At 44.0% G+C, this 144,179-nt stretch overlaps 1 protein-coding gene across 5 annotated transcripts; it reads right to left on the bottom strand.

Moving 5' to 3' along the window:
* Positions 1-54,355: 54,355 nt before the first annotated feature.
* On the bottom strand, positions 54,356-119,366 carry DNM1L (dynamin 1 like). Of its 5 annotated transcripts, XM_073621888.1 has the most exons (20): positions 119,089-119,366; positions 101,160-101,307; positions 98,332-98,364; positions 92,319-92,365; positions 89,624-89,695; positions 87,048-87,134; positions 86,779-86,941; positions 86,058-86,178; positions 85,555-85,686; positions 83,383-83,589; positions 83,136-83,256; positions 71,685-71,840; positions 71,478-71,567; positions 67,140-67,232; positions 66,990-67,049; positions 63,430-63,507; positions 62,026-62,196; positions 59,736-59,845; positions 59,493-59,652; positions 54,356-56,912 (listed from the first exon to the last, which is right to left on the bottom strand). In XM_073621888.1, exons 1-20 carry the CDS (start codon positions 119,188-119,190, stop codon positions 56,856-56,858), a joined length of 2,208 nt encoding a protein of 735 aa, XP_073477989.1. In that variant the 5' UTR covers positions 119,191-119,366; the 3' UTR covers positions 54,356-56,855. The 5 variants fall into 5 exon arrangements, with proteins under 5 accessions (XP_073477989.1, XP_073477991.1, XP_073477990.1 ...); XM_073621890.1 differs by lacking the exon at positions 63,430-63,507; XM_073621889.1 differs by lacking the exon at positions 98,332-98,364.
* Positions 119,367-144,179: the final 24,813 nt, after the last annotated feature.

Below are 144,179 nucleotides of genomic sequence, written 5' to 3'. Positions count from 1 at the left end.
TACCTGTATAATACAGGTATCTGCACCTACTTCCGGGTATAGCTAGCCGCAGACTCCCCGCCCACCCCCGTTGTGTTGTGGGAAATACACAGTTCCCACAACACAACAGGGACTAGTGTAGACGCGCAGCGCGACTCGCGCATGCGCAGTAGGGAACCGGGCAGTGAAGCCGCAACGCTTCACTTCCCGATTCCCACAGTGAGAATGGCGGTGGCAGCACCCGAGGATCAAGGGATGGTTCGGTCTCAGGTGCTGACATCGCTGGACCCTGGGACAGGTAAGTGTCCTTATTTTAAAAGTCAGCAGCTGCAGTATTTGCAGCTGCTGACATCTAAAAAAAAAATTTTTAGCGAAACTCCACTTTAAATTTTTTTTTTTTTACAGGTTACCTGTTTAGAGTTACAGAGGAGGTCCTGGACTAAAATTGTTGCTCTCACTCTAACGCACGCAACGATAAGACCCCAGATCTCTCCTTCATGCTGGAAAGACCAAGATCAAAAAAATAAACTGTCTCGGCCTTTCCAGCCAAGTCCCCGGCATTATTTACATCTGCCGGCCCAGACGTGATGTCAGAACGTCGTGCCTGGGCCTCAGAGGGTCATAGAGATGACTGGGGCCCATCTGGTCAACAGAAATCTCTATGGCTAACTTTCAGCAGAGACCGATTCATTCTCTGGCTCGCCCGGGTGAGACCAGAGAAGCGTGCGTGTATGTATATATAGATATATTTATAGATATATCTATCTATATCTATATCTACCTACCTACCTGAGCCTGCCCTGCTTGGTGCTGTCCCATTGCTCACCTCGATCTTGCAGCCACCCGTCTGCCGCTATCCAGGCTCCATTGCTTCTTCCAAGAGAGGCCGGAGGGGGGGGGGGCGGAGTGCAGATGTATATCACTTCGCCGCCACCTGCGAGACCTGCAGATAGAACTATAGAAGCTGCATCGGAAAATGTGGATGGATTACTCTGCCGCTGTGATCCCTAGTCCCTGATCAATCACCTCCCACTCGCAGCACAGCTGTTTTTACCAGCCCAGACCCGACCCCAGTGGTGACTATGAGTTACACAGACATGTTGCAGCAGTCAGCACTAGCAGTGAAAGCACAGAGAGAGCACAGGGATGATTAGGGTGTACATGGGCACACCAGGCACACCCCGTGCAGATGTCTATGTCTAAATCCTTCAGGTTTCTTGGCTGTCGCTTGGAAACTCGAAGTTGCAGCTCCCTCCATACATTTTTGATAGGATTTAGGTCTGGAGTCTGGCTAGGCCACTTCATGACCTTAATGCGCTTCTTCTTGAGACACTCTTTTGTTGCCTTGGCGTTATGTTTTGGCTCATTGTCAAACTGGAAAACCCTTTCACGACCCATCTTCAGTGTTCTGGCTGAGGCAAGAATATTCTCATCCAAGATTTTATAATACATGGCCCCTCAATGCAGCAAAGTCGGTCTGTACCTTTAGCAGAGAAACAGCCCCAAAGCATGTTTCCACCCCTTTGCTTGACTGTAGGGATGGTGTTCTTAGGGTCATAGTCAGCATTTTTCTTCCTCCAAACACCGCGAGTCCCCCTCCTCAAGAAGGGACACGTACAGTCATGCCAATGAACATCTAAATGATTCAGAGAAGGCTAGGGAGAAAGTGCTGTGGTCAGATGAGACCAAAATTGAGTTATTTGGCATTAACTTGACTCACCATGTTTGGAGGAAGACATATGCTATGACCCTAACAAACACCATCAGTACAGTCAAGCATGGAGGGGGAAACATGATGCTTTGGGGATAAAGGTACAGGCCGACATTGCCACATTGAGGGGCCAATGGACGGAGGCCGTGTATTGTAAAATCTTGGATGAGAACCTTCTTCCCTCAGCCAGAACATTGAAGATGGGGCGTGGATGGGTCTACCAGCATGACAATGATCCAAAACATACCACCAAGGCAACAAAGGAGTGGCTCTCAAAGAAGCACATTAAGGTCATGGAGTGGCCTAGTCAGTCTCCAGACCTTAATCCTATGGAAAATTTCTGGAGGAAGCTGAAACTTTGAGTTGCCAAGAGACAGCCAAGAAACCTTAAGGATTTAGAGAAGCTCTGCAAAGAAGAGTGGACCAAAATCCCTCCTGAGATGTGTGCAAACCTGGTCGTCAACTACAAAAAACATCTTACCTCTGTGCTTGCCAACAAGGGTTTCTTCACCAAGTACTAAGTCATGTTTTGCTTGAGGATCAAATACTTATTTTACTCACTGAACTGTAACTCAATTTATAACATTTGTTTTATGTGTTGTTTTCTGGTTAATATTCTATCTCTCTAATTTAAAATGCACCTATGATTAAAATGATAGACCCTTAATTTCTTTGTAAGTGGGTAAACTACAATCTGCAGGAGATCAAATAATTATTTTCCCCACTGTATATGTAAAGTTCACGGTTGTATCTACCATAAGGGCACTTGTGGACCAGTGCATAGGGGTGGAAGCATATCAACCCTTAAAATGTAGAAAGTGTTAACTGTACCTTTTTATTTCTACTCCTCGGGACTCCTTTGGACTTTTGTGGCTAAATTATAAAGAGAACTGTAGGAGGAACAGGGTTCAGGGAATGCTGAGAGGAGTCGCAAGGCTCTTTACTCTTACTCTTTCTCGTACTTACTTTCTCGTTTGGTGGCCTATTTTGTTGAAAGTAGCACTGCTTATAAAGCAGACCACCTGCTACCTTCAAAAGCAGATTGCAGCAATAGTTTTTAAGAAATAATCACGACACAAGAGGGGGAGTTTTGCAAAGGGACTTCATCAATTTGGTGTGGCTAGTGCTACATAATGTTTGTGTATTGCTCTGGTAATAATGGCAGATTATTAAAACTTAAGATCACTTGCTCCAAAATGATCACCCCAAAAAACAGTGATGGTCAGTTTGGCCGAATTTTTTCATGAAAATGGCCATTGCATCTTTTTATCAAAATTATCTTGATGTCAGATTGTCTTGTCGCTACTTGTATGGCCAGCATGAATGTCGCTTTAGAATGTGATCACTTCACAGTGTGGTGTCGACTTTGTACGACAGGAGAAGGCCACAAATGGCTCCAATGCCTCCAAGTTGTGACAGTAAAGGGGAGGCATACGGTAACTTTAAAACATGGAACTAAAGCTCTGGCAGCTGTAAACAGGATGTGGCTATTGAGTAATAACTGTGGTAAGACTGTGCACCAAGTTACCATCTTTTACTTGTTGTTGCCTGTTGTTCCTCATTAAGTTAAAACAGGCCAAAAGAGTTCCAGCAAGATTTACACTATGTAGCAAAAACTTTGTAAATACTTGACCATTACACCTACATATGCCTGCTGGAAATCTCATTCCAAAACCATAGCCTTGCGGCTACAACAGCCTCCACTCTTCTAGGAAGGGTTTCCACAAGGTTTTGGAGTGTCTGTGGGAATTTGTGCCCATTTTGTGAGGTCAGGTACTGAATTCATATGCTAAGACCTGGCTTACATTCCAGTTCATCTGAAAAGTGTTCAGCATCGTTGAGGTCAGGACTCTGTGCAGGCCATTTGAGTTACTCCACACCAAATGCCAAACCATGTCTTTTTGAAGCTGGCTTTATTCACAGGGGCACAGCCATGCTGGAACAGAAAAGGGTCTTCCCCGAATTGTTACCACGAAGTTAAAAGTTCACAATTGTCTAAAATGCTTTTGTATGCTGTAACATTAACAGTACACTTTACTGAAACAAACTAAACTTGAAGTAGAACTGTTTATCTGGGTCCATTGCAAGGCTCAAAAAAGGCATCCTGCAATTTCTCCTCTCAGCAGCACGTACACTTATACCCAGACACCAGAAGAAGACCTCCAATGCCACCATTAGCGGTCATGCGAAAGGAGGAGTTGACTGTCGGCCTACATGACGGGCACCCGAAATTTGTGACATTATGGTACTCCTGGATCAACCTTTCCTTCTCCTCTAAACGTCGCCCTTTTCTGTGACAATCCTTATTTTCATAGTGCTGAAGGCCCTGGCACTCCCCAATAGAGAGCTCTCCTACCTCCACTACCTTTTCCTATTCTCGTTTCTTGCTTTCAGTCTATTTCTCAGCTCATGGCACGGGTTTTACATATATTTTAGGTTCTAGTACCTTTAGCATGGTGATTAGATCAATCGGATATGATACTGTGAGCCCAGCTTGTTCTCAGCTACATACATTGTCAAAATGTGGTTCCCCTGACTCATGAGGCTGGAATATATTACTTGAGATTGTAATTCACAATGCATTTAATTTGATATGCCAAAATGCCATTTTTTTTTTCTTGTAGCTCTTACGGACTTGCAAGTCTATCTGTTTGTATTTGTCTTAAAACTATAAAAATTTATTCTTAAGAAAAAAAACAAAACAAACCTAAAGTAGAGTTGTATGTAAATACTTAAAAAAAAATAAAAAAAAAAATAAATAAATAAACCAAAACAAAAAATCTAATCCCGCAACATATATGTCCACATGACTGTTCAGCTAACTAACTAACCACTTGCTTACTGGGCACCTAAACCCACCTCCTGTCCAGACCAATTTTCGGCTTTCCGCACGGTCGCACTTTAAATGACAATTTCGTGGTTTTACAACACTATACTCAAATGAAATTTTTATCATTTTTTCCCACAAAAAGAGCTTTCTTTTAGTGGTTTTGATCACCTCTGCGGTTTTTATTTTTTGTTAAAAAAATTTTAAAAACTGAATTTAAAAAAAAATATTTTTTTTTTTTATATTTTGTTATAAAACAAAACAGGTAATTTTTCTCCTTCATTGATGTACGCTGATGAGGCTGCACTGATGGGCACCGATAGGCTGCACTGATGGGCACCGATGAGCTGCACTAATGGGCACCGATAGGGCGGCACTGATGGCTGGCACTGAAGGGCATTGATAGGTGGCATTGTTGGGCAGTGAGAAGTGGCACTAATAGGTAGCACTGATAGGTGGCAGTGATGAGAGCTGATATGTGGCAGTGATGGGCACTGATCAGCACTGGTAGGTTACACTGAAAGGTAGCACTGCTAGGTGGCACTGATGAGGCACTGATTGGCACCACTGGTGGGCACTGATAGGTGGCACTTGTGGGCATTGATAGGTGGGCACTGGCAGGGGGTACTGATTGGCAGAGGAGGAGGCAGATGTGCCTCCTTCCTCTTGGGGACCGATGTCCCTTGAACATAAGCCGGTGATCGGCTTTTTTTTCTCCTCATGCTGACATAAAACGATTACCAAGCTTTTGTTTACACACATGATCAGCTGTCATTGGCTGACAGCAGATCATGTGGTAAGGGGTCGGGATTGGCCTCTTACTCGGATCAGTGATCACCCGAGTCTCGGTGATTACAGCGCGTGCAAGGAGAGCGTAAAGGGGAGGACGTCCTATGAACGGCCTCCTGGAAATTCAGGTCCTGTTAAAGCAGAATGACAGCTACAGCGTGGACGTCAAGTGGTTAATTATTCATCCGCGGCAGGTTTTTTAAACTTGGATGATAAGGCTTCTCACTTCTCCCATTCTCTTCCTGCATTCTCCATAGTCACAGCATGGGGTTGATTTACTAAAGGGAAATAGACTGTGCACTTTGCAAAGTGCAGTTGCCCTCTTCAAGAGCAGTTGCACCAGAGCTTGGTAAATGAGCAGAAGCTCTGCTGACTTCTATCATCCAATCATGTGCTAGCAAAAATGCAGTTCTTTTGATTTTCCTTGCACAGGATTGGGTACTCTTTGCAAAGTGAAGCCTTACCTCATTTACTAAGCTCTGGAGCAATTGCACTTGCAGAGGGCAACTGCCCTCTTACCAAAGGCCAAAAAAACTGTGCACTTTGCAATCAACCCCTATGTGTCCACAGCATTGGAGGCAAGAACATGAAAGTGATAATAATAATAATATGTATTTTTATGGAGCTAACCTGAGCTGCTGCATGTTACTATTATTATAGAAGGATAGACCTCAATTGTATTTTAAAGTATATGTATTTTGTAATGTATCTATGTATGTGTCACTGGGGGTTATTTACTAAAGGCAAATCCACTTTGCACTACAAGTGCAAACTACAAGTGCAAAGTGCACTTGAAATTGCACTTGGAAGTACAGTGGGCTGTAGATCCGAGGTGGACATGCAAGGAAAATAAAAAACAGCATTTTAGCTTGCACATGATTGGATAATAAAATCAGCAGAGCTTCCCCTCATTTCAGATCTACCCCTCAGATTTACAGCGACTACACTTTACACTTGTAGTTTGCACTTGTAGTGCAAAGTGGATTTGCCTTTCGTAAATAACCCCCTTTGTGTCCATGTGAATGCTTAAAAACAAAGCCTGTTCTCCATTTAGTTAGCTGGAATATGTGACATCAGCAAGAGCTGCGAATCGTCACAAGGAGTCGCCATACCCCACCCCTCCTAACCCTCGATGCGTACCTGTGTAGCAGTCAAATGACTGCTTTCTAACATTGGATAAACAATAAAACTTTTTTATTTAAAAAAGATGAACACAGATTAGTATTTAACAATGATTAATATTTTGCATTGATTTGTTTACAAAAAAGGATTCACATATACTTGAATAATTTGGAGGAGTGTACACATGCAGTACTTCTGGCCATATGATAGGAGTGATGTCAGGTGTCCATGAACATTTGGCCATGAAGTGTATCTATCAACACACTTCAGTAGTGCTCTCTGCAGTGGTAAAAAAGAACTCCGGGCAGTATAAAGGGTACCAGAAAACTGATTTAAAGTGATTGTAACCCTTATTTTTTTTTATAATAAACATGCTATACTTACTTGATATGTGAAATGGTTTTGCACAGAGCAGCCCTGATCCTCCTCTTCTGCCCCCCTCCCCCCGATGCTCCTGGCTCCTCCTCTCCTGCCTGTGCCACCAGCCTCAGTGGTCTCAGCCCAGCGCCCCACTCCATCACATGATTTGATTACCAGCAGCAGGACCCTATTGGCTCCTGCTGCTATCAAGCTGCCCTGTGTGGAGGGAGAGAGCGGAGAGAGTCGCTGCTCTTGGGCACATCGCTGGATTGAGATCGTGCTCAAGTAGGTAGAAGTGGTAGCTGCGGGGATACTGTAGCACAGGAGGTTTTTCACCTCAATGCAGAGAATACATTAAGGTAAAAAATCTTGAGCCTTTAGAGCCACTTTAATTTGTGGGCATCTGCTGTTTTTCCTCCACACTAGTACCTACAATCAATCTCTGCAAATAACCTTTGTGTTATTATTTATTCCTGATTCACATCCCTGAATGACTGACTGTGGAGCGTCCCTACTGGACACTGGTAAGAACAGATACTACACTTAAGTTTAGCTAAAAGGCCATACCCATACCATGTGCAAAAAAAAGTGAGCACATAAAATGAAGCATACGAAAAAGTACACAGGGTTTACACATGGTCCTCCAAAGATAAATGACCTTGGCCCTGACCCCCATAGTACAAGACAACTGACGGGAACAGGGTAATGGTGCTCCACCCCGCCAAACCCTTTTCCTCGGGAGACCTGTAGTCAATTATGTATTTATTATATCAGGGGTCTCCAAACTATGGCCTTCCAGTTGTTCGGGAACTACAATTCCCATCATGCCTAGTTGGGGCTGTAAGTGTAAAGGCTAGCCGGAGGCCTGTATTTGTGGGAGGAGTCTGAGAGGGCTATTTAAGCCTCCTCCTCTGTCAGGCCAGGGCTCGTCGGCGTTTCTGGATTCAGAAGGGGGTGGGGCCTACACGTCACTTCCGGGTCCTTGACAGCCATGGTCGTCTGCTACATGGTGGCGGTGCTTCACCAGGGAGTTTGCCTGTTCACCCACCTGGTCCCCTCTCGGCACCCATATGTACGGGTTCCCTGGTTCTCCTGGTGTTACAGTGGGGGGGGGGGGTGATCGGCCCCCCGCCAGCCTGCCCGCCCTCCACCGATTTCTCTCCCCATGTGATCCAGCTCCATGAGGGAACCGCTCGCCAGCCAGCTCCTCTCTCCTTACCAGCTTGCCCCATGGGGGAGCCGCCCACCCGCTCCTCTGGGTGTTGAGGGGGGGGGATGTTCAGCCAGCTCCTGATCCTCTCCTCAAACGGCTCCACGGGGCCCCCCCACCTGCTTCTCTCGGCGATCACGCCGGGGGGGCCATCCATCCATCCTCCACCACCCTCCTTCCCCTCGGCTGCATCTGGTCAGGGTGCTGCCTGTCCACTTCTCCCGGCGATCGTGCGCAGGGGGGAGGGGGGGTGTCCGTCCATTGCCTTAGCCGCCGCCTGCTTCTCCCCTTCATCCATGTGCCTGCCGGTGTTCTGCCGAATAAGTTCTGCTCGGCGGATAAGTTCCTCACTCTACTGCGCATGCGCAGTACGATCCGGCGGAAATAGCCGAAGCGGAACAGCTGAAAATCAGCTGTACACGGCGCCTGTAAGAGGGCCCCTCGCGGGCTCGCTTTGCTCGCCACGCTTCGGACACGGCCTCGCTTCGCTCGCCACGCTTCGGACACGGCCTCGCTGCGCTCGGCTCTTTTAGATTCCCCCTCTAGGTCCACTTGGATGGTGGGGAAGGAATCTGGACCCAGAGCGCAGGCGCCGTGTACAGCTGTTTGAAGCGTTTGAGCTTCGGCTATCTCCGGCGGCTGACAGTAGTTGGTACTGCGCAGGCGCTGCGCCTGCGCAGTACAGGGGAGGAACTTATCCGCCGAGGGAACTTTCTCGGCAAGACACCGGAGCTGTCTGGGCCGCCCACTTCTCCCGACGCTCGTGCGGGGGGGAGGGGTGGCATCCGTTCATTAACTTAGCTGCCGCCCGGGATTTCTGTCAAAGCGCTTCTCTCTTTCAGCCTTACGTGACTGTCAGAGCTGTGGGGGCCGCCCGCTTCTCCCGGCGCTCATGCGGGGGGGGGAGGGGGGGCATCCATCCATCATCCATGGCTCCCTCTGGCCAGCATGCTGCCTGCCCACCTGCTTTTCCCAGCTCCCATCCGGGGGGGGAGCGTCTATCCATCCATCCTTCCATCTCCGTAGCTGGGCGCAATCCCGCATAGTCGGGGGGGCACCGCCCGGTTCTTCCTTTATCCCTCTGTTCCTAACAGCGCCGTAGGGGCCGCACGCCCGCTTCTCCCGGTACTCACGCAGGGGGGGGTGTCCGTCCGTCCGTTCATCCTTCCTCTAACCACCCACTTGCCACTCGCCCGCCTATTCACCTCCCTGGTACCACGCCGTGCATCGTGGAGGGGACGCCCGCACGCTTCCCAGTTCTCGTGAGGGGGGGATCACTCGACCACTCGCCTCCCAGCATTCACGTGGGACATCATGTGGGGGGGGGATCCCTGCACGCCTCCCGGGCATCCACCATTTCAGTCACAAGTGTTCATATCGTGGCATTTGGCCCCAGGATTTCTGTCATAGCGTTTCTGGTCAGGCGTTTAGTCTCAACGCTTGTTTTTCTGTCATAGCGTTTTTCTGCCTCAGCATTTCTGTCATGGTGTTAGGCCCTATTATTTCTGTCATGGTGTTTCTGCCCCAGCCTTTCTGTCGTAGCGTTCAGCATTTCTGTCATAACATTCTGCCCAGCATTTCTGTCTCAAGCGTTCAGCATTTCTGTCTCAAGCGTTCAGCATTTCAGTCGTAGCGTTCAGCATTTCTGTCATAGCGTTCTGCCCAGCATTTCTGTCATAGCATTCGGGATTTCTGTTATAGCGATCGGGATTCTGTCATAACGTTCATCATTTCTGTCATAGCATTCGGGATTTCTGTTATAGCGATCGGAATTCTGTCATAACGTTCATCATTTCTGTCATAGCGTTCGGGATTTCTGTCATAGCGTTCGGGATTTCTGTCATAGCGTTCGGGATTTCTGTCATAGCGTTCTGCCCAGCATTTCTGTCATAGCATTCAGGATTTCTGTCGTAGCGTTCGGCATTTTCTGTCGTAGCGTTCGGCATTTTCTGTCGTAGCGTTCGGCATTTTCTGTCGTAGCGTTCGGCATTTTCTGTCGTATCGTTCTGCCCAGGATTTCTTTCATAGCGTTCGGGATTTCTGTCATAGCGTTCAGCATTTCTTTGGTAGCGTATCTGCCCAGCATTTCTGTCATAGCATTCAGGATTTCTGTCATAGCGTGCAGCATTTTCTGTCGTAGCGTTCAGCCCAGCATTTCTGTCGTAGCGTTCGTGATTTCTGTCGTAGCGTTCGGGATTTCTGTCGTAGCGTTCGGGATTTCTGTCGTAGCGTTCAGCATTTCTGTCTTTTGCATTTCTGCCATCAGTATTTCAGTCTCAGCGTTTCTGTCATTGCGTTCGGGCATGGCATTTCTGCCTCAGCGTTTCTGCTTCAGGATTTCTGTCATCGCGTTTCTGCCTCAGCGTTCTGTCAGAGCGTTTCTATCCCAGGATTTTCTGTCATGGCATTTCTGCCCCAGGGTGTCTGTCATTGCATTTCTGCCCCAAAATTTCTGTCATAACGTTTCTGCCTCAGTGTTCAGCCTCAGCATTTCTCAGAGTTGCATTGTTGTTCAGTCACGGCATACTTTGGTAGCTGTTTCATCTTCGTTGTTTGTCATGTCTCATCGTTTTTTGTTCATGTTTGTACCTGTGTCAGGTAGCTAGGGCTCACATGTCAGGATCTGTCACGTCTACAGATTCATACGGGCTGAGGTTTTGTTTGTTAATGATTGTTGACCACAATCTTCTCGCCCGTATAACATACGTCATACGATGCACATTCATTCACCACACCTGTACGATTACCCACCACGGTCTGTGGGTACACCAGCCCTGAGTTTTCAGTTAATTACCTGACTCTGCGCAGCAGGTTACTTGGGCTCACTCACACGAGGGGGGGGGGGGCGGGTCCATCATCAGGTTCATTCACACACAATGGTCTTGACATTTCATGTTCTCATACTTAGGTAGGCACAGAGGGGCGTTGTTGTTCTCATGTCTTGTCTGTCATTTCTCTTGTGCATGTTCTCAGGTTGGGCTGTATTGGCATTCATCATCCCCTTGTTGGTCCTTAAGTGGTAGGTTTGGGCAAACGTCGTCATGATTCTGGATTCCACTCTCGGCTCTGATCTCTTGTCTAGGATGTGGCCTGGAAGACTGCTCAGGGACGTCATTCCAGTCATCTTTTCCGCTCCCCAGCCGGTTCCAGGTAGGGGGGTTTTCGGTTACTTTGGGTATGACTTTTTCATGCCATGGGACTTTTTCCCTGGGGTGGAGTTTGGCCTTCCTTCCTCGGTTCAGGTTTCAGACTCGGTTGCCAGGTCACAGGCTGAAGCATGATCCGATCGTATCAGGTGGGACCAGTATTCTGTGTATGGCATGGTTCTCCATGTTGTCAACGCTTATTGCCATAGTGCATGGGCCTCATCCATCTACTCCATCACATCCTTCAGGTATTTAGCATTTTGAACTCCTGCCAGTTGTCCTTTGGCACTCACCCTCGCACTTCCCCACACCAGCATGCCTAGGCCAGGGCTTGGGAGGGGTTTCACTGAGCACTTCACTGGTGTTTCGATTTTCGCGGCTATCATTTTGCAGGGGCTCCTCGGGACAGCCATTGCTCCCCTTCCCCCACGCATCCTCATTCACAAGCAGTTCATTCTCATGTCTGGGTCGTCTCGGGCTTCAGGCTCTGTCCAATCGTTCACAGGAAGTTTAGTTGGGTTCTGGGTAGCTTTGCAGGTTCTGTGGGGGATTCTGTCTCATCACCAAGTCAGGAGTCGGGGGGGGGCTTTCTCCAGTCATAGCGGACACTTTTCGGATACATACTGTTGCCATCCGGGCACGCGCTACTCCACTTGATGGATTGTTACCTTCCCTTCTTCACCTAAATTTGTGTCTTTTTTGCCCTCTTTTCAGGCATACTGACCAGTCAGGCCAAGGCACACCTCAGGCCTTGGTGCTTAGGAGTATCACCTTCTCACTCGAAGACTCTGACTACAAATGTCAGTTTTACAGTGCCTCATGGATCGTGTAGTTCATCAACAGCTGGAGGGCGGTAGTTTGGAGATCCCTGTATTATATGATTGCCTTTCTGTATTTTATCCTGGTGGCCCAATCGATTAGCAGAGGAGTAAAGGGAGGAGTGTAAGGAACTGCTGGTCTTCAACTGGCCATTAACACTAAAATGTAACTTTTCTCCTCTTCAAACTCTATACCCCCACCCACCTCCGTTTTGTTTAACTTATTTATTTTTTGGCTGTTTAATATTCATGTTTCTGCTGCAGCAACCTCCAATCTGGTTTAGGACTCCCAGAACCGACATCAGCTCCAATTTATGAAAGGTGCAGGGGGGCACGTCATTGGTTGGTAACTACCTAAACATGGAAGAGACAGCTTCCTCCCAGTGCATCAAGCAGGAACATGGCAGCCCGGGATCTGAGAGGTCGCAACAGGACAATGCTGGAACCACTAGGTGGGTAGGTATCTGAATTGAGGACAACCCAGAAGCATTCAGTAAGGTGGGGGCGGGGCATTGACAAGTACAGATTTCAGCTTTCCTGAATGAAAAGGTAGCTGCCAAGCAGGTCACCAGCATTCTCTCAACATCCAGGGAATATGGTTCTCTCAATCAACCAAGGAAGAAGGTAAATTGACTTCCCTGTTAAATTGGAAGGAGAAAGACACCCCATGGATAAAAGCAGTCTGGAGTTTTAGGACTATTCTGTCCGGGTAGAACGTTAAGTGAGGCTCCTTGATTACAAGGCCTGCAGTTCTGACACCCCTTTTTTACAGAGCTTGTAGCAACCAGAAATATAGTCTTTAGGGTTAGATTGCAGAGTGTAGCCAGTTCTGTAGGATAGAAATGAGGCCTTGATAGTAATAAAAACCACAAGCAAAGTTCCACATAGGTAACAATGGTGTCCTGGGAGGTCTATAACTTCATGCAAGCCTTTTAAGCATTGCATCACTAAAGGGTTAAGGACTCCTTAAACCCTTGTAAGTGCAGACAAGGCTGAACTTTAAACATATTTGAACCTAGGCCCCTGTTCAGCCCCAGTTGTAAGAACTGTAGAACCTTGGCTGGTTTAGGTAATAAAGGGCTCCAGGCTTTTGCTGTGTGAGATCTGCATAATTTTCTCATATTCTTTGATAAATCTTATTCATAAAGACCTCTCTGGTTTGACACAAGGTAGGCACTACCTGCACTGAGATACTAGATTGGGAGTCCGCGCTTAGGATTATGGAAGGGCTGCTGCCTCCCCCTTAATTAATTCCTAAAAGGAGTTAATTGAAAGTATTTAAAGGAGAGATCTGGGGAATTGGCGCTGCCCTAATTTCAATAGATGTTAATTAAAGATCACCGAACCTTATAAAGTTGTGTATAAAACAAAAAGTAATAGATAATAAATAATTTGTGTGGCCCTTAGGTAGATTTACCCCTCCATTTGTGCCAAAATATATAAATAAATAAAAATGTGTTTCTTTAACGTGAACGTGCTAATCCTCTGTATTGCATAAATAAATTTCACAATATATGGGTTTGATTTAGATTTGCCCCACCTCCATTGCAGGACTCCACTTTTAATATATATCAAACTTATTGAAAAATTGTTATTAAGTAGCCTCCTATAGTGTTAGTGGGGTTTGTAACGAACCACACTAATTGGGGGCTATCAGTAACTGTGTGAGGTCCCCTTGTATCCCTATTATATATGGTGACAAAAGTGCACTGTGCATAAAGTGAAACAAGAGTGCATTAGCCCTTTAAAATACTAGAATGCATATAGAATAAATTCATGTATAAAAATTCATAAAAATATAAATCCAAACCATTAACACTCATGTAAAAAATAACAAAATAAAAATACACATCTGTGAAAAAAGTCCCTGTGATGAACCCAAACAGGGTTAAAAAGTCTTAATTTTTAGAGACAAGGATATTAGAAACGTCAGGATCAGTTGACATGGGGTGGTAATAAGTGATTTCCATGCATGTAGAAGCTGGTGACTCCAAGTGCTCCCCCCCGTGCTCCCCCACTCACCAGATTCCGTCACCCCCTAGGGGGTATTAGGCAAAAGAGTGGGTGTCTCAGGATGACTGCCTTTGATGGATGTCCCTCTTAAGCTTTACTGCTCCGTGAATTCCCTCTTTTACACTGGTGGTAAGGGACCCCTTCTGCTGGTCCGGGTCCAGGTGCCTCCACTACTATCCACCTCCGTGCTCCTGGATCCTCCTCTTTTCTTGTCCTAATCCACATGTCCAGACATTTCCATTAGTAATGTCTTTCTTTCTAATCAGACTGTAGGTCACCAGAAAGGTGGACCTCCCTTAAACTTCCACCGATGTCACACCAATATAGTTAATATGGCCCACTGATCCTAAATATTTTCCATCCAGGTGTGTGCGCAAAGCTTCACACAGGCACCCCCTAGATGAGTACACCCTTAAAAGGACTTCCGCTGTTCTCCCAAGCCAGGTGCCTTTAGATCTTTAAGGCTTCAATAATGAAGACTGGGTACTTCTCCAGTTCCTTTACTGATCTTTTTCCCGGTCCGTAGGATTTTGCCTCCTTGTATCCACTTGGGAGTTGTCACCTGTATGCTGGATCTTTTTGAATTTTCTGTTTTTGTCAGATGATAATTGCCCTGACCTGCTAGTGGTCACCCATGAGATGGCTGTATCCTGTCTACTCCCAAATAGATTGGATCCATTGTCTGGTATCTTGCACCAGTTTTTTTTTTTTTTTTTTTGGCGGGATCCGCCAACCATGGCTTCAGCCATAATGCACTCCTTGCTGTGACCGCAGGGAACACCTGCTCTTGAAAAACATCAATTGACGTCTGACATATTTACCACAGAGTATGCTGCCAATTTCAGCTCTTAAAAAGCTGTTACCACCTTGTCTCTTCACTTCTTCCAGAAGGGTAAATTTAAAGGGTTACTCCACTTTTTTTTTTTTTTATCTGCAGGGCTGCAATTTTCAGTAAAATGCAATGCAACATGACTATCTGGAGACACCCCCCTGAAACATAATTTCCTGCTTGTATGACTGGCTCACTGATTTTCCCAGAAGTCTGCACCAAGATACAAGTCAGATTTTTGGCATCCACTTCAACAAAAATGTAATTTTTGATAAGTTACTTCCAATAGGAAATCACGTCTAAAGGGATGCAGACCGTGCCACTTTCCCCAGAGTCCTGCATGTGCATCAACTAGTTGATGATTATGAAACCACTCCCATTAGACTCACTCAGCACATGGGCTGGTTATTGCTGGTCTGCCAGCACCTGCAGATGCTACAGTATGTAGGAACACTTCAGATCTAGATTCAATTTTTGGAATGGAGCCTCCTTGAATGTGACAGCAAGGTGACATGTCTTCCCAGCTACATTAATGATGCATCCACCATCGCAGGAGACTGCTGCAGGTTGACCTTTAGCTTTTTCAGGGTATACAGTTTTGAAAGCCTGTTTATATGGCATTTTTCTTTGACCCCTTACAATTCTTGATGGAATAGCTCCTTCAGTTGTTCAGTGAAGGAAATTAGTACTTTCTAACCTTGTGGAGAGTTTCCTCCACTTTACCCCAGGCAATTGCGTCCTTAGCTGCCCTTGCAAAAGGCTCTATTGGGCAATCTCCAAAACATGTGGCCCCCTTTTAAAGCTTTCTGCCCAAGGCAAGATTTCCAATTTGGACACCACCTACTGGCTTTGGTTGAAGGAGATAGGTAATTCATGCACTGTAGCTTGTCAATCGATGACTTTCCACCACAAATGCAGCAACCATTAGGGCTGGTAACCTGTGGTGTTTGTAAATAGGGAGCAATAATAATGAGAGGTGATATGATAACATTGATCAATGTTGCCTGCGCATGAATGGTGACTGTTCTGGCTTTTAGCAGGCTCCCTCCATCTTGAGGTCCGTGCGGGGTTGTATATTGCTTGTTCCAGGCAGATTTGACATACTAGTTTGGCAGGCAATGACTTTCCACCACAAATGCAGCGACTATTAGGGCTGGTAACTTGTGATGTTTGTAAACGGGGAGCGATGATAATGAGGGGTGAGGTGATGACTTTAATCAACATTGCCTGGATGGCTGTTCTTAGATGGTGATTTGTCTTGACCTTCAGAAGACCATCTTGTGGTCCTAACAGGACTATAGATATCAGCTCTCTTTTTCTCAATCTTCACTACTTACCAAATCCCTATACCTTAAAAGCAATGGGTGGTCTGACTGGGCAGCGTTCCCCATAGAAACAGAGCAAAGCAGCAGACTGAAATGAAAAACAGCATAAGGCCAAGTCTCCACTATTGCGATTGTTCCGCAAATGTGATGCGACTTGAAGCAATGTCTGTGTATTCTTGAGGTCTATGGACACAGATTTGAACGGTACTCATTGGAAATCATAGGGTACGACTTGTCATGCGACTTTGCAGTGACAAGTCACACTAGTAGAAACTGAGCCCAACACAGTGATCCCAGTGCAAGCATTGAGAAGGAGATAGGAAGAGCCCAGGTAAATGCTATAAAGAGCACAATGATCCTAGAGCAACACTGAGAAGGAAATAGGAAAAGCCCAGGTGAATGCCATAAAATGTGAAAACATACCTGCAAACAATGACCACATAAGCATCCAGCATACATGAGTAGAGAGCTCCACCATGTGTTGCCCAAAAATGCCACAAAACCATTTAAAACTTTAGTGATGATATCGGTGCTCAGATCGCCATCCTGGAAAAGCTCTAGCCAGGAAACTGGTCACATAGGTCACATCACTTCCTGCCTCTCATGCTCAGAGTGTACTTGAACTGCTACCGCCATCTTGGAAATGGCAAACGCCCATAACACACAGAAAAGAAGTAAAAAAGCATATGGAAAGCAAAGGGAAATGCTATCACTTACGTCAAAGCTAGTTTAAAGCTTTCTTTGACAGGCCTGCACCACCAGAATGGGGCTCCAACCACATAGCTCATTTAGAGACTGTAGAGGAAGGACTTTCACCCAGGAGAGGCTGAAATATGCTCCCCAGACCACCAGAATGGGGCTCCAATCATATAGCTCATTTAGAGACTGTACAGGAAGGACTTCCACCCAGAAGAGGCTGGGGCAACAAACGGTAAGGGTTACCTCACGATTTAATTGGTCCTAATTAGGTGAGGGAAAAAAAAGGAGAATGCTGTGAGCCGGGTCTGTCTTTGATTTATAGTTAACCAGTCCTATCAGGTTGTGGGGGGCAGAGTCACAACCCATGTGTATGATGCACCAGGAAAGAAGCTTTCTTTAAATCTATTTGTCCTAGTTTTAATTACCCTAAAACGTCTCCCAGATGGTAATAATTTAAAGAAATGACAACCAGGATGAGTCTGGTCTCTCACTATTTTTCCTGCTCTGTGCTCATGTGTTGACCAGAGCCGCCAAGCTGGAGCCGTCTGACTGAGCCCTGCACGGTGTACCTGAGAGGAGGTCAGTGACAGCACCACCAGGCCAGTCTGAGGGGGGCGTCACTGATGTAAGGGGGGAGTGAATACAATAATTCAGGGAATAGCAGGGAACCCCCCTTACCTTAGTGTATTTACTCTGCGGAAGGTGGTCTCTGGTTCCCTTTCACTGTAAGGGTAGCCCTGTAGACTCTGATGTAAGGGGGAACTCTGTGCTGGCTGGGTCATGGTAACCTGACCTTCATGTAAATGGAGAAATATGGTTTTTGACTTTTAACTTGCTAATAGCACTAGATATATGCTTATAGTTAAAATATTGATATTTGACTGTTTAGCACTGAAAACGGTCATTTTAGGTACTTTTTTGTAGTGCCAGCAAATAATTTGGCTCTGTCAGTAAAGTTCATAATTTGTGCCAGTAATAAAATTGGTGCCGTTTGTAAATTTTGCCATTCTGCCAGTAAATTTCACTACTGGGGGTTGGCAACACTGCCCGATAGAACACCTTTGGGATAAATTAGAGTGGAGACTGTGAGCCAGGCCTTCTCATTCTACATCAGTGCCTGACCTCACAAATGCACTTCTGGAAGAATGGTCCAACATTCCCATAGACACACTCCTAAACCTTGTGGACAGCCTTCCCAGAAGAGTTGAAGCTGTTATAGCTGCAAAGGGTGGGCCAACTCCATATTGAACCCTATGGACGAAGACTGGGATGCCATTAAAGTTCATGTGCTTGCTGACACCTTGTCGGGTATATCCTCTGTTCGTTATGGCATAATAGACGGATATCGCAATCTCTTCATAGGGCTCAACTGATAGATGTCTGGAGATTGCAACATTCAGGGGAAAGAAACTTCACCTTTTATTCCTCCCTACATAAGGTGTACTCGAGGATAGATTAATTCTTCACCCCCCACGGTCAATTACATGCAGTGAGTGCCTCCACCATTGGCAATATTATGCAGTCTGACCATGCTACTATCACTATACAGTACACCCTTTTAACAGTACCAACCTCCAGAACTCGCTTCTAGAGGGTAAATGAAAGTCTTCTACAGACTCGGGAGGTTTTGACAGATGTTACCACTGAATTGAGACATTACTTCCATACAAATGACCAATCTGACTGCGACCCGGGAATCCTATGGGAAGCACACAGGACAGTAATACAAGGAATACTGATTAAGCATGGTGCACAAATAAAAAAGGAAAGGGAAAAACAACTGATGCTCCTTGATAAAATACATATTGCAGAGCCCCAGCACAAACGAACACTTATGTCCTCACTGGAAAGTGAACTTTTGTCTCTTCGTCAACAAACAGTGGACTTATTGCGTTATAGAGCCAAAGCGGCACTGCAGCATTGCCGTAAGATCAGTTATGAATCTGGCAATAAATGTGGGAAGACCTTGGTTAAATCGGTCAGGGATCACATTTTATCGGGACTGCGATATTGTGGCAGACAAATTGGACACATTTTTGGGACCATTGACAATTATACGCCGATAAGTGCTATAAAAATTCACTGATTACTGTATAAATGTCTAAATATCACTGTCAGGGAAGGGGTTAACTGTGTTCCCTAGGCGTGTTCTAACTGTAGGGGGAATGGGACTGTCTAGGAGGAGAGAGAGAGAGAGAGAGAGAGAGATCAGTGTTCATACTTAGTATGAACACAGGATCTGTCTCTACTCCCCTGAAAGAACCGGAATTTGTGTGTTTACAAACACAGATTTCGGTTCTCGCTCTGTCACGAACGATCGCGGGTGCCCGCTGGGCACTTGCATCAACTCCAGGCACACGCTGCGGGCAAGGTGTCAGCAAGCACATTTTTTTCCTTAACTAACCCTATTGTATCACTCCCCAACTTGCTTAAAGAGTTCAAAATATACGGAGCACTATCTAACCTACAGAGCAATTTTGACAAATCTGCAGCAATGGGCATCAAACTTACCCCTACCTTCTTGACTTCTCTAAAAATTATGCCTTGGTAATTCCCCTTTGGAACAACCACCACTGACTTTTTTACAAAAATGGGAAGCAGATTTAAAGAGACCTTTTATGGCACCCCAAAGACAAAATGTTCTCAGATTTTCATTAACCGCTTTACCCCTGGAAGATTTTAACCCCTTCCTGACCAGAGCACTTTTTGCAATTCGGCATTGCGTTGCTTTAACTGACAATTGCGCCGTTGTGCGACGTTGCACCCAAACAAAATTGACATACTTTTTTTCCCACAAATAGAGCTTTCTTTTGGTGGTATTTGATCACCTCTGCAGTTTTTATTTTTTGCGCTATAAACAAAAAATAGTGACAATTTTGGAAAAAATGCAATATTTTATACTTTTTGCTATTATAAATATCCCCTAAAAATATATAAAAAAAAAACTATTTTTTTTCCTCAGTTTAGGCCAATATGTATTCTTCTACATATTTTTGTTAAAAAAAATTGCAATAAGCGTATATTGATTGGTTTGCGCAAAAGTTATTGCGTCTACAAAATAGGGCATAGTATTATGGCATTTTTATTATTCACTTTTTTTTACTAGTAATGGCGACGATCTGCGATTTTTATCGGGACTGCGACATTATGGCAGACACATCGGACAATTTTGACACATTTTTGGGACCAAAATTATGAAAATGCATTGATTACTGTAAAAATGTCACTGGCAGTGAAGGGGTTAACCACTGGGGGCAATCAAGGGGTTAATGTGTTCCCTAGTGTGTGTTCTAACTGAAGGGGGGATCAGACTGTGCAGGGGAGATGACAGATCGCTGTTTATACTCTGACAAATTATCTGTATGAACAGACTATCTTGTCTGTTCTCCCCTCAGAGAACCTGAAACTGTATTTACACACAGATCCCGGTTCTCCATGTGCCCCGAGCGATCGCGGGAGCCTGGCGATGATCGCGATCGCCGGGCACTCGCACTGGCTCCATGGGCGAGCAGGGGGCATGCGTGTGCGCCTCCGGTGGCGCGCACGCGCCCCCTTGTGGCCACAGGGCAAAGCAACGTTACATAACGTTTCGCCCAGCCGTGCCTTTCTGCCGCAGTACAACTGCGGCAGATTGTCGGCAAGTGGTTAAAGTCATCAATCTGTATGAAGATACAGGAGACCAATTATAAAATCTTGACTAGGTGGTACTATACACCTCAGCGATTGCAGAAATTCTGCCCGACTACTTCAGATAGATGTTGGAGATGCCAGACGGACAGGGGAACACTCCTCCACATTTTTTGGTCTTGCCCCCACTGCCCCCCCAGCTGAAACACTTTTGGACGACTGTCTGGAACATCACCCAAAAATTTACAGACTATACAATCCCTGACGATCCTGCTTTCTTTCTACTCCATGTTACCACGATCCCAGCAAAACAGTACCAAAAACCAATTTTGCTGGGAACTGTTGAATGTCGCTAAGTCATGCATTTTGGAAGAAGCACGCTCCTCCCTATATTGAGACCTGGTTGCGCAAAGTAGGGGATATAAATAAATTAGAGGACTTGATCCTTACAGCACAAAACAAACAAGAGAAACATGCTAAAACCTGGAGACTATGGAATATGTTTGTTTTGTCTGACTAGGGGGTGTCTCTGCTCGGCTCCTAAATGGATCTTTGGCAAACGTTTTTTGATTGCTTGAGTAGTTTGTGGCAATTGCTTGTCCATCGGGTGACCACCCCTCCCCTCTTTTCCCCGCCCCTTTTCCTCTCCCCCCCCCCTCTTCTTTGTGACCCCTTCCATACTCATTCTTTCCTACTCACCTTTTTATTTTCCTTTTTCTTTTTAGAGCTCTTCTTTCCCTTTTTTTATTTTTATTTTTTCTCTTGTTCTTGTCCTTTAGAACATATAAATAAACATATGGGATTAGGCAGTTCAGGCCTCTATCTGTTAAAACTTTACAATGTTACCTCCAACAAAATGTAAAGATGACGTTTTTTCTTGTCATAGATGTGCCTTTATTATATATCAGAATGAAATGTAGCTATTGTAATTCATTGACCCAATTGCTGGGAATAATGTACATTATCTGTGGGAATTGTTTACAACCACTCTGTGTTGTAGATGTAATTGAACTTGCCTCCCCCTGAGTTCTAAAAAAACAAATAAAATTATATTTGAATTAAAAAAAAAAAAAAAAAAAAAATCACGTGCTTGTAAAAACAGGTGTCCCAATACTTTTGACAATATAGTGCATCTCTGATGTATCTACAATTGGAGGTCCTCTTCTCACTCTCTGACATTTCTCATAAGATCCATAACCCTCTATTTTTTCCCTATTATTTCTATTATTTCTTCTTATTTTTATTGGATATACAAAATCGTGTTACGTTCGTATTCATTATATTATTTATATTCAACTTAATCATTAATTTTATGAAGAAAAGAATACTACAATCCAGTAATGTCAAAAAGTATTTTAATAAAAAGTAACCCACATAAAATTGGACTGTGGACACAGAAGATAAAAATAAAATAAGACTGCAGTCAGTGCACATTGCACCACCATACCAAATAAAACAGGAATAAAAAAAATATAAAATAAATAATAATATATCATATTAATATACTAATAATTATTTAATATTAATATAATAATAATATAAAAATGCCAAAGACTGACTTTTTTATATTTTATTAATTTACAACTTACATCAGAACTAGTAATTCAGTTCTCTCTCCCTAAGGTTTCAGCGGCTGGATGTGCGATAAGTGTATGTATGTAGCTGCGGGTTACATATATAGTCATACAGTAGACCGCACTGTGTTCCAGCCCCGGGTATGGGTGGAGACATCCTGGAACACAGACTAGTCTACAGCAGCGGTGCTCAGCCAATCACAGCAAGCAATGTAGACTAGTCTGTGTTTATGGAAGTCTCCGTCCATACCCAGAACACAGTGCGGTATAGTGTATATAGTACTGTATGTAGAATAGACAGCCACAGATACAGAACATACAGTTTTGCACATGCAGCGGGCTGACAGCTTAAGGAGAGAGCCGAGAGACAATGACATAGTTTGGCCCAACAACAGAACTTCAACAAACTATGTATAAGTAAGTACTTTAAAGAACAACTCTCTCAACTAACCATAACAGAAATATGGCAGAAGGCTGTTATTCTGTTTCACAGTTTCTGTAAATATATAACATAGTACAGTGCTATCTGCTATGCTATAATAACATTTTTATTTTATTATTTTCTTTCAACTTAAATGAGAACTAGTGTTTTTTTTCCCTAAGTTCTCTCCCAAAGGTGTCAGCGGCTGGATGTGCGATATAAAAGTGTATGTATGTAGCTGCGGGTTAGATACATACTAGTCATACAGTAGACCGCACTGTGTTCCGGCCTCGGCTATGGGCGGAGACATCCTGGAAGTGGAACACAGACTAGTCTACAGCAGCGGTGCTCAGCCAATCACAGCAAGCAATGTAGACTAGTCTGTGTTTATGGAAGTCACCGCCCATACCCAGAACACAGTGCGGTATAGTACTGTAGTATGTAGACAGCCACAGATATAGAATATACAGTTTTGCATTTGCACATGCAGCGGGCTGACAGCTTAGGGACATAGTTTAACTTTAACATAGTTTAACTTTAGCCCAACAGCAACAAACTATGGTACAGTAGTTTAAAAGCTGGAGTTCTCTCTTAAATTGAAGTGCAAAAAACTGTAGAAGAACTATAATGATGAACAACCAACAAATGGCACAACTAGACAATTGGAACATACTAGGTAGTCAGTCATATTATGTTGTATGTTCCAATTGTCCAATAGCACAGTCCAATACCAATTCATTTACTATGTTCAACATGGTAAATTAATTGGTCTATGCTATGGATTTTTAAATCTATTTCAGTAAAAGTGGCAGATTTCGCTTTAAGAACAAAAGCTGTTCAGCTTTCTCACAGGAGAGACGGTTTCTCTTCTCATCAAGAATATGAGATGCTAGACTGAATAGTCTCTCACTCTCTGTACTGGGGCTTGGGGCAGATAAATATCTGCGTGCAATCTGTGCAAGCAAAGGAAAACGTTCTTTGTTGATGTGCCAGTATTCAAGTGGATTGTCGCTTCTGGCAATAGGCTGTTCAGCTAAACGTCCAGCTGTTGGGTAGCTGCACTTGTTGTGGCACCACTATGGATTGGGGTGCATTCGTGTAAAATTTCTTCAAATATATCAGATATGGAGGGATTGTGTTCCTCTTCACTTGTATGCAACCGTTTCTCACTTTCCTCTGTGCAACACCTCGAAACTCCTTCACTAGATGCTTCCACCACCATTTTTTTTAAAATTATTTATTTATAACAGGGACAAGCCCCACATGGGCCAACAAATAACATGGTACAACTTTGATCGATATTACATCACTTTAAGATATTGAAATAACTTAATCTATAAGGACCATTCCAACCGAGTAACCCCAATAAGTAAAATGCGATGTCAGAGTCCATGTTTGACCGATCCCATTGTGTTCTAAATTTTTTTTTTTTTTTTTCTCCCCGTATTACTAGACGGTCCCCATATTTGGGGGACATAGGTTGGCATAATAACCTAATTAGAGATTAGAAAAACAATGAGAAGAAGATGAAAATAGACAAAAGAGAAGGGGGGGAGTAGTTAGGCTCCCTCAACCATGGACTGACGAAGGTGTTCACTTGACCCGTGTTTGCAGTGGGCTACCACTAGACCACTGCATATCTAAAAAAAGGGGGCGGGTATCTAGATTAGTGTGTATTTACACAGTAGCGGCAGGGTCTTGACCCTCTGCCGAATATATGAACATTGTCCACACTTGCCATGTTTTTGAGAATGCTTCTTGCCTGTTTTGTGCAGTAAGGATAAGGTCCTCCATGTGTCTAATTTCTTCCACTTTTGTAAGCCATGAGGAAATTGTCGGTGGATGTGTGGATTTCCAATGTAGTGGGATACAGGCTTCATCTAATAGGTGTCTAATCACTGACTTTTTGTATACCTTCTCAGGGATGTTCGATGCTTGGAGGAGGAAAAACGCGGGGTCCTCCGGAATGTCATGTTCCGTGAACTTCTGAGTTACCTCTCTCACCACACGCCAAAAGTGATTCAAGATGGGACAGGACCAGAAGATGTGCGTCAAAGTACCCTTATTTGTTCCGCATCTCCAGCACAGCTCCGTTGTTGCCGGAAAGAATTTGTGAAGCAATGCTGGGGTCCTGTACCATCTCAAAAGGAGTTTAAAATTTGTCTCCTGAATTTTGGCACATATGGAGGACTTGTGTGTAAATCTAATGATGCGCTGTCTCTTGACTGTGTTGAAGTGACAATTTAGTTCTAATTCTCACTTGAGCAGGCCTGGGGGTATAAAATCTGTCCGTGGAGTGTTCAGTAAGTTGTAGGCCAGTGAGGGCGTATGTGTTATTGTTCCCGAGGTGTCACATAGCGCCTCTAAGATTGTGAGGGGTTTATCACTGGTGACGGGTGGTTTCAAAGAGTTGAGAAAGTGTCTTAATTGATGGGATCTCAAGAAGTCTAGGTGAAACGGGCCAGCGGGATCAGATAGTTCTGCTAAGGTATTCCATCTTCCCCCAACACTGAAGTGGGAGGCTTGATGTAAACCCGCCTCGCCCAGCCCCCGAAGGACCACATCGTGTATACCTGGCGTAAACCCGGGGTTTCCCAGTATGGGGTAAAGAGGCGAATTTGGTGAGGAGACAGACTCATTAGAGATGAGACGTGAGCAGACTTTTGTTGTGCAACCTATCAATGGGTGGCGTTTGAGTTCTGCCGGTAGGAACGTGTAACACCAGGGGGGCTCTTTTTAGAGGGATCTCACTCTGGTTTTGTTCTATTTGCGTCCATAGCTTGGTCTCCCGATGTCAACACCAGTCTATGAGCCTCCCCATGTGTATTGCCTCATGATATTTGCGAATATTTGGTAAGACGAGGCCCCCATTTTGCTTGGGTAATACTAGAAGTTTATATGGGAGACGGGGTCTTTGCTTGGCCCACACAAATTCAGTAAATACGGATTGTACTTGTTTAAAGTATGATGCCGGAATGTGGCTGGGTAATGCTTGCATAAGGTAAAGAAATTTCGGAAGAATCATCATTTTTAATATGTTGCATCGACCCATCCAGGAGTGTAGTCCCGTATCCCATTTGTTTAGCAATATCTTTACTGTTTTTAATAAGGGCGGAAAATTAAGTTCGTATGTCTGTGTGAGTTTCGGGGGTATGAATGTACCCAAATATTTTAAGGCAGTTGTTGTCCATTTCAATTTAAAGTTAGATTGTAGGTATGTTAGTTGTGGTTGTGGTATCCTTATCCCCATCGCCTCCGATTTTGTGAAGTTAATTTTTAAGTTAGAAAGTGCGCCGTATATTTCAAATTCCCGTAGCAAGTTTGGGAGGGAGATAGCCGGTGATGTAAGTGAGAACATGAGATCGTCGCCGTACGCTGAGACCTTATGTTGGGTGTCTCTTACCTCTACCCCCCTAATGTCAGGGTTCTGTCTCACGTGTCCCAAAAACGGTTCCAGCGAGAGGGCGAACAGGAGGGGGGAAAGCGGACATCCCTGTCGTGTCCCATTAGTGATCGAGAAGGATTCTGAGGTTACCCCGTTAGCTCTGACTCTTGCCGTAGGTGATTCGTATGTCGCTGATATCCAATTCACCATATTTCCACCCAGGCCGACGTGTCTCAGTGTCGCAAACATAAAAGCCCAGTTGACCCGGTCAAACGCCTTTTCAGCATCAGTGCCTATGAAGACGCTGGGCGTTTTGGTGTGTATGGTCGTGTATAGCAAGTTCAGGACCTTGGTGGTGTTGTCCCTCACTTCCCTTGTAGGGACAAAGCCTACTTGATCTAGATGGATCAGGTGAGGTATATGGGTTTGTAGTCTGGTGGCGATGATTTTAGTGAACAATTTGAGATCCGTGTTTAACAGGGATGTAGGCCGGTAACTACCACAGTGTGTCGGGTCTTTACCATCTTTGGGAATGACTGAAATTTGGGCCTGAAGTGTAGTAGCGTGTAGTGTTCCTCCCTTAGAGAGGCTATTAAGTAATTTAACTAGATGACCGCCCAGTGAAGGAAACAGTGTCTTATAATATTGTAGTGTGAGTCCGTCCGGTCCAGGTGCTTTTCCGAGTTTGGTATTTTTTATGGCGAGTTGTAACTCATGCAGTGTGATGGGTTCCTCCAGTAATTCACATGTCTCAGTGGGTAAGGTGGGCATACAGGAGGAGGCAAGGTATTCTGTGATACGTTCTTGGGAAGGGGGTCTCCTGGGCAAGTTGTATAGCGTTTCGTAAAAGGATTTAAATCCCTGTGTTATTTGTTGAGGTAATACAACTTTCTGACCCGATGGATTGTTAATGGGTGGTATATAGGATGCCATTTTCTGGGAATGCAGAGATTGTGCCAATAGTCTACCACATTTCTTTCCCGATTCATATACTTTCTTACGGGTTATTTGGAGCGCTGCCTTGGCTTTAAAATGTAGGAGGTCAGTGACCTGTGTACGTATTGTGTCCATTTCTTGTCGTATTGGGTCTGTCGGGTTTTGTTTGTGTCTAGATTCTAGGGTCTGAAGCTTATTAAGAAGTGCGGATAATTGGGCCGTCCTTTGTTTTTTGAGTCTTGCGCCGTGTTTGATAAGTATCCCCCGTATAACCGCCTTGTGTGCCTCCCATACTAGGCCCGCGCCACAATCAGTATCATTGTTGGTCTGAAAATAGTTGGATATTTCCTTCGACACTTAAGCTAGTATTTCTGGGGTCTGCAGTAGACTCTTGTTTAGTCTCCATGGTTTGCGTTGATTCCTATAAAAGTCGATTAGAGCGTATTTCAGTATGACGGGAGCATGGTCTGACCATGTGATTGATCCTATTGATGTGTTTTTTACAGCTGTAAGATGATTGTGGGGAATGAAAAAATAGTCGATACGTGTATAAGTGTTATGGGGGTGTGAGTAATACGTATAGTCTCGTTCACCTGGGTGAAAGAGGCGCCAGACATCAATAAGCTGTGATTCATGCAGGGCTGAGTGGGTGTTCTTACGTATGTTCCGAGTGGTAGAAGAAGTACCCGTAGAAGTGTCCTCTATGGGGAGCAAGGGTATGTTAGTCCCCCCCTACAATAAGATGGCCATCGGAAAACTTCCGCAGTATAGTTAAGTGTTTTCTGATGAAGGCGTCTTGTTGATTGTTCGGGCGTAAAGGTTTGCAATGGTCACCTTCACACCTCCGATCAGACCTTTAAGAAATAGGAATCTGCCTTTTGGGTCGGTTAGTATTTCAGTTAGGGACCATGGCAGTTTTGCTGATATCAAGATAGAAACTCCCCTGGACTTAGCCTCTGAATAGGTCGAATGGTATACCGTCGGGAAAAATCTATTTTTCGATTTCAAAATGTTTTATTGATTTTTCAAGAAAAAGCCTACAAATCATCAGCATTAAATGAGTAAATATAAAGCAGAATAATTCGGACCCCTTTGGGGTTACAATTCCAACTGACGACTGTAGATATGAGTATATCTCTGGTCTGTGACCATACATTTAATACCATTATAGACCAAAACTCGTTCACTTAAACCATAGATCCCTGAAACTTGAGAGGGTTGGGAGAAGGGGAGGAAGGAGAGACCGTCTGCACCCCATAAGGGAACACACTGTGCCTAGGCGGAGCACTCCGACTCTCCCCTTGCACCCCATTGGTTAACGCTAAAGATCTCTTGGCAACGAACAAGTGAATAGAAACCTACGTCGTATGCTTCCCTTGGGAGCGAGACACCCTAGGGATCCCTGCTACGGTTTGGTTGAAAACAGACTCAACATCGTCTTGATAAAACATCCTGACAAATAACAAAAGAGAGGAAAAGAAAAAAGTTGAAATGATAGGGGGGAGAGAGAGAGGAGAGAGTAGTCGGAAGCCAATCCAAGGGAGGAGTCCCGCCAGACCCCGAGACAGCCAGACGCATCATGGTTGAACCCCTGGAATCAAGGAAATGCCCATGAAATTAGCCCAGGGTTCCCAAGTAGCTTCAAATTTCTCTTTGGTGTTGTTCAGGGTACTGGCAAGCTTCTCTTGGGCCATGATCCAAGAAATTTTGCAGATAGCCGCTTTGAAGGACACCTTGGGTTGTTTCCATGCCTTGGCAATGGAGAGCTTAGCTCCCAGCAAAATGAAGTGTATCAATTTACGGGCAAGTTTGGGTGTCTTAGGTAAATGGTCGTTTAATAGTGCTAAGGCTGGGGTCCTCGGGATCTGTACTCCTGTAATTTTCTTAATCATGTGAAAAGTCCTGCTCCAGAAAGGCCTCAGCCGTGGGCATTCCCAAAAGATATGGGCCAAGGAGCCCCTGAGTAAACAACCCCTAAAACACCTGGGGTCCGTAGAGGGGAACATTTTGGCCGGTGGAAGGTACCATCTTGTGATGACCTTTACGCTGGACTCTACCAGTGAGATGTTCAAAATGCCCTTATATGCCCAACTAAAGGTGACCCTCCACTTCTCTAGGTCCCATTCCAAGGACAAGTCTGACTCCCAAGCTGACATGTATGGGGTCTTGGCGGTTTGATTAGAGAGTGACTGGTAGATGATGGAGATTCCACCCCTCTCCTCTGTAGACCGGCCGCACCATATTTCATAAGAGGTGAATGAGTGGGTTGAGGGTTTGTCTTTTCCCATATGAGTGAGGAAGTGTCTGATCTGCTGGAAACGAAAGTTCTCAGAGCTAGGCATCTCCAATTGACTCACACAGAAGGCCCTGGAAATAGGCCCCATTGATGTGAAGTAGTGTCCAATCCGGTACATCCCCTTGTCCAACCACCAGCGGAATGCTTTAATGTCAGTTCCCGGGGGAAAGTCAGGGTTATTGAAGATGTGAGCAAGGGGGTGTCTGTAGGAAGTTATGGTTTGAAGGTTTCTCAGAGAATCCCATAATTTAAAAGATTGCGAGAGGATAGGGGATAAAATAGGGGGACGTTTTTTGGGGGGGACCCACAAAAGAAAGTCGATAGTGAAAGAAGGAACTGCCTGTCTCTCTATCTGTATCCAATCCGGTCTCTCCGCCTTCGCGTATACCGTCGAGATCTGGGCTAGCCTGGCTGATTGGTAGTACCAAAATAGCTGCGGGAGGCCTAATCCCCCTTGTGGTCTATTTAAGTATAAAGTGCTCTGTTGAAGTCTGTACCCCTTCCCTCCCCAAATGAATTTTATTATCTTTCTTTGGAACGCTTTCAAGTGCTCTTTAATGATGTTTATAGGGATGGCTCTAAAGAGGTAGAGGATTCTGGGAAGCAAAGTCATCTTGACTGCATGAATCCTCCCTAACCAGGATAAAACCCCCTTTAGCCCATTTGGATAAGTCTGCCTCGAGTTTGCGGTATGTGTGAGGGAAGTTGGTTGCATAAAGGAGTTCTGTTTTAGCTGTGAGCCTTATCCCCAAATAATCGATGTAGGAGTCACTCCATTTAAATTCAAAGGCACTCTGCAGGGATGCCAACATAGTTGGATTAAGCGAGATGTTTAAGGCTGAAGATTTGGCATAATTGACCTTTAACCCTGAAATCTTCGAGAACTCTTTCAGGAGTCTACAAAGGTTTGGAAGGGAGGTGGTTGGGGACGTGATAAAAAGGAGCATATCGTCCGCAAACAACCCACATTTGTGGACCTGGTCACCACAGGAAACCCCTTGAATGTTGGGATCAGCTCTTATTGCTATTGCTAACGTTTCGATCGCAATAGAAAAAATTAGGGGGGAGAGTGGGCATCCCTGCCTAGTGCCTCTTGCAATGGTTAGGGGTTTAGAATATTGGCCTTGTAAGCGAATCACCGCTTGTGGGGTGGAGTATAGCGATCTAAGGGTCCCTATAAAGTTGGGTCCAAAGCCCCACCTCTCCAATATGGAGAAAAGATATGGCCATTCGATCGAGTCGAAAGCTTTGTGAAGATCCAGCGAGAGGATCATACCTTCTTGTTTCGGCCCCCTTTCCCAGTTAGATTGTAGAATGGATACGATATCTATAGCTCTCCTGATTTGGTCAGGTCCTTGCCTACCGGGTATAAAACCAACCTGATCCTTGTGTACATAGAGTTTGATGAAAGAGGAAAGGCGGTTGGCTAGAATTTTTGTAAGAATTTTGAGGTCATTGTTAATTAAAGATATGGGCCTGTAATTCTCAACTTCCTCATGGTTTTTGTTGGGTTTGGGGATCACCGAGATAAATGCTGTATTCAGATGGGGCTCCAGGGGGGATTCTGTCTTTTTAGAATTAAAGAACTTCGCCAGGTACGGGGCTAAGATATCTCTATATTCCTTATAGTAGGGGACTGAGAGGCCGTCTGGCCCAGGGGCAGAGCCGGATTTAAGACCTTTAATTACCTCCCTAATTTCAGCCTCAGTGATGGGTGCTTCCATTAAGTCTTTGCATTCTTTGGAGAGTGAGGGAAGTTGTAGATTCTGTAGGAACTTAGTAACTAAGGGGCCTTTCTCAGATTGAGGTGGGTTGTAGAGAGTGGCATAAAAATCGTGGAAAGCAGACATAATACTGTTCGGATTTGCTGTTGGAGGTTGACCTGCTAACCTCAATTTGGGGAAGGAGAGAGAACGAAATTTAGGTGTGAGTTTAGATGCCAACATTGAGCCAAATCTATCCTTGTGGCAGTAAAATTTGGCTGCACTCCATCTAACATTTTTCTCTGCTTTAGCCGTTAAAGCGAGATTCAGCTCGAGTCTGGTGGCGTCAAGTTTACTTAAAAGGGTCCTGGATGGGTGTTTTTTGTGTTCCGCTTTTAGTTGGAGGAAGGATTTTTCGAGTCTTTGAATATCGATCAATCGTTCCTTCTTAAATTTGGTCGCTAACCTTATTATAACTCCTCGAACGGTTGCCTTGTGGGCTGCCCACAGGGTTTCGGGGGAGATGTTCTCCACATCATTTAAGAGGAAATATTCTTTGATGGATTTAGCTATTTCCTGGACCAGGCTAGGGTCCGCTAAAAGGGATTCGTTTAGGCGCCCAAAGAAACCCCCTCGCCCAGACAGAACATTTCTTGGGGTAAGGAGAACCAATGAATGATCAGACCATGCAGTGTCTAGTATTGCTGCCTTAGTTGACAAGGGAATGAGGGCTGTCTGGGTGAGGATGTGATCAATTCTAGCGTAAGAATGGTGGGGAGCGGAAAAGTGCGTGTAATCCCTTTTGTTGGGGTTCATTTCCCTCCATACGTCTACCAAGCCCTGAGAGTGGACCATTTTGGCGATCCTAGTGCTAAGTTTTGTGGGGCGTGTGAGTTGGTCTTTAAGGGGCTTAGTTTTATCTAGACCCTGATCAAACGCCACATTTGAGTCCCCTCCCAGGATAACTTTACCTTCCAGGAGCGGTTCCAAAGTTGTGAATAGGTCCTGGAAGAAAGACGCTTGGCCCTTGTTTGGGGCGTAGTAGGAGACGAAAGAGTATAAAACTCCTTCCAGGGTGCCCTTCACCAAAATGAATCTGCCCTCTGGATCCCTATAGTCAGATAGATGTGAAAATTTGCTATTTTTAGAGAAGAGAATAGCCACCCCCTTCGTCTTATTAGGGGCATTCGCTAAATAAAATGATGGAAAGTGTGCATGGAGAAACTTGGGGGTGTACCGGATGTGGAAGTGTGTCTCCTGCAGAAGCACCACGTCGATTCTCAGGGATTTATAATGATCCAGTGCTAGTCTCCTTTTCCTAGGAGAGTTTAGGCCCTGGACGTTATGTGAACCTATCTTGAGGTCATTACCCTTCACATTTGGGTCAGCCATAAGAGCAGAGGGGATAGACGCCAGTAATCAAGCAGTCACTTACCCTTGGGAGTCTTCTAATACTGGATTTAAGCCAAGTTGTGCGGAATAGTCCCAGGACCGACTCTGGGGCGTGAGGGGAAACCCCCCATGGGATGGCTAGAAAAAAGAAAAGGGATGAGTTGGGGAAGAAAAAGATAAGAGACTTACTGACAAATAAAGACAAAAACACAGACATGGGTACCAAGAAAGTACCCTTGGGGTTATGCGAATTGAAATCCGCTGTAGCCCCAATGAACCACTTCAGACCGCCCGGAGGGGCGTCTGCAGTTCCGACACCAAAGGACACCATAGGTTCTTTGGAATCGAGTGGAGGCACAAGGGTTCCACCCTGGACCCTTGTTATGTCAAATTTGAACCATAAATATACACATATATATAGAAAACAGAATAACTGTAGTGTCAGCCCTATTTGCGGGGCTCTAAACGTCTGAAAAAATATTCAACCCAGACAGTAACAAATAATCAAGAACCTGAGAATCCCACCCCCTTCACATCCTCAATAGACCCTCCGCCCCCTATCTAACTAGGTGAAAGAGAATTCCTGGGGGGTCCCCGGGAAATGAGGGAGGCCATAAAGGCCTAGCGATCAGGACCTCCCTCCAAAAGTGGGGAAGATATATGGGTATCTCGGGCAAACCGTGACTCCTAACTGAACTAGGAAATGACCAAAAATAATTAACACTTAAATTCTAGTCCTGTAATCTATTCTTTATGTTAGAGGAACCGCGGTCTTCATGGAGGAGCTTGTTTTCTGTGAAAGTCCTCTTCTTCTGAGAAGGTTGCAAGCTTAGTTAACTGGTTCTCGGAGGGTGCAAGTTGAAGAAAAAGGTGGTAAGTGTAAGTTTCAGACCTCCGCTATCGAAGTAATTTTACAAAGGTGGATAAAGGGGTGCAAAACTGTAAAACTCGATGTGAATCTAGATGTGGGGTTTTCCATGTCCATAAGATGTGAGAGGGTTTGGAGCACCTGCTCCATCAGCTGGGGGGGTAATTGGCCCATAGATGTCTCTGCAGAGACTGAAGGAGAATGACGAGTAAGGCGATCCTTAGGGTGGTTTCCCATCCTTGCTCTTCTTGGAAGGGCCCTTCAACCAGAGTGGGGATACGGGGCTGCCTGGAGGAGGGCGTTTAGTGGAGCCCGAGGAAGAAGACGAAAAGTCCATTGGTGCCTCATGGGAGATTAGCCTGAGGGCGAGAAACAGTCTTTCCCCTTCCTGGAGACTAGCAAATGAGTGGGTCTTGCCCTGGATGGCAAACTTTACAGCAAAGGGGAAGGTCCAGCGGTATTTGATATCCCGTTGAGAGAGGACCGTGAGGAGGGGTTTTAGCGGCCTGCGTCTTTGAATAGTTGTAGGGGCAAGGTCAGCAAAAATCTGGATCTGATGACCCTGGTGTTGCAGCTTAGGATTTTGACGAGATTGACGCATGACCTCTTCCTTTACCGCAAAGAAGTGCGGCTTGACAATTATGTCCCTTGGGGAGCCATCTTGTCTGGGGGGTCCAAGTGACCTGTGTGCTCTGTCCAGTTCAAGACGCTGGGGCGGTATATTAGGTATAAGGGCAGCAATAATGTCCTGAACCGTGGAGGGGATGTCAGAAAAAGATTCCGGGAGGCCTCTGATCCGAAAGTTATACCTCCTGGACCGAAAGGGCGACATCTAATTGCTCTTGTATGGTCAGGAGGTGTGCTGCGTTTTGGTTGGTTCTAGCGGTTGTGCATTCTACTTTATCCTCAATGGCTTCAATTCTGGCGCATAAATTGAACAGGTCCGCTTTAATAGTGTTGGTAATCTGTTTTGCTGTATTAGCCAGTCCTTTCTCTAATAGGGATGAGAATTTAGCAAACATATCTTCCTGCATTGCTGTGAGGTCAGATACTGAGAAGCCTGATTGCTGGGTGGCTGGAGGAGGAAGTTGGGCCTGTGCAGGGAGGGCCTGTGAGTACAGCTCCTGTGGTGTGAGGCTCAGTAGCTCTGTGGAGGCCTTTGCTGTGGCCTGGGGCTTCATAGGGCCTTGCAGGGGTAAATGGGACGTTTGGGGGGGACCCTGTGTTGCCTGTGCATAGGTCAGGGTCGGGGGAGAAAGTACTGGCCTGTGCTCCTGTATCCTGGAGTGGATGCCTGCCTGTTGCAGCGGCCCGTCCGTGCTGGCGGCCATCTTGGGATTCCCGTCCGCACCTGCTGAGGCGAATTGGGGGCCGTTATCGCGTCTTGCAGGGGGTCCAGACATCCCCTTCGGTCCCCCCGATGTTCCCCTACTCGGGTGGGGTGTTGTTTCGCCTGGTAGTGGGCTGAGGCGGCTGATGTGCGGCTCGGCGGTCCGGGGTGGAGCGGAGCTCCTGGCTCAGGCAGCCATGTTGGAGCTCTCGCGCATGCGCACTGGAAAAATCTATTTTTAAGGGTTGGGAATGAGTTTTCTCGGAAATGCGTTTCTTGCAAGAGGACAATGTCAGCTTGCAAGCGTCTCATGTCGTGTAACAACATCCGTCTCTTTTCAGGGACATTAAGTCCTCTGACATTCAATGTTAATTTCATCCATGGTTTTGGGAGATTAGGGGGGGGTAAGGAGAGGTAGATGAGGTGCAGAGAAGGTGAGTGAGGGGGGAGAAGAGGTTTGAAACAGTAATTAAGAAGGGAGAGAAGAGTGATTAAGAGAAAACAGTATTCCCCTGAAGTTTACCAGAACCCCAGGGGTGTAAGGAGTATCCGCCGGGAGTGTGTTTCCACTGCGGACTCTACCAGTTTTACTGGCAATCTAAGATAACTGCAATTCAATTGCAACTACGCTCCCCAGTGTTACCTGGGTTAGGAGTGCTACCCTAAGTGGAGGCGTGATCAGCAAGGGCTCTTGGGTGGCACCCAATCCCTCACCGACCACAGCGGTTAATTCTTGGCTCGTATATGTGGACCAAACATAAGTGAGTAATGTTGCATGTCAATCAAACTTATAACCTTTCAGCAACCTAAAATTGAATATTGCACATAAATCAATTGTAACTTATAACCAACAACCTATTTATCAGGATAACCAGAGCTCAAAATACATAGGCTGACATTTTCTATATAATGTGATATTACCCCCGGCAGGACATCCCCCCTCCCGGAACAACCCCCACCCACACATTTTAAACAACATCTGGGTCTCCCACCCGGGAGTCCGCAGTGCCTCTCGAACAGGGATAATTCAGGTGTGGGGTCTTCCCAATATGCTCTCCAAACTTGTCTTCAACTGATTACGCAGTTCTCATAAGAGTGAGGACTCCCCACCACAATCCCCTCCCCGGAAATCCCGCACGGCACACTATAGCGCCTGCTGTAAGTACTTCCCTATTCCACCCCACCGGTGTCACCTGGCATAACATTAGTCCCCCCGTCAAGAATCACACATGACCTATTAATACGTCCCGAACATACGTGTCCTCTGTGAAATTGGGGTTGTCATGGGGCATCTTGACTCACAGGCTAGTGGTAACACGCAAGTGTCCCTTTTAGGAGATATTATCAAGTCTCAGACATTTTCATCAGGGGACCTGGACAGGTTTGTTGGAAATCAGTGGTCTACATCCGGGAGGGAATCCAGGATACAGTCTCCTCGTCTCTCACAGAGTGGGCAGACTGGCAAGTGAGGCAAGTCAATGTGTTGCTGCCACTTTCCACCCAATCTCCGTATGAGCTCCAGGGTGGGGGCGAGGGTGGGGGTGAGGGGGCACCAACAATATCTTCTGCGTAGCGGCGGCGGCAGGGAGAGATCACAGGGGGGTTTCCAACACAGGGGGCTCTTATAACATCAGACAGTCCATGAGAGGCTCAGCTAACCAAACTGATAAGATCACTTAGGACTCACGTGATCCCCTGCTGGGTGCGGTACGGGTACGGTTCCGGGCCCTCTGAGACCTGACCGGCTGGGTGGAACTGCCAGCTGCCAGTCATCGGCCAGTCATCCTCGGGATCCTCAGAAGCCAGTCAGGCACCTGAATTGGTTCCGCTCCCAAGAAGGAAAAAAACTCCGGTAGATCAGCTGGTTTCCGCAATGTGAATGAAGACTGCGCCGAGCGGAAGGTGACCGCTAGGGGGTACCCCCAGCGGTAGGTACAGCCATGGCTCCTCGCAATTTCTAGGACTGGTTTCAACATCGCGCGGCGTTGTAGGGTCGCCCTAGATAGGTCTGGTAGTATGTGTATGCTTGCCCCATCAAAATCAATGTCCCCTTGTTCCCAAGCCTTCCGCAAGATGATCTCTTTCTGGGCAAAGCGGTGTAAGCGGCATAGCACGTCCCGAGGTCTGGAGGGATCCGCGGATTTAGGGCCCAGGGTGCGGTGCACCCGATCTATCTCCAAGGAAGGCAGAGGAGACTCCAGGAGGCTGTGGAAGATCGCGGTGACTGTCTCTGCTAGATCTTCTGAACCCGTGGCCTCAGGAATGCCCCGCAGCCGCAGGTTATTGCGGCGGCTGCGGTCTTCCATCTCCTCCAGGTGCAATTGCATTTCTTGGGTCTCCACGGCTTGGGATTCGCGCGCTCGTTCCAAGGCTTGCACACGTGTCGCTAGTGATACGACTAGGGTTTCTCCAGAAGTTACTCGGTCCATTACCGAGTGCAATTCCGTCCTGACCTCTTGGATGTCTTTACTGTGAGCCTCTTCTATTCTCAGGATCAAGGATTCTATGTCCGCTCTTGTGGGTAGGGCCTCTATGTCTGGCCTCGTGGGGAGGGCTCGGAGCATGGTACGGAGGTCGGCATCCAGTTGGCTTTGACTCTGAAATGGTATATCCATGTCTGCCCGAAAGACTGCCGGTATCCCTGTGAGGGGATCTGGCTCCGTTGTGAGTGTCTGCACTCCTGGGTGAGATACAATGGGGTTCGTCTCCATGCAATGTGCACGTGGCGCTGCTACAATGGCGCCCGCTGTCTGTCTCTGCGAGTCTCTAAAGTATTGATGAATGCTGGGTTGGGAAGACTGATGTCGGTGTCCTCCTGGTTACCGATCGTGTCCCGTAGCGATTAGGGGTGCTCATGCCGGGTCCACGTGAGGAAAATGTTATCTGGCGGTCGCTGTAAGTCGGGTTAGGTCGGGAGCTCCACTACCGCACGTCCTCACTCGGCCATTGCTAAGCCACGCCCCTCTTCCACCACCATTTTAGCTGTAATGGCATGAGCTTTGGGACTGTCACTTACATATTTTTTAGCCTTTTCAAACACTGTGGCCACAGATGGTGTTAAGCCTGAGGCACTTTTTGAAAGTGGCGCTGTTTTCTTGTAATCAGAATGCTGAACTGGATGACGTGTTTTCAGGTGGTGTATCAAACCTGTTGTTGAAAAATTCTTTGGCACTGTACCCACTCTTGAAATTTCTGTTGAGCAAACAGTACAGATTGCAAATTTGGGGTCTTTATCAGAAACTTTAAAATATTTCCACACTGCAGACATGGTCCACCTTTGCTGGTAACGTAGAATAATATCATAGAATGATTTATAGTGGGAGTGAAATCTGAGGGGGGGTAAAAAAAGGACGAAATCAATTTAAAAGCTAAACCCCAGGAGGCAGATTTAAAAAAAAAAAAAATAAAAACGAACCAATCCTCTTTTTTTTTTTTTTTTGGTGCTGCTCTTGGCATGCAAGGTAGTTATGTCTGCACTGCAGTACATCCGACTTGTACCAAAAAAATATAATTGAACTGAATAAATTTGATTTGAAATGGAATGGATTGCAAATTGCAATTGCATGCTATTTTATTTTTTTGAGCTATTCTATAGTATACTTCATGCGCCTTGTTGTCATTGAATAAAATTTGTCACTTTGTCTCACCATAGTATTATAAGTTATACGACACTGACATGACAGAAAGCGCATGAATTTTTTAAACATGACAGTACGCAATAAATATAAATATAAATATTAAAATATTATGTATGAAATATAATATATATTTATTGCATACTGTCATGTTTAAAAAATTCATGCGCTTGCTGTCATGTCAATACTGTATAACTTTTACTACTCTGTCAAAGTGACACATTCAATAACAGCAAGCGCATGAATTTTATACTGTAGACTACAGAATAGCTAAAAAAAAAAATAGCTTGCAATTTGCAATCCTTTACATTCCATTTCAAATCATATTTAATCACTCAGTCAGTTCAATTATATAATTTTTTTTTGCAACAAGTCAGATCAGATGTACTGCAGTGCATACACACAGTCATTTTAAATAGTCAAACTCAGTACTAGTACTATACTAAAATAATCAAGAAATAAAATGACTAGTTTGTTTCTGTCAGTTTAAGAAGGCAAAAGCAGCAATGCTCACCGGCGAATAGTAATGGTAGCCATCCAGGAGTGACAGTGCCCACTCTTGTACTTGAGTATGCTATGTGCAGCCCTCTATGAAGCTGTCTCTCGCTTCCCAGTACTGTCTCTTGCTTCCCAGCAGCGTCTCACAAGCATGAGGAGCATCCGCGGGGAAGGTGCCAGCGTCTCAGCAGGGAACGTGCTTACGGGTGCGGCGTTGTGGCGTCTTAACCACGAGGAACGTGCACGCCGCCCACACAACGAGTGATGTCACCCGCTGGTTCTGCCGCCTCTACTGAGCATGCGCGATTTTCTGTGCCAGTATCGGCAAGGATTCTCTTTCGGTTTTTTGCCGAAAGGGCCATTTTCGGCCGATATGTTTCAGTGGCCGAAATTTTGGTGCATCCCTACTTTTTAGCCGATAGTTTTCGGCGGCTGAAATTTCGGTGCACCTCTAGAAATGTTCATTAGTCCATCATGAGGACAGTGTTTGGTGATGTCTCCCATGGTGTCTGCTCATCAGATGAGGTGGGCTTCTGCAAAGATATTGTTTAAATTAACTATAAAAATGTCTAGTTGTCTCTCTGCAGTTTTTGGGGAATAAAAAGCAGAACTGGATCATCCTCAATTGTACTACATAGGCAAGTTCCTAGAGCCTGATGGATGTCTAGAGGGCCCAGTTGTAAGCTTCCGCTTCTGCAGCAACTCAGGGAGATAGGTTGGGGTATAATGTCTCCGGTAGTGTCTGCTCATTAGGTGACCAAGGAGATGGAGAGGATATCCGATACAAAAAGCAGACTTATTCAATAAGGAAGAGCCAAGGGTAACCTATAGCAACCAGCACAATCAAAAAGAAATCCAGAATACGCTCCAACACTTCGCCTTTATTGATCCTTCTTGCAAAAGACATTACAGACAGTGCCGGGTACAGTAAGTAAGTTGACAAGTTTCATGCTGTAGCTAGCTTATGGCAAATACTCATGAGGTTATGAGTAAGAGCTAGCCACAGCGTGAAACACATCAACTTTTACTGTGCTTAGTACTGTCTGTAATGTCTTTTGCATGAAGGATCAATAAAGGTGAAGTGTTGCAGCAAACTCCGGATTTCTTTTGATTGTGTATCTGCAGACAAGCTGTGCTAGCACATTCACCTAAACCCTGGCTTTGCTGTGGATGAATGGCTAATGTGCTCACCTGGAACGGCTTTCTCTGTAGTGGTGAATTGTCCTATAGCAACCAGCATTCACTTTTTCATTGATTGGTCATTGCGGGTCACTGGACTGCCTAATGCAAAAAGTCCAACAGGGTGACTAAAAATGTTGGCACGTCAGGAGCACATGCAAAACTGATTGCACAAGGAGGACCTGTCATGTCCTTAAATAACTTGCTATGCCACAGTCAGTTATGATGCCACAAAGGGGAAACACTCATGGCAAACATCGGAAAGACAAAAAGATGTGTAACGCGTTAAGGGAGACAATACAAGATCATCCTTACAGTGTAGGTAAATCATAACAATCAACTTCTTTTAATCTTTTGGTCTGGTAAATATATCTGTGCATTAGGTGCAAAAAAAAATCTATTGATCCTGCCAGAAATTCAGTGCTTTCCACCGGCCAGTGCACTCTGAAAGAGTGTATGCACGTCCCTTCATGACTTCATTGTTTGTATTCCTCTGGGCTGTTGTATGTATTCTCTGAGCACACATGAAAGAGTGGTTCCATTGCATCCTGCAAGCCAATGAGCCACCCCTAAAAGAGAAGAATGACCAAAGCTTCTTTGGCTGTACATGAGTCACAGGAGTGCACTTACTTTTGTTCTCCTGTGACTCAGAATGAGCTTATAGCAGGGCTATTGGGATCCACCCCACTGCTTGCTTACTGCTGGTTCCGCCTTTCAGTGTGCATCTGAGAACCGGAGCCAGCCGATCCCACCCCCTCCCCTGCCCGGCGCACCAGTGAGCACTGGAGGAGCAGAGTGGAGAGCTGTGACTGACAGTCACTGTACTCCGCTCACAGTAGGACCTGTCATAACACAATGAAGACCTGTCATGTCACAAGGGTACCAGTGCACAGAACAATAAGATAAGTACACCATACTGAGACCATATGACAGATATGCATCTATCATGAAGACATATTGACCAGCACATCACTGTAAACAGAATAACAGACTGTCATCAGAAGACTCAGAAACATGGCATGTCAGGCGAACAGGAGACAAGGGAGACCTGACATGGCACAAGGGGGACCCAACCCAGCACAAAGTGGGACCCAAAGGGGGTTTTGGCTTGCAGGGGAAGCAAAGCAGTGGGGACCTGTTTTTGGAAAGTAGAAGTGTCAGCCGCCACTCTCTTGATACAGGTTTACTATAATTCTTTGATCTCTTGACGCCATCTAGTGTACAAAGTTATTCTTACAGATCAACTAGCATTTTGCTTGATTATAAGACATTAGAACTGATATTTGTAAAGTGGCTGCTACAAACTATCAGATGCCTATTTCAGACTAGAAAATGAATGTTCGGCCTGATTGATTGTTAACCACTTGACCTCTGGAAGATTTACCCCATTCATGACCAGGCCATTTTTTTGACTGACAATTGCGTGGTCCTGCAACGCTGTACCCAAATGAAATTTATGTATTTTTTTTTCCCCACAAATAGCGATGTCTTTTGGTGGTATTTGATCACCACTGTGTTTTTTTATTTTTTGAGCCATAAACAAAAAATACCACCAATTTTGAAAAAACAAACAAAAAAAACCCCAATATTTCTTACTTTCTGCTAAAAAACATATCCAATAATTTTTTTTAAAAAATCTAATTTGTTCAAAAATGTAGGCTAATATGTATTATACTACATATTTTTGGTTAAAAAAAACCCAATAAGCGTATATTGATTGGTTTGTGTAAAAGTTATAGCGTCCACAAACTATAGGATATACTGTATACTGGAATTTTTTATTTATTTATTTATTTTGATACTAGTAGTGCTAAAAATATGCACTGTCACCGTACTAATGACACTGGCTGGGGAATGGGGTTAAACATCTAGGGCCATCAAAGGGTTAAATGTGTGCCTAACCAGTGTTTATGTGTGTACTAAGTGGTGCTTTCACCAAGGAATGTGATAAAAATCCATCACATCCCCGCTGTCAGAACAGATCTCTGCATTGTTTACATATGCAGAGCTCCGTCCAGCCTCTCTCCTCGATGATGAGCGGGTGCCGGTGGACATCCATTGGCCAGCACCCACTGAATGGCTTCTGCTGTGACTAATTATAGCAGAAGAGGCGCACCCCCTACCCGAAAGAATGGCTGCCCTGTAGCAGTAAATCTGCTATGGAGTGGTTGGAAAGTCGTTAAACGGCGCTATTTATTGTAACAATTGAGCCCCATTGCTATAAACGTAAGTAACAGCAACTTGGCATGAAAAAAGGCACTTGATTTTCTAAAGGGGAAATATTGTTTATAGTTATATATAGTTATATAGTTTGTGTTTAGTAAATGTTGGTGTTTTTTCTTGCTAACAGTCAAGGGGTGGTTACAAGGTCAGAGTGCACTGACTTTAATGAATTGGAAAAGATGCATTTACAGACCAAAGATTTAATATGCTGGCAACTAGCATTTTGTTATTTCTCACTTTCCTCACTTTGCACCTGCCCACCAACTGTATATTTAGAAATTGCCCCTAGTGTGACCTGGAGTGTAATTATTTTCATTTTTGCAGTTTCCTAAAGCTCTTCACATTCATTCCACTGCTGGAGATTGAGCACATTCTGGAGCAGTATAGAAAGGAACCAGACAAGAGAATCCCTCACAATGGACTTGCTGTGAAGGTGACCATGCTAAGGGATGTTTGGTGTCCCCCACATCTCTTGCTGCAGATTCTGCTTTCTTCTCTTACACGGTCTCATTGGTCAGTTTGTAAGAAGAAATGTCTGTCTTTCTGTAAGGGGAACTCATTTGATTTTTACAGGTTTGCTTTACAGCCCAGCTCCATGGCATTTTTCAAGTGAAATACATTTTCAGCAAATACCGATTAAGGAGGCACTCTGATGGGGACACCAGAATAAGGAGGCATGCTGATGTGGACACCAGAATAAGGTGGCACTCTGATAAGGACACCAGATGTAAAAGAGCACTCTCTGATGGGGACACCAAATGTAAGGGGTCACTCTGATGGGGACACCATATGTAAGGGGGCATGTTGATGGGGACACCTGATGTAAGGGGCACTCTGATGGGGGCACCCTATGTAAGGATCTCGGCTGGAAGAAAATGTTATTGACCGGACCTCCTTGAATTTTAATTTATCACCCCCTGCCCTAGGTAGACATTTGTGCATTACCCTGCTAAGTCCGCCTGTCTTTCAGACGGACTTTCGCCGGAGTTACGGCAGACTTTCAGAATGAACGGACTTGCCCACACATGGACAAGTCCATTCATTTTGAACGTGACTCAGGTGCGACAGGACTAGAAAAGGAAGTCAATCTTGTAGCTTTTATTGGCGAGATTGACACCTTGCGAGCCCCGCCGCGGGTCATACCAGGCCCTTAGGTCTAGTATGGATTTTAAAGGGAAGCCCCCCTACGCCGAAAAAACGGCGTGGGGTCCCCCCTAAAATCCATACCAGACCCCGATCCGAGCACGCAACCCGGCCGGTCGGGAAATGGGGTGAGGACGAGCGAGCGCCCCCCCCCCCTCCTGAACCGTACCAGGCCGCATGCCCTCAACATGGGGGGGTGCCTTGGGGGAGGGGGACTCTGCGGGCCTCCACACCCCAAAGCACCTTGTCCCCATGTTGATGAGGACAAGGGCCTCTTCCCGACAACCCTGGCCTTTGCTTGTCGGGGTCTGCGGGCGGGGGCTTATCGGAATCCGGGAGCCCCCTATAGTAAGAGGGCCCCCAGATCCCGGCCCCCCACCCTAGGTGAATGAGTATGGGGTACATGGTACCCCTACCCATTCACCTAGGGTAAAAGTGTCAATAAAACACACTACACAGGTTTTTAAAATAATTTATTAAACAGCTCCGGGGGGGGGGGTCTTCTTCCGGCTTCGGGGGTCCCTCCGGTTCCTCTTCTCCCGGTGTTCCAGTTTTTCGTCCGGCTCCTCCGCTGTCTTCAGGCCGCTCTCTTGCCAGCAGAGGTCCGGACTTCTGGGCTTCTTCCCTCTTCTCTTCTCCAGATGTTGACACGACGCTCTCTCCGGCTGGACTGCTCTCTGAGGGCTCCGTTGTGACTTATATAGGCAGGGACCCCGCCCCCTTATGATGTCACAGTCCCTGGGCATGCTGGGACTGTGACGTTTTAGGGGGCATGGTCACCGGGTGATGTTGACCACGCCCCCTAAAACGTCACAGTCCCAGCATGCCCAGGGACTGTGACATCATAAGGGGGCGGGGTCTCCGCCTATATAAGTCACAATGGAGCCCTCAGAGAGCAGTCCAGCCGGAGAGAGCGTGTCAACATCTGGAGAAGAGAAGAGGGAAGAAGACAGAAGCCCAGAAGTCCGGACCTCCACTGGCAAGAGAGCGGCCTGAAGACGGCGGAGGAGCCGGCTGAAGAACTGGAACACCGGGAGAAGAGGAACCGGAGGGACCCCTGAAGCCGGAAGAAGACCCCCCCGGAGCTGTTTAATAAATTATTTTAAAAACCTGTGTAGTGTGTTTTATTGACACTTTTTCCCTAGGTGAATGGGTAGGGGTACCATGTACCCCATACTCATTCACATAGGGTAGGGGGCCGGGATCTGGGGGCCCTCTTATTATAGCGGGCTCCCGGATTCCGATAAGCCCCCACCCGCATACCCCGACAAGCAACGGCCAGGGTTGTCGGGAAGAGGCTCTTTTCCTCATCAACATGGGGACAAGGTGCTTTGGGGTGTGGAGGCGCTCGCTCGTCCCCACCCCCTTTCCCGACCGGCCGGGCTGTGTGCTCGGATCGGGGTCTGGTATGGATTCTAGGGGGGACCCCACGCCGAAAAAACGGGGGCTTCCCTTTAAAATCCATACTAGACCTAAGGGCCTGGTATGACCCGCGGCGGGGCTCGCAAGGTGTCAATCTCGCCGATAAAAGCGGCAAGATTGACTTCCTTTTCTAGTCCCGTCGCACCTGAGTCACGTCCAAAATGAACGGACTTGTCCATGTGTGGGCAAGTCCGTTCATTCTGAAAGTCCGGTGAAAGTCCGTCGGAAAGACGGGCGGACTTAGCCCGCCGGAAAGTCCGGTCGTGTGTGGGCAAGTCCATCCGTTTTAAAGTCCGGCGCACCTGGCGGACAAAGTCCGGAGAAAAGTCCGCCGAGCAAAGTCTGCCGTAAAGTCCGCTCGTGTGTACGCGGCATTAGACATACTCTGCTCACCACATTGCAAATATGAACCCACTCTAATGTTTGGTATTGTTGCCTTTTTATCATTATTTTTCATCTCCTGGTATAACGTGCGTGATAATGGTTATTTTATTTAAATAACACCAAGTGCAGGTTGACAAATTTGCACTAGTTGACCATTGGTTGTATAATGTTAATGATTTGACTGTCTTGCACTGTTAACCAGTTTTGAGAACGTGTATGTATTTGCTCATATGAATATGTATGCTTTTACATATAATCTTTAACCTCTCATCATCGTTGTTCTCCGTGTCCTAATACATATTATACTTTGGGCATTTCCTTCTGTTTAAAATACTAGATGTTCTCCCCTCTCAGGTCTCTCCCCAGTGCGATCAGCCAGAGCGATTGCCCGGCACGGAAAGCCGCCCAGACATCTTATCTGGGCGGCGCCTTAGGAGGTCAGCTGGGCGTATAACATCATCGCCCACAATCTCCATCTTGCTACTCCGGCGGACATGCGCAGTCCGCCGGTGTGGCTTTCCGTGTCGGTGGGATGGGTGTGCGTGACGCTGCCCCAACGTAAGTGCACTCGCGCATGCGCGGTAGGGGTGGCGCCGCGCACACACTTCTCAGGGGGCGTGTATGAGGCTTCCCCCACTAAGAACTACACAGATCAACTGAGCGCAATTGCCAGCGCCAGCTGATGGTGAGTTCGCCGACATATAATGCCAGATCCTCTCATTCCCAGCTCAGGCGTTACACACGCTGGATTGCTGGGATGCGTGGCTGGCATGTTTAAAACTTGATAGAAACAGGTAAGGAAACTACTTTATATTGTGCAATATGATCTATTTAGTGTTATTTAAATAACCCTTAAGCAATCCTCTTTTCATTTGCTCTATAACTATTTACTTTTTACTTACACATAAATGCATTATATGCACTAGTATCAAGCCTTTATGGCCTATTTACAAAAACATGTATAATCCTTACCTATGGGACTTTTTTTCTTTAGAAGCTACAGCTGGGGCAGCAAACTGGAGTCTTTCCTATGTGCTTACCCATATGCTGATACCAACACTACTGACTAATACATACTAGGGTTACATATAACCTTACACAATAATATAATTCATGATTACTTTTATTAGTAATAGAAAACATGTTGCGACACTTCAGTGTCGCACATAAATTTATATCCAGAAATCATTTATGCATTTTTCTATATTATCATAAATAAAAAATATTCTGCGATACTTCAGGGTCGCACTGAAAAGATATATTTAGAAACTAAACCATTTTAATCAATTACACCTCATGTATTGACAAACCTCATGTTTATTTACATTTACTCTAAAGATACTGATATACAAGCAACCATATTTACATCATGCATAGTTTACCTACATAGGAATAAACACTATTTCTTATATGAGATACTATATATTTTCAATTTGCAAATCCATGTTCAATTAATTCCTTGTTCATCAAATATTTATCACTTTTATATTTCTTTACTTCCAGGGGTTCCCTCACCTTTAGCCTCAGTATATTGCCCTGGTCTGCACGCATCCGGGAGGGACGGGTGTAGGTGAGACACCTTGCCCCATTAAATGGGACTATCACCAAGCTAATTTTACTTAGTGTTAATCACGATGTTCCAATGATAACAACTACACCAGCAATATTGCCCAATGCTTCTCCAATTTCGGAGTTTTAAAGTAACTCAACGAAACATATTATAAGTGAGTGATTTATTTAACCATATACTGGATGAATATATCCATATGTATATTTCATGGTAACCCACTCATTTTTGTACATTATAATTATTTTAGATGAATTGCTCTTTTCCGCTATATCCCTGAAGGACAAAAACAGTTTATTCCGAAACGCGTTGGGTGTGAGAAAAAGAGCCCTCATACAATCTATTGTTCAATATCAACACTAGAAATTTATTAATTCTGCAATATGCTCCGTTGAATGTACGATACATTATGTTTTTAATCTATGCTATGTCGAAATAAAAAATCTGTTTACTCTTTATACTCTGTCATATATACTTATCATTTAAATACTTGTTAGCAAGTGCCTTTAAAGTTCACTCAGGGGAATCTCTTTTCTTATATACGGGGATATAATTGGAGGGCGATCTCTTGCTGAGCACCAGAGAAGGAAGTCTAATGTGTGCAATGGAACTGCTTGCCTCTCTCCCTGCACCCAATCAGGCTTTTCCATGCCTGTGTAGATGATTGATAATTGTGCCAGTCTAGCCGCTTGGTAATACCAGAGGAGATTTTAGGCCCCCAACCCTCCCTGCTTCCTTGGTCTGTAGAGTACTTTCCTTGATAGGCGGTGACCTGAGGCGCCCCAAATTAATTTTATCATTTTGCTTTGAAATGTTCTCAAGTGGTCTTTTCTGTTTGGGATCGTTAGGGAGAGAGATATAGCAATTTGGGAAGTAGTGTCATTTTAGCCGCGTTTGGTCTAACTGGCTAGGATAAGTCATGGAATGCCCAACCTTTAAGATCTGTACCGATTTTATCATACATGGGGGGGAGGTTAACCGAGTAGAGTTGCTCCACCCTCGGGGGAGCTCCACTCCTAGATATCGAATGATAGAGTTGCTCCACTCAAACTCGAAAGAAATTTTGAGGTTTTCTGCTATGGCGGGAGGGACATTCACGTTCAAAATTTGGGATTTAGTGAGGTTAACTTTTAAGCCTGAGGCCCTAACGAAGTGATCTAGCAGTTTGCAAATGTTTGGGAGAGAGGTTATTGGCGATGTGACAAAAAGCAATAGATCGTCTGCAAATGGAGTGCATTTGTGTGACTGTGGACCACATGTCACCCCTTGTATATCCGGGTTGGTACGAATAGTAATTGCCAGGGTTTTTATGGCTATCGCAAATATAAGGGGTGACAGGGGCATCCCTGTCCGGTCCCTCTGGCTATTTTTATGGTATCCGAATAGTAACCCTGCAGTCGTACCCGTGCTTCTGGGTGGGAATATAATGCTGCCATTAAGACCATGAATCTCTGATCAAAGCCCCAGCATTGCATGATGTTAAACAGGTAAGGCCAGGAGACCGAGTCAAAGGCATTTTGGAGATCGAGTGAAAGGAGAAACCCTTCCTGTCATGTCCCCTGGGTCCATCCTGATTGTAGAATTGATATGATATCTATCGCTCTTCGAATTTGGTCTGGGCCCTGTCTGCCTGGAATGAAGCCCACTTGGTCTTTGTGAATATAAAGACTTATAAAGGAGGCTATGCAGTTCGCTAGGATTTTGGTCAAAATTTTCATGTCATTATTTCTTAGCAATACGGCCTGTAATTTCCCACCTCTCCTTGATCCTTGTGTGGTTTAGGGATAACTGATATGTAAGCCGAATTGAGGTGTCTATCTAGGGGATCCCCATTTGTTTTAGCATTAAAGAAGCGTGTGAGGGGCTGAGCTAGAGTCTGCGTGAACGTCTTGTAGTAGGGTATGGAGAAGCCATCCGGTCCAGGGGCAGATCCCTTTTTTAGGTTTTTAATGACATTTAGCACTTCCTCCACTGTAATTGGGGACTCTAAGACCTCATGGTGTCAGGGTTCTAGTTTGCATTGGGAGTGAATCTAGAAATGAGTTCATATGGGCCTCATCGTCTTTATTCCCTGCGCTATATAGTTTCTCATAGAAATGGTGAAAAGCTTCCATAATGCATTGTGGGTTTAAGGTATGGTGATTACCCGAGACTCGTATTTTGGGTAGGTTTCGCTGTCTAGTTTGGGGTGTTTAGCTGCCAGTATTGAGCCGATTTTGTCCTGTTGATGGTAGACTTTAGCTCCGCTCCATCGAATATGTTTTCTGCTTTGGATGTGAGGGCTAGGTTGAGTGATAAGCGCGCCGTGTCCAATTTATTTATGGGGACCTGTTTGGGGTCTTGTTTATGAAGAGCATGCATGGGATTAAATTATTTTTCTAGCCTTTATATATCAATCATATGTTCTTTTTTCACCCTAATAGATAATTAGATTAATTTGCCCCGAATAGTGGCCTTGTGAGCAGCCCAAAGAGTTTCCGCTGATACCGCTGCTGTTGTGTTCAAGAGGTAGTATTCCTCAATGGCTTTCTCAATTTCTGTGGCCCTAACTGGGTCGCTGAGTAGGGATTCATTTAGCCTCTTTAGGGATTCATTTAGCCTGCATCAGCAGGAGGATCCTGAAGGTCGGCAAAAAAGAAGATAAGAGGTTAGGAAAAGCAAGGAGAAGGAAAAGAGACAAGAGAGGAGGGGGGGGGAGGGGGGGGAGCTCCAATGGATAGAAGAAGCGTACTAAACTTGCTGTCCACACAATGTACAGTTGATTCAGCCTCTACTAGAGAGGTTGAGATCCTACCAAATGGGCATGGAGATACCATATCCATTGGGTAGGTGAGGTGCATGAACCATATCACCCCGGCCGAGACACACCAAAACTTATAACTCTATGAAAGTTGAAAATGTTAAATCCGACTACAACTCATCTAATGTAGTAACAAAGCTATACTTGACCCTCGTTGAATTGATTGGAGGTGATGGGGGGGGAGGGGTTTGCGGAAACAAAATAGGTGGGGTAGGCTAATGGGGGGGGGGGGGGGGGGGGGGGGGGGGGAGGAGTAGTCAGAGAGGGTTTTGGGGAAAGTCCTAATTTCAGTTGCATAGGGGTATTGATGAGTCCCCTGGAACTGGATGTGATTCAGTCCCGGAACCTTGGGATCATAATCAGGATCTAGCTATCTGTACGGGGATTCTTTGGTCCATAGTATCGATGAGCTTCTGGAAAGTATTAGGAATTGTTATAAACTGTTCAAACTGCCGCAACTTGCGAAAGAAAATATGGTGGTTCTTCAGAAAGGTACACGGTTTAACGGAGCATTGTCCAAAACCTGGTTAGGTCTAGAAAAGGATGAGTGACCATTCAATCCTCGTTTGATATCAGGGGGGGGTCTCCCTTCCTTGGATCGCTTGAAGTTGGATTTGTTCCATACTGGAGAGATCGGGCTGGACAGAGTTTGACGTTTTGTGGCTCCCGAGTGGGGGGTTCGGTGGGGTTTGTGGTGCACCCAATGTGATCAATCTCAGTCCCAGTAGAAGTTTCTCTCCTTCCTGGAGGTTGGAGGAGTATGTCTTGGATTTGAAGGTAAAAACTTAACAGCAAATGGGAATGCCCACCAGTGTTTGATCCCTTTCTGTGAAAGAACTGCGAGCAGGGGTTTTAGGGACCATCTCCTTTGGATGGTTGATGGGGAGATGTCTGTAAAGATTTGGACTGGATGATTTTGGCATAGGAGTGGCGTTTGTGTGTGGGATCTTTTTATGATCTCCTCTTTTATCGTGTAGAAAGCAGGCTTCACCACTCTATCTTTAGGGGCTCCGTCTTTTCTCGGGGGGGGGGGGGGGGGGGGCTGTGAGCTCTGTCCAATTCCAGTTTATGTGGTTGAATGTCTGGAATAAGGCCCTTAATGAGGTCTTTGACTGCTACTGTAAGGTCTGGGATAGACTCCGGGAGCCCCCTTATCCTGAAATAATACATTCTTGATCTGTTTTCGAAATCATTGATCTTGGACAGGGCATTGACCAGTTGTTCTTGTATTTACAGTGGGAGAGGATGGGCGCAGTTCTGGATCCTTGCCCTGAGCGCTGGATGACCCTGTCCTAGAACTGGTTTGAATCTCGGTTGGTTGAGCAGGGAGCTGTTTATGGTTGGCTTTACCAAGATCACGTTCCTTCTCAAATGAAGATCTCATCAGCATTTCTAATCTAACCACACCTATAACAGCACAATTCTATGAGAGAGACTACCATTTATTTGAAGAAATCTGAAATCTTCAAGTAAAATGTTAGAAGTGTTTTAGGCCTGGAATTACTGCATTTCATGTACAGTATTTTAGAGAATTAGACACACAATGGGGGTTATTTACGAAAGGAAAATCCACTTTGCACTAAAAGTGCAAAGTGCACTTGGAAGTGCAGTTGCTGTAAATCTGAGGGGTAGATCTGGAATGAGGGAAAGCTCTGCTGATTTTATTATCCAATCATGTGCAAGCTAAAATGCTGTTTTTTATTTTCCTTGCATGTCCACCTCAGGTTTACAGCGACTGCACTTCCAGTGCAATTTCAAGTGCACTTTGCACTTATAGTTTGCACTTGTAGTGCAAAGTGGATTTGCCTTTAGTAAATAACCCCTAATGTGTGGAGTTACTACTGTTGGGCTTTGAAGTCTCGCCTTTGAGAATGTCTGTTGGTTGGGGATGTAAAATACAGACTGGTCTGTTTAATGATTAAATAAAAATTTTAAAAAATTATGCGCTGTGATTAAATCTATTACACATAAAGCTTTAATTGGCCTTAACAGGTTGGCTCTCAGCTATTATATTGTATTCCCCAAGGCCCATTTCATGCAGGCAAAGACGGCTTAGTTTTAAGTGGTATCTGCCCTCAAGCGTCACTCCCGCTTCTCTGCTGGGTCCCTAGCCTGGCACTCTAGATACCTCTCAAGCTTAACCCATGCTGGCCTGCTCGGTCCCTAGCTTGACACACACGGGTGCTCTGCAAGAGTCACCTCCGCTGGCTGGGTCCCTGGCTTGATTCCCACTAAAGTTTCCCCCGATTCTTCACCGCCCTCGCCTGGTGAGAATGGTGCTCTGGTACTTACTTCAGTTTCTCACTGGGGTCCCTGGTAATGAGGAAGATAGTCCCTTACTGGCGACAGCTTCCCCTCTTACTCTGACCGTGACAGGTTCTCCGGCCAGAACCGTCACCTCTGGTTGGACTGCAAGCCAAAGTCCCAACCCTGCGCTGCTCTCTTGCTTTTGGATAGCCCCCCAGACAGCCTAGCAGCTAGATATGCCCGGGATAGGCCCCATCTCCAGCCTAGCAGCCCGGGGAATACGACACACGTCCACCCAGACAGCCGTCCAGGTGGCACAGAACATAGATCACCTGACCTTACACAAATATATAGGCTCTCCCAGCAGGCCAAGGGATGCAAGAAAACCCCTGCCCATTGGCTGAGATACCCCATAACCTGACCTTGGGTTACCCTTCTCTTATCCAGTACCACCAAATACCCGGCCACCTAGTGGTAGAAGAGAAAAGTGCAACAAGGCCAAACTTAGAGATCCATTGATTTCTCCCTAACAATCAACCAGGATAACTACTCCTGGCAAGTAAATTTGTGAGAAGCAACCCTGCCTAAACTCCAGGGTACTACAAAAACAGATGCAGAAAAATTGCAGCAGGTGCTCTGGACTGATGAATCAAAATGTGAAATATTTAGCTGTAGCAGGAGGCAGTTTGCTGGCAAGCAGTACAATAATAAGGCAACAGGGAAGCATGGTGGAGGTTCCTTGCAAGTTTGGGGAGCAAATGGAGTGGCAGATTTGGTCATGAGCAATGGTCTCCCTCAATGCTGAGAAATAAAAGCAAATACTTATCCATCATACCATACCATCAGGGAGGCATGCAATTAGCCCCAAATGTATTCTTCAGCAGGACGACGTCAAGCATACGGTCAATGTTATTAACCACTTCAATACAGGGTACTTTCACCCCCTTACTGCCCAGGCCAATTTTCAGCTTTCAACACGGTCACATTTTAAATGACTATTGCGCGGTCATGTAACACCGTACCCATATGACATTTTTAGACGAATAGAGCTTTCTTTTGGTGGTAATTACCACTGGGGTTTTTTTCCTGGCAAAACGAAAAAGACCAAAAATGTTGAGGAAATAAAAAAGTTTATAAAATTTTGCAAATAAATAGCGTTGCACCGATATTACTGCTGATACTAAACCCCAATGTCTTCAGTCTCAGTTTACATATGTGCAGGCAGGTTTGCAGTGCGATTCTAAAGACCAGGCTGGTGCGATTTTGTTCAGCGATTCCAATGCGAATTGCAGAGCATCAGATTAGAAATCGTACCTGGACTGAAATTGCACAGGACACAAATCACACTGCGGCCGGTTCGAACATTTATGTAAAAACTCACATGAAAACTGATGTGAAACTCATGTTCCTGCAAGTGAAATCTGAGCAGTTTTCAAGCATGTATGATGTGAACGAGCCCTAAAAAAAATTAAAAATAAAAAAAACCCACAAACATCACAACGCTAAAAATAATTGGCATCGGCAAGTACTTGAGGAAAATAAATAAATCAATCGGTACTTGCACTTTTTGCCTTAAAAAACTGGTATCGAGGCATCCCTACAAATAAGCAATTGCTCTTTCACTGAGGTGCGCTGATGGGCACTGGTTATCAGTGTAAATAATGGACTCACTGTGCCCCTCACACACACTGTGTGAGGAAAGGAGAGCCAAGTCTGTTTACATTGAGATAGCTGTGATTGCACACATCTGATCACATACTAGATCACAATGGCCAATTTACTATGTCCAGGGCACACAGCGGTCTAAGAGCACACCTGGTGCATGCAGGATGTGCGCACGTGGGAGGACATCCTCCCAGATTTGGAGAGCTGTGTTGGAGCCGTATATTGGTTATAGCCCGGGCGGCAAGTGGTTACGATCCATCTTCAGTGTAAAGAACAAGGAGTCCTGGAAGTGATGGTTTAGCTCCCACAGAGCCCTGATCTCAACATCATCAAGTCTGTCTGGGATTACATTAAGAGACAGAAGGATTTGAGGCAGCTTACATACACAGAAGATCTGTGGTTAGGTCTCCAAGATGTTTGGAACAACCTACCAGCCGAGTTCCTATCAAAAACTGTGTGCAAGTGTACCTAGAAGATGCTGTTTTGAAGGCAAAGGATGGCCACACCAAATATTAAGCTGATTTGTATCTCTTCTGTTAATTTACTTTCCATTTTGTTAATTGAAAAAAATAAACTATTATTATACAGGATTTATATAGCGCCAACAGTTTGCACAGGGCTTTACAACACACTTCTATTTCTGAAGGCATTCCTAATTTACAGCATTTTGTCAAACCTGCCTAAAACTTTTGCACAGTACTGTATATATGTGCATTGGAATACCTCTCCTGCATTGCGATCCGGACAGGTTTATGTAAAGTGTGTCACTTGGCAAATCAGGGCAAAATGACCACCTTACCCCGTGATAAGCACCTCTACTGCACAAATGCCACCGGTCACTGCAGGGACCACCTATCAAAAGCTGGCGGAATTTGTGCTCATGTGCGGAAAACCACCAATGGTATTTGCCAGCAACCAAATGCCTGGAAGAGACCAGTGGCGCATTTGTAAATGCAGCATTTTTTTTTAAAAAACAGCTGCACTGTGAAAGGGGAGGTCATTTGGAAGCAGTCAAGTTCTGCTTTAACCTAAATTTACCATTTACACTGCTGATTTTTAAAAGAAAAAAAAAAAAATCCTAGAGGTCTGCTTTAATGATGTATTATGAATACAAAGCTATATCTGCCTGGAGTCCTGCTTTAGGCATTATACTGTGGGACCATTATAATTTCCCTTTGATAGCACATAGGAAGATAAATGATGCAAGATAAAGCAGCAGCTCACAAGTTAGATACACACAAATCTGCATGACCATTTTATTTACAATGATAAACACAGACATATCAGAACATACACAGAGTCTCAGTACTGAAGTGGCAGCTGAAGCCTACAGAGACAGTTCCCTCTCTCATACATAGACTGGGAGCAGTGGCAGACAAACAATGATGGATGTGTCACAGGTCCCTTTATTGTATGACAACCCTGGTGACACCTCAGGAGTGAGGTAAGAACAGAGGTATATTACAGCATAGGGCAGCTCTGGGAGAGGGACATTTGCTGTCCCTGAAACAAAAATATAGCTAACCATGCAGCTGCCTCTAAGTGTTTGTGGAACTTTCCTTAACTTCACAAATGAAGTCAGGTGACACAAAAACGGCCGAAGCCTGGTGCAAGCTGACTGGAAGTGACAAGGAAAGAAAAAAGTACATTTCAAGATTTAGAAAAAAAAAAAAAGGAGGTAATCGGTCATTGAAAACAAAAGAATGAATGCAGATTTTTATAATTCAAAATATATGTCGTTTATGTAATGATTCATATGAAGCAATACAGCTTTTTCATTTAGATAGAATGGTGAAGAGTTAGAACCTCTGTTAGTTTTGTTGTGTTATTCCACTGGAAAGAACCAACTTCACACTCTTTAAAGCTGAATCTGTTCATATTTTGTCCCCCCTAGTTCTGCTCTCATCCTTCAGCATTGCATTATTGTCCGTGATAACATTTGTGTGCATTGCCATTCATTTTAAATGTCACCCCTAAGCCAGTGATGGCGAACCTTGGCACCCCAGATGTTTTGGAACTACATTTCCCATGATGTTCAACTACACTGCAGAGTGCAGGAGCATCATGAGAAATGTAGTTCCAAAACATCTGAGGTGCCAAGGTTGACAATCACTGCCCTATGCCCATATAAAATGAAAACACCAATGCTTCAGCGCACCACAACGCACAGTTATGAAAGCTCTATGCATTGTGGTGAGCTGCCTGATCAAGAAATAAAAAAAAAAAAAAATGGTGCAGGCGTGTTACCCATTCAAACGAAAAGGCTGCCTTAACACAAGCAGTAATGCAAAAAATGGTGCAAATACCCCCCCCCCCCCCCCCCCCCCCCCCCCTTCCCTAATAAGTCTTTGTAATTGTTTATCCAATGGATTTCTATGACTTCCTGTGTCGGACACCATCATCTGGATAGGAAGGAAGAGGAAATCTCATTGGTGGTACAGAGGTTCCAACTTATTTTATTCTAACCAATACTAAAGTTGTGGCTTGATTTGGACTTTATTTTAATTCATAGGTCTCCCTTATCGGTGTATGCAATATATAAATAGGTGTAGGATTGTGTGCGGGGCTGGGGGGGGGGGATTGCAATTGAAATCTGCACCACCCTAGATCCGGCCATGCAGCATTTACCCACCTGGCGCCCCTGCATTCCCTGTTGCCAGTGCTTCTGCAAACATTGCAGCCCCGGCATCCCTCCAGGTATGCATTTGCCTGGCTTGAAAATGTAGACTGCCGTGGCTGCTATGCTTGCACAGCATCCCCAGCGTCCCATACGAACATTGGCCAGGCTTGTCTGTGTAGGTCACTGTCCTAGCACAGCATCCCTCCAGGATTGGGCATCCCTTGCTTTAAATAATAATAGCAAATGTTTTGGCAGATATACTATAATTTCTCTTCCGTTCACTGAAGGACACAGGAGAGAAATTTAGATCTTGACCGTTGGACTTCAGTGCTACCAGCAGGTGTAGGACGCTAGACACAAAAACAACCCCAAACCCCCTAATTGTTACGGGCAGTTCACTTTTGCCAACTGTACTGAAGAGATTTCTGTGAAGAAAAAAAAAAAAATGATCTTATACAAAACTGTCCCCAGAAGAGTTTAAGGATCATTAATAATTTAAGATTTTTCCTCACTTCCAGTTCCGGTGACAAAAACCTGACAGGGATTCTAACCCTCACCATTAAAAGTTTGGACTTTGGATACACTAACACAGCTGGCAGAATGGGAGCAAAGCCATCAGACCATTTAGGTCACAATATTTCTGCCCCAAATATACAACTTGAAACGCCTCCAAAAACATTCAGAAGTTTTTTTTTATTATTATATTTAGGGTTGTCAATATATTTCAGTGCAATATCAAATGATAAAAACAAAAATGTACACTACTCCAGAGAACTGCACAGGTCCTGTATAAAACACATCACCTTAAAAGATATTCATGTGAGCAAGGGTGAGTGAGTAGACCTCCCAGCATGCTCTTGTTCCAAGGTCACAATGGTTGGTCAGCTCGAATCACAACAGGAAACGAGGAGAGGAGAATAATAGCTGGACATATATTTATTGTGTGAAGTGTGGAAGATATTCGTTGGTTTTCTTGCTTGGTACAGTAGGCCCTCTCCTGGACACGATCCTCCCATACACAAGGATTTCTTATATAAATAAAATTCTACCGTGTACAATTGGCAGTTCCTCTATGGTTTTCAAGTGAAATGCCTGGTGTCTCCATCTTCTGGTCACCAGAGGTGCGTCTCCCTGATCTCGGCGATGATCTGACTCGCTCTCTGAAGTGCCTAATGAAAGAAAGAGGGAGATATAAAAGACGGAATAACCAGCCTAAAAACAGTATGGAGGAATGTTTAGGTCTTTAGCTGCATGTGATATCAGAACACCAGACAAATAGAGGACAACCCCAGGGTGATACCTGATCTGTCAGAAGGCTACTGGATTTAAAGTGCATCTAAACCCAAAAAACAAAAATGTATTATATTGCAGCTTACCCTTCCTTTGATGTGGTGGCTGCATTTGTTTTTTAGGCTTTGTATTCCCCCCAATATTTTCACCTGATGATCCTCCCAGTAACACACTTCCTGTCCTCGGGTGACACTCACTCCTTCACTGTATCTATGAAAGAGTAGCACTGCAACCCTAATGCCGTGTACACACGGGCGGACTTTTCAGCATCAAACGTCCAACGGTCTTTCGAACAACCGATCTTGCCCACACGCGAACGGAAAAAGGCCGTTTGAAAGTCAGTTCCTTTGAATGTGATGACGTACGAAGGGACTAGAATAAGGGAAGTTCAAAGCCAGTAAGCCAATAGCTGCCCTTGCGTCCTTTTTTGTCCGTCGGACTAGCATACAGACGAACGGATTTTTCGATCGGACTCAAGTCCGTCGGAAAGATTTGAAACAAGTTCTAAATCTAAAGTCCGTCTGATTTTCGACAGAAAAAGTCCACTGAAGGTCCGATGAAGCCCACACACGATTGGATTGTCCGACGGTTTCATTCCGTCGGACCAGTCTGGTCGAAAAGTCCGCCCGTGTGTACACGGCATAAGAGGACTACAAAATACCTTCCCCTATCCATCTCAATAGGTTAGTGGGAAAGGTTCTCTAGCCAATAAAAGAACTGGTAAAGCCGATTGCATTGTTTGACATTTCTGTTTAAGCAAAGGATGTTAAAGGGGTTGTAAACCCTCACGGGTTTTCACCTTCATGCATTCTATGCATGAAGGTGAAAAACCTTTTGTGCTGCAGCACTCCCCCAGAGCCCGATCGTTCCAGCCGCTGTCTCCTCATTGGACAGACTGATGGCAGCAGAAGCCATTGGCTCCTGCTGCTGCCAATCAAATCCAGTGACACAGGAGCCAAGAGAATAGGCCGAGTCCTGCTGTCTGTGTCAATAGACGCAGCAGCAGAACTCAGAGCGTGCCTGCACAAGTGCCCCCATGGAATGCGGCTCTCCGTGGGGGGCACTCGAGAGGAGGAGCCAGGAGCGCCACATGGGGACCCCAGAAAAGGAGGATTGGGGCTGCTCTGTGCAAAACCCTTGCAAAGAGCAGGTAAGTATGACTTTTTTTTTTAATAAACAAGAACTTTTACAATCACTTTAAGTACACAGAATTTCTGGCAGGATCAACAGGTATTTTTCGGACTTGCAGAAAATTTTATTAGATATGGTGGTTACATTAGTTACCAGGTTTTTTATTTATTTTTTTTTTTTTACAGCTTTAATGCAATGATTGAAAAGGAGGGGCTGATAAGCAGACTTTACATTTTCGTGCAGTGTCCACTTCATTCTCTTAGGCTTTGTTCACACAGAGGATTATAATTACAGGCGGAATAACTGCAATTCTACCCGCGATTCCAGTATCGCAGCACATTCCTGTTGAAATAGCTGTGCAAATGAGTGGGTGCTGTAGTGACCAACGGCTGGAATCGTTTAAAGCCAAAACAAAAATAGTCACCAGCACACCAGAGATCTTCAAAATTGCTTACAAAACTTTGGACCCAATCACATCGTTCCAGCAGAAATCAAAGTTTCGGAGCTACGCAGTGGCTCCGAAACGTTGCTTTCTGCTGTAATGATGTGATTGCTAATAAAACTTTGGACCCATTTTTGAAGATCCTGGTGTGCTGGTGACCATTTATTTTGCCATGATTTCTTAATCCCACCCCAATCGCAGTGCGATACTGCTGCGATTGTTGCGTAACATAACGAACTGCAATCGCGCGACGCACGTCCCCCAAAAGATGTTCCGTAACTTTTTTGGGGCAACATGTCATGGAATTTGGTTTGATCTGCTAAACAAAAAAAACAAAATCGCTTGAAGGCACGCTTGAAACCACTTAGCTCAAGTGTGACTGTAGCCTAAGGCTACAGTCATACTTAGCTGAGCATTTTCAAGTCTGCCTGAAAAGTACCTCATGTACTTTGACAGGCGTTTTGCTACAGGCGACAAAACGCTCAAATGTGAACAGGGGTCATTGAAATGAATGGGATTTTGCTTGCTGAGAGTTTGTGCGTTCAGCTGAAAAACACTCAAGTGCGAATGGGGTCATAGGGTTTATATCTATACTAGCTTATGGTGCTATTGCCTCTGTAGCAGAGGATACCATAGGGATAGAAGGAAATTTCTTCAATTAAGTGGAATCAGGATGAGGCAGTTGGATGGAGGACAACACTGGACTACCAAAGCAGTGGAACAGCTGACAGAGCAAGTGTGTTCACAAAGCAAATTGAACTCTAGTTTTGGGTTAAACTATTATTTTTTTACACTGTCAGCTTAGCCAAAGCAATGTACAATCTAAACAGAGCACACAGCAGTGAGGCTTTATGTATGGGTAACAAGAACAAAGCCAACATGATACCTTCAACATGTCTGCAGCCTCCTTCCTGCGCTGGGCCATGTCCTCAGACTCTGTGAGCAGGTCGTCCAGCAACATGGATTTATACAACTGGCCCACCAGCTCGCTTTGTAATGTGTCCTTCACGTGGTTCACCAAGAAGTGCATCACGGCTTTTGGCACACTGTAAGGAGAAGCTTGTTAATATTCACAAGCACCCAGAATAAAAGAAAAGTAAGCATAAGACTGTTTACTCCACCACCTTACCTGTCCTGAATGTTCTTCCGCACGATCAGGAAGTAGGACTTTATTAGTCGCTCAATCACTTCGCAGTCGCGCTGCTCACGAGCAGAGAGTTTTCTGGCAACTGGCACAGGCTGGAGAGAAAAGTACATAGGGTTATGGCACTGAAAAAAAAAAAATTATAGACATTACTAATTAAATGACATTATCAAGTGCTTATAAGTGAATGTTAGGTTTAATATAACAGGTTTGCTTTCTAGAATAACTTTGCAGAAAGACCTTATTGGGGAAGAAAAAAAAAATGTTGTTCCCTGGATTCTTGGAATATCTTGTTGTGGAACACAGTCACTCTCCGCATCCTACAATGAGGTATTTGGGAGTCTGGGTTAAGTTGGCAAGGTGTTCGGAAATAACAAATTTTTGTCTCTTGTATTTAATCATTCTTGAATGATTTAAAATGTTTGTTTGGGATGGTTCTACACAGCAACTGTCCAGGACCTAAACGCCTCTGGTTTTGATCAAGAGATCAGGTCCCAGTGCATCTGTCATGTCTAATGATCTCCAATTGTGGCAATTTCCCTACTTTCTAATCTTTACTTTTACTTTGTAACTTTTCCTTTCTAAAGAAACATTTTACCATGAAGAGGTTGTTGCTTTCCTCATCAACACAGACCAGAATTATCTGGGTTGGTTCAGCATGACCGTGGCACAACGACAACACCAGTGACTTAGAAAGCAAAGTATCGAGCGCTGAGACCAAGGACTGACCACAGGAGGTTACTCTGATAACCAGTGTAACAAAGAGGTGAAAGTAAACCAGTCCACTTAAAAAAATGCTACCGACTTTGGCCCTTTTACCAGTTAAAATACATACAGCGCATTGTCAGTAGCACTTTTAGTGTATGTCTGGGGCTGGGCAAAAAAAAAAAAACCAAAACACACATTTAGTACATCTCTCAAATTAATACACATTTCCCCAACTCTTGCTCTTGATTCCCTGTGGTGAACTGACCTTGGAGTGGCTTTGATACACTGACATCGTAGGCACTATGTTTGCATCAGTGGTAGTTTTTTTACACCAATTAATTTTAACCATATTCAATAAAGTTTTTTTTTTTTTTATGTCCATGGTGTTCCTTTATAAGGTTTCTTGGTGATCGCTAATCCTCATTTTTTTCATGTTTATGCATGACCTTAAGGAACCACACACCTGTCAATTTAGGTGGGGGCCTCAGCATAGGGATACGGTTTTGAATTTGAACTACCCTGTGCACTAATTATTGGTCTGCCTGAGTGTCTTTTTATACATGTTTTTGAGATCCTAGGCAGTATTGTCAGCTCTGCCCAGTTCTACCCTGCTGGACTATAGAACACACCCTACATTTCAGCGATAATTAAAAAAGAGTGGTAGTTCTAGGGACCAGCCGGCGAGAACCTGGCAGGGCTAATAACAGTACATGTCAGCGCAGAGGCACTGTATTGCTTGCTCAAACAGGCGATCAATGGATTTTTGGCAGGATCAATCAACAGGTAATTTTTTAAATCCATCTTGCATTGTAAAGATTCAAAAGATATGAAAGTGTGCATGTATTGCAGTGTTGTGCTGAATATGCTTGTTTGATTTTTCAATGACATACACTTTAAGGGAAACCAGTACTAAGAAATATGGAAACTTCTGCGACAAGGTTATAGGCACATAACTGATTTAATCTCTTTGTATGTTGTACGGTTAAAGCAGACCTTCCATGGCAAATGGAAGATCCACTTTTTTTGCCAGCACCCCGCCCCAAAACACATGGCTTAAGAAAAAAAAAAAAAAAAAATCAATTACATAGAACGTTCACCCAGAAAAAAACAAAAAAAAACAAACCTGCCTCGCCTGGCCAAATGCTTCCAAGGAGGCACCGGTGACATCAATGTTCCTCCCAGCAGAGCTGCAAATGGTTTACAATTGTGTGTGTGTGTGTGTGTGTGTGTGTGTGTGTGTGTGTGTGTGTGTGTGTTTTTAAAATGGTGTGTGTTGGGGCAAGGGGTCTGCAAAAAGTAAACCTTCAGTTTGCCATGGAAAGTCCGCTTTAATGTTACCATTCACTGGAAACACCTGAACTCTATAGTTCTAAAGACTGTCCACATGCCTTTGGTTCAAATGGGGTAGGAGTCCTCAAACAGGCCCAGGTGTGACCATCCATGCATCACAACCTGTTAGTCAGTGCTGTACCAAGACGACTACCACCCATTAACTGACCTGTCAGTTTGTGATCAATCCACCATTTTAAAAACATTCTGCCTACTCCATCCATTCACACACACTCACCACATCCAGGAGGTTCACAGCGTGGCCCCTCTGGGGGCTGGGTGGGTGGATGGGTGCATGTCTGCTCTTCTCTTCTACTAGTAGCTCATCTCCTTTAGAGGCCTTCAGCATCCCTCTCCAGTTACCAGTTCCAGCATCTGGGATGTCTGTACTGCCCCCTCCAGCAGCTACCTGCAACAGCAAATATAATATACAGAATTTAAGAGGTAAAACATTTGGCAAAATTGCATTAAAACTGAACTCCAGGTAAACACGAAATGACACCCGATGAAAAATATAAGGGGACATTTCCCCTGCAAAAGGATTCGTATTTTTGTCCATCAAGTTCTAAAATTTACAGGTTTTGTCACACTGTACAGCCCCTGTCTGGCATACAATAGTTAGCAAGGGGCATTGCTTCATCCATGCTGCTTAGTGTGAATGGAAGAATCTATGTGTGTATGGCTAGGCTAACACTTACAAGTGATACTTGCTTATCTAGATATAAAGGCCACGATCTTGGGACAGTTAGAGCTGTCAGAAATGCAGGCACAAGCTGACTACCAATGGTATTTAGGTTGTATTAGTATTAATCATGCATGCTCCAATCTCATGAAACAAGTGGACTGACAAATACTAAAATGTAAAGCAAAAGGTCTAAATTAATGAACGCACACTCAGTTTAGGAGCCGATTCACACAGATGCGGTGCGGGATTCACAGTGATTGCTGTGCACTTCCCGCATCGCAATCCATTCATACGAACCGTTGAGGGTGTCCATGTTAAAGCGATACTAAAGCCTTGTTTTTTTTTTCATTTAAAAATAACAAACATGTTATACGTACCTGCTCTGTGCAGTGGTTTTGCACAGAGCAGCCCCAATCCTTCTCTTCTCGGGTCCCTCTTAGGCCCTGCTCCCCCTGCCAAGTGCCCCCCACAGCAAGCAGCTTGCTATGGGACATAGTTGACGAAAAGGTGAAAACCAGTGTTAGATTTTTACTTTTGTCGGTGTCAGTTGCAGATTTTCCCACACTTGCTTTCTAGTGAAACAGTTGTCAGGGCAACAGGAAAGTAGGGTAAATCCTTCTGATGAGACCCCAGATGGTAGTAAAAACCAGACATGGATTCGAACACTTACAAACTCTAGCCAAATATTTAAAAAACACTTTTGGGTTGACATACCCTTTAAAGAACCTGTGAGTGATAGAGATAAGGATCTGGATTTTGCATGCAGAAGGGGTAATGTGTGTCTCATGCAGTCAGGCTCCTTGTGCATGCCTTGTATCATACAGCAGACACACAGGCAAAGATGGAGATACAGCACAGGTACAACAAACATGGCTTCAATCTTCAAACAGCAAAAACAGCTACAGCCGAATCTGAACCATGCAGGACAGCATGCAATGCTATGAAAGCAGCACAGACCTTGCCATCAGCCTCAGTGGCAGAAGCGGGGGAGGACTCCAGGGGAGCAGATGCCAGAGGCCCTGGAGGTTTAGTAGACTAAAGAAAGAAAAATAATCAGAAGAGATGGGAATTTTACTAGAGACTGCACACATTAAAGCTTTCAATCTTACACGTCAATTTCCATCTTTATGAACCCACATTAAAAAGCTGAGAAATTACAATTTTAATGTAAATAGAGCCAGGTAGCCACATCAAAGACATTTAACAAATTGCCTTTCAAGGAAACCTGTACTGAAATATGCAGGCTGCCAATGCTGAGCTCTCCTTTAAAAATGCTTGCCGTCATGCTAGTCCGCTGGTTTCAATACTTTGAGCGACTGGCCCTGAAAAAGTATGAATTTACTCAAAGTAATAAAAGTGCTCTACCCCTTAAATATTGTTAGAAAACTACATTAGCAGTCTTGAGGAGTTGGATAAATAAATTAGGGATCGACCGATTATCGGTGGAGCCGAATATCGGGGGCCAAAATTTACTTTTTAAGTATTGTATCGGGCACAAACGTACCCGATATTACTTCAAGGGGTTTTAGCGGTGTGATGCATGCAGCTGTATCACACCGGTACCCTTCTTTAGAGCAGACAGCAGGCTTTATTATACCAACCAATGCGGCTCTACAGACGCTCGGCTGTTATTACAAGCAGCGGGAGGGGACACCCCCCTCCCCGCCTTTTACCGGGAGGCCTGAGTAACCAGCTGGCACGCCCGTTGGCCGAAGACCCGAACAAAGCCAATGCTTCGTTCTGGTCTAGTAACCCGGAAGCAATGTCATGAGAGGAAGAAGAGGAAGAGTTTTTTTTAAATGTACAGAAGATCGTCAGACAATAATCGGCCTGAGAGGTGGCCAAAATATCGGTATCGTATCGGCACCGAAAAAAAAACAAATATCAGGCAATCCCTAAAATAAACAAAAGTAGGGCAAAAATATTTAATTTTCCTGGAGAAAATGCTGCTCTGTTTTCTCATCAGTGATCGCTACATACCTGAAGGCCTAGGTGCTCAGTCACATGATCTCTTCCGAAGAGTACTGGCCAACATAATCCTCCACCTTGTTTCAGTAGACATCACATAACCAAGTATGTAGGCCAGATGAGTGGCCAAGCAAAGAAGAGCTTAAAACTGCATTTTCTCCATGAAAGGCAAGTAATGCAGCCCCCTCTATAATACTATTTGTCCATCCCAGAAAAGGTTCACTTTAAAGATTTGATTGGTGGGGAAGTTTTTTCAGATTTCAAAACAATTTTTGCAGTTAAAAGTCAAAACTATTTCTCTAAGTTTTTTTTTTAAGTTTTGGAAAGAGTACAGAAGGATTCAGCTGGAAGCTCTGCTGGAGCAATTCCTTTACCTCCTTGACTGGTAAAATGGGTTGTCCCCAGGACAGGAAGCGAGGGGAAAGCTCCAACAGCAAACTAAAGTAAAAATGCTTTTTCCTGGGGACATATAGCAGTAAAGCCTGATTGAACAAGGAAAGGTTCAACTCAAACCTTTAATCAAAAAACACACACACATTATTTAATATATCTATATCTATACACATACATACACACACATACATGGTTTTACTGCCAGCTATATCCTGTGACCTTTGCATAACCTTAACTATCAGTGACACACCTATACCACCATGTACACTCCTAAAAAGCCAATAACCCCAATAAGTGCATTCAGCTTTAGGGACTTACACTGTGTGTACAAAGACAAAATGCACACAGCACAATATAAATATTCCTTGCAACACAACCACCCAAACACGCGATTGCTCTAACCCAAGATGAACTGTATTCACACAGTTCAACATTCTTTATGGGGGATTTTCTTTTCTTTTAAAAGAGAATATTTGTATAGGGCTTGATATTTTTAGTCAGATAGCTACTTTTTTTCAGCCAGTTGGTGAAGAGCTAGGCTCCTTTTCACATGTTCACTAAAATTCATAAAACTTTTTTTTTCCAGCAAAGTGGGTAACAGAGATGAATAGCTCAAGCTCATATTAAACACAGCTGGGCCCTTCCTCTCCCCATTTCTTTGCTTTGTAGGATTCTGTACATGTTCTTACAATCAATTTAATGTGACAGAAAACCATGATAGTTTCTTACTAACATGCTGCCAAGCCAAATAAAAAGCATTATCTATTAGAAGCACGGGCAACCTTCAGACAACCTACCACTGAGTAAATGCAAGTAACCAGCATAGATCCCAGAGCCTGATTCTGCAACATCTGGATGATCACACTTTGAAAACCTTAATAAAAAATTCCATGTGCATGCAAACTTCTCTTATTTGCACACTTTGGTCTGTTAAATAGATACTGATAGTATTTTGTTATCTACTCGTTAAGTGCAAAAAAAAAAAAAAAAAATCTGTTGATCCTGCCAGAACTCCAGTGTACTCTTTTGCAGTCTTTTCTTTCTGCCTAGGTTATCTCTGTTGACTCCAAAACACCTCCCCTCAACGTTAAGGAGAGGAAAGAGGAAGGTGTAGTCCTAGCACACTTCCTGTCCTAGGGTAACCAGTATTCACCCCTAGATACAGTACAGTGAGTGAGCCATGTCACTCTAGGACAGCAAGGGTGTTACTGCTTGCAGAATCACCAGATGAACATAATGGGAAAAAAATAAAACATGAAAAAGTAAATAATATAGCCACCACATTAAGAACTGGTAAGCGGTAATATATTTCATTTTTGTGTATATGGTTTAATGGTTAAGTTCACCTTTTACAAAAATAAAAAAAAATAATAAATGCACATATTTTTGCAGTGAAAAAAAAAGTGCATTATTTTCTTTTCCACGAGAGCCTGCAAAGCACTGCACCCCCGATCAGTGTTGCAAAGTCAGGCTCCTGCAGACACGTCACTCGGCTCTCTCCCCCCCCCCACCTCTGTATGGAATTTCATTCAAAAAGCTGTAAGAAGTGTTAATGGACTGAGTGTGCCGATAACTGCACTTGCAGTCCACTGAGAAATACAGTTTCTCAGTGGACTACAAGTATTTGTGAATGAATGACAGTGATGTGTGGGTGCAGCCCTGACAATTTTGAATGAGATAGTGGCTGTGGGGGAGAAGAACCCCTGCACCCGGGCACAGGTTGAGGTCTCTGGGTTTGGAAAGAGGTGCTTGGGAACAAGTTAGGTGATAAACCCTAAATACGGGTGCAACATGTTCCTAAAAGTGAACTTGACCTTTATGTCAATTCATTTTAGAGTAATATTACTAACTTTCTTAGATGTGAAAATGGCACTATACCCCCCAAAAAAATTATGCATAATGTAGTTTCTCTCTAGAAATATACTGTCAACTGGGCCTGTGGTAAGAACGGCTCAGCCAAAAAAAAAAACCTGGTGCAAAATCAGCCCTACTCCACTACACTGAAATCAGTGGAATGTGTTTGTTGGAAAGTGTTCTACAATAAACACTCATGTAATGGACAAAAAAAAAAAAAAAAGCATAGCAAACTAATGGATTCCTAGTATATTATAATGTATCACATTCACACAATTGAGTTCCACATTGGCTGTGCTCACTTTATCTGTAGGAGCTGCAGACCGCGGTAAATCCCTGGCTAATCTGTTCCTCCTCTGTTCCTGCATGTCACAGAAAAACAAAGATATTTTATACATTAAGATTTATTACCGTTACCGGAGTTGGTAGAGAAGATTGCGCCCCTTCCTCACCTCTATATTGTTGTTCATGACACCGCAGGCATCTGCAAAATCTGGATGTTTAGTGTTGATATAGGCAAGTTCAATGGCCACCAAATTGTGTACCTGTATGAAAAGACCCAACGTGGTTATAGATGAAGTAGATGATCTTAAAACATTTTTACGGTCTTATGGTTTCCATTTCTCTATTCAAATGCACAGACTCCAATTTAAGGCTGAATGCCATTTCAACCACGCTTGCCCAGAAAATAGCTACAAAGTGGATCTCCAGTCAAAACTACAAGACATAGGTGCAGATCTGAGACTTGAGTCAAATTGAAACTATGGGCAAAATTAAAAATGATAGTTTGTCAAATGCATTTACATAACAATGTTGGCTTTCCAACAGTTCACCCTGTAACAGTTTGTTACTAGATCCATTACACTATAATTTTGAAACACTTTTTACACTTTAAACAGGGTGACAACACTTTATTCTGCAGTTGACTCACACAGCAGCACTGTCATCCAGTGGACACCCCAGGTTTAGATGGACTTTCTTAAAGTGGAGTTCAGGCAAAAATTTAACTCCATTTGAAACAAAAGCACACTCCACCCCCAACCATGGCGTCCCATGGCGCCTCGGTGAGGCAAGTCACTTCCAGTTTTTTGTGGGACCGGTGTGTGTCCCAGAAAACGGGAAGCACCACGCGACTCACACAAACGCAGTAGGAAACGGGATGTGAAGCCGCAAAGGCTTCACTTCCCGTTTCTCTTAGTAAGGATGCCTGCACCCGGACGAGTTGGCTTTGGGTGCCGACATTGCAGGCTCCCTGGAGTGTCTTTAGTAGGTGTAGCTGCTGACAATTTTTTTTTTCACCCAGGCTGGAACTTCACCTTAAAAACACTTATATCTAGTGGTGCACTGAAATTAAAATTCTGGTGCTGAAGTTGAAGGTTTAAAAAATAAAATAATAAAAAAAGGATAGGAGGTAGATGAAAATAAATTTATATATATATATATATATATATATATATATATATATATATATATATATATATATATATATATATATATATATATATATATATATATATATACACACACACACACACACACACACATATATATACACATACTATCCATCTACACATATATACACACACACTTTTATAAATATTTGTATCATATTCGACTTCAATTAATATCATGAATTTAAATATATATGAATTTGTCAGCACCTTTTGAAGCGGTGTTAAAAATCTTGCTTGCTGCATTTTTGGTGCATATTTGGTCAGGAAAACACAAACAAATAAACAAACAAAAAAAACACCAAAAAATGCACCTTCCTATTGAAATGCATTGAAAATGCAGAAAGAACGCATCAAAAATGCACCTGAAATTTTGGTGCAGCACTACTTGCATCATTAGCAGTTACATCAACAGGTTTGTGTATTTTTTTGGGATTAAAAGGTTTAAACCATGAAAGATAAAAAAGATGACCATCAGACACAGCCCCAGCAAGGTTAAAAGCTTTGTCCCAACCCCTGTAACTGTCACATGGGGGGGGGTGACAGCTTGGCTTGTCTGAGAAGTGGAAAAATAGATCTATTGGCAGGATCAAAAGGGAATAAAAACGGTTATAGGGGGGAACTGGGGTGATTTCGACAAACAAAGCCTGCTGTATCAATGCTATTCTCAAACCGTGGCATTTATGTTTTTTTTTTTTTTTTTTTAAAGAACCAATAGTTACACATTAAACAGCTTGCCGACCGCCGCCTGTACATTTATGTCGCCAGAATGGCACGGCTGCGCAAATGGGCGTACCTGTACGTCCCTTTGAATTCGTTTGCCACAAGCTCCTTTTGTACGATTGTGGGTCCCGCGGACTTGATGTCTACCCCCGATCGCCCCACGGAGAGGGAGAACGGGGAGATGCTAATGTAAACAAGCATCTCCCCGTTCTGCCTAGTGACACTGTCACTGATCTCTGCTCCCTGTGATCGGGAGCGGTGATCAGTGATGTGTCACTCATAGCCATGCCCACCCCCCCCAGTTAGAATCACTCCTTAGGACACACTTAACCCCTCCCTAGCCAGCTAGTGGTTACCCCCTTCACTGCCAGTGTCATTTTTACAGTAATCAATTAGTGCAATTTTATAGAACTGATCGCTGTAAAAATGACAATGGTCCCAAAAATGTGTCAAAATTGTCCGATGTGTCCGCCATAATATGTCGCAGTCACGATAAAAATCGCAGATCGCTGCCATTACTAGTAAAAAAAAAAAAAAAAAAAATACTAAAAATGCCATAAAACTATCCCCTATTTTGTAGACGCTGTAGCTTTTGCGCAAACCAATCAATAAACGCTTATTGCGATTTTTTTTTACCAAAAATATCTAGAAGAATACGTATCGGCCTAAACGGAGGGAAAAAAATGGTTTTTTTTTATATATTTTGGGGGGATATTTATTATAGCAAAAAGAAAAAAATGTGTTTTTTTTTTAAATTGTCGTTCTTTTTTTGTTTATAGCGCAAAAAATAAAAACCGCAGAGGTGATCAAATACCACCAAAAGAAAGCTCTATTTATGGAAAAAAAAAAGGATGTCAATTTTGTTTGGGAGCCATGTCGCACGACCGCGCAATTGTCAGTTAAAGCGACGCAGTGCCGAATCGCAAAAAGTGCTCTGGTCTTTGGCCAGCCAAATGGTCCGGGGCTGAAGTGGTTAAAAGATTCTCCGCAAAGACAGAAAAAAATAAATAGATAAATAAAAAAACAACAAAAAACAAAACAAAACTAGCGCTCAAAAACCACACTAACTAATAAGCTAAACGAGGAGCCGCCAGCATAAAACAGTGTACTCACATAACTCGGATAGATAAAAATAATTAAAATATGTGGCGCTACCTCAGCCTAAGTGCAACAACTGATGAACCAATATAAATAGCGCAATAATAAAATAAAGTATGATGCAATAATGGATGGTCAATAAACATAAGCAATGATAAATGAATATAAAACCACTGACAGTGATAACAGTGCAATAAACAATGAAATAAGCTGATTCACGAAAGTGCAATGTGCACAAGAATGAGAAATGATGTGCAAAAAATTGGAACTAATGACACATAATAACATGTGATAAATGTCCAAGTTTAGAAATAGCTGGAGTTCCAATTAAAAGGGATTTTCCTAAACGTTGCCAATTATCCATATAGCAATACATTTTTACTTGGCCCTACTTTCAGGATTCTCCTGACCCAGAGTCCTTGAACAAAGGCCAGGACAAAGCAATGGTGGGCATCAAAAACTAAGGATTTAAATTCCTGGTAAGGGCCTGTAGTCATGGACAGACTGTTTCTCCCTTAGGTCTCATTCATACGGTGGATGGTTTTTTAGAGAAATTATTACAGGAGTGACTGCCAGGCATTCAGGTGGCACTACTGCTGTTTCTCAAATGCCCTTTCTTTTGGAAAGATGAATGGGGATATGGGCATTTCATATGCAAATACTGTAACACAAGCCTAGGGTTTGGCTCATAGTTGCACCAAACGCAACATCATTTTTACCCCAGCCATGCAGCAAAGCATCATGGCCTCTGCGTGTGCAAAACTCCACTTGGGGGTAGGTGGGACCAGGGGTGTAAGACCATGGCCCAAATGCTCCCCAGCCACCTGTGTGATTGAACCCTTTTTTTTTGGAAATTTTTGTTTATTAACATTTTTACAAAACATACAGTACAACGTGTACCAAACATCCCCCCTCTCCCTCCCCCTTTCTAACCCCTGTGCAGCCTTTCACTATCGCCAAATCACATTCCATACTCATAACTGTACAAAACATTTTATTTTCTAGGGATCAATGGTACACCCAATCATCGCACAGATAACCAACTAGTTAGGAGCATATTATCATTTTACCCAATACATAGAGTGCTTGTTAAAGCGCTCCCCCCACAGTAGCAGATCAATTCAAGGTATCCTTGTCGTCCAGCCAACATTGCCATACGTTCTCAAATTTTTTAGGGCAACCCCTGCTTAAGTATGTTGATTTATAAAAAGGTAGTACTTTGATTATGCCTTTCCAGTAGGATATTGTCGGCGGTTCAGGTTTTTTCCGTGATTGAACCCTTCAACATAATTCCAGAATAAACCATTTTTTTTAAGTAATGCCTGGACTACATTTTATTGTATAGGAATCCACAGCGAGATACAAGCTGCATTTCATCCCCAGTGGCCTATGTGCGATTGTTATCTTTCAGCTTTGGTATTCAGCCTTTCCAGTCTTGTATCTTGTGAAAAATATTACTGAACTTTGAAAGAGGAAATTGTGGCAACTTAATGGTTAGGAAGCAGTACATCCTCTTACCATCTCATTGGTTACAGGTAGGCGTTTCCGCAGAAGCGACGTGACCACCTCAACTATGGCATCGTGCAGCTTTGGGAACCTCAAGAGCTCCTGAAAAAGGGAGAATGAGAAACATCAAACCAGAGTCTGCACAGGATTACATAAAATGACTTAGCACCAGAATACAGCCTAAATACAGAAACTGTATATCCTAAAGTGTACAATTACCTGCGTGCTGTAATTGCTGCAATGCTGGATGATCCTCTGCATCTCCTCGTGAACAAGTTCAACGCAGCGTAAACTTGGCTCTTCCAACCGTTTCACTTGTCTCTTCACCAGCAACTCAAAAGACACTTCTGGGACAAACAAGGCTGGTCGTGGGCCCTAAGAGGACAAAGAATTTATTTAATTCAGTATTAGTGATCTGGGTTTCATCAGGTACACAGACTGTTCACTCTTAGTCCCTGCCCTTGGAAGAGCTTACAATCTAATGGTCATACAGTTATAATTACCCCATTAGTATGTTTTGGGGTAACAGGAAAAAGCTGACACACCTGGAACAAACCACCCAATGACAGGGAAAATAATTAACAAAAAAAAACAAAAAAAAAAACAAAAAGAAAAAAAACATTTGTTCAGCCATTATAAAAACTACAGAAAAAGGTTTTCTTGAAAAACTACAGCCAAAGAAATAAATAAATAATTTTTTTTTTACTTACCCGTAAAATCCATTTCTTGGAGTTCATCATCATGGGACACAGAGCAGGCAATAATCATGACTATCTGGGTTATGCACCGCCTACAGGTGAATGGATACTGGCTGACCAAAAACTGACAGGAATTCCTCCCTTAAATAAACCCTCCCACGCAGGATGTACCTCAGTTTTGCAGCAAGCAATGAACTCCCAGAAAAAGAAGGGAGGGACCTCTGAGTCCTGTGATGTACTCAAAGAAATGGATTTTATAGGGAAGTAGAAAAAAAATACGATTTTCTTTATCGAACATCATGGGACACAAAGCAGGCTATAATCATGACCTTCTGGGATGTCCCAAAGAAATACACTTGAGGGGAGGGAGACACAAACCACCACCTATCAAACAAAAGGATCTACTCCAACTCACGCAACGCGCTGCAGACAAAGACAGTATCCTCCGTGGCGCCAACATCCACTTGGTAAAACTTTGTGAATGTATGCACTGAAGACCATGTTGCGGCCTTGCAGACCTGAGCCACTGACGCCTGATGGCGAACAGCCCAAGTTGCTCCCACACTCCTGGTAGTATGCGCTCTTACCCAAACGGGTGGAGCTTTACCCTTCAAATCATAGGCTTGAAAGTTTACTTGCCAGATCCAATGTGAAATAGTTGCTTTGGCTGCCATCTGACCTTTCCTGGGCCCATCTGCCATTACAAAGAATCCAATTTCCTGGCTTCTGTGGACAATCTCAAATCAATCCTGACCACTTGAACTGCATCCAAAGTATGGAGCCATCTTTCCCCTGTCGACTGTGGACTAGGTAAAAAAAAAGGTGACAAGACAATGTCCTGCTTCAAACGATAACCAGAAACCACCTTAGGCAAAAAAAGATGGATGAGGACGCAACACCAAGAACGGCTCCTTACGTGAAAGGGCTGCCAGCACACCTTCCAAGTGAAAAGGACTGATGGAATTTCTTGAATTGGTTCAAAAGTTCAAGTCTCAAGGATACTCCCAAGGGTGACTTTACAGGTGGGGCTGTCTGCAATACTCTCTGTACAAAAGTATGAATGAACAAGTGAGAAGCAATTGGTCTCTGGAAAAAAAAAAAAATGTATAAAGCCGAAGTCTGGCCCTTAAATGGTACTTAAAGCAATTGTAAAAGGATCACCATGTATAACACCCTATTCAGTTCGATATGAAAGGCAAAGCATTTTTGTATAGATATAAACATTACAAACACCTTTTTACCCTTTAGAAGTGATCACATTCCCTCTGTTCTCATCTGCATTAGAGCTGGGGGGGGGGGAGCAGCAGCACACTGAGCATCCCAGTGAATGGTTGTGCAGCAGGGGCGTGTTAGGACAAGTCTGATCATTGGAGGAGAGCATACTGTGTTCCCAGCATAGCTAGAGAACTGACCATGGTGTGATCCGTTTTTAATAGGAAAGCAAGGGGACTGACAGGAACACCAGGGATTTTACATAAAAGGAATACAAAGAACAGGATACTTTTTCATACAAGTACATGGTACAGCAGGCACATATCAGGAATATGAAGTGTTGGGGTAACAAAACGCTTAAAAGGCCAAATTCATCTCCACTACCAAATGAAAAAAGGCAAAGTTCTCCCAATCACATATTTTGGCGGATGCCACTCCCTGGCTTCACACCAAAAAACACTTGCCTGAACCGTGTCTAGGGCCAACCCCAAATATTCCAGGCTTTGCACCGGCCCCAGGAGCTGCCTTTTCAAAGTTTAAAACCCAGCCCAGGCATTCTATTGTATGCACCATGAGACACATTCTGCCTTAAACTTGGAACAGACTGCCAGATTTGCAAGGCTGCCACCTGGTCTTATGTTCACATGTTCTCCAAGTTCTGTAAGGTGGACTTTTCAGCCTCATCAGGAGGGTTAAGACTTTCTGGGTCCCTCAATAGACAGAGGATTTTATAGGGAGTACAAATACCATTATTCTTTATCATACATCATGGGACACAGAGCAGGTTATAATCATAATTCCTTAGCTTTAGCTGGGTCTGCCGCGCAGCCAGCTTTGGCGGCCATTGGAGTTTGCCTGAGTCTGAAAGACCGTGTCAAGCGGTTGGTAAAGAAGGCTGCAGGGCATGGGGAGGATACTGCTGAGGACTTTGAAGATTTACTTGGAACAGACTTTACTCCTTGAGCAATAGATTGCCCAGGTAGAATTCTCCATCCATGATAAGGAATCAGTCTTTCTGAAAGAAAAACAGCAGCACAAACATCCATACAGACAACAGATGAAAATGTCCTTTTAGTGAAAAAGGAGCTAGACAGAGGAACAGAAGAACAATGTCTAGGCGAAGGTGAAAGGCGAATCTGGCTTAGGCTTCAATACCACCTTGTCTCTACACAAAACCAGAAAAGGTTGCTTGGAAGACAAAGCCACCAGTTCTGACATTCACCTCACAGAGGCAATGGCTACAGGGAAAACTACCTTCTGGGCGAGAGTACAGAGAAAAAGGTCTACTGGGTTGATATGGCAGTTTCTAAAGCGCAGAGAACACCAGATTCAGATCCAAAAGTGTTGCAAGAGAACAGATGGGGAGTGCTATATGGGAGACCGTCGATAAAAAGGTTTAAAGGATTAAGAGAGGCCTAAGACCTTTGAAACAGAATAGAAAGGGAAGTAACTGAACGCTTGATAGCGCAGAAAGCCAAATATTAATACAAACCTAGCTGCAGAAAGGAGAGGATTCAATCCACAAAAAAACGTATGGGGTGAAAGCCCTAAAACTCACACCAATTGAAGTATGCCTTTGGTGTTCTAAGATAGACCTTGCAAGAAGTAGACCAGGGATGTGCATTTAGCGGACCTCCAGCTGTTGCAGAACTACAAGTCCCATTAAGCATAGCAAGACTGACAGCCACAAGCATGATACCCAGAGGCAGAGGCATGATGGGACTTGTAGTTTTGCAACAGCTGGAGGTCCGCTAATTGCAGATCCCTCTAGTAGACAAACTTTTAGCATCATAGGAATCATCAATTCAGAACCTGGACTTAAACAGCGATGTCCTTAACCCCTTCATGACTAAGCCTATTTTTTGAAATTTGGTGTTTACAAGTTAAAATCCGTATTTTTTGCTAGAAAATTACTTAGATCCCCCAAACATTATGTATATTTTTTTTTAGCAGAGAATCTAGAGAATAAAATGGTGATTGTTGCAATATTTTATATCACACGGTATTTGTGCAGCGGTATTTTAAACGCAACTTTTTGGGAAAGGGAACACTTTCATGAATTTAAAAAAAAAATCCAAACAGTAAAGTTAGCCCAATTTTATTGTATAATGTGAAAGATGATGTTACGCCGAGTAAATAGATACCAAACATGTCACGCTTTATAACTGCACGCACTCGTGGAATGGCGACAAACTATAGTACCTAAAAATCTCCATAGGCGACGCTTTAAATTTTTTTTACGGTTACCAGGTTAGAGTTACAGAGGAGGTCTAGTGCTAGAATTACTGCTCTCGCTCTGATGATCGCGGTGATACCTCACGTGTGATTTGAACACCGTTTACATATGCGGGCACGACTTCCGTATGCGTTTTCTTTGCTGCGCGAGCTCGCAGTGACGGGGGCGCTTTAAACATTTTTATTTTTTAAAATTATTTTTATATTAAATTGTTGATCACTTTCATTGCTGTCACAAGGAATGTAAACATCCCTTGTGACAGTAATAGGTGGTGACAGGTACTCTTTATGGATGGAAATCCCTCCTTTGCACTCCACAGTATTCAGATCACCGTTTTTTTAAAACCGGGAGGCCCGGTAAGAGCGGCGGGAGGGGGGGACGTCCCCTCCCACCCCTCCGGTATAACAGCCAAGCGGCTTTTAGCCACATCGGTTGTTATACCAGGAAAGGCGATCGCCGGCTCTAAAGAACAGTACCGGGATGATGCCTGCACTTGCGGGCATCATCCCGGTATAAACCCTGAAAGCCGAGTACGCACATCTGCGTACATTCAGCGGGAAGGGGTTAAAGCCAGTGACAGGATAGAAAACTGGTCCTTGGGACAAAAGATCCTCATGAGTCTAGAACCCTGTTTTTCCTAAAGGTTTCTGCCTTTCAACCGATCTTGGGTGCTACTTTACTTTGTCAAACGATTTCTTTGTCAAACGATATATAACCACTGCTGCAGTTAATCCATTGTTTACTGTAGCGTTGAGGTCCTGCCCTTCGGCCTCTTGTCTGTACCTCTTGTTTTAACAGAGGATCTTGTTCAGCCTTGCCAGTCTCACCATTTTGTGATTCTTAGATGGCTTCCAGTTGAGCGGTCAGAAGACAGCTGCATCCTCCACCAGTTTATTAAAGTGGAACTTCAGTAATTTTTTTCAACTTTCCAGCTATTAACCCTTTCAATGCCAGGCCCTGTGCTCCATTTTGTACACTCAGGTGGCCAGACCATTTTTGTAATTTTTCCTTTGCTTTTTCATTTTTCACTTATAGCTTCCAGAATTTGTGAACGAACCCCCAAACTATATATTTTCTGAAAGCACATGATCAGTAGAGAAAAAAAAAAAAAAAAAAAAAAAGGAGCTATTGATTTTTTTGGTATTTGCACAAATGTTTATCAAACCAATATAATTTGCAAAAAATACACTAAAACCATTATTGGCAGATAAAAAAAACACAGCTAATTTTACAGAATTCCTGCTAAATCTCTACCAAATATAGAAGCTTAATCTGTATGGAGTTAATAAACAAATATTTGCAAATTTAAAATTTGCGCCTTTTTGCAAAACGGTGAAAATCGAACGTACCCAAAAATTTCTCTAAAAATCTGGAGGTTTTAATTTTTCACTTACAGCTTTCCCCTCAAACTGAGTACTGATTTTTTGGGCCAACAAAAAATTCACCATATCGCCATTTTCACTAAAAATACACTAAAATCATTAATATTGCACATAAAAACACAACGTAACTTACAAAATTCCTGCCAAATTAGTACTAAAGCATCGTTTACATGTGGCATACTAAAGTGTACGCCCATGGGGGGCCATGTTTACCCGCACAGGTGTTCTGTGCATTACCATACAAGCAATCTCATTTATGTCAATTGGGATGCAATGGCTGCATAGGCATAGCTGCTGTTCCCAATCTGACATCCGTGTGGGTACATGACCCCGAACGCAGGCAGTGTAAGCTCAGGGACATCCATGCGTACCTACATGGATGTAAAATTGGGAGCAATGGCTCTGTTGGTGCAGGTGCTACATCCCAAAATGACATCAATGGGACTGCCTGCACAGAACACCTGTGCATCCCTGTAAAGGTACACTATGTATGCCTTATGTGAACAAGGCTTTAGGCCCCTTTGCACACCGATCGGGTCTGCCTGTCCATTTTTCAGGCGGGCCCAATCGGACCACCCATTGTTCTCTATGGAGAGGTTGATGTAAATGGACATGTGTCCGTTTGTACCTGCTTGTATCCGATCCAGTCCGCTAAAAACAGAAATTCCATTCCCCATCCATCTAGCAGATTGGATTGGATGGTATCCGATGGATCAGCAGACAGATCTCTCCCCCCTCCCCTCCCCATGCTGAGCAGGCGGATCTGCTTGACAGAGTCCACTCCATGTGAAAGGGGTCTTACCAGGAGCTGCCGGTCCATTAGGGGCGCCGTCCCCCTGCAGGGTTCCAGACTCAGTTAGCCACATGATTAGAATCTGAGGCTCTAATTGGCTTGAAACAGGTTGGGCTCGGAGCACAGAGCATTGCACCCCGAACCCACCCACTTGTGACAATAGCAAATAAATATTGCTATTGTCCTCCGGCTTCTCCTCCCGACCAAATTAGGACGGATCAGGTTGGACGGGAGGAGAAGCTGAGGTATCCGTGGAGGGGTGATTAATGCTGGGGGGGTTGAAGGGGATAGGAGAGGAGAGTGGGGGGGGGGATGGCAGCTTTAGATGGAAGGGTGCTGCGGGGGTGGAGAGGCAGGAAAGTGGCTGCATGGGTGGGGGCGGTCACATTAGGGGTTAATAACTCTGATCAGCATGTTGTAATCCGCTGATCAGTTATGGAATTGTTCAGCAGAGTCTATTCTGATATAAGCTTATGGTCATTGAAGTGATCATAAGCTTATAGGAGAGGGAGAAAGGAGGTCCGTACGCCATACTGGCCTGGTCCCCTTCAGGCACTTCTGTAGGTCCGTACGGAGTACGACTTGGCAGTGAAAGGGTTAAATCTTCTGCCCTTCTATTAACTTTGGATAGTAAAATATTTTTTTTCCTGCCAGTAAATACCTTATACAGCCCACTTCCTGTTACTTGTCTGGTAAAAAGCCTAGGTTTATGACATTATGTACAGCACTCTCACTCCTGTGAGAGTTTGCCAGGGAGTGGGGATGAATCATAAGAGGGTCAATGAGAGCTGCAGGTGTGCCTCTGTAAATCCAAGAAGCGAACAGGCAGCAACTTCAGCTGCCCACAGTTAAAATGGTTACAGACTCAGTGGAGGGAGATTTCTGCAGCATAATTGGCAAGTACAGAATCACAGTATATATAAAATAATATGCAAAGTGGTTGGAGGGAAGCTTCGGAATGACAAATATGTTTTTATCACAAATTATGTGAGCAGACTGCAGTTCCTCTTTAACCACTTACAGACCGCCGCATGCCGACATACGTCCTAAGTTTGAAGAGGAATATCTTTGTTATGGCATCAGCTAACTGCCATAACCTCGGTATCCTCTTCTTCGGCCAGCGGTCTGCTATTCGATAAGAGTGGTCTCTGCAGCGAATTCGCCGCAAGATCAATTTTAATCGGCAGTGGGAGGGGGCCCGCCTTGCTCTGGTGCCCTCCGCCGCTTACCGGAGCTGTCGGCAGCCGCAATCAGATCTTCACCCTTGCTGGGTATGGAGACGAGTGAGGGGGAAGATGCCCACCCATCTCCATAACATTGCAGGGCGGAAGCGACGTCAAAAACGTCACTTCCGCCCATAGCTCTTAAAGGGTAATTTTATTTATTTTTTGTATTTTAGTGTAAATATGAGATCTGAGGTCTTTTTGACCCCAGATCTCATATTTAAGAGGTCTTGTCATGCTTTTTTTCTATTACAAGGGATGTTTACATTCCTTGTAATAGGAATAAAAGTGGTACAATTTTTTTTTTTTTTTTTTACCGTGTAAAAAATAAATAAATTAAAAAAAAAAAAAAAAAAAAAAAAAAAAAAAAAAGGTAAAATAAGAAAAAAAAAAAAATTTTTTTTTTTTTTTTTTTAAAATGCGCCCTGTCCCGCCGAGCTCGCTGGCAGAAGCGAACGCATACGTCAGTAGCACCCGCATATGAAAACTGTGTTCAAACCACACATGTGAGGTATCGCCACTGTAACTCAAAACATGCAACCTGTAGAATTTTTTAAACGTCGCCTATGGAGATTTTTAAGGATAAAAATTTGTCGTCATTCCACGAGCGGGCGCAATTTTAAAGCGTGACACGTTTGGTATTAAATTTACTCAGCGCAACATTATTTTTCACAATATAAAAAAAAAAAAAATATTGGGCTAACTTTACTGTTGTCTTATTTTTTCATTCAAAAAAAGTGAATTTTTTCAAAAAAAGTGCACTTGTACGACCGCTGCGCAAATACAGTGTGACAAAAAGTATTGCAACAATCGCCATTTTATTCTCGAGGGTGTTAGAGAAAAAAAAAAAAAAAAAAAGGTATAACGTTTGGGGGTTCTAAGTAATTTTCTAGCAAAAAAAAAAAAAAAAAAAAAAACAAAAAACGTTTAATTTGTAAACACAGCTCAAAAAGAGGCTCGGTCTTTAAGTGGTTAAGTACCATGTTAAAGTAGAACTAATACTAAATACACCTTCACCTGGTCTTCCTTCCAAGTTTGCGGACTCCGACTTTGACTGCCCAGAGACACAATGACGTTACTCCCGCAGGAACCACCGATCATGGCACAGGGCTCTGAAAAAAAACTGCATGGGCGGCTGTTCCTTCAGAGTGCATGCGCCAGTGATTTCACTGGCTGCATGTCCAGTAAATATCTCCTAAACGGTGCATGTTTAGGAGATATTTACACTACCTATAGGTAAACCTATAATAAGGCTTACCTATAAGTAAAACTTAAAAGATGGAGGTTTACTTCCTCTTTAAGAGTTGTTACTGACCCAAGACTGGAGAAAGCACAGGTAGAATCAACAGGCTGATCCTCTAGTTTCAGAGTGCATTCAGTAGTTTTCAATGCATTATATCAAGAAAGCAGTCTCCCCCAATTTGGAAGTAAAAGCAGTAGACTGCGATTTTTAAGGGGTATGCTCATCAGTTGAGGACTGGAGCAATTGAGAATCAGACTCTCTGCAACTGATTGCTTGGAAGCACAAATTACATGTAAGAGGGCGAGGGGGGAACGCTTGGGACCTCTGCGATAAGAGTAAGCATATAACTGGGCAATTTTGGCCATAAAGTCTTGCGTGACCATGGTAAAGACCTCAAGCGGGAGAACCAAGCCACACCCAATGGAGCTGAAGAGGACTCCTTTAACAGAACAGACTGTTAAAGCAGATGGCAACATGATTCCAGGCTGCAGACGTCAGGACAGTCAGTAGCACACTGCAAGCAGTCCCAGAGTCGTTAAGTAAGCAGAGGGCACCTAGTACAGCAGGAGCGTGTCTAGAATCCAAGGTGGTGGGGAAGGATATCTACAATAAACACTATCCTTACTGACCTGAATGCTAATACATGAATCAATGGAAACAGGATTTGAATACCACATTGGAATTATCGGATTGGCAAGATATTGCCTATGCTTTATCAAAAATATCAATCAATACAACATTAATTGAAGCAAATTATAAAAAAAACACTTCTACGTTGGTATTTGGTCCCGACCAGAGTCGCAAAGATGCACCCGTCTGCGTCGCCAACCTGCTTCAGGCATTGTGGTCAGATGGGTACAATGTTTCATGTTTGGTGGCAGTGCCCTGTGGTCACTAGATTTTGGATTTGTATATTTAACCTAGTATATTCTGTGACGGGGGTTAATATACGTAGATCCCCGGAACCAGCGCTTCATCGACAAAACTAATCACATATATGTTTTTGGCAGCTAGAATAACTATTGCTAAACACTGGAAACAGTCGATGGTTCCCCTTGATTACGTGAAGAATAAACTTAACTGGATCATGGTTAATGACAAACTTACCTGTGTCCTTCGCAATTCTACCAAGAAATTTGATGCAACATGGGACCCATGGATACGTTATCTACACCTTAAAGCGCTTCTGGCTGACCCTCTTCTTTCTTTCCTCTCCCTTTTTTCTTCCTCTCGATTTGTTTCCTTATCACTTTCTCTTTTTTTTTTCCCTTAAAAATTATGTTGATCTGGTTATTGTTGCTAACTATAAGATGCTCTGACAGAACATGTATCTCTAATGCTGACATGATACTAGTAGAAATGTATACAGGGGTTCCCTTTTTCCTTTCCCCCCTACCTTTCCCAACCCCCCCCCCCTTTTTTTCCCCTCTGTTCCTTATAACATACATCCTTCTCCCTGTGCAAGTCATTCCTAATGCTATAAAGTAGCTTGATGGGACAACCTACTACCAGTCCCTAATTGATTAGAGATGTATTTTTTGACTCTACAGTGAATGACTTAACAAAAAACAAAAAAAAAAAAAAAAAAGTAAAAATGTTATTATGTTATATGGCTATGTTAAGTGGCACTCCCACTAAACGCATTGTACATTGAGTTTGCTGTTTCTTATACATAGGTTCTATGTTTATGATTATTTGAAAGAGTAGCACTACCTGAGGGTGCGGGATTTTCACTTCTTTTTTTGTCACTTGTGCTTTATACAACATTGCTACTTCAATAAACATATTGAAATATAGAATCCAAGGTGGTAAAGCAACATACAGGCTCGAGGTAAGAGGCAAGGCCTCAGTTACTCTCATAGCTTGTCGCACATGGAAGTCTGATGTCAGGTGGTAACCAAAATCACTGTAGGTGGGCAGCAGGAATGAATTGATGAGCGAAGTTCCAAGTGTTCGTTCCAAGCAGGGGCAACAGCTAGGAGATGAAAGGAAAGAGCTAAAGAAAAGGCATCCATCTTCCAAAGACAGACACCTACAAAAAAAAAAAAAAAAAAAAAAAAAACAGGCACGCTGGAAGTGGAAGGGGTCATGCTGGGCTGGCCTACGGTTTTGTGTTCGCCAGTGTTCCTGAAGGTGACCATATAACCCAAAGATTAAGACTTTGTGTCCCTCAACAGACAAGTTAAAAAAAATCATTAAACTGATTTTTTAAAAGAACCAGTTTGAAGTACCTGAATCTAAGTTACTTGAGTTATCAGCCTCTGGCAATCCTATATATCAGAATTCAGATTGGGAGAGGAAGGGACACAGCACTAGGAGCCAGTCAGGCTCTGCTGCAGTATACATGTTCCCTACAACAGTTAACATGTTCCCTGACAAGGGAACATGTTAACAGGAGGAAAGAGCAGAGTGACAAAGATGAGCTAATCAATTTGCTGCTTGTTCTTTACTGTCTAAACACAGGTTGTGGCAGGGAGAAGATCTCAAAGTGTAAAGAAACACTTGGGCCTCGCTCACATCATCTGTAGTGACTTCCTTTGCTGCACCAGATCAATGCAGGTCATTACAAGGGCACATAGAAAACCACTAACTCATTCAGAACACAAGGTTGTGTACATGTGCATTGCAATAAAATGCAACCTGTCTGCATTTTAACTGAACGCACACAAGTGCATGTAAATGCAACCAAAAGTACATATAAATTTTTTTTAGTATATTGACCCTTTCAGGCACCTGTCACTTCACAGCAGAATACCTGAAAATGCATGGAAACATGCATAAAAAGTAACGCGCATGGAGATTTCATTGCAGTATTTTTTTATTTTTTTTGCAGCGTGGTGTGAAAAGACACTTAGAGGAATGTGGATATTCCAGAAAACATACCGTTGCATTTCGGATAGCTGTAAGTATGTCAATAGTGGTCAGTCCACCCAACGGATCAACAGACTCCAGCGTCCTCCCAAACGTTTCATGGAAGATGTAGCAAATTCGTGCTCCACCACACCTGTCAAATTAAAGTCACGGAACAGATCAAATTCTGGAACATTGTGCTGACTAGCTGCTGAGGTAGAGAGGAGGTATTAAAAAGGCACAAGAGATGTCAGCTTTCAGAGCAATGGTGAGTACTCACAGTTCTGATGTCTCTATGTATTTTGCTGTGCCTTCAATCGTGTTACAATATTCTGTGGCAAACTTTGTGATGAGCTGCAGCAGGGTTGAGCTCTTGTCTTCCACCGGCTCACCGTAGCTGTTGAGCAGTGACTGATACTGAGCGGCCAAAACATTGATCCTGGTTTTTAACTCCGGCAAACAGTCTCTGATGTGGTGCATCAGTAGCCTGCAGACAAACACAATACAGATGAAATAAAAAAAAAAAAAAAAACCCAAACAAACAAAAGACTTGGTGGAAGGGTAGCAGAACTGTTGCTTAATAGCACTGTGGTTTTGATTACTAACATTGGTATAGAATTTGTATGCCATCTGATTGGGTGCTCAATTTTCCTCTCAAAATTTATACACATACAGGTACAAACAAACACTAAATAAATGACAATTTTGCTAAAGCACCATGACAAAGAAATATCTTTTTCTACCATAAAGTACAGTTTTCACTTTTTTGTATGTAGTAGTCAGTGAGCACCTACTATCTTTCAGCTACTTCCTGTCTGCTCTGGACTGCCTGACAGGGAAAACGGTGAACCAACCATGCCTGCACAACATGGTCAGATTGACCATTTTTAGTGGTGCAGGTGACAACACAAGAGTACAACGTGGAGACAACGTGGAGACAATTGTCACCCCTCCTAGTATTTTATTGAAAGTACTTTAATAGAATTAAGCAAAGTGAAATTGACATGTGAAAAAAAAACGTGTCCCCGTAGTAAAACAAAAAAGTGCCACCTAGGTCATTACAGAACATAATCGTGACTAAACAGCTGCCGGAATGATCCATGACGATGGGTAACATGCAATCCAACACAACTGGAAGTGTTGGATCACAGTGATAACCAGAGTTGTCCAAGAGAGTTAAGATTTAACACCTACTGGAAAGGCAAGAATAAACCTGTTTTGTTTTACAGGGTGGCTTTGTTTAAAGTGTATGTTACCCTAAATATTTCATTTCTTTCTATGTGTATATAACAAATAAAGTATATTTTGTGTTTAATGCATTCCTTCCCTCAGAAATACTTGAACGGGCCAGTCCCCCTTTTTCCTTCTGCAAAATTCACCATGAAAAGCATTGAAGCTGATCAATGCTTCTGTGGTCAGTTTGCGTCTCTCTGCTTGCAGCTCGGAGTTGCAAATGGCTGTATGCAATCATGGCATGCATGAAATTACCATAGTCTGTTCAGCTGCCACGTCCCACCATGCCATTTACATTGATGATTTAGCCAATCAGTCTGCTCTTGTAGCTGCAGCCTGTCAGACTGGTGTGCAGGAGGCACAGCCTTCTGAAATGCAGCAAACATACTCCCTATGTTTTTTTTTATAGCAATAGTAAATATGGTGCCTGCATAACTGGAGGTTTATAGGAAAGGGTCTGGAAACTTGTGCCTACATAACCACTTAATTATTACTATGGTGACCAGGTCACTTTAAAGCTTAGATGAGTCTTAACCTACTGAGTTTATGTTTACTTTAAAAGACTTGCACCTGTATTTGGCAGTGCTGTGTGTTTGACTGTAAGGGCAGCATTAGACTAAGTTATTTGGAGCAGGGATTAATGTTTATGTAAAATTCTAGTGATAAAGCCTCAGAGTTATGTAAATGTGTAAAATTTAAAACAGGCTTTGGACTCCAGGCAAGCTCCATTTTTCAATGTAATCACCCTTCCCCATTCCTTAAACACTTCGTAAAAGTGCAAAAAAAAGAACCTGCGGGGGGGTAAAAATAGTTGAATATACTAACCTTTCCCCAACTTCTGTGGTGTGGGGGATGACTACATTCTCCTGCTAACAAGATCACTAAAAATGCAGAATAGCCCAAATCTTGCTGCAGAACAGTGTAGGAGTGTCTTTTTGAGAGATCTGAGCTACTCAACATTCTTCATGATCTGGCCAGAAGGATGACATCACCCTCGGCTAGGCACCACAGGAGGAAGCGGGAGAAAGGCAAGTTTATTATGTAACCTTTTCCCTTCAAATTATTAGCATTTTCTTTTAACATCTTAGGGGGGAGGTGGGGGATACTTTGTATAAGCAGACCTCATCACTGAGGTGCAAGGTCCACTGTAACAAAATATGCAATTATCCACCTCATCACAACCCTCAGGCCTACATTAGGGCTCCCTGCAGGGTGTTACCTGTTCAGGGTACGTGCCAGGTACTTGGTTCCATTCCTATTGGCCAGAGACGGATACTTCTTCTGAAGAAAAGCATATTCATCCCGGATGGAGTCTGCGACAATCTTTTTATTGTTAATGTCCAGCTGACTCCTGAAACAGCAAATACAGTAGTTTCCATGAAATATAGAGCCTATGAAGTGCCAGGAGTATACCTGGACACAGAACAAGCCATGTTAAAACCAAGAATTATTCCATAGTCCAAATAAAAAAAATGCAATTGATAAAATACATTGTCTGAAACAAAAGTTGTGCTTTGCCCACACAAGGTAAACATTCAGTTTATTAAAGAGTAGAGTCCTTATCCTTGTGTAAGCTTCTAATTGGCTTTTGGACCAGTTTATAGGAAGCAAGAGAAAGAGGAGTATGTGCAGCAAGGAAGGACTTGGTTTACATTAAGCACTTGAATTATATTTTACCAGAATGACCATATATAGATTTTTATTAAAGCACACAATCCCTACCTATTGACAACTCCAATGATGCCCAGTTTAACCGGTATGACCCTCCCCAGGAGGACATCCATAGCGTCTGTCCCAGCATCCATGAGGTCCAGTTTGGTTATCACGGCGAGCGTTCTCCTGCCTGTCAAAACAAAAGTAACCAGGAAAACTGCTGAAGCCCTGAATCTCTGTAGAATAAGCTGCCTTACAAACACTCCCACTGCCTGTGGTGCCCTTAAAGAGAACCTGTGAAAAGTGAGTAGTTCTCCGATGTTAGAAGCTATTCCTACTTCTGAGCTGCATGCCTGTTCTGAGGCAGTGATGCTGAACCTTTTCAGGTGCATTATGAAAATTATGGATTTTACATACATTTATATCAAATCCCCCCCCCCCCCCCCAACACCACCACCCTCAAATCATCTCCATCTCTATGGCCAAGTGCTGTTCCCATTCACAGAAGCATAGTTGCATGGCTTCACCCAAAAAAAGGCAGGTCATAGCAGTACAATGCAGGTTCTGCATTACCATTTAGAGGGTGTGGAAAGGGCTTTATCAATTTTTTATATAACACTATGGTTACAAGCGTGAAACCTCCAGTAACAGGGCTAAACAGAGACACTGGTCAGATCATTATTAAACATTGTTTATTGATCCATCCATCAGGCTGGCATAAAAAGCAAAGTAGATGCTGCTCTATTCAGGGAATGCATTTACACCTTGAAAGCAAAGATCTGAAGCTCACCGTCTGGATCGCACTCTCGGGCTATTTTCAGAGCTTCAGATGTTGCCATATCCGTGTTGGCAGCAGTGACTGCTAGAATGATGGAATTAGGGTTGCTGATGTACCGAAAAATTAGCTCTCTGATCTGTACTTCAATGTCCTTGGGCTGGTCACCCACTGGTACCTAAAAAAAGGGAAGAGATTCATATTAAAATTTAACAAGTATAAAGGTCATTAGGTCTATTTTATCAACCTATTCCGTTAAATAGGTAGTACTGAGCCACTCGTACCTTGGTCAACCCTGGTAAATCCACTAGCGTAAGGTTGACGACATGAGGAGAGAAGATCTTCAGATGGATGGGTTCTGAGCTAATACCCTAAACGAATGATAGATGGAAAATTGCATCGATAAAAGATTTTGGTTGACATGCAACTCAAAATGCTGCCAACAGAAAATGATCATATGACATTATAGTATGCAGAAAACATCAAACCATACACAAAACGTACATGCATGCATTTTTATAAATGCCATCAAACTCTTATTTTGGCTAGAAATCAATGACTTATCGTTTGGGTGAAAATGTCTTCCATGGCACACAATCCAACGTTAAAAAAATAAATTAAAGTGATCTGTAAAGTGGTCCGGATCCTCCTCATCTCGGGTCCCTCTTCTGTGCTCCTGGCCTCTCCCTCCTGTTGAGTGCCCCCAAAGCAAGCAGCTTGCTGTGGGTCACCGAGCCGAGTCACAGCTCCCAGTGTCCTTTCAGACACGGAGCCACTACACGGCTCCGCCCCCTTTCTCTTCTGATTGGCTGCCTGACAGCAGTGGGAGCCAATCGCATCAAGCTGCTGTCTTAGCTAATGAGGAGGGGAGTCCCGGGCAGCTAAGACACTCATGCAACTTCACTGCATGAAGAAAAAAAAAACAAAAAAAACCTCTTCTGCCTTTACAACTCCTTTAAATAAAAAGCACAATTTCTAGTACCGCATTTTGCAGTTAGGACTCTTTAAATCACATTTTAGAGCAGGTAATGACAAAGTGCTAACATCTGCGAGAAACATGTCTACCTCTGTCTCCCGTTCCATCTGTTAATCACTTGTCATATGAAGCTTCAATAAAAAGGATTATGGGAAGTGCAGCCGTCCGGAATAATTTGCTTTATCACATCTCAAGGCAGTTGTTGCCCGCTCAATACCGCCTACTCATTTTTCAAAATCTCCATTAACACCATTTTAGTTTGCCATCACATGACCCTCTGTAACTCTTCCTCTTAGAATTGAAGACTGGTGATCCAGTGTTCATGCACGGCTGCAATCTTATGTAGCTTGTGGGGATACTATCGCTGGACAGCCCATGGGAAATCTGCATATCACAGGGAAGTGAGGTGGGCACCTAACAAAAGGACCCAATATTCTGCAGTCCAGAAGATGGATTCTGGACCCAGCACGTCACTGCAAAATTTAGGCAAGTATTTTGACCTTTTAGATTTTTTATTTTATTTTTAAAATAGTGAAGCGAACACATTGATTTTAGCTGAACATTTCCCTGAGTTCTGAGAAATTCTCAGCACAAAAAAAAAATGAATAGGATGCTGATGATTTTCGGAAATCAGCGTCTTCATATCGCTTTGTTGCTGTTCTTAACATTTATTCTAGAGACAACAATATTTGTAATTGATCCATATTACTATGCGATGTCTCGTTGAAGGGAATGGGATATACCCTTTTTATATCTAGATATGTCTTTGATAAACACACATGTATATCTTTTGATTGTTTTCCAATAAATAGAAAAGTTAAATAGCGAACACAAACAAAAAAAAACAAAAAAAACTAAAAGCTAAAGCTAAGGGGGTAAAGACCTTGAAAAATGTAAAAAGCTAGCAGAAGCCGAAATTGGGCCATCAGCTATAAGGATTGTTTGCCACAAAGACTTTCACAATGAAAGCTGAAAGTAACAGTCACAGGCTGTAAAAGATTGATCATTACGACATATATGACGTGCGCCATAGCTTAGTGAATTTAACCTAATGAGGTCTATGTCAGAGGGATAAAAATGCCTCTGCATTCTCACAGTAAACCGCCAATTCAAGTCTGCCTTAGACTGGAGAAAAGGAGTTTTATTCTCTTGGCAGCAATCATCCCTGCCAAGAGAGTTCTAAAACAAACTCTGGCCCTGAGTGAGAAAAAAAAAAAGCCATTTTCTGAACAAAGTCGATTCCTTCAACAGCTAACAGGCTAAAGACCGTTTTATACGTTTCCGGTTTCATCTTCCTCATATAACAGAAAATAAAGAGTCTTGCTTCAGCTGGTGAAAAAGGAAGTAAATTAGCTCGGCATGCAATGACAGCACAAAGGCGAGTTTTGAACATATGCCTATAGAATCACAGCAGTTTAGTGATCTGGCTGCTTTGTAACAACAATGATCTTAGGGCTAGTTTACACTTGCATCAAAACAAGGCTTCAGACACGCTTTGTTAATGCTCTCTGAACACCAGTCAAAGCCCCTGTCACTAAATAAAATGGTTAGCTTACAGTCCTGTTTACACCGTGCCTTTGCTTGGTGCTTCAATGAGCTTTTGGTGGATCGGCTTTGGTGAGGCTTCTTGGGGCTTCAAGCAAGCTTTGCCATAGATTTCTATGGAGGCTTTGAAGCGCCACTAAAGTGACATGGGGTATAACTTTTGAAGCAAAACAAAAGCAAGGTGTAAACAGTACTGTAAGCTAACCATTTTATTTAGTGACAGAAGCTTTGACTAGTGTTCAGAGAGCTTTAACAAAGCCTGTCCGAAGCCATGTTTTGAAGCAAGTGTAAAACTAGCAGTTAATTTGTGTTGAAGCCGAAGTGTAAATGAGCCCTTACTTTGTTATTTCCAGAAATTCTTTCAGTTTCATTCTCGATCTCTTGCCGGATTTCATCAAAGTCTGTGTATATCTGAAATGAGAGTGGACATTAATTCCACATTACAGATAAAGTTCAAAGTACATAGCACAGAACATAAAAAAGCGATGATAGAAGAAGCAAATAACCAGTCTCTGAAGAGTTATACGAAATGTTTATTTAGGAAGAGGCCGCTACTATGGTATATCTTAAAGATAAACTGTAGGCAAAACTTATTTTAGATAGAGGGAGGGTTATAACCCGTCAGGTTTATTTTTGCCATCTTTATCCCATTGAGGAGATTTACCTTCACTTCCTGTCCGATAGCCAAAACATGAAGTACAATCCCTGCAAATTAAGAGAATCTCTTGGGGCCCTCAGGTCACCAGAACCTCATTGGAAGATTTCCCCTCTATTACTTTACTGGGGACAACCCAAAATTTGTGATTTTCTTTTGCTTTCTCGGATAATAAGCAAGACACAGAGAGGGTAAATCTCCCTAACAGGGACACAGACAGCAATAAAAACTGACAGGTGTTCTAATCCCTCAAAATATAATAAAGTAATATCCCTGCGCCAACCAAATATGTACTATAAATACTGCTGCAAACACTGAAGGAAATGTCAGAACCCAAATAGAATATAAAATCAAGATAGTGCTGCGCTGTAAATTAAATAATGTGAAAATATGCAGAATAAAGTACAAAGGTGCTCAGTAGTAAATGCACTAAGAGATGATGGGACATCCACATATCACGCTGCACAGAAGACAAGAAGTCACTTACCACCAGCATTTCATTGCAGAGAGTGGCCACCAGCACTTTATTCTTGTTTACCGATATTATAGTCACCATACATCCTGCACTTTACTTTTTAAAGACTTTCCACGGACACAATCAGTTTATTCATTTTTTTCACTTACAAAAAGGATTTCCTTTTGCCTATATTTATACGGATATTTTTTAATCACGATATTTTAACACTGTTTTTATCTAAGGAGGAATAAGAATAACATGTGATACTTTTATTACATTTATTCTTTCAAGGATATCCTTTATACCACAAGAATTGTCTCTTCTTAGTGCATTTACTACTGAGCACCTTTGCACTTTATTCTGCATTTTTGCACATTATTTCATTTACAGCGCAGCACTATCTTGATTTTATGTTCTAATCCCTCGCCACTCTATACAAAACTAAAAAAAAAAAAAAAAAAAAAAAGGGAGGACAGAAAGAGATCTGTGCTTCCTGCGAATCAGGAACACAGATCTCTCTGTTCGTGCAGCGAGTCCATCCCCCACACAGAGAACACATTTGACCCCTTGATCGCTCTTAATGTTAACCCCTTCCCTGCCAGTGTCATTTATACTGCAACAGTGCTTTTTTTTTTTTAGCACTGATCACTGTATTGGTGTCACTGGTCCACAATAAGTGTCACTTTGTGTCTAAATTGTTCACCGCAATGTCGCAGTCCTGCTAAAAATCGATCACCGCCATTACTAGTAAAAAGTAGAAAAAAAAAAAAAGCCTTAAATCTATCCTTTAGTTTGTAGACGCTATAACTTTTGCGCAGACCAAACAATATATGCCAATTGTGATTTTTTAAAATCAAAAAAATACATATTGGCCTAAACCAATGAAGAAGTTTGATTTTTTACATTTTTTTATTGGGTATGTTTTATAGCAGAAAGTAAATGTTTTTTTTTTTTTTTTAAATTGTTGCTCTTTTTTGTTTATAGTGTAAAAAATAAAAAAAAATGCAGGAGGTGATCAAATACTACAAAAAGAAAGCTCTATTTAGGGGGGGGGGGGGCATCTTTTGTTTGGGTACAGCGCCGTAGCCCCATGCAATTGTCAGTTAAAGTAACGCAGTGCCATATCGCAAAAAATGGCCTGGTCAGTAAAGGGGTAAAACCTTCTGGGGCTGAAGTGCTTAAGTTGCCTAGGTGACCAAGCTAATAAAGCAAGACGCTACAGTAAATAAGGATATATTCCTCCAAAAAAGGATATATATATACACACACACACACACACACACACACACACACACACCCCCCCCAACTCAGAGAAACAGGTGTTTGCGTTTCAAATATCAGCAGAGTATTTTTGAAACAGTGGCCATGAAGAGAAAAACTGTCCCTTAAGAAAGAAATCTGCAATTGAAAAAGGAAAGCTTAATTTATTTGTTTACTGTTCTGGGTATAGTAAAAAGAAACTATCCTGCAAATGTAGTGCTTCTCATAAAGATTCATCATAGCTATACGACTATGTAACAATACCAGATTTCACCAGCAGGGGATGCTGCAGGAGAAATTAGGTGACTCCTGATCCTTGTAGACCCTGCAGCTGCACTACTGACATTTTTTCTGTGAGAAGTACCTTGTGAGACAATTTAAACTTCAAATCTTTTTGTAATTAGTCTTTGCAGATTTACTATTTTTCTTTACTGTTTTGCTTGCCAGTCATGTCACCCATAATTTACACCACCCTACATTAAAATGTACTGATGAAAGATTAGCAGGTGTATTTCCGAGGTGAACAAATGACTTTAGAATGAAAGACGCCAAAAGGTGCTTTTAAAGCTAAATTGGACCTAAGCTTTCTCTTCTCCCTTCACTGCCTGAGCTGTAACACAGATTTAAATGGACACCCCCCCCCCCCCCCCCAATCAGCATACCTTGTTCTTTGTATGTAGGAATTTACCCCATTCTTCAGCATCCACTCCTGGAACAAAAACAAATGTAGTGAACAAAAAACAGTCCATTGCATCCTCACATATAGTTAGTGTGATGGTCTTTTCAAATTAGCGATGGGTTACTGCAAACTTAAATCAAAAAAGATGTCATAAGTTACATTAAATGGTATGAACTGCTGCAAAGCCCCTCTATATAGTGCAATTCTAAAGCTAGCCTACGACGGTCTACATGTTGGAGCATATATAGGGATATATGAAGGGCACGTATGCCTGCAGGGAGCCCATTCTTCCTTAAGCCCCCCGTTCACACAGCTGCGACTTGTCATGCGATTTAACAGTTCCAAATCGCATGACAAGTCGCACCCCATTGCCGGCAATGGAACTGTTCAAATTGCTACGACTTATGTCGCAGTGACTTTGAAAAAGGTTCCTGCACTACTTTTTGCCAATTTCATTGCGGCCTGGATAGACTTCTGTTGTATGAAGTTGCAATTAAATCAGCAGTGCAAATTGCACTGATGTGCAGCTTTGAAATCTTGCTGAAGTAGCGCAATTTCAGAGCCGCACCTGTGTGAACGAGGGCTAAAGGTGCAGGAATACACTAGAAGACCAGCACAGCTCAATGGCAGCTGAGGCGTCCACCGTGTCCCCATGCCAAATCTAGCTGGCTAAACAAAAACAGAATCTGCCCCAATATACAACTAGCTTTTAAAGCTGAGTTCCAGCTTTTTTTTTTTTTAAAGTCAGCAGCTACAAACACTGCAGCTGCTGACTTTTAAAAAGGACACTTACCTGTCCAGGGATCCTGCAATGTCCACCCCCCAAGGCCGATCTGTCCATCGGATCAGGTGCAGGCGCCACCATACCAACCAAGGGAAACCTGCAGTAGAGCCTTCAGGTTTCACTATGCGTTTCCTACTGCGCATGCGCGAGTCGCTTCCTGAATGACCCCCTCATCTTCTGGGACACACAGGGTTTTTGCCACCCCCCAACTTTGTGAGAACGAGTCCTCAGGGTGCCGCTGAACACAAGGGCTCATTCACAAGTGCAACAGGCACTGCTGCTCCTCTGAAAAGCAATCTGAGTGTGTTTGACAGGTAGTGAGGAGGAAATAGGTTGCCTCCTCAGGTAGTGAGGAGGAAATAGGTTGCCTCCTCAGGTAGTGGAGGAGGAAATAGGTTGCCTCCTCACCACCCACCGCAATTAGAGGTTTAAATCAGGTGTTATGAGGTGACACTGCCCAGTGATCTTTGACTTCTCCCATGTTGTTCAGGTAGATCTCCACCTCATTACGATTGCCTACCTCTGCTATATGCTAAATCTCTGGATATTCCTGTCTGTGGTGACAGTGGATATTACAGACATTTATTAGAAGACATATTTGTACAGGTAAACGTTTAATATTTTACAATATAAAGATCTGGTCTGCTGGCACTTGATTGTGGTCCAGCGAGCTGGAAAATCTATTTTGCAGGGTGAGGCTGAGTGTCCTTGTTGCGTACCAGTGACAGTGTGGTTTAAGTTTGACTAGCCATTTGCCACAAGTTGGTGAAGGTGGCTGGGGTCTGTCACAAACGCATGTCCTCAGATGGAGACTTTAGGATTTTGTGTTACAGATCCGAAAGCAGTGCATTTTTACACACCTGTGTGAATGCCTCCATTGAAAACAATGCAGCTGCATTCAGATCCATAAACAATTGTAAATGTTTGCAGGGAATTACCCCAACAACTGGGTGGCCTGACCTAGGCAGTGGAATATTTCAGTGAGCAGAAATAAGCGTAAAGCATTTTCACCTTAATCCATTTCAAATAGATTACCCCTTAAAAAGTCCAAACTAAATTTTTACATCCATTTCTTGTATTTGCAACCTAGCTGCATCCCAAAGACCCTGCCGGAGGATCCTCCCTACCACAGACCCGACTAATTGTTTCATTCTACATTTAACTGGACAATCTAGATGCACTCTGCAAGCCAAGAAAAGCAACCACCAAGAACTGAAATAAATGTTGTGTAATCATGGTCATTAAACCTGGATTTCACATTAGCAAGAGAAAAAAAAAAAGTGACTCAGGCTGCATGCTTCTTAACAACCTTACCATTCCTCTATGCAGATTAACAGGGAAACATACAGAAACAGGAGGCCCAACACCTCCATCAGAGGCAAACAAGTAGTACGTGACTTTTTAGCACGGAAACATTGTATGAGTCATACGGTGTCCATACAACAAGCCTGAAGCATTTTCCCTTTCTAATAAGCCAAGTCACGGGCAGACTAGGCATCAACTGTGTACACCGACAGCTAGAGAGGTCTGTGTATTCCCACAGCCGTCACTGACATCCAGCACTAGACAGCTGCCAACACACTGCTTGCCTTCCATAAATGGGAAGACAGCAATAGAAGTTGGATGATGGGCAGTTCGTTCACCAACCTTTCCCATTTCTTAAAATCAGACAGCATTATCAGCCACGTTACAACTAAAAGAATAAGAGTCTAAAAACAATGGTTAGTGAAGCACAATTAATATATGGGAAAAAGAGTTCATTCCACATAAAACAAGAACTCCAATGTCCAAAAAAGTGGAAGGCACGATCCCTTGTGAAGGAAAGCGAGATAAAATCTTCCAGTGATATATTTGTGACAAGATCCTCCACCACAAAAGCCAAAATGCGCTTACCAGATCAGAGGGACCTCTGTACTACAGAAGTTCATATGCATGTTTATCCACACAGGGATGATGGTATGTTCCAGCACAACTTGAGAGGTCCCCGATCCGGCAGGATGGAACTCCAATCCGGCAATGAAATTCAGCAATATTAGCCTCAATATTAGAAACAAGTGCTAAACCAGCACAAAACGTAAAAATGCCAACAATTGGTGACAGCAAGACTCGCGTCCGTGAGAGAGATGGCAGCGGCTGACATCTGTGCAAAAGCTCCTCTCCCATAGGGGAGGAGATTTTGTACGGACATCACCCGCTGCCATCTCTCTATGCTTGATCCACTGATCTTGCTGTCACCAATTGTTGGCATTTTTACTATTTGCGCTGGTTTAGCGCTTGTTTCTTATGCCTTTTACTTTTTAATAAAAGTACGGAATACACTTAGAGCGTGTTCTTTTTTTGTATACTTGCCTGGGACGGCTGTATCACCACATTACCTATCACTGCCGGTTTGGAGGCTAATATTGCTGAATTTCATTGCCGGATTGGAGTTCCATCCTGCCAGATCGGGGACCTCTCAAGTTGCGCTGGAACATGCCATCATCCCTGTGTGGATAAACGTGCATATGACCTTCTATGGTACAGAGGTCCACCTGATCTGGTGGAGGATCTTGTCACAAATATATCACCGGAAGATTTTATCTTACTTTCCCTTACGAGGGATCTTGCCCTCCATCTTTTTGAACATTGGAGTTCTTGTTTTATGTGGAATGGACTCTTTTTCCCTTATATTAATTGCGCTGCACTAACCATAGTTGCCGGACATAGCGGGGCATGGCTAGGATGTCACACGTCATAATTGCAGCCTCACAGTGCCCATAATCGCAGCCTCGCTGTAATCAGTGCCTGGATTACAGTCTGCGGCCGTGAGAAAAGTCCCGCCCTCCTCCTAGATCAGCTCGTGTGATAGACAGAACACTGCGTCTATCACACGAGCTGATCTAGGAGGAGGGCGGGACTTTGCTCACAGCACGGCCAAAGTTTTAACACTCAGCTCGGAGACACACAGCAGGAGATGCTCGCAGACTGTGTATGACATATAGTGGAGGAGGAGGAGGGAGCGGAGCACTACAGCCACAGCTTGGCCCAAAGCGGCCCCAGGGCAGGCAGCCTACCGATCAAGAACATTTTGATCGATCAAAAAAATTAACGATTAATCGAGGAATTAATCATTAATTTCCGCAGCCGTATTTTTTTTTTTTAAATCTACTTCACATGTGTCAAACACAAGGCCTGTGGGCCAAATCTGGCCTGCCAGGCTGTTTCATGTGGCTCATGTTCGCACCTCTCCTGCAGGTGAGAAACACCTCGTCTCCACCCCCACCTTGTCTCAGCAGTTGGCAGCAGAGAGGGCGATAGAACTCCTCCGCCAGATCCTGCAATTCTCTGTGCAGCCGCAGAGTGACTGGTCTCTGCTCCCCTGACCCAGCAGTCGGCAGCCTCGGGGACAACAAAATATCTCCTACAGATCCTGTGCCTCTCTGTGTAGCTGCAGTACCACCTTGTTTCCACCTCCCCTGGTCTCAGCATTCAGCAGACTGAATGTATGAATGCAGAGCTAGGGAAGTCCCAGGCTCCTAGGTTTCAAACAATGCCTAAGGGAGACCTGGGAGAACTTCCCGCACACAGCCAGGCACTAACTACTCTACAGTCCTTACTTCTGACCCCAGCACTCTGCAAACCTTTACCTTTTTAACTACTTTGCTAGATTAGCTACAAAGAAAGAAAGAAAAAAAAAAATGTATATATGTATGTATGTATGTATGTATGTATGTATGTATGTATGTATGTATGTATGTATGTATGTATGTATATATATATATATATATATATATATATATATATATATATATATATATATATATATATATATATATATATATATATATATATATATAACACACACACACACACACACACACAAGTTCATTATGATTTTTAACAGTCCCGGCTTTACTTCCACCTTTCAGGTAACCATTTTCGTATAGGACTCTGGTGCCTTGGGTAGCATCTTACAGGTCAGAAGCCTAAATGGGGTCCCAGTAAAAGGTCAAAAGAATGGTAAATCATTTAATATGTCTATACAGGAGAAAAAAAAAAAGGCAAAGAGACCTTTAGAAGTGTCTGTGCTGTTGGGTGTGTGACCTTTCCTGCTTTTTCGTCTGTTCCTAATACATGCGCCTTCCCACTGTTTTTAATAAAACTGCATGTTGCCGGAAGGTACATTACGAACACATGTCAATGCGCATGGCTAAAATTTAATGGCAACACGTGTTTAGTGCAGACAAGTGTGAATACAGTGTCAGTTTCCTAAGCCAATTGTTTGGCTCAGTTCCTACCAACAGTTCCCTAGATATCCACACAGCTAAACTAAACTGCTGAGAAACCAATTGTCGCTCCTACGCATACGTGAGGTTACTGGCAGAACACATCCTGCTGGGACCTGAGAACAGGCTGAGCAAACACTAATAAATATACTTGAAAATAGCAGTATTCTGGAAGAACAAAAAGAACATTAGAGTAAAATTGTGACAGAATTGTTTTAAATAACTGAAAGAGCAGAACTAAAACATGAAGATGACTCATTAAAACAAACAGGAACAAGCAAGCCAATGCACAATATAAACCTGCAGCCAATGTGATAAACAATGATTTGCAAATAAAGATTACATTATACAACCCAAGAACAGGAATCGTAAGAAAATAATAATAAAAAAAAAAAAAAATTAAAAACACTATAAAAACATCAGCACCTCCATCCAATGCAGTTTTTTTTTTTAAATTTTGGGTGAAGTTTGGCAGGATCTGGTCACCTTTCAGGTCTTAAGCAGCAGTAAAAAAACAGATCTCCCCAACCACTCAAAAGATGCGTAGACAGGTCTGGGTTTTTCCATATATTACTAATGAGTATCCACTAGGGGACACCCCATAATAGTATAGATGTGTGACCATTTAGGGCCCCCAATAGGCACACTGAGAAATCAGGCCAGTAGCATAGCGCCACTGCTCTACCTGCCAAGGATATCCCAGGGGTGGAGGGAAACCTTCACTGCAGTCTAGACCCAACAGAACATCAAACCCTACCAAGCTCCACCAACTAATTATTTGCACTGGTGAGGTGGAAACTGTGCCCATTGCAGCTGAGAAGGGACTACAAGTGCCAGCAGGTCAATGAGCAGAAAGACAGACAACCAGTGATCTAGAAAGAAGTCTGCAGGGGAAGTGAAAGCTCATGCGAGTAGAGGAGGAAAGGAATGGTGTGCAAACAGGAGACCTTTGAGTCTTGGATTTTTCCAGGCGTCCATTTCTGGGGTTGATAAAGGGAGAAAGAAGTAGAGGGAAAAAAAGGCAGAGAGAATTAGTGGCAAGACAAGTTCCTGTCCTATAAAAGGTAATTCATCACAGAGGCAGCCATTTGGTGTCCTAAATCAATATTTATAAAGAGAAGTGTTCCTCGTTTAGGTGAAGGTGTTTTCAGTTGGGGGATCCATGATATATATTTATACACACGTTACCCCCTCCGAGTTCACGTTAACATTCCAACCTAGTAAGGTCATTCAATTAGAACACTTACAAAGCACCAAATCTTGCAAGCTAAAGCACAACTCCAGGCCAAAATGAAAGTAACCAAAATGTTAATCTTGTCAGGAATTCTTACAAAATGAAAACACATGTTTAGGTACAACTAGCATAGATAGCTGAACATGTCGCCCTAGCAGCATGCTGTAATCCCTGCACAGCAGCACTTAGAGTGGGAGAGGAAGGGGCCACGCCTGAACTAGTCTGGCTTTAACATATTGCACAGTGCGATTTGTTGGGACTGCAGGAAGGAAGGGCACAGGGGTGACCTCATCAGTGTGGTACTGCCCATTCACAGGCAGAGGTGGGTCCAGGGCAAGGCTACATTGCTTAAAGCGGTAGTAAAGTCTTGTGAAAAAAAAAAAAAGTCTTCTCCTGCAAGGCAATATCCTAAATGTGTAGTATGCAATGTATACTAGCACATTATGAGAAACTTACTTTGAAATTAAGCCCTCCAGCAGCGCTGCAGACGTTTCCATCTTCACCAGGTCTTCCTTCCAGGTTTGGAGACTCTGGCCATCTGACCGGATGAGCCGGGATGAGGTTACTCCCACGCATGCGCATGGGAGACACAGTCACGGCACACAGCCCTGAAGGAAAGGCACAGGTATGCCGTTCCTTTAGCGCGGGTGACGTCACCAGCTGCTGCTCGCCTAAATATCTTTATTATAAGCTTACCTGTAGGTAAAAATCACAAATGGGAATTTACTAACACTTTAAAGTGAACCTAAATGCCTAAAAAAAAAAAAAAAAAAAATGAATGCACAATTTCATGGGCAACCATACCAATAAAAAGCTATTAAAAAAAAAAAAGTTTCTTGTTCATTTGCTTATAGGCAGATTTTTTTTCCTTTGTTTTAAATATCAAAAAAAAAAAAAAAAAAGAAGAGTGCCAGGTTCACTCTTAAGGGACCAGTGAGTCCCATTTCGGTGCCAAAAGGCAAATTAGAAAATGCACTGCCACTTAACCATAAGCCTACACGGGGCTCCCACTGTAATTTTTTTCCTTTTCAGCTGCATTAGCTACCAATCTCCTGGGATATGTATGATACTGAAGCAAAAATCTTTCCCTTGGCCCGCAGAAGAACAATATGCTCCCTCTTACCAGAGGATTTAAATCATCTACTGGCAGTTCTTTCAAGATTCCCAAACTGACCACAAAACAGCACTTACTGGAAGAGGAAGTTATGTTTTCTTCACAGCAGTGACCTCCGACCATCATGCAGCAAAATAACATGAAAACCCAATCAGGAAGCTGTGATCTTCTTACACTGCTATTCCCATCCTCTAAAACAGATCAGGCTGGGAATGATGGTAGTCTGGAAATACTCCATCTGCTTATATATGTCAATGGAGGCAGAGCACACAGATCTCTGTATAATCATCTATTCACAATGCTTACAAAAGCAATGGCATAAATGAGGTTTCCCCCAAGGATGCGCGGCATAAAACACTAAATACCAAATCAGGTGAGATCACACTTCTGAGAATAAAGATAAAAAAAAAAATTAAAACTAAAACAGTTTAGTTTTAGTATTTAGTAAGAACTTTGTGTCCAGAGTCAATTATACAGGATTTATATAGCTCCAACAATTTGTGCAGTGTTTTACAATATTTAAAAGCAAACTCCACTCACAAAAAGTTAAGCACTAGTCAGTTGAATAATCCATTAGCTACCTGGCTGAGACACCAAAGTTAACAGGAGACGATGTGTCTCCACCCAAGCCCACTCAGCTACTATCACAGCTAAACTCTGCATAATTCACATCATGGAAAATCCATCAAGAATGAGCTCATTATCTGGCTTATGTTGGTTACAGTTAGCCAGAAATGAGAAAATCGAGTGTGGATATGTGGCCACTGGAATCTGAAATTTATGAAGCCAGCATGTCATGCAATTTGAAAACAGCTATGCCGAAGAATACAAAATCTGGGTGGAGTTGTGCTTTATTTACATGATGTTTTAATGTCCGTAAAAGCAGAGTTCCACCCAAAAATGGAACCTCCACTTTAAGTGCTGGTGACCCCGATATGCCACAGCTGGCATGTCTTTTTTTGGGGGGGGGGGGCGCAGGCACCCAGCTTCCACTTCCTCCCTTGGCGCTGGAAGTTCACCTCTCCCCCCTTACTCCTTGCAATCTTCTGGGACACGTCACAGGTCCCAAAAGATTGCCCGGCCATTTACAGCATGCAGTTAGAATGTCGGCGACGCAGAGAGGAGGGGGAGAGGAGCGAGGCTTCTGGCACCTGCACCATGGGAAAGGCAAGTGTCTGATTAAAAGTCGCCAGCTACACTTTTTGTAGCTGACTTTTATGTGTGGAACTCCGCTTTAAGTACTTTCATGAAAGCAATGTAATACAAACCAGGCTGTATGTATGTATGTAAACAGGTCCATCAATGCTTAATGATGGTTCCAAAGCACCTTCTCACCCCATCCATTATATTGAAAAAAAAAAAAAATTAGAAACTACATAACCCAGGATGCAATGTTATTAAAAACACTTATGTGAAATGTTGATTACCATTGTCTTCTCCTGAGGTTTTTCGGCGGTCATCTGGTGACACGTGGACTAGCTGCAGGATTAAGGGTCTTCTGGTCACTATTCCAGTGCCTCGGGGAAGCAGATCCCGACCAACCAAACTCTCCAATACAGAGCTCTTCCCGCTGCTCTGTAGAAGAAATAACAGACAGGATGAAGAAAAATAAGACAGAAGCTAAATACTGCATGTTACAAATACACAGGATCTCATTGCAGTAATATACTGGCATCATGGAACTATAATGGACATATTAAAAAAGGTGTTTTCTAGGTGACTTTGTAGCTTTATCCAAAATCCTGTTAAAGTTTGGGTGCAGAAAACACAATATGCTAAAGACTGAGGCATAAACATGTACATTAATAGCCAAACCCACATGCTAAGATACTATTTGTTTAAGCTTCAGCGTTAACGAACGCCGTTCGTAGGCTGGACTGGGCACAAAATCTTACATTTTAAGTAGCTTGAAGCTCATCTTTTGCAAAAATAAATAATTTATAATGAATATATATCAATCACACACATACATGATAAAGTGCATTAATAAATAATTTTTGTACCATGGAGCCTGCAATGTATCACGCCCACGATCAGTAGATCACAGATGCAATTGTCAAGGTCCTGCAGACACTCCTGACAGCTAGCTAGCCGTCTGTACATCCATACAGCCAGTTACTTAACTGCAGAGGTGTCAGTGAACTACAAGCCTTAGTGGCAGATGGGACCTGTAGTTCATGCATTCACAGATCGCGGTGAATGAATGACACGGCTGTGTGGGCGGAGCCCCGTACAGCCACACTTTTTTTAAATGATAACATTGGGTGCACAGAGAGGATCCCACATCTGCTGTCACAGTGAGGGATCAGGGCAGGGTGTGGAGCTGCTGCATTAGTAACATGTTGCTAAAAGGTGAATTTATCCTTTAATCACACCATACAGGGCCAACAGCAAAATTAAGACCCCTTTCACACCAAGGCGCTTTAAAAACGCCCTAAAACGCCTTAGCCTTATTATAGCGGTTTTTACCGCATTTTAGGGGCGCTAGTGGTAAAATTAACGCAACGTTGCAGGCGTTTTAACAGCGTTTTTCAAGCGTTATTGAAGCATGTGTTATTGATGCTATCTTTCTGCTTGCATGTTTATCATTTGTGAGATCATGTAAAACAAGCAGTGTATTGTTTTACTTCAAATCTTCATTTTTCTGGGATTAATTCTTCATTTTGTTTTTTTGGCACTTTGATGGTCTGTTTAATCATTCTGACCTTCCCACAATTTCAGTCCTGTTGTTGTAGATGCTCTCTTTTCTGCTTGCATGTTTACCTTTTTGTAAGATCATGTGAATTTTCTACAGCTCAGGGCGGATTATAGGCGCTATTCAGGCTTTTTTACAGCGTTTTCAATTCATTTCAATTGAGAGGGGTGTTTTTGAAGCGCTTTTTTCAATGCCCAAAAGCTGCTCCAAAGATGCTGCTTGCAGGACTTTTCTCAACACCCTGCCAGCGCAACGCCTCAGTGTGAAAGGGTCCATTGAGATGCATGGGGAACGTTTTAATAGCGTTATTTTTAGCACTAAAATGCTGCAAAAACCCCTTAGTGTGAAAGGGGTCTGACCCCCCGAGGTGGTCGGCTTCTGTCCCGGAGCTATCAGAGGTGAGGGGGAGGCCATCCATTCGTGGCCACCCCCTCACGATCGCTCCCAGCCAATGACATTCTTCCTCTGCTGCTGTAATGTAAAAAGCGGCAGAGGAAGTGATGTCATCTCTCCTTGAGCCGCTCTTTTCATTAAGGCGCTGAGGAGAGAAAACATCAAGTGCACCAAACACTACACTAACAGTAGAACACTCTAGGCACACATTTCACCCCCATCACCCCCCTGTAACCCCGTCACACAGTGACACCAATAGCAGTGTTTTTTTTGCATTGGTGTCAGTTTGTGACAGTTATAAGTGGTAGGGCAGTTAGTGGTAGCCCCCTTTAGGTCTAGGATACCCACCTAACCAAGGTTAACCCCTTGATCACCCCCCATCGCCAGTGTCACTAAGCGATCATTTTTCTGATGCGAGAGGCTTTTTGGGAGCCTAGCCGCATACGGGCCCCCGAAAACCCAAGCACCGCCTTCACGCTTTCTAAGGGCGTAAATTTTTGATTTCACTCTTCACTGCCTATCACAGTTTCGGAGGCCATGGAATGCCCAGGTGGCACAAACCCCCCCGCCCCCCCAAATGAACCTCACTTTTTGTCACAAAGTTTTGAAATTTGAAAAAAAAAAATTTTTTTTTTCTTGTCTTTCTTCATTTTCAAAAACAAATGAGAGCTGCAAAATACTCACCATGCCTCTCAGCAAATAGCTTGGGGTGTCTACTTTCCAAAATGGGGTCGGGTGGGGGGGGGGGGGGGGGGGGTTGTGCCATCCTGGCATTTTATGGCCTTCAAAACTGTGATAGGCAGTGAGGAGTGAAATCAAAAATGTACGCCCATAGAAATCCTGAAGGCGGAGCTTGGTTTCGAGGCCCCCGTACGCAGCTAGGCTCCCAAAAAGTCCCACACATGTGGTATCCCCGTACTCAGGAGAAGCAGCAGAATGTATTTTGGGGTGTAATTCCACATATGCCCATGGCCTGTGTGAGCAATATATCATTTAGTGACAACTTTTTGTAATTTTTTTTTTTTTTGTCATTATTCAATCACTTGGGACAAAAAAAAAAAAATATTCAATGGGCTCAACATGCATCTCAGCAATTTCCTTGGGGTGTCTACTTTCCAAAATGGGGTCATTGGGGGGGGGGGGGGGGGGGGGGTTGTACTGCCCTGCCATTTTAGCACTTCAAGAAATGACATAGGCAGTCATAAACTAAAAGCTGTGTAAATTCCAGAAAATGTACCCTAGTTTGTAGACACTATAACTTTTGCGCAAACCAATAAATATACGCTTGACATTTTTTTTACCAAAGACATGTGGCCGAATACATTTTGGCCTAAATGTATGACTAAAATTGAGTTTATTGGATTTTTTTTATAACAAAAAGTAGAAAATATCATTTTTTTTCCAAAATTTTCGGTCTTTCCGTTTATAGCGCAAAAAATAAAAATCAGTTCAGATCAGTGTAAAAGTGGGTGGGCTGCCTGTAATCTCGTGAGATTACGGTGCAGCCGAGTTCAAAAAGTGAAACTTAAGTTTAAAAGAACATTTATTACATGTTTTCAGTCACGTGGCACACATATGTATATACACATATACACCCCCTCACATTTTTGTAAATTTATTATATCTTTTCATGTGACAACACTGAAGAAATGACACTTTACTACAAATTAGTGAGTGTACAGCTTGTATAACAGTGTAAATTTGCTGTCCCCTCAAAATAACTCAACACACAGCCACTAATGTCTAAACCGCTGGCAATAAAAGTGAGTACACCCCTAAGTGAAAATGTCCAAACTGGGCACAATTAGCCATTTCCCCTCCACAGTGTCATGTGACTTGTTAGTGTAACAAGATTTTCAGGTGTGAATGGGGACCAGGTGTCTTAAATTTGGTGTTATTGCTTTCACCCTCTCATACTGGTCACTGTAAGTTCAACATGGCACCTCATGGCAAAGAACTCTCTGAGGATCTGAAAAAAAAATTGTAGTTCTACATAAAGATGGCCTAGGCTATAAGAAGATTGCCAAGACCCTGAAACTGAGCTGCAGCACATGACCAAGACCATACATCGGTTTAACAGTACAGGTTCCACTCAGAACAGACCTCGTCATGGTCGACCAAAAGAATTGAGTGCACATGCTCACCGTCATATCCAGAGGTTGTCTTTGAAAAATAGACGTATGAGTGCTGCCAGCATTGCTGCAGAGGTTGAAGTGGTGGGGGTGGGGGGTCAGCCTGCCAGTGCTCAGACCATAAACCGCATCAAATTGGTTCACATGGCTGTCATCCCAGAAGGAAACTTCTTCTAAAGATGATGGACATGAAAGTCTACAAACAGTTTGCTGAAGACAAGCAGACTAAGGACATGGATTACTGGAGCCATGTCCTGTGGTCTGATGAGACCAAGATAAATGTATTTGGTTCAAACGGTGTCAAGCTTGGGCGGCGGCAACCAGGTGAGGTGTACAAAAACAAGTATGTCTTGCCTACAAATCAAGCATGGTGGTGGGAGTGTCATGGTCTGGGGCTGCATGAGTTCTGCCGGCACTGGGGAGCTACAGTTCTTTGAGGGAACCATGAATGCCAACATGTACTGTGACATACTGACGCAGAGCATGATCTCCTCCTTTCGGAGACTGGGCCGCAGGGCAGTATTCAAACATGATAACGACCCCAAACACATCCCCAAGATGACCACTGCCTTGCTAAAGAAGCTGAGGGTAAAGGTGATGGACTGGCCAAGCATGTCTCCAGACCTAAAACCTACTGAGCATCTGTGGGGCATCCACAAACGGAAGGTGGAGGAGCACAAGGTCTCTAACATCCACCAGCTACGTGATGTCGCCATGGAGGAGTGGAAGAGGACTTCAGTGGCAACCTGTGAAGCTCTGGTCAACTCCATGCCCATAAGCGTTAAGGCAGTGCTGGAAAATAATGGTGGCCACACAAAATAGACACTTTGGGCTTAATTTGGATGTTTTCACTTAGGGGTGTACTCACTTTTGTTGTCAGCGGTTTAGACTTTAATGGCTGTGTGTGTTGAGTTATTTTGAGGGGACAGCAAATTTACACTGTTATACAAGCTGTACACTCACACTTTGTAGCAAAGTGTAATTTCTTCAGTGTTGTCACATGAAAAGATATAATAAAATATTTACAAAAATGTGAGGGGTGTACTCACTTTTGAGAAATTATATATAAATTCATTTGGTGCTGATATTAGGAAGAAAGAAACCTTCTTCCTCTAATTGCACCAGATTCTCCACCTCTGAGCTGGTGAATCTAGAAGGGAGATATTTCAGTGTAACGGCTGTGAGATCTTCAGATCTCACTTTTATAAACTGGCCGTTTGTGACAGAACTGTACTGTACTGTGATGAGAAGCGGAGAACATGTTCTCTGCTCCTTATCTCAGCTACATAAACCGGTACACCCCAGATATCAGCTGTGATCCCGAGGATCACGGCTGATCTCTGTTTTATAAACGGACACCATAGTGAAGACTGCTGTGAACTCCAGTGTGTATTTTATCAGTAAGGATGAGCGCCGGCGTGTTCGCAAGCCGCACGTGCAGAGCCCGCCAGGAAGTCTGCACTGCACAGCGCTAATCACAAGCAGGGAGACATTGTCCTGATGTGTGGCTGCAGAGATCGGAAATTGTCTCACTGCTTGTGATTAGTGCTGTGCAGTGCCGACTTCCTGGCGGGCTCTGCACGTGTGGCTTGCGAGCACTCCTGAGCTCATCCTTATTTATCACATAAGAACCCAATAGTAAAAGTCATTGACTGGAGCACATCCTAGAAAAGCTCAAATCTTTTATGTGCTGCAGGTAATACAACTTTGACAGGACCCCCACCCCCTCCTCTCCGTTTGGATACTGAAGGAGAATTAGCATTCTGCTTAGGTAATCACTCTGCTCTTTCCGGTGACTTTTCAGTGTCATACTGATAGCACTGTGCAAAGCAGTGGAGCCCAACTGACACCACTGGCAGAGGAGTTAACAGTAAGGCCCCTTTCACACTTATACGACTTGTCCCACGATTTTGTACTGCAAAATCGTATGACAAGTCATTCTCCATGATTTTCAATGACTACCATTCATATTGGCACGACTTTAAGTCGTGCCGACTTGAAAGTAGTCCCTGCACTACTTTGGTCCAACTTCTATGCGAGTTGTACTCCATAGACCTCAGTGTGAAACCCTCAAGTAGTATGCAAATCGTACCTGAATAATATAGACACGATTTCAGTACGACTTTGTAAGCACAAGCCTCATGCCATGTAAAAGTACCTGACCGCGAGATTGTGGTACTGTGCATGTCACGCTGGCTCGCTGATCGGGAAAGGAAAACTTTTTTTTTCCTTTGGCGATGAGCGACAGGCAGTGCTGACAGCTGTCTGCTATGAATCATGAGGGGGAACGCTGCGACAAGTTTCAAATGAAAAAAATGGCCTGGGTTCCCCCCCAAGGGCATACCAGGCCCTTAGGTCTGGTATGGATCTTAAGGAGAACCCCATACGCCGAAAAATCTGCGTGGGCTCCCCCCCCCACCCAAAATCCATACCAGACCCTTATCCGAGCACGTAGCCCATCCGGTCAGAAATGGGGGTGGGGATGAGCGAGCACGCCTCCCCCCCCCCGTACCAGGCGGCATGCCCTCAACATGGGGGGGGCGCCCTGCGGGGCCCCCCCACCCCAAAGCACCTTGTCCCCATGTTGATGAGGACAAGGGCCTCTTCCCGACAACCCTGGCCGTTGGTTGTCGGGGTCTGCGGGCTTATCGGAATCCAGGAGCCCCCTTTAATAAGGGGGCCCCCAGATCCTGGCCCCCCACACTTTGTGAACGAGTATGGGGTACATTGTACCCCTACCCATTCACCTAGGGAAAAAAGCGTCAATGAAAAAACACACTACACAGGTTTTTAAAGTAATTTATTAGGCAGCTCCGGGGTCTTCTTCCGACTTCGGGGGGTCTCTCCGGCGTCTCCTCCTGGTGTCCTGATCTTCTGCTGGCTCCTCCGCTATCTTCTGCAGCTCTTTTGCTAGTGGTGGCCCGGACTTTTGCCTTCTGCCTTCCGCCCCCTTATGTCGTCACAGTCCCGGGGCATGCTGGGACTGTGCCGTCATAAGGGGGCATGGTCATCAGGTGATGTTGACCATGCCCCCTTATGACGGCACAGTCCCAGCATGCCCCAGGACTGACGGCATAAGGGGGCGGGGTCACCGCCTATATAAGTCACATCGGAGCGCTCAGAGAGCATTCTAGCCAGAGTCAACATCGGAAGAAGAGAAGAGGAAAGAAAACAAGAAGGCAGAAGGCAGAAGTCCAGGCCACCACTAGCAAAAGAACTGCAGAAGATAGCGGAGGAGCCGGCAGAAGATCAGGACACCAGGAGGAGACGCCGGAGAGACCCCCTAAGTCGGAAGAAGACCCCGGAGCTGCCTAATAAATTACTTTAAAAACCTGTGTAGTGTGTTTTTTCATTGACACTTTTTCCCCTAGGTGAATGGGTAGGGGTACAATATACCCCATACTCATTCACAAAGGGTGGGGGCCAGGATCTGGGGGCACCCTTATTAAAGGGGGCTCCCGGAGTCCGATAAGCCCCCCGCCCGCAGACCCCGACAACCAACGGCCAGGGTTGTCAGGAAGAGGCCCTTGTCCTCATCAACATGGGGACAAGGTGCTTTGGGGTGGGGGGGCCCCGCAGGGCGCCCCCCCATGCCCCAAAGCACCCACCCCCCCATGTTGAGGGCATGCGGCCTGGTACGGTTTAGGTGGGTGGGGGGGCGCTCGCTCATCTCCACCCTTTCCTGACCGGCCGGGCTGCATGCTCGGATAAGGGTCTGGTATGGATTTTGGGGGGACCCCCACGCCGATTTTTCGGCATGGGGGGGGTTCCTCTTACAATCCATACCAGACCTAAGGGCCTGGTAGGGCCCCTGGGGGGAACCCACGCCCGTTTTTTATTTAAAATTTGCCATGGAGTTCCCCCTCATGATTCATACCAACTACTGTATGTTTTCATTTGTTAATGCCAAATTGTGGCAAAGTTGTACAAAGTAGTACTGCTCCCAAATCACGATAAAATCGCGGCAAAATAGCCGCTGCGAAATCGCAGTAAAATCATGCGACTTTGAAGTTGTATAAGTGTGAAAGGGGCCTAAGTCAATACAAAAATAAATTCAGCCACTTGGTAGCGTGTATCCCTATTGCTTTGTCCTGCCTTCGAAATGCACAGGTCCACTTTCAGGGTTTCAAATGTGGCTCCTAAATAGCCATAGTGTATAATGTATTCTGCAGACTTCTGTGATGGTTTGTATAGCTTTTATTGCAACTGTGGTCTTTCCTAATGACAAACAACTGCATCATTGGCTCCTCATCAGAACTGTGATAAGCTATGTTTAACAGATCGATGCAATCTTCAGTGCCAAATGTTTCCCAAAGTGATAAATAAGGACTGTGTTCTGAACCACTGATCAGCCATAAAACTGCACTGAGCAGATGGGTGAGAAAGTCAGAAAATTGTGTTTCCTTTGTTGTTTTATAAAATGGATACAGCTACGGTTAAATGGTATCCATTCGTTTTATAAACCGGTAACGGAAAATAGCAAAGAAAGTAGAACTGACCAAGAATTTCTTTACTAATAAACGATCCTTTCACCATATGGTAACAATATAGCTGGTTGATGTCAAGGAAAGGACCTGCTGCTATATATGGATTACTGCATTCTGCACAGATTCTGACCTTGGCCTTTCATAGACTGCAATTTGGAATATTCTAAATAGGAGACAACTTTCTATACGTTTTTGGTGTGCCATCACCCCTAATATTTACACGCTTAATGTACACCAATTATGGACAAATCCCAGGAGCCAGGTCTAGGTAGCCAATGCTCTTAAAATTACAGATAAATAAAGATAATCTTGGGCACAACAAGCATGTTCGATTTTTAGGATGCGATTATTACCAGCAGCTATAGCCGCTAGCAATAATCACTGTGTTCTCCCGGCCGGGATGGCTCCCCCAGCCCCCTCGTCAGGAAAACACAATAGCTCCATGGGAGTGTTGATGGGGAAAGCGAGCAATTTTCTTTCCTGCAATCCATGGTTGCAGAAAAGAAAAAACACACCATCCATGTCTGGCTTAACTTATTATTTTCTAGTGTCAATCAGCTGCCATTTTAAAAATCCTGCGGGCTCCTGGATTGAACAGACTGGCTTTTGAATTCTATTAATTTGTCCACCCCTAATAAAAACCCTACTTGAAAGAAATGTAAATTTACCAAAGCACTTTTTTTCCTAACATCTAGTTTTATTCCGTAGGCAGTTTACGCCCTGATCCGTGCATCAAACACACACAGATGTACACACCAGGATGTCCATTGAGGTCTGAGCAGCTGGCTGTCTGTTATTGGATTTGAACTGGCTGCCTGGACAGAACACCAATGTTTTCCACGCGGGTGAAGAAAGCCATTTCACATGGGTGTATGGATTGGTACACCTGTATGAATGGGGCCTAATACAACAATGGATGTAAAAAGGTGAAAATGGTATGTTCCAGTCTACACACATCCCACAAATGGCTGCATGGCATTTCTTATGAAGGGTTTCCAGATGGTGACAATAGAGGACCATGCCTATTGAATGTGTGTTTAATCATGAAGCCTTAGTTGAAAGCATAAGTAACAGAATGCACACCTAGAAAACCGGACAGAGCGATTCATCTTGCTTTCATTCTTTTCTTTCCCAACTCACTGCTGTTTATCTATTACGGCCTCTTTCTGCCCACATGCACTAACCCCAGCGTCAGGTACTGCCCAGGACCAGGTGTTCTATTGATTTGTGCCCTCCATCAAATAGTGCCCATGCATGCGCAGAACGGAAGGGCACTCCAGCTTATTTGCTGATCAGCTGGAGTGACATCACCATAGCGCATGCGCACATCATAAGAGGGTTTTTTCAACGGAAGATACCATTTCACAGGCACAATTTAAAGCTATGCAAAGAGTGGAGGGACACCGTAAATGTCAGATTGTACCTCGCTGGCACAACAGCGAGGCACAATATGACAAATGCGGTGTCCCTCCGCTGTTTGTGCCGTTCTGCACATGCACATAACGACAGACCACCACATCCTGAGAGTAACTACAATGGTCTATCTTTGTCCAATGCGTATCAGCAGAGCTGCTTATAGTCTCCATGTGACAGGGTGACATCGCAGGAGCACAAACTAGTATACAGTTGTCACCCCATAAAAGGAAGATCCTTCAATGAAAAAATTGCAAGATACCATTTTAAATAAAGTTGCAGATTTCAAAATTAAAAAGAAATTACATTTTAGTGATTGGAAACTTGAAATACTAGCATTGAGGCGTGAGACTGTAAGCTTCTTTAGTGGCATAGACTGACGTGGATGGTGACACGATCTCTGCTAACTTACTTCAGAATAAATGAGATAAACACAAGCAGCCTGGTCCCCTAGCATACGAGGCGTCTGTATTGACCAGTACAGAATATAACCACATACATCAAAAGCATGAGTGGGGAGTGGTGCAGACAATGCTTCTGCTGCCTGAACTCTGAACTAGAAAGCCAGTAGAAGCCTGCACAATGCAAGGCAGGTGATCACTACAACATTCCTGTTCTGCACAATGCCATAGTATTCATAGCGATCCCACAATGAACTGACACTGACCTCAGAAAGCAGGGACAAATGACAAACGTGACAGACATAGAACACCCTCCACAGTGCACAACTGTAATTAATGCTCACAATTAGAGCAAACATTTATCCTCCAATTTAAAATGGAGGACATTGTTTGGCAACAAGCATCCACCACAATCATAGAATAAAAGGATAAGTTCACCAAATTATACTTACTAAAGCAGCAGCCCTGCAACCCCCCCGCGCAACCCCCCTCCCCCATTATTCCACAATGTGACAGTGGGCAGGGGATCATCTCCCCACATCCACCGCCACAATTTAAAGTGGTTGTAAACCCTTACAGACCACTTTTACCTACAGGTAAGCCTAGATTAAGGCTTACCTCTAGGTGCAAGAAATATCTCCTAAACCTAATTTGCAAAAGACAGGCACTGATGTCTACGGCGCATGCGCTGTAGACAAGGGCACGCAGGCGCACTGAGCGTGTCGTTTCTAACAGCGATCATGCCATTAGTTGCGGCTTCCGCACGGGAGTGGCATCATCGCGGCTCCAGCCAATCACAGCGCCAGAGCCGCGATACCCGGAAGGAAGATGGACACTTCATGGAAGAAGGGACAGCGGTGACATTGCAGGCTCCTGTGTCAGGTAAGTGACACATAATGGGTTACTATGCAATGCATAGTAGCCCATTATGCTTTACCTTTGCAGGGAAACAAAGAGGAAGTAAAACCCATCAGGGTTTACTTCCTCTTTAAGAATAGCACAGCTCTGTCCACAAAGCCTCAGCATTTATTCACTCAGATCTGCACATGAATGTACTACAAGTTCTGTCTGCCACACAACAGCAGATGGCTAGTAGTTCTCAATGAATTGCAAGGGCACTGGTGAGTGTCATCATAGTTCATTGCTCTTCCTGCTCTTCAGTAACTGCCCATAGCTTCAGCTGTAATGAGTGTCTGCAGGAGCCTGGCATTGCACCACAAGTGCAGTACTCCACAGTCTTCTAGGAAAAAAAATTAAATGCACTTTTTTACCTGAAAAAAAAAAAAATGTGTTATCACTGTCACCTTGTCATTCCATCTACCAACAGAGACCACAAGCAGCCATGACAATGCTTATTGCACAGGCATGGGGCCACTAATGTCATGTCACAATCAATAAATCTACCCAGAAAACGAGTCCCCCTGTCAGAATACAATAGCAATAGGGGGGGGGGGGGGATGATTGAAACTGGAGCAGACAGAATGATTGAAACTGGAGCAGACAGAATATAAAGAATGGCAACCAAACAGCTATCCTCAGCTTGTTCAGTTTAAGCAGAACTTAACCCTTCTCTTCACAGTAAAGGAAACTGCCATCTTTGCCTCTGTTTGATCTGCAGTTGCCATGGTGCTGTACATTTGATCAGTTATGACACCAGCAATTTGATGGATTGACAGTTCATTGAAAGTTCAGGCAAATGTGACCACTATCATTCACAGCATGTTTTGAATGTAACTGTTTTGGAAAACAGTTAAACTGGCGAGTTTAATTCAGCTTCAACACGGAAAGCTCGAAGCTGATTGGTTGCCACATACATCTGCTCCAGTTTTGATAAATTCCTATAAATCTATCTTTGCTCTATTTCAAAGCAGGGGCTAAGTCACATATTGAAATAGATCCAATAACCTTATGAGGGTCACAAGCTCAATATCTAACAAGGAATCTTTCTGTCTGCATCACTGAGCAAGCTCTGATCAACACAAGGACATTCATCACATCCACCATCAAGCAAAAGTACATTAACAAATCTTCCACATGACCAACAACCACAAATCGACCTTTTCAAGGGAAATCTTAACTTACACTGACAAGCAAGTCAGAGTCTCACTCCAATCAAGAGAAATGATTGCACCATGTATACGGATACGAATGACTTGCAGTAGATTTGCACGATTCTGGTTAAAATGAGAATCACGGGGTTTTTTTGCTTAGAATATCATGATGTAACATCTTTCACATTATACAAAAACATTGTGCTAACCATTTAGATTTTTTTTTTTTTTTTTTAAAGTGGAGTTCCACCCAAAAATGGAACTTCCACTTTTTGGAGTCCTCCCCCCCTCCGGTGTCACATTTGGCACCTTTCAGGGGGAGGAGGGAGCAGATACCGGTCTAATACAGGCATTTGCTCCCACTTCCTGGCATAGATCACCGCAGCGCTTGTGGTGACCTATGCCACTTCGGCGCTTACCCCGTCCTCCCCCGCTGTATTCTGGGAGTCTATCTATATCGAGATAGATATATGTATAGAATATATATATATATATATATATATATATATATATATATATATATATATATATATCTCTCTCTATCTATACATATATCTATATCTATCTATCTATAGATATATATAATGTTTGGGCGTTCCAAGTCATTTTCTAGCAAAGAATACAGATTTTAACTTGTAAGAAAGAAACAAGTGTCAGAAAAAGGTTTAGTCTTTAAGTGGTTAAACTGATCTCATTAACACACAGGAGTTCAAGAACCAAGATTTTAATATAAATGTTTGAATAGTTTGATAATAGAAGAAACTGAACAATAAATAAAGTATTGGGAAAAATACCACAATGATGTGAAACCGTAAATGAACGTAAAGTTGAATATTAGTCTCTAGTGCAGTGGTTCTGAACCTTTCTAGTGCCGTGAACTCTAGATAACATTTCCCAAGTTGTGGGGATCCCTAACAGTAAGATTATGATTGTTGTCAGCACCCAAGGCAAGTCAAGTAATTTGCGCCCCTAACCCACGGACATTTAGCTCTTCCCGAGTCCCTTCCACTCGTACAATATTAAAAACCTAAGGCCCCTTTCACACGATCGGACTGTTCAGGTCCGCCTGTCAGTTTTGACAGCGGACCTGAACGGGCACTCCATGTTAGTCTATGGAGCGTCGGATGTCAGCGAAGACATGTCCGCTGACATCCGACCCGGGCCGATCCGCTAAAAGCAGACGGATGGCTCTACGTCCAGGTCCGTCGCTGGCAGATCGGATCGGGTGAGATCTGATGAAAACGGACAGACTGTCCGTTTTCATCCGATCCCTCCATAGGCGGCAGCGGCGCCTGACAAGCCCCTCCCCGCTCAGTGAGCAGAGAGGGACCTGTCATCTACCGGCTCAGCAGAGATCAACGGACAGATCTCCCGCTGAGCCGGCGGACCGAGGCGGGCTCCGTAGAAACGGAGTCCGCCTCGTGTGAAAGGGACCTAATGGTACATTTTAGGATGTACCACTCTCTCTTTGTTATCCTTTCTTTCCCTTTTATCTCTCTCCTTCCGAATTTCTTGTTTTATTCCCACATCCCTCTGTAAAAAAAAAAAAAAAAAAAAAAAGTTACAATGTTTTTAGTTATCTACCAGCACAGACAATGTTGTGAAAAACTTGGCAGGCTGCCTGTTTTTCTCTTTTGACAGCTGAGTAGAGAACTCTTTACACTTGTTACATGAATGAATCGGGAAATTCTGCATAGAGATCGTGGGGGGGGTTGAATCGCTATTTTTTTTTTTTTTTTTTAAGATTAATCATGCAGCTCTAACCTGCAGCCCTGGTTCTAGACCAGGGATATGCAATTAGCAGACCCCCAGCTGTTGCAAAACTACAAGTCCCATCATGCCTCTGCATATCATGCTTGTGGCTGTCAGAGTCTTGCTATGCCTCATGGGACTTGTAGTTCCGCAACAGCTGGAAGTCCGCTAATTGCATATCCCTGTTCTAGACCCCGTTCGGCAAGCAGGCATCTGGCTATCCACTTCAGCTCCGGAAGAGTTTTACCAGCTTCATGACTAGAGTATTTTTTGCTATTCAGCACTGTGCTACTTGAAATGGCAAATGTGCGGTCATGCAACACTGTGCTAAAATGACATTTCATTTCACGTTTTTCATACAAATAGAGCTTTCTTTTGGCGATATTTGACCACTGGGTTCATTTTTTTTTTTTAATTACAGAAATGAAACATAAAATTTTGAAATAAAAACAAACAAACCAATATTTTCTATTATAAAACATATCAGATAATAAAAATCAAATTTCTTTATTAAATTTAGGCCAAAATATATTCTGCTACATGTCTTTTGTAATGCCAATAAGTGTATATTATTTGGGTTGTGTGAAAGTTATATAATCTACAAACAATGGTATACATAATTGAATTTATTTATTTTTTATACTAGTGATGGCGGCAATCAGCGAATTATTGTGGGACTGCGATTTTGCGCCGGGAAATCTGACACTGACAAACTGCCACTGACATCACCAGTTATAATACTATACAGACACTGGCTGGGAAGAGGTTAAAATCTCGGATGATTAAGGGGTTAAACGTGTGCTGCTTTTTACTAAATATCTTTCTTTATTTCTTATCCCTGCTTTCAAGGGATGAAAAACAGAGATTGCTTCCTCTGTAGAGAGCCCTGTATTGTCAACACAACAGACAGACGTTGAATAGGTTGCAGTCATGAAGTCCCGTTGTGTTCAATCACAGCAGAGCCAGCAGGCAGGGGCACCCTGAACCCAGAAGAAAGCCGCAAGGTACAGGTACATTACGGTGCCTGTATGAGCACACATACTGCAGCGGGTCGGCAAGCAGCTATAAAGGACAATTACCATTTTATAATCAAGATACATAAATCCAGCATATGGAATATATAAAATGTTTTTCAAAATAAATCCAAAAATCACAAGGTGCAAGGGTTTCTGCTAGAGTATAACTGAACTGTAGGCAGCAACAGCTTATAAACAAATAATAAACTGTATCTTTTTCAATCAAGTTTTTATACTTACCTTTCCGTTCAATGAAATCTACATGCTGTGCACAGCTCTTCTCCAGACAGCATCCCGTTCATGCATCTGCACATCCTCTACTAAGGACATCGGCCAATTCCAGCTAAGGTTTAGTCTATGGACTTAAGTTGCACTTGTAAGCACCAGCACTTCAGTCCGTAGTCCAAACCAAGATTGAGCACAGCCTAGGGTGATATTGTGCCCACCACATCCAAGGACTGGTAAGCAGCAATACATATACTTCCTGTAACAGATCAAGCTGTCCATCAAATGTGGGGGGGGGGGGGGGGGGGGGCAGTTAAAGGGTATTCTGCAACTGCTAAAAGCTGGCTGGAGGGAGAAGGATTGGAGGAGAAACCAGATTTCAGCTGCTGCAGAGAGAGCTACACAGGGGATCAGTTTCTATTATTGCCCCCCACCGCACCAATTACCCTCCTTGCTTCCGATTCCCACTGCTGCTACAAGGTGTTGGAAACATTCTTCAGAGATTTTGGTCCATATTGACATGATAGCATCACACAGTTGCTGCAGATTAGCATCATGGATGTACAGCCGACAAATCTCTCGTCCCACCACATCCCAAAGGTGCTCTATTGGATTGAGATCTGGTGACTATGGAGGCCATTGGAGTACAGTGACCTCATTGTCATGTTCAGGAAACCAGTGGTGAGATGATCTGAGCTTTGTGACATGGTGCATTATTCTGCTGGAAGTAGCCATCAGAAGATAGGGACACTGTAGTCATAAAGGGGTGGACATGGTCAGCAACAATACTCAGGTAGGCCGTGGTGTTTAAGTGATGCTTAATTGGTACTAAGGGTCCCAAAGTGCGCCAAGAAAATATCCCCCACACCATTACACCACCAGCCTGAACCTTTGATACAAGGCAGGATGGATCCATGCTTTCATGTTGTTTACGCCAAATTCTGACCTGACCATCTGAATGTCGCAGCTGAAATAGAGACTCATCAGACCAGGCAACGTTTTTCCAATCTTCTATTGTCCAATTTTGGTGAGCCTGTGCGAAGTGTAGCCTCAGTTTCCTGTTCTTAGCTGACAGGAGTGGCACTCGCTGTTGTCTTCTGCTGCTGTAGCCAATCTGCTTCAAGGTTCAATGTATTGTGCGTTCAGAGATGGTATTCTGCATACCTTTGTTGTAATGAGTGGTTATTTTTGAGTTACTCTTGTCCTTCTATCATCTCAAACCAGTGTGCCCAATCTGCTCTGATCTCAAGAAATTTTCGTCCACAACCTCCGCTCACTGGATATTTTCTCTTTTTCCGGACCATTCTCTGTAAACTCTAGAGATGGTGGTGGGTAACAATCCCAGTAGATCATCAGTTTTTGAAATACTCAGACCAGCCCATCTGGCACCAACAACCATGCCACGTACAAAGTCGCTTAAATCCCCTTTCCTCCACATTCTCATGCTCAGTTTGAACTTCAGCAAGTCATCTTCACCACATCTAGATGCCTAAATACATCAAGTTGCTGCCATGTGATTGGCTGGAGTAGCAATTTGTGTTACCAAGCAATGTAACAGGTGTACCTAATAAAGTGGCAGGCGAGTGTATATGACGAGTGACATTATAGCGTGTATGGCAAATGATACATATTGTAGTGGGTATTATTATACAGGATTTATATATAGCGTCAACAGTTTGCTCAGCGTTTTACAATATAAAGTGGGACGGTACAATTACAATACAGAAGGAATAGGAGGGCCCTGCTCATGGAGGTTACAATCTAAAAGGATGACATTGGGAGAGTGAGACATTGTAGCATTTAGGATGAGACACACATTATATAGTGCGTGAACGCTGGGGGATCCATACCATATAGTGTGCGAACGCTGGGGGATCCATACCATATAGTGTGCGAACGCTGGGGGATCCATACCATATAGTGTGCGAACGCTGGGGGATCCATACCATATAGTGTGCGAACGATGGGGGATCCATACCATATAGTGTGCGAACGCTGGGGGATATATAGTGTATAGTGTGTGAACGATGGGGGATATATAGTGTATAGTGTGTGAACGATGGGGGATATATAGTGTATAGTGTGTGAACGATGGGGGATATATAGTGTATAGTGTGTGAACGATGGGGGATATATAGTGTATAGTGTGTGAACGATGGGGGATATATAGTGTATAGTGTGTGAACGCTGGGGGATCCATACCATATAGTGTGTGAACGCTGGGGGATATATACTGTATAGTGTGTGAACGATGGGGGATACATATCATATAGTGTGTGAATGATGGGGATACATATCATATAGTGTGTGAATGATGGGGATACATATCATATAGTGTGTGAATGATGGGGATACATATCATATAGTGTGTGAATGATGGGGATACATATCATATAGTGTGTGAATGATGGGGATACATATCATATAGTGTGTGAATGATGGGGATACATATCATATAGTGTGTGAATGATGGGGATACATATCATATAGTGTGTGAATGATGGGGATACATATCATATAGTGTGTGAATGATGGGGATACATATCATATAGTGTGTGAATGATGGGGATACATATCATATAGTGTGTGAATGATGGGGATACATATCATATAGTGTGTGAATGATGGGGATACATATCATATAGTGTGTGAATGATGGGGATACATATCATATAGTGTGTGAATGATGGGGATACATATTATATAGTGTGTGAATGATGGGTGGTGTATATTATAGTATGGGAGTGTAATAAGAGGGGGACAGTGTGACACCCCCGGTGACCCCGCTCACCTGTGTCCCCACCACCACGATTTGTGGTAATTGGATGACATCCGACCCCACCGTGTTGAAGACGTCCTGCAGCTTGTTGATGACAGGGATGAGCGCCTCCATTTCTGCGGCCAGAGTGTGGGGGATAAATGGAGGGACACAGGGGGGCAGCCACCACTCACACCCACCGGCTTCTCCGCTCAGAAATCCATTCACCCGGCCCACAGGCCTCTGCGGCAGGGAAGAGAGGCGCGGGCACAGAAAAAAAACAAAAGGCGCAGGCGCGGGGAGCGGGGCCTGCTGGGATACGTAGTCTCAGCGGGTGAGGAGGAGATTGCGGGCAACCATCTTTGATTTGGGCAAACTATTCGGGAGGGGGGAGTGGGGGGATATTCCCTTTCATTTCGTTTTTTTATATTTTCCTTGCTCAATTTGAGTTTTGCCAATACTATTTTATTTTCAGTCTATCGTTGGCGTTAAAAGATTAACGAAAAAAATAATCTATGGTGTTGCTTTTGGCTACTGGATGAAGACAACGATGCTTCTCCTATTTGCGGACTTGATGTATGTCCGCACAGCAGGAAGTGCGCTAGTTGACTTTTTTTTTGCCCACAAAAAATATGGCCGCGTTAGAGTGACAGCTGAGAGACCGGAAATGCGACTTGTCACAAATTAAAATCAGGAAGTGTCTGTTTCAAAGGTCCCTGACAGTGACATTGGGAGATAAGAATATGCTGTAAACACAGTGCAATCCTGACAGCCTGCACAGATCATGTCTATAGAATGGGGGACTTCTGACATTCATGGAGGTCATGACTGCTTCAGTGCTGCTGGAACTGCAGACATATTGTAGCTAGAGGATCCAGGGGTACTTTGCTGCTAGCTAATGAGCCCTCAGGGGACCATGATGCGTTGTCGTCTTTACAGTTCATTATAATGGACTACAAAAGCATCTCAAAGTGTATCTAAAGCCAAAACTTTCTTTTGGTAGTTTTGAATGGAATAAGGAAGATTTAAACCCCTTCCTGAGTTATTTATTTCTTTATTTTTGCTATCTGTGTGCTATTAGGGACATTTCCCCTCACTTCCTGTCCCAGAGACAACAGGAAGTTAGAACATACCTTCCAAAGTTAGGGGAAATCCTCTCATGGGTGTCTCAGGAACTGATGACAAAAGTCATACAAATAGAGAAGTGAATCTCTCCAGTGGGGGCATATACAGCAATAAAATTTTGGCAGAGGGGCTAACCCTTCCCCACTCTACCCAAAACATAAAGTTGAACTAAAATGAGAAAAAAAAATGAACCACTGTGCATTGTGGAGCGTTTCCCCTTCAAAAAAAGGTACATGCCAGTAGTGGCTGGTGGTATTTTTTTTAGGGGGGGGGAATATACCCACCGCCACCCCAGTCGGTCGGGTCAAAGGCACCCCCCTTCCCCCGGTCAGTCACCAGCCTCGCACTTACCCCATCTAGCTCGCAGGCAGTGCTTCCTCTGGGCGGCTGGTGGTCCTCTCCATGGTGCTTCACACGGCAGTGTCTCCTCCTCGGCAGCCAATAGGATTGTTTCTCTTCACGGCCAATCAGGTGACGGGTCTCAGGACCGGCTTCCTGATTGGCTGGAAGGAGAATCAGGAAGACAATAGTGAATAGTAATTTGCTATTGTCACACAACTGGGTGGGCTTGGGGCACACCCTTTTTTGAAGCCTATTCGTACCTCTGGCTCTACTCACGTGCCTCTAAAAAAAAAAAAAAAAAACATCATTGGTATCCATACTTACGGTACCCCGCATGTAAATTCGGGGGCCAAAAGCATGGATTAGGGGGGCGGCGCCCCCTGCATTATGGGCCACCACTGGTACATGCACCATTTTTGATGTGCTACCAACACATATTTAAAACATCTCTGAAAGGCAAACTAATTCTATAGGTGTTTCAGAGCCATTTTAGTCTCAATGATCATGCTTCGCTCCAGCAGCTGTATGTATTCAATACTTCAGGTGGGTTCAATACCTGCTCCCCCTGCTGGTTGCTGTGTTTTTTCCCACCAGCCTATACTTCCTATAGTGACATACAAGCCAATGAGCTCAACCACATTGTGGGACAGGGGAGCATTCATTCTACACACCTAGACGTGTGCAATACCCGCAGTGGCCACGGAGAAGCAAAGCCGCAATGTTTCAACACACAGACAGCTGGACAGGTAAGTACACTTATTACATGTATATAAAAGTAGAAGTGATGTACTGTCCCATTAATCTGAGCCTAGATTCAGATATATTTTTTTATATTTAAGTCCCTACATAAGTAATATGTCATTGTAGAGCTTCCAGGTACAGAGATCACAGTACTGTCCTTGGCAATGTCTTCATCTGTTGTTCTCTCCCTGAGTCTGGGTTCGCATTGCAGTACGGAGCAGCTCACAGCAAGCAGTCCGGTGCGAATTGGCTGAATTTGGACCTGAAACAGACCAGAAGAAGCACAGGACTCCTGTGCAATTCGCTCCGGAGATGTGTGAAGCAGCTGCATAGAGAGCCGGTCACAATCTCCTGACATGCGAATTGGATGCTGATAACCCGCATCCAATTCGCATGAGTGTGAACTCAGCCTAAGGATGGTGCTATCTTTGTTCAGACATTATCCAGGGTCACCATCTACTTCCTGGACTGAGTTGGCTCACAGATGACACAGACCCGATCCCTGTGTAGTTCTTAGCTGTGTTGACAAATGTCTGATACAAATCGACTCCTGCAGCAGCCTCTCACCTTGCGACTTGCTACAAAGTTACAAAATAAAAAGGAAGAAGTTGGGACTTAATATAAGGTGTGTCCCGAAACAGTTGGTAAATGGTAAAATACATATAGATAATTCATATATACATGCATATAGGTCGACTCATGACACAGTAGATATAGTAGAAAATAATGTTGAGAGCGAATTTTATTAAAAAACCTCATCAACAACTGTAAAAGATGTATCCATAATTGAAACAATTCATATACATAATTAAAAACAAATTCATCAATGGTTAGATCATAACATGTTGTCACATAAAATATTAAGAAAAGAGCTGATCGTGTAGGTGGAATAAGAACACATAGTAGATTCATGATTGGTCAAAAATTCATATATTAGGTCAAAAAATATATATAATAACACATGATGATAATATGAAAAAAATTTAATCTTAAAGTCTCAACACGTTTCGTGAACTATACTCCACTTCTTCAGGAGCACATGTAATATGCAAAACTGAAAACAACGGGGTATGTAAAAAACATTGTAGTCTAGTAGTATAACAAAAAAACAGGGAAGGGGAAAAAAAGGAGAAGAAAACCCAACCCTATTGGAAAAAATACTCACAAGTCAGCTCTAGGTTAAACACATGTTGTAATGAACAGAGGACCGTCTGGGGACAAAGTTACAATGTACAATCTGATCACCGGGAGGAAAGGGAACTGAGGAAATTCTTCCTCTTGCCTGCAGCAGACTGATGAAATCATCTCAGCCTAGATCAGTGATGGCGAACCTATAGCATGCGTGCCACAGCTGGCACGCAGAGCCCTCTCTGTGGGCATGCCAACTATACTAGGAAGCCGCCGTAGCCGCAACTGTCAACGCTCTCTAATCCTCCTGCGGGGGCTGTCAGTGTATTTCCCCCTCCTTTTGTCAAGCAGTGTTGGCAGCGCTGATTACTGCTGCCTCCCCATTGGCTGCAGTCAGGGACCAATGAGGAGCCAGGAGAAGTGCACCATGAGACATGTAGTCCTGGAAGACTGTGGATCCATTTTAATGTCCAGCCCAGCATCACCACCCAGTGAGAGAGAGTCATTACTGCAAGGGAGAGAGACTGGAGCAGCATGCTGTGAGCCAGGGGACAGAGCGGCTGCGAGGATGCTGCCCCTGCAGTGCCATTTGCGGGTATTGCCACAGGCAACCAAGAGTGAGAGGACATCTGTTCGGAGGAAGCATTGTTGCTATGGCACTTTGAAAAAAATAAGTTTTGTGTCGCAGTTTGGGCACTCGGGCTCAAAAAGTCTCTGGACTGGAGTTCACAGATGAAGCTTTTATGATAAAAGATGGAGTATTTTTGAAAGATTATCTGTTTTTGTGTATATGAGATGGAATGTATAAATGCAGAATGATGAATTTACTGAAATATTCACTTTGATTATGAAGGTGATCAATGTAAAATATCCAAAAAATATTTCCAAAGATGAATCTTTAATACTCTAATTGAGCTTCATCTTTGATGCATTATATGGCTCTGCACACAACATACGTGACGATCACAGCTGCACAATTAGACAGCTCTTGTTTGGTTTCTAATTATAGTATCTAAGTGCGGTTTAACTTGTACACACCCAAGATGATCGGCTATGAATAAGACAAGACAAGTGCACATCCAAAATTACACGTCGGTTGTTGTACAGTCCACGTGTATATCACCAGGTCATATTTGGAACAGCAAAGCCTGTAGGGAGACTCTAAAGTGGTTCTCATAGGTTCGGATGGCTGCTGTGTATGTTATTAAAGCGGAGTTCCACCCAAAAGTGGAACTTCCGCTCATCGGATTCCTCCCCCCCTCCGGTGTCACAGTTGGCACCTTTCAGGGGGGAGGGGGGTGCAGATACCTGTGTAAGACAGGTATCTGCACCCACTTCCGGGAATAGACTCCCATGGGAGTCACGCCCCCTCCCGCACTCCCCTGCTGTCCCCTGGGAAAGACACAGGTCCCAGGAGATAGCGGGGACCATTGAGAAAGCGCAGCGCGACTCGTGCATGCGCAGTAGGGAATCGGGAAGTGAAGCCGCAACGCTTCACTTCCTGATTCCCTCACTGAGAATGGCCGCGGCAGCACCCGAGGATCGAGGGATGGTTCGGTCTCGGGTGCCGACATCGCTGGACCCTGGGACAGGTGAGTGACCTTATTTTAAAAGTCAGCAGCTGCAGTATTTGCAGCTGCTGACATCTAAAAAAATTTTTTTCGCGGGACTCCCACTTTAATCTTAGGTTCAATCACACCAGATACTATCAGTGCGGAACTTCCAGTGCTGGAACTGTACAGTAAAGGATCTGGTCATTTAGCCTACCTTTCCTCTTTCCATGTCCATTCACAGAATGCCTCGTATCCGGTCAATAGTATACATAACATTTTGTGAATAGACAAATGGAGAAACGAGGCAGACATACAACAGAATCTACCCTTGTTCAGTCACAGAATCCTTGCATACTGTGAACTACGGGTCTTGTACAGTAAAGAGATCCTGTTGTTTACTTTCCCTTTCTTCTCCCCTTGTCCTGTCACAGAACATCATGTGCTTAGTGAACATAATACAAAGGGGTTAATTCACTAAGAGCTAAATAATGGCAAATAAAATGCAGTAACATAGCTCTTGCGTTAAATCAGTTTAGAAAGTGCAATTCACTAAGAATTTTGCAATAAATAATGAATGCAGTGTTTGCTCGATTGAGCAGCAATTACCGCGTTGTTTCATGTAGTAATTTTTTGCAATGAGCTAGTTGCTAAGGAGGGGGCCGGGAAGCTGGCCACTGCGTCCTTAACAATGGATCAAAACAGAACAAAGTATTACAGCGCACACATGCAAAAAAGACATTTACCTACTGCAAGGCTAAATAAAACACCTAACCATTTTCAAAAAATATGGGGATGACTCGTCGGCTGTCGGGTTCTCCACTGACAGCTGAATGTAAAAAAAACATGGTGGCAATTAAAAATTATGAAAAAAAAACAGCCCCCCTCCCCCCAATGCATACCGGGCCCTTCTGGTCTGGTATGGATTTTAAGGGGAAACCCACACCAAATCTTTGCCCCCAGATCCCGCCCCCCCCTTATGTGAATGAGTATGGCAGGGGTGTCCGTACTTTTTTCAAAGAGGACTGGATTTGATGAAGTAAACATGCGTGAGGACCAACCATTTTGCCTGGCATTCTTTGAACCATTAAAATTCGGTCTAAGTGTGTTCGTCCAAACACTAATACACTGCCCAACAAGAATTCTCTTGCCTTTGTGGCTGTGTGTGGTGTGTGGTGAAGAGATGAGCTCGGGCATGTTATTTGGATATATATATATATATATATATGTATATATATATATATATATATATATATATATATATATATATATATATATATATATATATATATATATATATATATTTTGTGGCCCCCAACAAATCCCGGAGCGCCGCTCAGGACTAAGGATGAGCTTGGGCATGTTATTTGGATATACCGTATTTATCGGCGTATAACACGCACCTTCACTTTAAGAGGGAAGTTTCAGGAAAAAACTTATATTTTAACCGGTTCAATACCGGGCAATTTCACCCCCTTCCTTCCCAGGCCAATTTTTAGTTTTCAGCGCTGTCGCACTTTAAACGTCAATTGCGCGGTCGTGCGACGTTGTACCCAAAAGAAATTGACGTCCTTTTTTTCACCACAAATAGAGCTTTTTTTTGGTGGTATTTGATCGCCTCTGCGGTTTTTATTTTTTGCGCTATAAACAAAAGAAGAGCGACAATTTTGAAAAAAACACAATATTTTTTACTTTTTGCTATAATAAATATCCCAATTTTTAAAAAAAAAAAACACATTTTTTCCTCAGTTTTAGCCGATACGTATTCTTCTACATATTTTTGGTAAAAAAATCGCAATAACCGTATATTGATTGGTTTGCGCAAAAGTTATAGCGTCTACAAAATACAGGATAGATTTATGGCATTTTTTAAAAAAAAATATTTTTTTATTTTTTTTAGCGGCGATCGCGATTTTTTTTGGTGACTGCGACATTATGGCGGACACATCGGACACTTTTGACACATTTTTGGGACCAATCACATTTATACAGCGATCAATGCTATAAAATTGCATTGATTACTGTGTAAATGTGACAGGCAGTGAAGGGGTTAACCACTAGGGGGCGGGGAGGGGTTAATATGTTTCCTAGGGAATGATTCTAACTGAAGGGGGAGGGGACGCTCAAGGGGAGGAGACCGATCTGTGTTCCTCCATTCTGGGAACACAGATCGCTCTCCTCAGAGCTGACAGGCTGTGGATCTGTGTGTTTACACACACAGATCCACATACCGGCCCGGTTAACGGGCAATCGCGGGTGCCCGGCGGACATCGCGGCCGCCGGGCACCCGCACCGGGTCCCGAGGAACGCTGCGTGCGCGCGCTCCCGGCGGCGCGCGCGCGCCCCCTAGACGGCCGGGAATCCCAGGATGTCATATGACTTCCACCCAGGATGGGAGATCCCATCTGTGGACGTCATATGACTATGGGCGGGTAGGGAAGTGGTTAAATAAAGAGCTGTGAAGCAAAATAAGGGTGAGTGCCCATGAATGCAGCCTAATCAGTGCCCATCTGCAGCCTCACCATTGCCATGAATGCAGCCTCACCATTGCCATGAATGTAGCCTTACCTTTGCCATGAATGTAGCCTCACGATTGCAGTCAATGCAGCCTTACTATTGCCATGAATGCAGCCTTACCATTGCCATGAATGCAACCTTACCATTGCCATGAATGCAGCCTCACATGTGCCATGAATGCAGCCTCTCCATTGCTTGAATGCAGCCTCACCATTGCCATGAATGTAGCTTTACCAGTGCAATCAATGCAGCCATACCATTGTCATGAATGCAGCCTTACCATTGCCATGAATGCAGCCCCACATGTGCCATGAATGGAGCCCACATCTGCCATGAATGCAGCCTTACCATTGCCATCAGTGCAGCCTGATCGATGCCCATCTGCAGCCTCGGAGAGGACAGGGAGGGGGGCGGGACATGTGCCAACAGATTACCTACAGGAGAATGTCCTGTTTATTCGGCAGCCTCTTTAATACAAAGTCCCACCTCCTATGATAGACAGAACAATCGTCCAATGGCAGCCCAGGAGACGGGACTTCCTATTAAAGACACCGCAGAGTAAACAGGAGATTATCCTGTATGTAATCTAACGGCACTCGTCCCGCCCTCTCCCTGTCCCCTCCGAGGAAGCGCCGATAAATATGGTATGTATCTTTTGTGGCCCTGGGCGCCACAAAAAATATATATATCCAAATAACCAGGGGGGCCATATTAAACCAGAACGCAGGCCGCAATTGGCCTGCAGGCCGGACTTTGGACATGCCTGGAGTATGGGGTACTATACCCCTACCCATTCACCAAAGAAGTATAAAAGTAAATAAAGACAGTCCAAAGGTTTTTGACAATTCCTGGTGGCATTGCCCCCTTGTGACATCACCGACCGTGCATGCTGAGTTGGTGACGTCACAAAGGGGCAGTGCCACCACGTGATGTCACTGGGTGGCCCCACCCCTTACCTATTTAAGAACTGTCAAATGGAGGAGCAGGCAGACAGCGGGAGCATTGGTTGCAAGCTGAGCTTTTTTTTTTTCTTTCTTTTGGGTCCGGTGGTGGCTGCAGGTGTTGTGATTGATGATGGATCTACATCGGGGGAGGGGGGGGGGTGTTGGGGTGGTGGTCAGTTTTTTTTATTTTTTAATAAAGGAATTGTCAAAAACTTTTGTACTGTCTTTATTAATTTTTACACTTTTTCTGTGAATGAGTATGGGGTACAATGTACCCCATACTCATTCACATAAGGCGGCAGGATTTGGGAGCCCCCTTGTTAAAGGGGGCTTCCAGATTCTGCTTGTCCCACCCCTTTCCTGACCTGCCGGGCTTCATGCTTGGATAAGGATCTGGCATGGATTTTGGGGGGGACCCCACACTGTACTTTTTTTTACATTTTGGCGTGGGATTCCCCTAAAATCCATACCAGAACCAAATGGGGACCCCACAGTGGGTTTTTTTTTCAAAATTTTTAATTGCCGGCATGTTTTTTTTACATTCAGCTGTCAGACTGTCAGAGGGGAACCTGCTGACAGCCGATGAGTCCTTTGTTGTTAAGGACGCGGTGGCCGGCTTCTTGGCTCGCTCCTTAGCAACCAGCTATTAGGGGGATCCCCTTACTATTTCTGACAAATACTGCATGTGATACCGCCAGCAAAACCCTGGTGATAAATATTGCATGTTTTTTTACGCTCTGTGAATTGGAAGAGCTTACCACATGTTTTTTTGACGATATTTACCACCACATTTTTAATTTTGCAGTAAATACTGCAATAATCATCATTTTTTTGTGAATTGGACTTTAATTTACCGTATGCGATAATTTATGCAAATGAGTCACGTGACTGTGTTATCGCATACGGTAAACATTAGTGAACTGACCATAAAATGATTTGTGAAGGAAGAAGAGGGTCAGGTAAATGGCAAGATACATTCGCTGTTCACTAGGAGCGGATCCAGGGGGGGCAACAGGGCAATTGCTCCCCCCGAGAAAATATTACAGACTCTGAGGCCGAGTGCGCCCCTGGAGGTGAGCCCTGCTAGCAGTACATTATGGATTAGTTTACAGGCACCTCTATGCTGAGTCTGCTGTGTTACTGTAGCTTTGCATAGAGGTGCTGTTAGCTGACAAATGGGATTGCATCTTATTTTCATGTGGGACAGTGAGAAATTGAACGCATTAAAGCATTATGACTGCCCCCTGATGTATGCCCTCCTGACTCCCCCCCAGTGTATGCCCTCCTGTTTTCCCCCCCAGTGTATGCCCTCCTTATCCCCCCCAGTGTTTGCCCTCCCGATCCCCCCCAGTGTTTGCCCTCCCGATCCCCCCCAGTGTTTGCCCTCCCGATCCCCCCCAGTGTATGCCCTCCCGATCCCCCCAGTGTATGCCCTCCTGATCCCCCAGTGTATGCCCTCCTGATCCCCCCTAGTGTATGCCCTCCTGATCCCCCCCCGGTGTATGCTCTCCTGTTCCCCCCGTGTATGCCCTCCAGAAACACCCCTGTGTATGCCCTCCTGATCCTCCCCCCAGTGTATGCCCTCCTGATCCCCCCCAGTGTATTCCCTCCTGATACCCCCCCAGTGTATGCACTCCTGATCCCCCCCGTGTATGCCCTCCTGATCCCCCTAGTGTATGCCCGACTGATCCCCCCAGTGTATGCCTTCCTGATCCCCCCAGTGTATGCCCTTCTGACCCTCCCATGTATTGCATCTTATTTTCATGTGGCACAGTGAGAAATTGAACGCATTAAAGCATTATGACTGCCCCCTGATGTATGCCCTCCTGACTCCCCCCCAGTGTGTGCCCTCCTGATTCCCTCCCCCAGTGTGTGCCATCCTGATCCCCCCCAGTGTATGCCCTCCTGATCCCCCCAGTGTATGCCCTCCTGATCCCCCCTAGTGTATGCCCTCCTGATCCCCCCCAGTGTATGCTCTCCTGATCCCCCCCGTGTATGCCCTCCAGAAACACCCCTGTGTATGCCCTCCTGATCCTCCCCCCAGTGTATGCCCTCCTGATCCCCCCTAGTGTATGCCCTCCTGATCCCCCCCGTCCCCATGTATTCCCTCCTGATACCCCCCAGTGTATGCACTCCTGATCCCCCCGTGTATGCCCTCTTGATCCCCCCAGTGTATGCCCACCTGATCCCCCCAGTGTATGCCCTTCTGATCCCCCTAGTGTATGCCTGACTGATCCCCCCCCAGTGTATGCCTTCCTGATCCCCCCAGTGTATGCCCTCCTGACCCCCCCCATGTATGCCCTCCTGATTCCCTCCCCAGTGTATGCCCTCCCGATTCCCCCCCCAGTGTATGCCCTCCCGATTCCCCCCCCCTGTGTACGCCCTCCTGACCCCCCCAGTGTATGCTCTCCTAATCTCCCTGTCTATGCCTCCAGAAACACCCCCCCAGCGTTTGCCATCCTGACCCCCCCTAGTGTATGCCCTCCTGATCCCCCCCAGTGTATTCCCTCCTGATACCCCCCAGTGTATGCACTCCTGATCCCCCCCTGTATGCCCTCCTCATCCCCCCAGTGTATGCCCTCCTGATCCCCCCCAGTGTATGCCCTCCTGATCCCCCCCAGTGTATGCCCGACTGATCCCCCCAGTGTATGCCCTCCTGACCCCCCCATGTATGCCCTCCTGATTCCCTCCCCAGTGTATGCCCTCCCGATTCCCCCCCCCAGTGTATGCCCTCCTGACCCCCCCCAGTGTATGCTCTCCTGATCCCCCTGTGTATGCCTCCAGAAACACCCTCCCCCCAGCGTGTGCCATCCTGACCCCCCTGGTGTATGCCCTCCTGATCCCCCCCAGTGTATGCCCTCCTGATCCCCCCAGTGTATGCCCACCTAATCCCCCCCAGTGTATGCCCTCCTGATCCCCCCCAGTGTATGCCCTCCTGATCCCCCTGGTGTATGCTCTCCTGATCCCCCCGTGTATGCCCTCCTGACCCCCCCAGTGTATGCTCTCCTGATCCCCCTGTGTATGCCTCCAGAAACACCCTCCCCCCAGCGTGTGCCATCCTGACCCCCCCTGGTGTATGCCCTCCTGATCCCCCCCAGTGTATGCCCTCCTGATCCCCCCAGTGTATGCCCACCTAATCCCCCCCAGTGTATGCCCTCCTGATCCCCCCCAGTGTATGCCCTCCTGATCCCCCTGGTGTATGCTCTCCTGATCCCCCCGTGTATGCCCTCCTGATCCCCCCTGTGTATGCCCTCCTGTTCCCCCCCCAGTGTATGCCCTCCTGATCCCCCCCAGTGTATGCCCCCCCCCGATCCCCCCAGTGTATGCCCTCCTGATTCCCCCCCTTGTATGCCCTCCCGATTCCACCCCCCCAGTGTATGCCCTCCTGATTCCACCCCCCGTGTATCCCCTCCTGACCCCCCAGTGTATGCTCTCCTGATCCCTGTACACTGTCCTACATTCTAATGACCTCTGTACACTGCTCTTCATCCTACTGACCCCTGTACATTGCCCTGTTGCCCCCTGTCTTCCACCCTACTTACTCCTCATCCTCTGTTCTTTCAACTCCTGTCCTGTGCCCTGCTGACCCCCTGTTCTCTGTCCTACTGTTCAATGTACATTGTCCTACATCCTACTGACCTCTGTACACTGTACACTGTATTATACATTAAATTTAGTTCCGTAAGCAACACCTTATTTTCTGGCAGTGCCCCTCCCGAGACTAGACTGTGGATCCGCCCCTGCTGTTTACAGTATAAAAGGGGATTGATTTATTTGAACTAGAGGTTGCACAATCAGCAGCTCTGCATAGAAACCAGCTTTCAGTTTTTTTTTGTCAGAGCTGAACTGAACAGGCTGAAGTTAGAAGCTGATTGGCTACCATACACAGCTGCACCAGATTTTGCACTTTCCAGTTTTAGTAAATCAACCCCAAGGTGTGCTACGACTGGACAAGGGGAGGCGTTTACCCACCTCTCCTCTTTCCTTGTCTATTCACAAAATGCCTTGTATACTGTTCACAAAATACAATGCATTCTGTGAGGGGACAAGGGGAGAGGAAAGATAGGATAAATGACAGGATCCCCTTACTGTACGATACCCACAGTTCTCAGCTGCAGCTCTGTAAGTTTGGCACTGACAGTAGTGCCCACCGTCATTAAAACTAAGATTATTTACCTTATACAGCAGCCATCTGGACCTATGAGAACCATCATTAGAGATAACTTATCAGTACACAGCAAAAGTCAGAAGAAAGTTTTTTTTCGGGGATTCTGAGTTAAACCTCACAGTGGGTAAACCAGAAACTAAAGCAGCAGGATCTTGTCGTAAGAGACACCAAGATGTATTAGAAACCAGTATGTTATTCAGGTCACAGACTCTGTGCAACACCACTTTTGGGTGACTGTGCTTACGCTATAAGTCAAGGTGTAATGTGTAAAGCTCAGAAATGCCCAGTAACCAGTCATCAATTGTTGAGACCACCTTATTAGATAAAATCTGGTGCTATAATGTACTGCGTTTTTCATATCATCAATGATTTCAATGCCTGTTATTCAGAATGCCAGTAATGGGCAGGAAAGGCAAGCAATAGACCTAATGGGGTTTATTTACTAAAGGGAAATAGGCAATTTACTTTGCAAGAGAATTTTCACTTGGATTAGTGAATGAGATGAAAATTCACTTTGCAAAGAATACCCAATCACATGCAAGGACAATTAAAATAATGCATTTTTGCTTGCAGTCATTTCGATTAAGGAAGTCAGCAGAGCTTCACCTCGTTCACTAATCTATGGGAAATTTCCTTGCAAAGTTATATTTGTAATGTCAACAGCTTATTTAGCTTTAGTAAAATATAAATATTCATCCACTCTTTTTTTTCATGGTTTGTAAAAAAAAAATGTAAATGTATTTGATGCAGCTGGGACATTTAATTTACAGTGTAACACACTTAACATAAATATGTATGTAAGTGGTATCCCTCATTATAAGAAAAATAAACAACATGAAAAGCATCCTCCTGACATTTTATGGCAGTGTTTATGAAGTATAAGGTTATGCTATGTCTGGGTACGGCTTCCCATAACAGCTTGCTCCTGATGGTTCTTAAAGCGTTACTAAGCCCAGTAATATGAAAATAGTTAATCGCCCCCCCCCCCACAGTGCCCACAGCTTATAAATCTTCTTTTTACATTAAAATACTGCCACTATATACATTTTTGGATGATCTGTATACCACGGTTACACGATAAACTGCACAGTTTCTCCAGTGCTGAGAGATCAGGTGGGAGGAGATTTCCACTGCAGCCTGTATACACGCCCACATGTGTGATGTCAATATCATGTGACCTGGCTAACTCTGAGAACAAGAAAATGTTCTCTCCAGCATAAAAGACACAACTGAGCATGTGCAGGTCGGCTACCCTGTGTTAGCTGGCCTTCCCCAGATAGACAGCGCAGGAGGGGGAGAATCTGTGCATACAGGATAAAACAGCCTTTTTACACAATGCAGAGGATTAACCCCTTAAGTTCCACAGTGAGTACAACAAGCATGCTATGCTGCATATACAGACTGATTTTACTGTTCTGGGTTTAGTAACACTTTAACACTAGTGCCACCTTGTGGTTGAATGATAAAGCAACCTTTAAAATCTTGATTTAACAGAGGCCCTAAGCAGTGGCGGCTGGTGATCAATATTTGGCGGGCTTCAAACAGATCTGGCCCCCTCACTCGCACTACCAGCCCCCCCCCCCCCCGGCTTTAAATTAATCGCTGAAAGTGGCGATCCACTCACAATGGGCAGGAAAGCCACTCGCACTACTGCCACTCCCCGCACGATCCCTGCCCTTACCTTATACTGTGGTAGAGGTGCGGGGAGGATGGTGGTGTACTGTTGAATCCGGGGTAGGGCTCCTGGAAGAGGTCATTGCTTCTCCTCCTGTGTGAACAGAAGTCCTGAGACTCCCGGCCAATCGGGTCTCAGGACCAGCTTCCTTATTGGCCAGGAGGAGAAGCAGGAAGACATTAGCGAATATTAATTCGCTAATGTCACACAAGTGGGTGGGTTTTGGGTGCAGAGCCCACTTTTTTTAAGCCAATTAGAGCCTCTGGCTCTAATCACATGCTTAAAAAAAACCCACATTGAAATCCATGCGTCTGGCGCCCTGCATGGAGATTAGGGGCTGGGTGGATGGATTGGGGGGGCAGCACCCCTAATGGACAGGCCACCAATGGTCCTAATTATTATTCTCCAATCTATTAAAAAAAGGAATGTTATGTATTAAGAAGATTTTAGTGAACATTTAGATGCCTGTGTGCATTTTTTGGCAACAAGGGTCCTGAATCAAAAATTCCCTGTAGCAAACTCCCTGAATCCAATGTTCCACCCTTGTTACATTCTTGCAGCTCTTGCTAGTGGGCCGTAGTGATGCAGTGGTATCACAGTCATAAATCCTTGCTGCCAGGTTGATGCTATAGATCCAGAAGAAAAGGATGCCAATACCCCATATGTGCTTGTTTCTTCCTTCTGCCTCTCCTCCTCATCCTCTCTGCTGTATAATAGTCCTTTCACCACCTGGGAGGCTTCCGGGAATGAATAAACAAAGCACCAGTTTCTAGAAAAATATTCCCCCTTCTGCAATGTGAACTTTATGGTGTTGGCTTCTTAATTGCCAGTGCAAGATCACATAAGCTAGCTGTAACCATGGCCTATTGGAATGCCCATTGCACTTTGCATTTACCTCTTCACTCCCACTGATGGGAAGGTTGTGGCAGAGATGGTCACCCCACAGCTAGGTGAGGCAGTGTTTGTTATAATTCATTTTGTGACTACAGTAGCACATTCTGGGCTGGTGGATAGCTTTTACCTAACATCCCAAAATTCTAAAATATTAATAATGTCAGACACCTAGCAGGACTTTTAAGGTCTATTAAGTCTGTGCCAAAATATTTAGGAGTACCTTCATCCTATTATTATTACAAAGACAGAGATCAAATTTGGAGGCTATATAGACTTTGATGGTACTGTGTGAACGACAACAATATCATATAAAAATATTATTTATGCATTACAACAATTCAATTAAAACATACAAAAAATCTGGGCCCACACAGAGGCACTTTAAAATTGCTCTCTATAAAATTGGTGGATATTGACAAAGCGATAACAAGAGTAGGTTCACGGTTTGTTTAGTGTGCCGGTCAGGCATGATCACTATGGGGAGTAGTGTGGGTGATGCTGCCACCACTGCAGGAGTGCCAGCAAGGGATGGAGCTAGTCCCAGCTCCTGTAGTCACTGGAAGGAAGAAAGGAAAGATCCTTGGTGCCGCATAGCCACAGATTCCTATGGTGGTATGAGAGAGACAACCTCAGCCTGGACTCTCACCAGGGCACACCTCAACGCGTTTCACGTTGCCCCTGAAGCTTGGTCATGGGGATTCTCTTGGCCTATCACAGAGAATTTATCCATATCTTCTCGACATGTTTTGCGGCAATGACTGCTTCTTCAGGAGTATTTTTAGAGAGCTCAGTTATCCATTTGTATTATGAATTTATTATTTCCTTATAGAGTACAAAAACCAAAAGAATGAAATATAGAGTTGCACAAGAGCTTACCCATCACTCATGGAGGAAATGTGTGAAACGCAAGGGAGCAAAGTCTCTCTTGACGAGTATGGGAGCACTATAGCCCCATATACCCCAGCCCCCATAATACTTACCTGAGGTCCCTCTCTGTCCAGCGATGTCCACAAGTGTTTGAGCCGTCTGAGATTCTCCTTCCTGATCGGCTGAGCCACAGCAGCGACGCCATTGGCTCGCAATGCTGTTAATCAAAGTCAGCTAGCCAATCAGGGGAGAGAGGAGGAGAGGGCCAGGTCAGGGCTCCGTGTCTGAATGAACACTGAACAGGAGGGAGGGGCCAGGAGCAGAGTAGAGGACAGAGAAGAGGAGGATCTGGGCTGCTCTGTGCAAATACACTGCAACACTGCAACAGAGCAGGTAAGTATAACATGTTTATTATTTTTATAGGAAAAAAAACAAGACTTTAAGATCACTTTAGTAAAGATAAGTCCAAGGTAAGTAATTGGAATTCCAAGACCTCAATCATAGTACATACCACAGATCTTAAAAATTTCTCTCACTGGGATGATCCTCAATAAAATCCATATTTCCTAGATCAAAGTATGACCATGGCGATGATATACAAAATTATTTTCATCTAAAGAGATAACATAATATATATATGTAGCACCCATTATTGTAGACTGCATAAAGACTCTATAAGACCACCTACTACTGATAAACGTCTCACTTCTGATGTAAACCTGTAGTAAGACAATCTATCACAAGAGGTCACTGATGCTAAAATTATCATCCACAGTGGATAACATAGGGTACATCCAAGCCTGAGAAGCCTTGATTCAAGTTTTGTATCTGTGTGAAACCTATGTCCACAAGACATGTGTGGGCACAGATTTTTTTGTAGGTTTTAACTGAATTGTTGCAATAAATAATATATATATATTTTTTTTAATCAATGATGTTTATTCAGTTTTTGTCAACATACAAAAGAGTGAACAGCATATGTCGTACATCAGCAGGTATCATAGACTGTGATGATTGCAGCTAACAAAATTGTGCATTTACCCTACAGTTACATCACATTTGTATGGTTTGTAAGAATTATAAAATGGGACAAGAGGTATTGTCTCCCATCACCAGTCACCCCCTTGGGAGCTCGCTGTGACTTGGTGGTGGTATCGTCCTCACAAATCCATACTCATTTCTTTTTTTGTTTTTTCCCTCCCCCCCTCTATATTTTATGCACATTATCAATTAAACCTCCAAACAAAACCAAGGAAAAGGAAATGCAATTGTCTTTACAAGTAAGAAGAATATTTGTACATAAATAAAGCTCCATGGGTCAATTATAGAGCTATTATAACTTATGTACTATATAGCTTACATATTGTATTGTACCTCTATTCAGGTCGGAACTAAGACCAACTTTCAACCCGTTAATTGGGCTCTTGCGTGGACCCCAAGCCCCCATATGGCGTCAGGGGCCACGCGATGCCATACATATCTGATAAAAGAAACAAGAGAGAGAAATAAGAGAAAGGAGAAACAGTAATAGAGAACTGCCTGAGAAGAAAAAAGGAAAAGAGGCGAGAAGAAGAGGGGGGTAAAAGGTGGGGAAATGGGGTGGATGCACTCCTATCACGTAGAAAATGCTTCAATTACCAGGCGTCCTACGTAGTTGTAAGATACCTGATCCAGGGTTCCCATATTTTATTGAACCCAGTGATCTTATCCTTCAAAATTGCCGAAAGGCGTTCATTTACCATTAACCATGAGAGTTTAGCTTTTAGTAAGTAAAAAGGAACCGAGTGGGACCTCCAAGACTTGGCTATCGAAATTCTGGCCGCCACAAATATAAATGCGATGAGTCTACGCATTGCTTTTGGTGCCCCCTCCACTGGGCGTCCCAACAGCGCGTGCAGAGGTGATTTAAGTAGATTCACTTGCGTGAGGGAATAAATGAGGTTGTATGTACATATCCAAAACCTCCTCACTTTAGGACATGTCCACCAAGTGTGGTACATGGTACCACAATAAATAATATTTTTATACTAGATTTGTGTCCTTGTTCATAGAGTAACATCAAAGTTTATATAGCCTACCAAATTGTGTATCAATTTATCTAAAAAAAAACCCCAAATGACAGATACAGGGGTATTGTAAATAATGCCTATATGACTCCTCCTTCCTTTACATTTTGGACTTCAGGCTGGATGGTGCTCTGAGTAATTTCTTCCCTGTTAATTGTCCCAACCACTCACCAGGCTCTTAGAAATCAGGCCATTATTTGTAGTATGGGTTGGTCATCATTTCAAGGAAATCTTGTACTATCCTAGGCAATAACCATATAGAAGAAGTGGTGCCTTGGGTCCTACCGAGGTCGGCACCCCTTGGAGTTTACCTGGGGGGGGGTTACTGGGTGGCTTTTCAGCACAGCAATGATGTTGGCCATAGGTTTACCATAATCGCTTGGGTCTCTCAAAGATTCTCATTTCCCTGAGAAAGAAATACAGTCTATTCAAATGCTTTGGGAGTGAAGAGAATTGTACCCAACCTTCTCTAATCAGTATCATGGCCTAATATATGGTTTTTATTTTTATCTGTGTTATTTTAACATGTTTCTAATACATGACATATATAGCTTTACATGTGTGTAGCAGAATGCCTGAAAAGTCCCATCTAAACATAGTAAGGTATATTTAAAGATTCAGGGATGCTGGCATTCATAACTGAGGTTATCATAACCCCTTGTTATACAGTTAGCTAAACCTTTTTCTGGACATGTTGTTTGAACATTTTAACTTGCACGTCTATTTATTTGTTTTAAATACTTAAATGCATTTGAAACTGCCTTTATTTTGTTGAGAAACCACATTGTCATGCTCTTCCTGCTTTATTTTGTTAAAAAAAAAGTATATATATATATATATATATATATATATATATATATATATATTACACCCCTCACATTTTTGTAAATATTTTATTATATCTTTTTATGTGACAACACTGAAGAAATTACACTTTGCTACAATGTAAAGTAGTGAGTGTACAGCTGGTATAACGGTGTAAATTTGCTGTCCCCTCAAAATAACTCAACACACAGCCATTAATGTCTAAACCATTGGCAAAAAAAAGTGAGTACACCCCTAAGTGAAAATGTCAAAATTGGACCAAAAGTGTCAATATTTTGTGTGGCCACCATTACTTTCCAGCACTGCCTTAACCCTATTGGGCATAGAGTTCACCAGAGCTTTACAGGTTGCCACTGGAGTCCTCTTTTACTCTTCCATGACGATATCATGGAGCTGGTAGATGGTAGAGACCTTGCACTCATCTACATTCCATTTGAGGATGCCCCACAGATGCTCGATAGGGTTTAGGTCTGGAGACATGCTTGGCCAGTCCATCACCTTTACCCCCAGCTTATTTAGCAAGGCAGTGGTTGTTTTGGAGGTGTGTTTGGGGTCATTATGTTGGAAATACTGCCCTGCGGCCCAGTCTCTGAAGGGAGGGGAACATGCTCTGCTTCAGAATGTCACATTACCTGTTGTAATTCATGGTTCCCTCGATGAACTGTAGCTCCTCAGTGTCGGCAGCACCCATGCAGCCCCAGACCATGACACTCCCACTACCATGCTTTACTGTAGGCAAGACACACTTGTCTTTGTACTCCTCACCTGGTTGCCGCCACACATGCTTGACACCATCTGAACCAAATAAGTTTATCTTGCTCTCATCAGACCACGGGACATGGTTCCAGTAATCCATGTCCTTAGTCTGCTTGTCTTCAGCAAACTGCGGCCTTTCTTGTGCATCATCTTTAGAAGAGGCTTCCTTCTGGAATGACAGCCACGCAGACCAATTTGATGCAGTGTGCGGCGTATGGTCTGAGCACTGACAGGCTGATCCCCCACCCCTTCAACCTCTGCAGCAATGCTGGCAGCACTCATACGTCTATTTCCCAAAGATAACCTCTGGATATGATGCTGAGCATGTGCACTCAACTTCTTTGGTTGACCATGGCGAGGCCTGTTCTGAGTGGAACCTGTTCTGTTAAACCACTGTATGGTCTTGGCCACCGTGCTGCAGCTCAGTTTCAGGGTCTTGGCAATCTTCTTATAGCCTAGGCCACCTTTATGTAGAGCAACAATTTATTTTTTTCAGATCGTCATCAAAACTCAAACTCATCGAACTCAAAGAGTTCTTTGCCATGAGATCTCATGTTGAACCTCCAGTGACCAGTAAGAAAGTGAGAGCGATAACACCAAATTTAACACACCTGCTCCCCATTCACACCTGAGACCTTGTAACACTAATGGGTCACATGACACCGGGGAGGGAAAATGACTAATTGTGCCCAATATGGACATTTTCACTTAGGGGTGTACTCACTTTTGTTGCCAGCAGTTTAGACATTAATGGCAAATTTACATTGTTATACAAGCTGTACACTCACTACTTTACATTGTAGCAAAGTGTCATTTCTTAAGTGTTGTCGCATGAAAAGGTATAATAAAATATTTACAAAAATGTTAGGGGTGTACTCACTTTTGTGAAATACTGATTATATATATATATATATATATATATATATATATATATATATATAACACACATACACATATATGTGCACCCTGCACCACTTCAACAACAAGTTAACAGCTTTTTGGTTTTGTACAGTCTTAGGCCTTATTCACACAGATGTACTAAGGCGTAGGCCCATGTGAGGATCAGCCCAAAATTCAAGGAGCACCATCAGGCCTTCTAGGGCCTTAAATTGCACATCTAATTTCCTGACTATTGATCACATTTTTGGAATGACAACATTTTTGTGAGTAAACACCCCAGGGTATTTTTAAGTGGGATGGTGAGCCTTTTGAACACCTATTTTTTGCCACAAGTTTTCAGAAAATGTGGGGGAAAAAAATGCTTTTTTTTTTCCACAAACATATTTTTCACATACAGCATGGGCATATTTAAAATTTCACACCAAAACACATTCTGCTCCTCCTCCTGAATATGGGCATACCACTTGTGAGACTTTTCCAATGTTCGGACTGATTATGTACTAGACGTGTGCGATATGTTTCATTCGGAATCAAAACTTGGGTGAAATTTTCGTGATTCTAATGTATCCAATAGTATCAAATTTAAATGAATCCAAAATTTCATCCAAATTAATGAATTATCCAAATTGAATTGAAATTAAAAATATGCCTTTATAACCTAGGAACCCTCATTTTTTTAAGTTGCGTTCCTTTTAATAAAGGTTTAAGCCGGCCATAGATGGTGCGATTTTCTTTTCTGTCAGAATGTTTATACTGAAATATTAAAACAGTATTATATTTATGGAATTATGCAAAATCTGTGGTTTTAGGGAGATTTTCAAATTTTTCCACAAATACAACCAAGTAATTTAAGTTTGTTTATCCGTGCTATTTTAAAGACAAGTGATTACAACGATATGCTAAAAATATATATTTATTAACTCAAATTCAGTGTAATATAATATTAGATATAATAGGTGATAATACAAAAAGATAATATGTACTTTCAAATATCAAATATATGTTGGAAATACAGATGATACAATTTTACCACAAGCTCTTGTTACACCATGTCATATTTCAACACTTTATGTCTTAGTAAACTTAAACTTAGTAACACTTTGTAAATAGCTTTCCGTGGCTCTACGGATTTATTTAAACAGGCTAGGTGTTGACTTTTACACTTGTGATTCTTCTCAAAACATACAGACCTTAAAGCTTAAACCTCTTTTACAGTATATGGACAATTTTGTTAAGCATATACAAACTTGGTCATTTAACCAAGATTCATTTTTAAATTTAGAATGAATCTATGAATGAATCTACACATACTACAACTCATCCAATCATAATACTTTGAAGTCAGATTTGTTGAGAAATACAATGGACTGTTTTTACCTCACCTGATGCCTTTATGCCACCTTCATGTAATCTAAGATGTTGTATCTCATGCTCTCATGTTTCTTTTAATAAAAGATTTGAAAAAGAATGTGGGTATGGAAATGCCCTTCACGTCATGAGTGCTGTAAAAACACACGTCACTTCCTGTATAACCCTTATAGAAAAATTTGTAGTTCCCTATAATAACCATTTCAAAGGGGGCAGTATTAAATTAGAATTGACTTTATTCTAATACTTAAATAGCCTTTTGACTTTGGCTTAGCAGAAAACTATGAATTATCTATAGCTGACACTTATTTGTCAAATTTGGTAGACTTCTTGGTTAAAGCTCAGATTTATGCCTTCTAAGTGAATTTAACCCACACACGTAACTTGTGTTCTAAATACCTTGAAAATGGGGCGTGGCCAAGATAGGGATGTGAGCGGCTGCTTTTCAGAGAGCTCCGCACATCGTTGCCTTAATCCGGATCCATCTGCCTCATAAATCCTCCAGGTACATCCCTGCTGTCTCTGGGGGGCTCACAGACCCTCTGTCTCTTGAGGGGGGAGGAAAGTTTCGATCCGGGACCGCGATCGGGGCCGCCAGACGTTCCGGCCTACCTCGAGGCGCTAGGCCGCAGCCGCGGCCTCTCCTGGCGGGCCGTGCCGTGATTCAGATGACCCCTGGCGCGGTCGGCGCCTCCGGACACATCACAGCCCATCACGGACCTCGGGTGGGGGCTCGGGCCTAGTCACGGCCGCGGAATCGGCTCGGACTGTATCCACAGGCCCCACGAATGGCTAGGCCGCATTCGCGGCCTCTCCTGAAGACCTGAGGCCGCCGGAATAGCTGAGGGTGGGACTGACCTCGGGGAGCTGGAGGAGGGGAGCCTGGGACAGCTGGGTCTCTATCTGGATTGAGGAGCAGGCCCTGGATCATCTCTTCCCCTGACACCCTGGGAGAGACGCACTAAAAATCTCTGTAGGCCTGTGGAAGTCTGAGGACAGCCCTGATCCTGTGGAAGCCTAAGGACAGCCCTGATCTTACTTAACCTGCAGGTGAGGGGGTAGACTCTCTAGGGGGCACGTACAGATCTGAATACACTGACTGCACACCCCTGAACCCCCCCACCCCCGATAGACTCCCACAGCCAGCCAATAATTATTGCCCAGATCGGGGCCTTGACAATCTGAATGAGGCGCAGGTCTTCTAATACAAAATATAGCAAAGGGGGCAAAAGGTTGGCCTTTCCGCCACAGTCAGACTTCCCTCAGACGCCCACCTGTCCCACTCCGGAGGCCCATACCACACGCAGCGCACATAGAGCCTCACAGACAAGCATCATGGAGTCGGATGACTCTCGTCCCCCCTGGCTGGCGGACGTCATGGCGGCCATCGCAACGTGCCAATCCACATTAACAACAAAAATAGAGGCTGTTCAGCTGGATATGGGTCTAATCCGTCAAGACATAGACAAAATTAGGTCGCGAGTTACCGAGACGGAACAAAGATTGAGTAACACTGAAGACACCGTGGCGGAACATGGAGCAACACTCCGTACGCTCCAGACCAAAGTAAAGGCCTTAGAATACAGAGCTGAAGATGCGGAGAACAGAAACCGGCGCAATAATCTTCGTATTGTCGGTTTACCGGAGGGGGCGGAGGGGAACAACCCTACCTCCTTCATAGAGGGCCTGCTGCGTGACCTCCTACCGGAAGCCCGATGGTCACCCTACTACACAGTCGAGAGGGCACACCGTATACCGCCTAAGCCAGGGCCTCCTGGAGCCCCTCCTCGCACCTTCATATTCCGTCTCCTTAATTTCAGAGACAGGGATGAAGTTTTTCGTGCCTCCAGAAATGTTGGAGACCTAAGATTTCAGAACACTAAATTGATGATCTTTCCTGACTATTCGGTAGAGACCCAAAAACTCAGGAAATCGTTTGACCAGGTTAAGGCGGCACTGAGAGCACGCAACATTCGCTATAGTGTACTCTTCCCTGCTCGATTGAGGGTCCAGGATGGCGAGACGACTCGATTTTTCACCACACCAAGGGAGGCCTCTGCGTGGCTGGATTCCCTGCCACAGATCCGTTGACCGACCAATCGGTATGCACCGAATCTCCTCTTTATTGTTTACTTGTAACAACCTGGGCCCAAGTCTGAATTCACATACGAACGGCTCCACGGATGACTTAGTTTTGTTGCACAGGTTGTGCCCAGTTCATCCCCATGATGTGTTCAGATTTGAGGGGGGTAACTAACTATCCCCTATCAGGAAAACTCTAAGTTAATACCCCTGCCAAAGCATTTGGTCAGGAGACTGTTGAGTTATGAGGCTTCATGCTACCTGCATACCTGTATTCTCTTAGTGATGGATCGACTTCACTGTGGGGTCACAATACGATTTACTTCTCCTCTGTTTGATTTCTAATACCCCACAGCCTGTTATACTCTACTTGCGGAGTTCTCACACTCGAAGGGCCGCTTGAACTGTTGCTTGCCCCCCCGTGTGCAATCTAGGGGGGGTTGGGCTCGCCTCTTCCACGCACCCCTTGCTGCAGCCGGCGAGCTGAATTGGTTTGGGATGGAAACCCGCCTCAGTTTGGGGGGGTGGGGTGGGGGGTGGGGATAGTTCCCCTAATGGGGCTGTTTTAATTTACATTAGAATTTGGACTGTTTTCAGTGTGGTTTTGTTTTTGTTTTACAATTGTTTTTCTTTAAAAAAAATTGACTCATCAGCATTGCAATGTTTTCAGGTATGTCCGTTATGGGTCCGGGGGTCCAGTTCGGGAGCCACGACCTACATTGATGCTAACATTATTATCATTCTGAATAACCATGTCCTCCCTTAATATTGTTTCCTGGAACACCGGGGGACTGAACTCTCCGGTTAAGCGTTCCCTGGTGTTGCAATTCCTTAAAGCTTACAACCCACATATATGCGTGCTCCAGGAAACGCATTTAATAGGAAGGAGTTCTGACCCTCAAAAAACCGTGGGTGGGTTATCACTACCACTCCACGCACTCCAGTTTTTCCAGGGGTGTCACTATTCTGATATTGAAATCCCTTCCTTTCCGGCTCCTGGATTTGGCCCTGGACCCTGATGGTCGTTATGTCATCATACATGCTAAAATATACTCTCTAACGTGGACCATTGTGGGTTTATATTTGCCTCCTCCGGCTTCACTGCTGGTGCTCAACCAGATCACCGGCAAGATAGCTGAATTTGCATCTGATAACAATATTATATTGGGTGATTTC

The sequence above is a fragment of the Aquarana catesbeiana genome, linkage group LG03 (genome assembly GCF_042186555.1).
Source record: "Aquarana catesbeiana isolate 2022-GZ linkage group LG03, ASM4218655v1, whole genome shotgun sequence".
Taxonomy (NCBI): domain Eukaryota; kingdom Metazoa; phylum Chordata; class Amphibia; order Anura; family Ranidae; genus Aquarana; species Aquarana catesbeiana.
This window is presented reverse-complemented; position numbering and strand designations above follow the sequence as displayed.

Bases quoted from the DNA above. Each gene is read 5' to 3' on its own strand.
- DNM1L (XM_073621888.1), bottom strand. From the start codon at position 119,190: ATGGAGGCGCTCATCCCTGTCATCAACAAGCTGCAGGACGTCTTCAAC. The intron at 86,179-86,778 runs GTGAGCTTCAGA...TTGTTTTGACAG, and splicing joins CCGAGAGTGCGATCCAGACG to GCAGGAGAACGCTCGCCGTG. The intron at 63,508-66,989 runs GTGAGCACAGCC...TTCTTTCTTTAG, and splicing joins CTGCAGCTCCTACAGATAAA to TCTACTAAACCTCCAGGGCC.